Genomic DNA, 144179 nt, shown 5'->3' with positions numbered 1-144179 from the left:
CTTTAAGTCCAGTCAACTATGTTTTTCTTGTCTACCATCTATGCTTAGTGCTAAAGTTTTGGCTTCATAGGTCATCTTTGTGCTCTACTTCCTTTCCTCCACGTTCTTAGCTTTTCCCCACTACTTAAAAGCCTATTTTGGCCTTGGAAGGGCTTGCTTTGGCTTTCTAGGTCACCCATAAATCCAAACACAATAGCGTGGTCTTGCTTGTTTGGGCCAAGGCTCATTTGCTTGCCTACACGCCCTACGTATGACATTGTCTAAGTGTACACATGTTTGTCTAGGTGTCACATACGCATGTCTATCTGGATGTTCTCTATGGATGTCATGCACGCATGTCTATTTGGATGACAACTGTCAAGGCGCCTGTCTTGTGTGCCCATGATTTTTAAGGCTTGGCCTGAATAAGGTGCGCAAGTGCTTGAGAGCTTGTCTAAATGCTTGTGCGTGACCTGTACATGCCTTGCTTGCGTGCGCCATGTGTAACATCTCTCCCTAGAAGTATGACCCTCTGAAGGAGAAATGTTACAAATTAATATCTAGAGTGATTATTTTAAAGCAAATTTTTTAAAATGAACTCGTCACTAAAAGTGTTCATAAATTATTCTAAGAAAACTGAAAATCTAGAAGCGAATAAAAGATGTATATATCACATATGAAAACTCATCTAAAAAGCATCTGAAAAATATAGAGTAATTATATACAACTATACAACCATCTGAAGAAGGCCAAAAGTCAACAATAATATACGACTATATACATGTAACATAAATTAGAGATAACTTGTTCTAGTATGGATCTATCATTGCTGACTTGACCCTGTCTCACAGCTACCTTAATCACCTGTACCTATAATCATGAAAAAAAAAAAAGAAGTGAGAGATAAGAGCATTTAGTAAGAGGAAATAATTAAGTAAACTATCTTTTTTCCTGTTCTAAATTACTTTCGAGACTTAATTTCATATCATAACCTCCTCAAGAAATCGAAGAGATACTCTAGTTCATTCTTTACTATTTGGGTCACACTTTATCCCATATAGTGTCTATTTGATACTTTTTGGAAGCTGACTATAGAGATTTGACACTTTTCTAAGCTTAAGCTCTCTTCCTTTCTCTGATTACATCACTTCTGAATTTAAATTATGCTCTACTGCGAGCGGACCCTACTGCCGGTCTATATCCTCATAAGGATGTGTCTTACTGTAGACGTGCCCTACTGCAGGTGGTATAGCGTAAAATGCCCTTTATAGTTCATAGTATGCATGCATGTTTGATCTCTTACTAATCTTGCTTCCATTTAAAACTATCAATAACCCACCAGATCACACTCTTGGGACGACCCCTGAATCTTGAGCTCCAAATTCTTTTTGTTGTTTTCTTTATTTTCTTTTCCTTTTCTTTTTCTCTCATTTCTTTCCTTTCCTTTCTTCTTTTTCTTTTTCTCTTCCTTTTCTTTCTTTCTAAAAACTGTAAACTACTGTTCATTTGGTAGGATAGTCTTTTTATTCATACAATTTAATAGTCCAAATAGTCTTTAATTCATAAAACTATATATCATTGAAAAGAAGATTCAAAGAGATTTCCAACAAGCTATAACAACACTCATGATTCATTAGATAAGACAGTCAAAACATGAGATGAAATCAATGGCAAAAAACTGTATTTATTGTTTATTTGATAAGACAGTCATTTTGTTCATGCAATTTAACAGTCTAAACGGTCTCTAATTCATACAAGTTATATTGAAAAGGCAATTCAAAAAGCTTTCCAACAAGCTGTAATAACACCCATAATTCATCAGATAAGGTAGTCAAAACGTGAGATGAAATCAATGACAAAAAACTGTATTTACTGTTTATTTGGTAAGGTAGTCTTTTTTTATGCAATTTAACAGTTCAAACGGTCTTTAATTCATACAAGCTACATATCATTGAAAAAAAGATTCAAAAATTTTTCCAACAAGCTATAATAACACTCATGATTCATCAGATAATGTGGTCAAACGTGGGATGAAAACAGTGGCAAAATTATAAATATTATCCAACTTTTTGCTATGAACAAATCACATACATAGATACCTCAAATGACAAAACAACATTTCTCAACTTTAAAATCATTATTTATAACATAGAGCCGAGAAATCAAAAGTATAAAACATGAAACATACTAAGAATAGTACCACTTACCTTGTTTCAAGTTAATCTTTGTTAAGTTGACTCATTTCTCTTTGTCTTGCTTCTTTGATCACCAAACCACCTTAAATCAACACCAAAACACACTAACATATTTATATAACATGAATCTAATATATATAAACATAAGTAAAGGGAAAAGAAGGAGATCTTTTGGTTACCAATGCTTTCAAAGTACTTTCTTTTTTTCTTTTCTTATTTTATCTTCCAAAACCTCTTCAATTCCTTTATTTTTTTTCACAAAACAAAAGAAAACAACATGAAAAATGCTGAGCTTTTGGAATGGACGAGAGAAGATGATGGAAAAAGGCATAAAATTTTTTTTTTAATCTTTTTTCTCTTTATATATATCTATACCTTATAATATGGATTTTTATATATATATATAAACACACACATATATGTGAATATATATGTTTAAAACTGGAAATATCTCAAAATAGGATCAAAAGACATAAACACCCCTGAAATGTACCTGAGGTTATTATACTATGTTTGAGCTTGGTGTGCAAGTGTTCAACCCACTATTAACGGAAGCCTTATTTTTCAGACCCATGTCTGAATTATGATTATCCACAATATTTTTTCATCTTTTCCTTATCTCCGGAGGCCATTTGGAAGTACCGCTATGCATCCCTCGCACATAGTGTTAACATGCCTGTGCCAGCCTATGCCAATCTACGCACGGGTGTGTGTGTCCTGGTTATTGTTTGCTGATAGCTTGTGTATTTGTGTGTTCGTGTATTTTGTTTTCTAAGTTTCAGTTGATCTAACTAAAAGGGCATTTTTGCCATTATTGGATAATTGGGTATCTTAGTTTAGTATTGATAAGATTGGGTAAATTTTTTTTTGTGTATTTAATTTAATTTTTCTAAAATATTTATTTATTTATTTTTTTTCGCAATAATCTTAAAATCAAATCGGAGTCTTCTTTCAGTGTCTGCTAGAAATAAAGTTTCCAGATAGGTTTGTAAGATTTTGTGAATGGGAATGGAAGGGAGGTCTTAATCTTACATGTAGGGAGTAGACTGAGAATGCGAAAAACTAAAATCGGAGAGGTGAGTTCAAATTTCATTATCTGATAGACTCGTATTCATGAATTAAATTAGAATGCTACAAAAATGAACTCAATCGGCAACAATATTATCGACGACAATAATCCTAACCCCGACCTCATCGAACCTCATCATCACCACCACAACCCTCTCCAAACGCCGTCGCACCCTCAGCCTCAGCCTCGGCGCCCCCGTGGCTTCGCCGCTACGGCCGCCGCCAATGCAATGAGCCCTACCAACAGCGCCACCGGGAAGGGAAAAAAGGAGAGGGAGAAAGAGAAGGAGCGGACCAAGCTCCGAGAGCGACATCGCCGTGCTATCACCAGCAGGATGTTGGCTGGGTTGAGGCAATATGGTAATTTCCCACTTCCTGCGCGTGCTGACATGAATGATGTACTAGCTGCGCTAGCGCGTGAGGCTGGCTGGACTGTGGACCCTGACGGAACTACGTATAGACAATCTCCGCCTATTCAACAGCAGCAGCAGCAGCAGCAGCAACAACAACAACAACAACAACAAATGGTTTGTGTTTATAGTAGAATTTGTTGATAGTTTGGATATATTTTGTGATTGTTTGGTTTGCCAGAAAATTTGAGAAAATTGCTTCAAACTTGGAGACAATTATATTACTAGGTATTTACTGTGGTCGAGTCACATTTTGATGAATTATGCTTTGTGTTTTGGCATGAATTCGGAATTTTGATGATGTACAGGCGGCATTTCCTGTGAGATCGGTTGGGAGCCCGCTATCCGGTAATTCATTGAAGGGACATCCTATGAAAACAGCTGTTGAGTGTCAACCATCGGTACTCAGAATTGATGAGAGCTTGTCGCCTGCATCTCTTGATTCTGTTGTAATTCCTGAGAGGGATGCTAGGACTGATAAATATACCAGTGCCAGCCCCATCAACTCAGTTGAATGTTTGGAGGCTGATCAGGTGATTTATTTTTTGTTAACATAGTTGCACTGAAGATTGGTAAAAGGTGTCCAATTTTATGAATGTAAAGTCGATTAGTTGAAAACGAAATTACTAGTGTTGTGGCCCGAGTAAGAGTAGACAGCCATGCACATGTTCTTCATTTATGTTCTAACTAATGCATGAGTGTATGAAGAGCAAACAAGATTGAAATAATTTCTTGGAGGTTCTTTCTCACTTTCATAGCTAATAAGTTTATCCTTAAATCTGTTTCGTTTTTACCACAGAAAATTTAATCGTGAAAGGTAGTTTTCTGGTGTTATAGACCTTGTAGCAGTGGCTTAGAAGCCTTTGCTTATGACTTTTGGATATGTATTTTTGGACATTTAATCATCACTCATCTTGTCAGTTAGGTCCAGAGGTCTTGGTAGTTGAGTTTTGGTGAGCTTGTGTTCAATATTTATATGTTGGGTTGACTGTGCAGCTTATACAGGATGTTCGTTCTGGGGATCATGATAATGATTTTACAGGAACACAATATGTCCCTGTTTATGTAATGCTTGCAGTAAGTGTTTGCTATTCTCTGTTGGCTTCTTTAATATGTTTCTTTGAGATTCAAAATTCTTGCTAAACTTCATCTTCTAGGCTTTCTTCTCTATGTATATTTTTGTTTATGTTAAAAATTTCTATTGTTCATGTGCTTTCCCACAAGTAAAATTTCTCAAACTTTCTGATTGCTTAAACCACTAATCATGGCAGACTGGTTTCATCAACAATTTTGGCGGATTGGTTGATCCTGAGGTTCTTAGACAAGAGCTAAGCCATATGAAGTCTTTAAATGTAGATGGTGTTATTGTAAATTGTTGGTGGGGTATTGTGGAAGGCTGGAATCCACAAAAATACGCATGGACTGGCTATAGAGAACTATTCAACATAATCCGAGAGTTCAACATGAAGTTGCAGGTGACTAATTTTATTGGAGATGTTATTTATAAATATACAACTCCTCTTAATTTAACATAATATGCTTGTGCCATTGAATGCATGGTATTAAATTTCCATGCTTTCTTTTCTAATGAAATGTCTTTTTATTTCTTGCTTATTTGGGGTGTGGGCAAAAGAAACTTGATATTATTTCTTAAATTCTTTCTTCATCGTCAAGTAGTCCATCTTTACCAATATATTCTGGCCTTGGTTAAGGTATAGCATTTGTGAAATGAGATAGAGAAATCTGAAACAGCTATTTTACACTACTTAATGATATTTTCGATCAATTTTGCAAATAAAAATTTTGGACCTTGTGTTATAGTGTTATATTCCTACTTCTCTCAAAGTCATGGCGCAGATTCCTTGAATTTGTAGTTGTAATGTTAAAACATATTTTGTAGATATGAAAGAACTTTTAGTCGCTATTATGACTCTTATCTCAGTTTATGGCTTTTCTCTTGTTTTACATTAGCATAACCTGACCAGGCCTTCACCATACTTAGTTCATTATATGTATGCTTATACAACGTATGTATTAATATGTACACTTTCGGCCTTTTCTTTTGCTTCTATGCATGTACCTAGTTCTTTTTAGAACTAAAATGACACAAATAACAAAACATGGAATTCTAGAGAAAATTTTGTTGTGAATCGCTTAACAACATGTACTTCTAGGTTATCTTAAGTTCAAGCACTTAAGTTATTAATTTATACATGTTTTCCCCTGTGATCAATGAAGAGTTATGATGCCAACTTAAACATGAATGATAATTTTGCTACCCTTGCTGTACTAGATTATGTAGAGATTTGTGTTTTTAATGACATTATTAGTGTATAGAAATTATATTCCTCGTCATTATAGCAGTTTTGCAATCTCATCAAATTCTGAAGGTTGTAATGGCATTTCATGAGTATGGAATGAATGACTCTGGTGATGTGCTGATCCCACTTCCACAATGGATTATGGAAATTGGAAAAGGCAATGAAAATATATTTTTCACTGATCGTGAAGGAAGAAGAAATACTGAATGCCTATCTTGGGGTGTTGACAAAGAAAGAGTTTTAAAAGGAAGAACTGGTATTGAGGTATGAAATTTTGTATTCTGTATAAGATAGCCTACCCTCCCCTTCTTTAAATACAAATGAAGTAATTTTAATAAATCCATACACTTGCTTATGGTCTAACTTCTATTTGGCTATTTTAGCCATGCTTTTGCTTCTTTAACTTTGCATTTCTTCTTACCATCCTTTATGATTCTGCAATGTAAAATCATTTATTTATCTTAGACAAAAAAATAAAAAATAAAAGAGGGTGACAAACTAGTAGCAAAAGGATTAATAAGAAAAAGCTGATCACCATGGAGCTTTTTGTTATGTGTATATATCCTGTTTGCACTACCTTACGCATGATACGATATAGATTTCCGTCCATTATTATTTTTTAATATTTTCAAATGTGTGTAGGTCTACTTTGATTTTATGAGAAGCTTTCGCACAGAGTTTGATGACTTGTTTGTGGCGGGTTTCATTTCTGCTGTTGAAATTGGACTTGGACCATCTGGAGAACTGAGGTATCCTTCTTTTCCTGATAGGATGGGATGGAGGTATCCTGGCATTGGTGAGTTTCAGGTATCTATTCTCATATTATGCAACTCCATTGAGGGTTTCTTTATGCTATATTAGTGAAATTTTATTCATTCACTAGTGGATTCACCATAATTTCTTGTCAGTCTTGTAGTCCCCTTAATGGTACTTAAGAACTGAATGCATTTGATTTTGATATTGTGGTTATCCTTAGATGGGTGCTGAGTAGAATCAAATCCTTTGCTCTAGTATTATACTGTAATATGATAATTGTAATAAGGTCTTAATTTATGTTTGATCCAGATTGTTTGAATTTTCTCAGATATTGAAGAGTTAACTTTTTTTTAAAACTTAGAATTATAAACCAAATCTCTTTTTTTAACTCTTATGTGACCAAAGCCTTATCCTAGACTTCTTATACTTTTATAACAGCACCCAACCTAGGTGGTAGGCACTGCAAGGCCCACATTTTCATGCCAATTGACACTGATGAAGTCTAAAAGAAACTTGTAGCATTGAAGCAAAAGAATATAGCCCATCTATATAAGGTTGAGGTTAAAATACTAAGTTTTGGAATCGAGTTTAACCTTCAAAACTTAAGACTTCCGTCTCACATATAAAAATTATCATAACCATTTAAACTTATTATAGAACAAAAACCCTAACTACATCTGTTCATCTTTTTTATTATGTTTTATGCATTATTATCGGGCATGATTTATTATCAGATGATACTATATATGTCTTGTCTCATTGATTTTCCAAAAGGCCTGCATGGTTTTATTTTGAGGCAAATTCCAGTTTGAGGTTGTAATACTTCTACTTTGATTGATGTTTCTCTCTAGTGCTATGATAAATATTTACAACAAAACCTAAGAAAGGCTGCTAGATTGCGGGGACATTCATTCTGGGGTAGAGGACCTGATAATGCTGGTCAATATAATTCGAGACCTCACGAAACTGGCTTCTTCTGTGAACGAGGGGATTATGATAGCTATTATGGGCGCTTTTTCCTCCAATGGTATGCCCAGTCATTAATTGACCATGCAGATAACGTATTATCGCTTGCAAGCCTTGCATTCGAAGATATAAAGATTATTGTTAAGGTATGCATGGTATCTTAGAGGCACACGTCATTTCTTTCAAAAACAACAATGCACAGACAAGCCCTAAAATGGACAATATCATACCGTATGAGTTGGATGTTTTACGTTCTATTGTCAAGTAAGAGCTTGTGCCATGCATTGAAATATAAGACCATATGAGAGCTTCAAGATTGTATTAACGGATTGGCTTCATTTTTCATCTATTCTCTTTAAAGAGTGTCAATGGAAGATCAAAATTATGTTTTGCTGGGCACCTTTAAGAAACAAAAAGTAGGGTAAAATCATTTCTCAAAGTACCAGTTAGATTGTACTTTCTAGATTTTGCTGGTTTGGCATATGTCTGCATCAGCTATGAATACCGAAACTATAGCATAAATTTGCTATATAAAAAATGAAACCAATCCATCAATATGAGGTTGCATTGGTAATTGTCTTTACATTCAGTTCCAAATATCCTAGATGATATATTGGTGGAACTATTTCACAGAAGGAAAAAGGTAGGAAGAAGCAAAATGAATTTTGAATTATCCTGATCTGCAGGTTCCTTGCATTTATTGGTGGTACAAGACTACCAGCCATGCAGCTGAGCTTACAGCTGGATACCACAACCCTACAAACCAGGATGGATACTCTCCCATTTTTGAGGTTCTAAAGAAGTACTCAGTGACAATGAAGTTTGTTTGCTCTGGACTGAATCTGCAGGATCGTGAAGCTCTGGCTGATCCAGAAGGTTTGAGCTGGCAGGTGATGTTTCTTTTTGATATCCAATGACTCATCCATAATGGTATAAAAACGATTATAATGTATATGAACCGACAGTTCACCTTGAATTAGCTAATCCTTACATTCCTAACAAATTCTACTATAGAAAATCACCAAAATTAACACTGAAGAGTATCCCAATTATTATAAATATTAGCCAAAAAAAAAAGAGAGAAAATTAACCATAAAGAGTATCCCAATTATTATAAATATTAACAAAAAAAATGAGACCATTGCAGGTCATTACTTCAGCCTGGGATCGAGGATTGTCTGTAGCTGGTGAGAATGCACTTTCGTGTTATGACAGGGAAGGATGCATGAGAATAGTTGAAACAGCTAAGCCAAGAATTGACCCTGATCGTCGTCACTTTTCATTCTTTGCATATCAACAGCCGTCTTCTTTGCTGCAAGGGACAATTTGCTTCTCAGATTTGGATTGTTTCATTAAATGCATGCACGGTAAGAACTCCTGCAGCTCATTACTTATATTAGGTATTGTAAAAAGCTCAAGATGAACTTGAATGCCAATAGCTCCTAGAGCCAAAGGCACTTAGTGCAAATGAACTTCTGCTTGAACGAATTGACATTTGCAAACACAAAGAATCATCTACATGAAGTTCACCTTTGCAATTTGTAGTACAATCTAGTCCAGTAACTGGACCATACTCCTACCCCAGTTTGGTTCATGCAATTTTAGCTCCAATAATTTGAACGTTCATGTAGCACAGAGTATGGCTTGACAATACGTATCCTTGTTGTAATATCACTGATTTTTCTTTGCAGGAGACATATCAAGCGATCTCCTTCCCTGATGGAGTTTTGAAGTGTGAACTTTTTGTGCATCATAAGAGGATGAAGCTCTGGTTTCAACCACCTCCATTTGTTGCGGGTTCAGATGTGGCTTGAAGAACTGCATAATTTTAAGGGTTTGTGTGCATAAATTTTAGTGTACCATGTTGCATAGTTTCTGTTAGTTTTTCTGTTGACAGTACAGTTCTACTGGTTAGATCCCTGACCGCAAGCAGGGCAGAGGCATGCACGTTGATTGATGCAACAACTCCATTGACTATGTTTAGCTTTGGACTAGATAAGTCAAAGAGCCAGTAGCGATACTTTTCTTAGTAGTACGTTTTGGTGATAGATGAGTATTGAATCTAAATTAGTAATAAGAGATCACTCTACTGCATCATGGTTCATACTGGTACGTACGCATATCAAATCAAGAACTTGATGACCGTGAAAGAAAATGAGCGCATTTAAATGATTCTTTCAACAAATTCCAAGGAAATCTAGGAAGTATCAATAGTAACAAGCTGACATAGGACAAGTTGAGGTTAGGATACTGTTCACAAAATCGATATATCTTGCTCTCTTATCAATTAGGATCTTCATATTTTAACGGTAACAATCATCCTTTAAAGTCCAAAAACGTTGCATTTATATCATAAAAAAATTCATTATTTTTTAGGTGATTTTTTTTTTTTGACAATTTACTTTGATGTATTGTTAATCTCACCATAAACATCTCTTCTTACTCTTCAGTGGTTTCTTAGTATAAAAATTATTAAAAATTTGGCCGAAATGGTTAGATTTGTTGTAAAAAATTTATGTGATTTGTTGGTTAGATCCGTGTGACGGACCTATGCAATAAATTACGTAAATTTTTTGTGACAAATCCGATCATTTTGATTGGATTTTAGGTGGTTTTCATAGTATAAAACCAAGGAGGGAGAGGGGGTGTCGATGGTGGGGTTGACTACGTGTCAGAGTAAATCGTTGAAAATAAAGAGTACATATTTTGCGTTTTAAGTATAATATTTTAACTTTGAAGAGTGATTGTTAATCGTAAAATATAAAAATTTTAGATAATGAGACGAAAAAATAATTTTTTAAAATTAAGTTAGAGAAAAAATTATTAATTTTTTAAATTAAGATAAGAAAATGAGATAAATTTAAAAAAATAAAATTATTAAATAATATTTTTATTTTTAATAATATTAATAAAATTTAATAAATAAATAAATATATAGGTTTTTAAAACTAAATATACGGGGGTTTCTATACCCATTAAACCTTAGTGGGGGGTAAGTCTTATGGCTTTATTTCTTATATCAATATTATATTTCTAATCAACTCAGATTTGAAATGTCCAAATTTCAAGGTTGATTTTTTTTTCCCAAATAAAAGCAGATATTATAACCACAGAGAAACGCATAAATTATTACTTTTCCAGTAACATATCTACTCTCTAAGGCAAGCCACAAATATTAGTTGTATCTGTACTCACTAAGAGGGTGTTTGATTTGGGTAATGTTTGATTACTAAAATAGAAAGATTATCTTAAAGATAGATTACTTAGAAGATTATTGGGTATAAATAATTACTATATTTGATAAAATTTAATAGGTATAAATAATTATTGTGTTTGGTTAAAGGTAATAAAAGATTACTAGTAAATTATTTTATTTAAATGCCCTTGAATATAATTATTTTTAAATATTTTTTATATTATTTATCATATTAATTAAAAATAAATTTATTTTTATCTAAAAAAATTAATAAATAATAATTTTTCTATAATAAACTCAAGATTACCCCAGTAATCTTTAAATACCTAAGTGAAGGTGGTAATCAGATTACCACTTATATTACCTGCCACGTCAGCATTGGTAATAGAAGATTACTGTAATCTTTTATTACTGATAAACCAAACAAGGGAATAAAAGATAGATTATCAAGGTAATCTATCTTACCGCCAACCAAACGCACCCTAAAAATAATATATGGTCATAGCATTTACAAAAAAGAGGCACTATTACAGCAGCTCACTCTTCTTAATCAAGGAGAATTTCGGGGGGACGAACCTATACAAGCCTCTTTACTGATACACCAAACTCGACTCAAACTTGGTGAAGCACTCTGGGAGTTTGTTTTGGCTTCATTGGATGAAAATTCTGAAGAATTATGACTACTTGCATCAAAACCATGCAATTTTCCATCTACCATGTTCATCTGATCGACGTGCAAGTGCCTTACGCATAGACTAAGCCACGGCATCTCTAAGTCTGCTGCATTTGTTTTTGATCCTGGAAGATAATATTTTGCCACAGGTGAATTGGGATTGCTCAGAGCATCCTCTTGCAGAATATCTCCAATCCTCAACAGTATGCCGAATGCCAAGTTTCCGAGAACTCGAGAGTATGCTTCGAGTATTGAATGCCCAACATCCTATGGAAATTGTCAAAGACTTGACAAATTATTATTTGGTAACAGAACCAAATAATATTATGCCTTGAAAAATAACCAAATATAGATAGTTATCTGCCAAGTTCAAGCTAGTTACCTGGCCATATTGGATTTTTGTGGCCTCAAGAAAAGCTTGAGGAAGGTTAGGATATTTGGTCTTGAGATACTGTATAAGGGCTTCGGCTCGTTCCAATAGTAACTCTGTCTTGTCCAGCTCAGATAAGGGATCTTTAATGAAGGACCATGATGTGCGGACAGGTGATTTACCAGTTACTTGATCTGTAATTCTTTCTTTCCAAGCAAACAGTGCAGCTTCTAACCTGTTGATGGCCTCGAGCACACTATGTTCAGATTTTAAATTCAGTAAATTTGGCATTTCCGCAATGCAGCTTGATTCTTCGGTCAAGACCTTGTACAATTCCTCACCAAGACTTGCCTTTCCAGACTGCACAAGATTTAGAAAAAAAAGTTCCAAGAAATGAAGATTGATACCTTAAGACTTTGTCTAAGCTGGCAAAATCATGATCCTATACAGTTAATTCAGCATGGTGACCAAATGAAATAAAATAAATCTGTTCCAATTTTCATCTCTTTCCCTTCAAAATTTCGAAACGCTCCACTTTTTGCTGAGTAATTTTGGTAATTGTGTTTGTTTCTTGTACAAGAAAGAAGTCAAATAGTGTGTATGAAGAATCATATCAGTGTAAAAGGCTAGCAACTTGTTGATAATTTAGAATGCTATAGAAAATAGTGCATAGAATTACCAACCTTGGGAAGTGCATCCCTGATAAAACTAGGCAAAGGCATTTCAAGCAAAACATTCTCATTGATGGATTTAGCAGCCTTGAATACTTGATATACCACCTTAGCTTGAGACAATAATTTTTTCCTCTCCATGTCAGAGATCCCAGTCGCTGGTACTTGGGGCAATGGGAGCTGCCATCTCTTGCTCTCTCTAGTACTCTTGTTTCTTCCTTCTGCACTGCTACCTACTTCTTCGTACCAAAACTCCGTATTCACCATGGAATCCAACGTCTCCTGTTAATTTGAAATGTTGACCTCATAATCGTGTATATAATACGAAGATATATATATAACACGAATAAAAAATTAGCTCTTTTAACTTCAAAACGAATGAAGAATTGCTTACAATAAGCATTGAGTCCAACTTTTGAAGTGCCGGAAGATTTATGTGGATGTCTGTACGAGGCTTGGGAGTCATTATCTGCTTCAATGACAAAACTAAATTCACTAAATATATAATGCATATTGGATCAATGTTCTATACCCAAAAAAATTAAAAATACCTCTAAGGTTCGGCCATTGCCAGCATTTTGCTTTGCAGGAACTAACTCAACCATATAGTTTGTTGGAGAGAGCAACCAGTCCATCTCTCTTTGCCATTTGCTTCTCCTTTCTTCTGGCAGTGGCTCCAATTTCCACAACTCCCCAAAGACGGAGGCTGCAAATTAACAGGACATACTTGGTAAACACTAGGCTCAAATGGTCTGCATCACTGTCCTTAGCAAAGATTGTCAGCACTAGCTAGTATCTTCATTTTATATAATGATATTTGTGTTCTTGAAATTTGTGAAACTCTTGTACTACATCCTTGTATTTGTCTACATTCAGTCAAAACTCTAAAATTAACTTTTCAAGTGACCTTTGTCCCGAGCTAAACAAATGAAATACAACATGGATTACTTTTCCATATTTAGGCACACTTATGTACAGCATATCCATATATCCCATTTCAATATCCATAAGGGTCCTTGTACTTTTCATCAACTAGACTAGTGATTTACAATCTCAACATAAAGCTAGCGACACAAGTGATAATTGAAATGCAACATGGATCAGTTTCCATATTTAGGAACAGATATGGACAGCATGTCCAGATGCCCCAATTCAATATCCCTAAGGGTCCTTGTACTTTTCATTAATTAGACTGGTCATCACAATCTTAATATACAGGTAGTGATACAAGTAATATGCTTTGAAGTTTGAAGTACGTCTCTACTAAATATTAATACAGAAAATTTCTCATAATAGAATTATAGTGCAGAAAAGAACTAATGAATAACACGCACTTTGATAAGGGAATAAGCTTACCAGCAAGATTGGTTATGGCATTTGACAATGCTAATGCACTGGTGACACCCATACGTCCCCCAGTAACATCTTCACCCAATAACAGCTTTGCAAATTTTTCTTTCATTGTCTCAATATCTGAATGTCGAATGACATAAGAACGTTTTTCTTTGACATAAAAATGTTGGGGACTTTCAGAGATTTCCCAGTCATCTGAACCTTGATCATCCCTCTTCCCAGTCATCCATTTAGAAGAACATGATCCATAGGCATCTTTGCTAGAAGAACAGCTTGACTCCTCATCATCCAAAGAGTCTGTGACACACCCTTCACCTCTGCTTGTTCTATTTTCACTCTCAAAAGATTGATTATTGAGAATACAACTCTCAAGGCCATTATAAGTCGTTATTCCTGAAAAGTTTATCATCACCTTTATTGCTTAAAAACTGAAATAAAATTTTTGCATTCAATTCAAATAAACAATAAATCATTATAAGGCAGCCTTAAATACTTAATGTACCACCTTCCTAACTTTTTCTTTTGAAGTATTAATATCTGTAGATTTTAAGACAAATTCCAAACTTTTAAATCACCTACTTCATAAACATACAAGTAAATATGTTATATTTCCTGTGCACTGCCACCTTATATATAAAAATAAATCTTCAGAGACAATGAAAATATCTCTAAAAAAGTTCCAAATGCAGATGAAGACTCTATGTTTGCATGCAATTAAGTTTGACGACCACAAATTAAGCTCTTGTTACTACAAAAGTTGAAATTTTATTATCAAGGTTTATTTCAAGGGAGGATCAATTGAAGATCTTAATTGTGTTAGCATAATTTCAATAATCAATCAGCATAATTTAACAATCAATTTGCGTAATTTCAATAATCAGTCATAATATAATTTCAATAATTAATTAGCATTCATACTTTATATATATTTTTATTTTTGTATATAAATACCTGTTTGTACAAACTCTTTCATATCAAATGAAATACAAAACAATATTTTTCTATTGCTAACAAATCCGATGCTAGAAATCATTCACAAGAGCTTTAAAATGATTCTTCCCAGCTAGTCTAGAAAAACATTTCATATAAACGCTTTCACATAAAAGAGATTTGTACAAATGCATCTTAAAATGTTTCTTTTTATGTCTGCCCCAACAAGAAATCCAAGTACATTTTTTATCCAAAAAAAAATTGTTTTCATTTTAACCAAATCTACAAAATTGATTCAAAACTGCTTTTGATTATTTAAAGTATTCATCATAAGCTTTAAACCAACACACTTTTGAAGAACCAAGAGTAGCTTCGTTTGAAAAAGGGACCCCTATCATAACAAGGCAAGTTCAGTTGACGGACACTTCTTCGCGGGGAGAGGAATCGAGAAAATTCCACATATGTATATTTATTAGCATGCACACAAGGATGAGTTTTGTTTGTTTTAACTTAGTTATGTCGTATTAAGTGCAGCAATTTCATCTGACAGAGCAAATTTTCTGTAAGAATTTTACAGGATAGTTTTATGGATACATAATGACATACATTTTCGCTAAAAGGCACTGGGTAATGCTAGAGAGCGAGTTTCCTAAAATTTACTTTCCCTTAAAAAGGTAAAAAGAAGCTTCCCGATGTCTTAAAATGGTATCAAGTCAAGGAGGAAATTTCCAGGAAACCTTCCAAGTTGTCATTAACACGCAATGACTAATGTTCTCATTAACAACTACTTGATTTGTTTCACTTGACATCTCAAACAAGCGGTGGGGTGATGAAATGTCAATTAAAAATCAGAAGAGGACAAAAAGAAATTAAGATGAGCAATGGGCCACTGAGAATCCTTCCAGCGGGATCTTAACCAATGAAACCGCAATTGTATATTTCACAAGAAAAGCTTTCAGACCATGGCTTTTCTTTCTGTCCTCACTCTGTTACTTGATTGTCTCATTTAACGGAGAGGGTCCACCACTTACCAATCAAAATACTTAAAATCAGGGCGATAATACCTAGATCCTAAAATTTAGTTTTTTTAAAAAAAGTTTATGCTATGATTTTTAAAAATAATAACTATATTACGTAAAAGTAACAAAAAATAGTCGACCTCCTTGTTTTGATTAGAAAAATTTCACAATAGTATCTTTTGCCTTTTGCAAACTAACAAAAATAAACCCATCTTCAAATAATTCTATGCATTCAAATGATGAAATCATAAGAAGATATTTTAAGTTTTCTCTTGTCAAAATAAGTCAGATGTCTAAGAATTTAAAAATTAACAGGATTATGTTGAATTTGGCATTTTGAAGTCTTGTGGGCTTATAATATATTTGTCCTAATATATTTGATTTCATAGTTCAATAATAGGGTCTACTTTAGACCAACGAAAAATCAAAATCACTTTTATTATATTCTAGCTTTTTAACACTAACTGTATAACGATGATTGTGCCACAAGCCTTGTCATCGTTGAAAAGTTTAAACAAAACCAAAAAGTTTCAATTATGTGGGATACCCCCATGTGGCTTGCACGTACGTAGATACTATGCGCCATTAGCTTGGGCCACTTTCTAGTTAAGAGAGCTATAAAGGTGAGAAAATGTCAAAATCTATGACCACATCTATTAATTGTTAGGATCATGCAATGTTATTCAATAAGTGCACATTTTCAAACTCTCAATAGCACCAAAGCTTGATTTAAACACTTAAAAAAATACATGCAATTGTAAATTCAAGACGTAAATTTTACACTCCAACAAGATTTGATTTGTTTAATCTGTCCACTCTTAAGATTGAGAGAGAAAAATATTAATCTTATGAATTCAAAATAAATGTGACACCTTATACTAGTGGGACTAGAGAATTTTAACACTCATGATGCCATAAATGCTCTCCCGAAAATTGAATAGAAACATGTTTCTTGCATGTATGTATGCTAATAGACCTACTGCTTGTAAATTAAAATCAGTGGGACATAGTCATTACACATAACTAGAACAAATAATTTTTAGGTGTGACGACTAAAAGAAATTCTATTTTGATTTAATAGTTACAGAAATTAGAAGATGAAATTAGTATTATAAAACTTCTCTAATTTTTTGCACACAGATAAAATTAGTAAAATGTGTGAATCATGTTTACTGATTCTGATAAGTCTATGCATACCAACCTCATGTTTAAATCAATTCCATGTGTTAGGCGTGTAGCACAGCAAACAAAATGTGATGGCCAAGGACAGCATAGTTATTGAACCTCATTGAGTGGACGGTTGGAAAACTAAGATGTGATCCTCAATATGTTAAATTATATATAGAAGCTGTAATATCAGGTTATAATTTAAGTAGAAAAAAAATGCTATATTTAGATCTGTATGAAAGGGATGTGAAAATGATGATGTTGCTCGTTACCTACATCTCTCCAATTGGGCTGAATAAATGAGCTAACGCATAGCATAAATCACGGGAGATAACAACAAATAGGCAAATACATGAATATATGCTTACCATCTTGCTCATCAAAATCGAAGCTGACCCGTCTGTCCCGGGTGCAGCAAGCGAGACTTCTTCTCATCGTCATCATTTTCGTTCGTTTTTATCCTTTAGTATCTTAGTTTACTTATTTCTTCACGGCGGTTGAAAATACAACTTCTACTTAAAAAGCTAACAAACCGATGCGTCGATCATTGCGCAGCAGATGGTCCGAATGCGGTGCGCCATGATCTACAGCAAGAACGATTTCAAGTGTTAAGTGTTTGACCAAACAGAAAACAAGGCGATTAAATATTATCAAGGATGAGTCATTTCATTTATATTTAGCGTTCTCTAAATATTTTTTGAAAAGATTAAAAAAAACACAAGCTCGTTCTCATAAATCATACTGAACACTGATTAATTACAAGTGGTTCATGTGGAAGAATTAATTCCACATGTTCCTGTACTTCTTTTTTCTTCATATCTCGAATGGATGGACAGAGTTTCGTAGCATGCAAATGGCCATCTATGAAAACGGAATTCTTCCCCTTAATAATATTGAAAAAAAAAAAAAACAGGCAGAGACAGAGATGAAGTTTATAAATGATCAAGCAATTAGCTGGATTAGAATAAATATAGTAAGAATCAAATATGATTATAATAAAGCAAATCTGAGACACGTAATACAGAATACTTTTTGGTAAAGTGAGTGATTATGTGAACTTTCTGTTTCCACGGTCTAAAAAGGGAGGGTCATGAGTTAATGACTCCGATTGGCTCTCTTCGTCAAAAGGCTTCACAGCTTAAATATAAAGCTGAGAAATTAAAAACAGCATAAGCGAAAAGAAAATCTAACTTTATCCAAAACGGAGAATCCACGCTATGGAGCAACACTGGAGATCTACTTCTTTAAAGTACTGTTCATGTAATATACGCATTTTGAAAGGCGGTTTTAGCTTTCATAATCAAACAAGCACACATTCAGTCCTTCAAACATGATCTTGATCCATATAAAAGCAAAAGATTAAAAAACGAGGTAAGTAAAATGGCTGGAAAATTACAGAATTCAGAAGCAGACCTCGATTTTGCGAAGTGATTTTTCAAAGGAGCATTTGGAGTTTCTGATTCTGCGAACTATGAAGCAAAGTAGTTCTATTACATGAAATAGGCAGAGCCGAACCAGTCAAAAAGAGTTGGCACCCCGAACACGACGCAATTGATGATTGATCAGTGTTCGAGTGATTGACTGAGTGTTGAGCTCGGTGGAGAGAAAAGAAGTTTACAGACGCATTTAATGGAGCCCCTCCGAGACAACTAAGAGAGGGTGAACAACGCATATATATATATATACACACATACGCACACACGCAGGAGAAGAAAGTGAATGTGAAACCAACAAAAAGTTCTGTTGAAGTAATATAGGATAATAAATATTAATAAAATTTTATTTTCTTGATTTTGTACTTTGATATTCACATTTATTGCATGAAAAATTATATTATTTATATATATTATTATTATTATTAAAATGACGTCGGTCCATTTTATTTTTTCAAATGCCGTGAGAGTTTTGAGACGACCTCCTCCCCACTGGCGTTATTATCACCGACCGTTGCTCTTGATCGTCTACTTCAAGTGGGACCGCGAGGAAGTAGGGGAAGGACGGTCCAGATGAAAACTGATTTTTTTTAATATTCTTTAATTGATATTTGAATCAATTTTTTAAATAATTTATTTTTTGATTTAATTTTTAATTTAAAAATCAGTTTAATATAATTACAGAATAATTATAAAGTTTTTACAAAAATAAGATTCGAAAGTAAGTTATCAACACAAATCCGAAGCTATCTTTACAAAAATACACGCAGCATCTCACATACTTACCCCAAAAAAAAAAAGAAAAAAAATCACAGCCTCTTTGTTTTTGTTTTTGCTTTTTATAATTTTTTGTTGCGGAATAATTGAATTACTAGATAAATGTTGTATGGAGTTGAAGTTTAATTTCAATTTCAAATGCTAGGAGCTGATCAAATCATAATTAACACATTTTTAAAGGAATTCTTGTTAGAGATATTCAACATCGATTGATCAAATCGATTTGGCAATTTTTAATTTAGAGAAACTTATAAATTATAATCGAATCAATTTAAAAATTAACTAATTTTAAATCAAAAATATTAATTAATTAAATGAAATTTTTGGTTAATTGGTTTAAAACTAAATTTAAAAGGATTATCATATATTTTTTTTATTTTTAAAAAAATATATTTAATATTTTATAAATTTTTTAAAACCTATTCAATTTAATAATTAATAATCAAACTGAAAAATTAATTTTTTATATTCTTTAATGGATATTGAAATTAATTTTTTAAATAATTTATTTTTAATTTAAAAATCAGTAAACCCCATAAATGATGTACCTTGTTCCTTACTCTTGCAGAAAGGGAAGAGAGGATTAAATGTTCCCCTTTTATTGTGAACTTCCAACTCCCAACTTCTAAGCCGGTAGAATTTCACAGTCAGGCTGCAATGTTGCATTGCATATAACTTTTTTCAAGATGTGAGTACTTTAATTATTAATGGAACTTTCAATAAGCTTTGGCCTGAACTAAACCCTAACCTATTTTCACCTACAAGAAGAAGTTCATTGTGCCCCCAACAAAATTTCGGATTTCCGTTTTCATTATATTAATTTATTATATGATTAAATGATATTAAATTAAAAATAAAATAATATTTAATTATAAAATAATATATTAATATATGTATTCAAATTAAAACTCATAAAATGTATACATAATTTTATTAGTATTGGAAAATGACGTAATCTTTCTCTATAGTTATTTTGTTTATAAAATGATTATTTCCTATTCGAATTATATTAAAACAATAAATTATAAGCCTAAAAATTGAAAATAATATTTTCTTTCCTTCCGTCAAAAGACAAATGTTAGTTGTAATGATTAAATAATATCTTTATGGGTTTATAAAATATATATTATATAATTAATACCATTTGTACCCTAAAATATAAATAAATTAATTTTCTTTTAACAACTTAAAAAATTATCATTTAAATCCCTATTTATAAAAATAAATTTTAAAATTTGAAAACAGTTGCCCAATGACAGTGTCTATTGATAACTGCTTAAAACTTAATTTTTTTTTTAATAAAACAAGACTGAAAAGTTATGTAATCAAGTACGGATGCAACGTTTATTCAATTATGGTAATATGCAACCGCATGAAACCTGATATTTATTCCTTAATAGAAATTTATTGTCTAATATAAATTTAACGTAAATTTTGATAGTTTTTCAGCATTACAATCAAATGCGCATGCATTCGCATTCTTAGTGATAAATTTTAGATTGAATTATTATGCATGTCTTGCGCACGTGAATGCGAATGCACACGAATGTGTTTTCTGTGAATGCGAATGTGCATGTGAATGTGTCTTTTGTGACTATGCACATCTTGTGCATGACTTTCTTCTTCGTCAATGGCAACATAATTAGACAAAATCCGACTAAATATAAAGTTAAATATACAAAATAATCATTACAAATTGGTCGAAATCTTAAACCCCAAAAATTTTAACTGCCGCAAAAACCACCACACCCAACCTCTCATTTTCATCAATTCAATCATAGTTCAAAGACATCAATAATATTATACATACTTGGGGGTCATTAAATGAACAACAAAATTGGAGTTGTTGATATTGTGTTTGTCGTACATTCGAATTGGAAGCATGGAATCACTGGTAGTGTGTTTCCGATTTACTGTCTTTGGCTTAAACTTGCGAAATTTGTGTTTGTTTAGAAAAGAAAATATTTTAGTTTTCGTTAAACTTTGACATTAAGGGTAAAATAGATAAATTATATATAATTTGCTTATAAAAATGACTATATCAAAAGTTAACCTAAAAAGGTTTAGGCAAAAAAATTTTTGTTTATTTTAATTAAGATCTTGAAAAAGTTCTGTAAATTAATTTACTAGGACTAGGGGTGGATTCGAACCGAACCAAACTCGAACTTAGGTAAACTCAGTCTCAATTTGGTGACTGTTCATGCGAGCTGAGCCAAAGCTCGAGCTCGTCGAGCTGAATGAAAAGGCAGCCCGTACTCGAGCTCAATAGCTCGCGAGCTGTTCACTAGCCTGGCTTGAAATGCTCAACGAACTGAGCTGCTCACGAGTTGTTAACGAGCCAAAGGTTGAACATGCTAATGATCCGATCCTAGCGAGCTCATTAACAAGCTAGACTCGAATGTACTTAACGAGCTGAGCCTAACGAGCTTACGTTCACGAGCTCACATATATATACTTTCAAAACATTCAACTTTACTCAGATTGTAGCAAACTGGGCCTTTAGGACCAGCTCAATTGTAACAAATTATTAAATTAAAATTAATTAGAATTAACTGGATCGTCAAATCAAAATAATTTTTGAAATTTTAAATTATTAACTATAAATGGGTTCGCATTTGGTTAGTTTTCTGATAACAAAGGTTAAATTTTTTTTTTTATAATTATAAAATTAGTAAAATTAGATGAGAAAAATAAATTTAATAGAAAATTTTAAAAAACTTTTGATAAATTACAATTTGTACTTGTGATGAAATTTAATCGATTGATGCATTAACATCTGATTCAGAGCCACTTCTGGAGGCGTTGTAGATGTCTCCTTAGCTTTCAAAATTTGCTGTTTCAGATGTTCAACCTCACCCTCCAATTCTCCATTTGAAGTCTGGCCAAAAATAGGTTCTTCTTTCTTTTTCATGTTGACTTTTCTCTCCGGATCAATGGGGATTCCTTCTTGAAATCCACCAATTTTCCGGAACTTAAGCATGCGATGTTTTAGTAGCTATTGTGTGTCCATCTTCAGAAGCTCCTGTAAAAACCAAGGATCTACGTTAAAATAAGGGGAAAAAGGACTATTTTCCATCCAAATTTTAGGGCATTTTTAAATCTACACCTAGGAAGATGAATAACCCCATTTTTCCACCCATCGACAAACTTATATTAATTTTTTTTTGTTAAAGAGAGGGGTAAAATAGTTATTTTATTGTTTATATTAAAAAGTTATAAAATTTATTACTTTTCACCCCTTTTATATTTTAGAAACTAACATTTCACATTTATCTAAAGTTTTTAAACTTTGAAAAGTAACATTTTCACCTCCAAACCTAGGGTTTCCATATTTTTCAAAATGTAGCCGCCCCCCATAACTTTCAAAAATAGTAGTTTTACCCCCATTCCTCAACTTCATCTTCCGATGTCGTCTCCAGTCTCCTCTTTCTCCTGGTGCGACAGCGGTGGTGCAATGAAGAGATCTTCGTCTTCTCGTCGCACAGTGCAACGAAGAGACAGAAATCTCTTCATCGCACGATACGACAAAGAGACACAGATCTCTTTGTTGCACGATGGTGCAACAAAGAGGTCTTCGCAGCTCCACCCAGACGATGAAGGGTCGTCCTTTGTTGTCTTTTGTAGTCAGAGATGGGAGATTGGTAGAATGCATCGGCCATTGGTGGTGGTCAGAGAAGGAGGCAAACCCTAAGAGTGAAATCTAAACTTTTCAAACTTTGAGGATAAGTTAAGGTGTTAGTTTTTAAAACCTGAAGGGGGGAAATGGTGAAATTTTAAAGTTTTAAGATTTATAATTAAAATAATGATTTTACCTTTGTCCTTAATTGAAAATTTGGATAGTAGTTTGATCTTAGGTGAGAATAATAGTTTTTTATCTCCCGTAAGTATAGATTTGAGAATGACCTAAAAGGTGCATGGAAAATAGTACTTTCCCCTAAAATAAGAATAAATAAGAGTATATTATTGAAGAAATACTATTATCGTACTCACATCCATTGATTCATTTATAGCTTGTTTTATCTGTTGTGAAGTCCAAGACGGGACAGCATGTGCACCTCCTAGTGGCTCCTGTGTACAAACGGAAAATATTTTAAGATGCCACTGAAATTAACATATAGTACTGCCAGTACATAACAAATTTCATCTATTGTGACAGTACCAAGAAGGGAGAAAAGAGAAATGATACAGAATTCTTTTCTAATGTCAAGAATTGGAATGAATGCGCAAGTCAGTCCAGTTAGGACAAACTGCTTTCTATCAAGGGTTCAAAAATACCTGGGATGGACAAAGAATGAAGGATGAATAATGTAAGAGACATGAACAGGAGAAATTTATTACAGGGATCACAACATCTACAATTTGTAGCTTGCACAACTCAATAGAAGTAATCTTCAGCTTCTCAGCCGCCCACCAAAAAAAAATAAATCTTTGGCCTTCTTAATCAAATAAATCTTGATTTGTTGATAGACAAGCACAGGATCATTGACACTGTATAACCTTTGGGGCAGCTTTGGCGCTTTTCCACAATATAGCTGCACACGCTTCTGGACTACATAAAAAATGAAGATGAAATCAGTGGAAGAAAATGTAGACAAAAGATATGATTCACAAAATTAATGAATAAAGAAGAAAATTGATACAGTCAAATTGAAGCTATAGCTGAAAAAAAAAGTATAGCCTATGTTTTTCCAATAGGTGCACAACCAGGGATGATCAAGAGAAGATTTCTGGCCTTTATTTAGCATGATCAACAACTTTTTCTCTATTTTGAAATGTGAATCAAGACAAAGAACAACGGTGTAGTATGCATAGTTGAAAACACATCACAAACAAAATATAAATAAGTTTTGAATAGCTAAATGAATGGCAAAAATCCACTCCCTTTGTCCCAGTAATGGGGATAATCATAGTGAACAAGAAAATAGAAACTGTTGATAAAATACATCAGATGTTAATAGAAAATTTTAGAAAACGGTTGATAAATTACAATTTAAACTTAATGCATCAATCGATAATTCTGATTCGATGGCACCTTCTGTTTTCTTGTCCTTGTCCTCATCAGGGTCGCCGTTTTCTTCCTTCACTTCTGCAGCAGCTATACATTCCTGGAACCTAAAACAACTGGTGAGATGGTCTTGCAGATGCACATTTTCTGCCACTAAATAGAACAGTGGTATAAGAAATGAGAATCTACCTTGGATATTTGTCGAGCATTCGCAAAGATAGCACGCAGCTTAAGTTCAGATAATAGAGAGCTTCCAGTACTTCTTGCTGCTATTATCTTTTTCTCATTCAATTTTGAGACAACAATGGGGTCAAAGTCCGCAAAAACTTCCCTGCATTATTGCAATTGTGAAAATAGAATCTGGAAATGGGTACAGGCCAAGACTAGAGGTCAACAAATATTACATCATTTTACAAAAGGAACAAGAGACTTTCACATGATGTTCATACCTAAAGATGTGCCTCTTGCTAAGGATAGCAGGCCATGTGAGTTCAGACAAAGCACCTGAAAGGACAAGAAGCTCAAACAATTTCCTGCACACCGAAGTATATGAACCAAACCATTTGTTAAGCAGAATTTCACCACTAAGCAGAAGCCTTTTTGACATAAAAGGCAAAGTTCTGATTACATACTTGTCATCATGTACTGGAACTTATACAAGTAGGAACTTATAAATGATGGTCAATGAATCGTAATGTTTCATCTCACTGCCCCGACCAGAATCATATTTCATAAAAGTACATTTAAATTGTATAAACCTGTAAGTCTATAACCTCCATAAAATACAAATACCTCTAGCACACAATGACACAAGAAAGAGCCATTGACTTGATATTGCAGGATTCAAACAAAAACTATAAACCACAATCAATATCAGTAAGAACAGATATAAGTTTTGCTTTGCAGACACATTTCGGATATGTAACTGCTAATATAAGTAGAGCAGGTCAAATAAAAGTTAGATGCAATCCAAGTCAAAATGCCTTTAAACAGTTTCTGGAAATCCAAGTAAACAGAGTAATTATTTATTTTGTAGTTGAATTAAATAACATTCCATTTTATCACACAAAACCAACATTATGAACTTGGAATGCATAAGTAGTAACATATACATAATGAGACTAAATTTTAAAACAAAGCAAACAAATAGAATGACACATGTTTAAAGGGTAGTCCCAAATAATCATTTCATTTTTGCATGTTAAAGGGTTTCATAGGCAAATGCAAAGACCATATATGACACCAACAAAAACAATCTTTCACCTTACCACACTTTTTTTGAGCTACTTGCAACGTTACTCCACTATTAAACTTTATAAAGACAACAACAATTAAGAATTAAATGCTATTAAACATTATATTAACTTATCTTATATCTTTATTTATCTGGTAAGATAAGCTCAGCAATCTCATTTTTATCGTCCATCTTCATGAAATAAAAAATAAATGAAAGTTATTAATTATACTGCCGCCAACTAAATGAAAAATCAATTTAAAGAGCATGTGGTTGTGATAAGTAATTAACTACCTCACCTTATTTCTTAATATTATAGCGTGTTCTCATCTAATCGGCTCCGCACAAGCATATTGACTGTTTCTGGTGGTAAGGATGACCTATAAGTGTCAATCACTCTACTACCCACACTAAATGCGCTCTCCGATGCCACTGTTATAATAGGTTTCGCTAAGATATCGATTGCCATTTGTGAAAGTACTTTATACTTATATTGATTGTCTCTCCACCAGTGAAGTACATTAAAGTCATCAGAGTTGACATCATCAGGTATCTCAACACCACGTTCTTCAAGATACATTTCTAACTATGACTTCATGGTTTTTTCTGAGTATGTTTTTTCTTTGTGATCTTTCAAACACAGTCTACTCTCAGAATATCGACAGCTTGATGATTTACCTACAAATTAAATGTTATAACTTATGATGTGTTATAAAGTTTCATTTAATGATGATGATCTAATATATCTGATGTACTTGATAGTGCTTGTTCGCTCCTTAGTTGATGTTGTGGATGTGCAAATGTAGTTGATGAATTTCCTAATGATAACATGTCAACGTATTCTTTGTATAATTTTTCTAACGTTCTTTTAATATTTTCTATCTTCACAGGGGCATTTTTTTCACCATATAAAATGAAAAATGTCAAAGTAATCATAAGAAACTTTATCCTGAAATCATCACAAGCCAAACTAATTAGTTAGAAACATGTTTTTTATATACATATATATTATAATAAACTCAATCAATTATAACTCAATTACCTAGGATCCATGATGCTAACAATCACCATAAGAAAATTCACCTCACCCCAATATTTGTTAAATTTTTCTGGCATTGCTCGCACCATCATTGATATAGAATAATCTTCATCAAATTCTCGTTCTTTAAGGATCTCTTTTATCCTTAACGCTTCCTGAAAATGCCTATTTACAGTTATATATTGTGACTCAAAAATTAATTTTATTATATCATCAAATATTTCTAAAAAGTCACAGACAACCTCCAATCTCTCATACTCTTCCCTTGTCGAGCAATATATATAACTTGACTCAACAAACATAAAACGAAGAAATATTTCTTTGAACTGTAGTGTTGTCATTAATATTTTGTATGTACTATTTCATTGTATGGCACAATCCAAAACTAGCTTCCTCCCTTTTATTCCACATTGTATAACAATTTTCGCAAATTTTTTTTGTCTTGCCTCACTAGCTTTTATAAACTTCACACTCTCCCGAATATTGTTTATGATGGGTTTAATCACAACCACCCCATCTTGAACTAACAAATTTACAATATGGACAGTGCACCTAACATGGAAAAGTTTTCCATCACACAATAAAGGTCTTTGCATTTGAAAATCTTTCTTCAATCTTTTAATGCAACTATCATTTGCAGTAGCATTGTCTACTGTGACAGTTTCTACCTACAAAAAAAATTAATGAATATTAATGAAATTATATGCAATAAAATTATTTGTATATTTTGAGAAACAATTTGCAAAGTTGATTTTACCTTATTTTCAATCCCCTAACCCTTTAGACAGTCAAAAATTGCTGCTACAATGTTTATTCCTCTTCTAGGCGGAGGTAGATGCACAAAATTTATAATTCATTTATTTAAAGACCACGAATGGTCCACCTAATGTCTCGTGAGTACCATATACTCAATATTTTGATGATCTGACTTCCAAAAATTAGTATAATACTAATCCTTCTAGTCTCCTCAAAAGTCTTTTTCAACCTCTCACGCTCTGCTTGATAAACCCTAATACAATTAGCTTTTACTTGTTTTTTTTCAACTTTTTCATAAAGAGGTTGCAGAATATGACAAAAATTAATGAAGTCGGGGTGCTCAACTATATTAAATGACAATTCAGATATCATAACCAAGTGAACCAAGGCTTCTCGAACCTGAAACTCCAATACCATAATCATTGCATTAGTTAATAAAATTAATTTCATAATAATTTCATAGTAACAATAGACGTTATTAATTAAACTCAAACTAACTTTGGGATGCTCATAATTTGTCTTTGTTTTCACGACAGCTGAAGTAGGTAACCCTAAGGTTGAACGCTCAAAACCTAAAATAGTCTGTCCCCATATGACTAAATCCTTCCTTATTGCTTTCTTCCTATCAACACATTGACCCATATGTCATGTCAAATGGGAAGTAGCCTTGGTCTTTTGCAATTTCAACTTTTTCTTGTAATACTTGCATACTACATATGTAACATCTCCAATAGTAACAAACATATCTTCTGGAAAATACTCCCAAACAGTTGATGTTTTCCTCCTTTTATTAGATGGAATAATAAAAAATGATGATTTTGTTTGTCTTTCAGTACGTTCAGTTGCTTCGTCTTCTTCAGTTGAAGATGAGACATCAAAATCTCCTATTGCAACCAAATCAATATCCACATCATCAATTCCAACCGTTTCAGTAGGTATAAGTGCTTCAATTTGCACCAATTTTCTCTTAATGGATGCGCATATAGAATGAGCCATCGTGCTAGTTGTAGATGCTTGCAATAAAGCTCGACTTACTTCAGATGGTTATACTCTTCTTGACATTATATTCTACATCACAATCATAATTAAACGGTTAGTTGTAAATGTAATTAAAATAAATAAAATATATATAGAATATAGAAATTACAATGATGAATGATAAATAGTAAAAGTATAACTTAGACAGTTAAAGAAAGTTCAAGTTTGTAGCTTGTAAATATGTATATATTGGATTCAATATGCTTAAATCAAAATAGAATTCTAAAGCATTTGTCTTTAGGGAGGATGTTAAGCATACTGACGGTGTGAGAAGAAAGCAATGGGTGAAAGAAAAGAGAAAGTAATGGAAGAAAAGTGAAATAACAAGAGTTCAAGTAAAGAGTATTAAAATGGTGTATGTAGAGTAAGTGAGACAGTTTTGGAAATAGAAGAGTAGCTACAAGAAGCAGCTTTGTTCATTGGATGAAAAGGTTCTGTTCATCTTCTTCAAAGTCATGTTAACTGGGAAAATACTGTTTCATTGTTGTTTGTTTCAATTGCGATGTAATAAACTAAAGTGTAAGTCGTCAGATGTATTTAACAATGTAGATTTAATTGTAGAGACAACTAGAAGTGTGAAAAGTGTATAAATATGCTGATAATTCTCCAAGATTCATAAGTTTTGCATGTTCATCAAAATTTGTTTTTGGAGTTGTCTAGTTTCTTTGTGACTTCCTGGTGTGATTGAAATCTTTTATATCCCATTGAGAAAAAATTTACTGGAAATGCTATTTCCACAACACATTTATCCTATCTATGCCCACCAATCTCTAAGGTTGGGTATTTAGCTTAAAAAGTCAAAAAAAAACAAAGAGTCATATAAGGTATTTTTACCTATTATCATTATTTTTAAATCAAAAAGTATTTTCATGTCAATTTTTTATCTTTGATCTGATTAACTCCATTAATGTCGAAGACCTAACATACAAGTCAATGCTTGAGATTTTTCTTCTTTCCTCATATTACTTTACTAATCAACGAACTAAACTCAGTCTTCTTGGTCTTGAATTGAATATTTTAGATTTCAAATTGATATTAAACTAACTCTTATTTGAATTAGACCTCAAGGGTTTCACTAGCTTGAATTTTCTATCATGTGAACAATTTATACTAACTAACTTGGAACTAAATAATGAAGTGTTATAATAGTTACTCGATACAATGATTATAGGTCCAATCATTATCCAAAGGTTTATACATTTGACAAAATCAAACAAGATTCCAAGAAATTTAAAAAAAAAAAGCCCTTCTTATTTAACCCCATCACAACCCTGAGGTTTACCTGTATGATAAAATTTGACCAGATTCCCAATTATTTAAAACAAAAAAAAACCCTCTTATTTAAACCGACTTCACTTGAATCCACCACTACTATATTATGAACATATATTGTATATAAAAAGAGTAAGAAAAACAGAAAAAGCAAATCGAGTACCAACAATCTCAAGCTCAACTTTGACAAGCAAGGTGTCAAAATTGGCACCTGTAAGACAATTTACCCAAGGCATTTGTTATCAATAATGCCCCTTTAATATTGCTCAATAAAATAGAATATGTCTTTCCAATCATTATCATCAGATTCATTGAAATTATTTTTGGTATAAAGCATCAATGTTGTAGCATATTCACATTACTAGAATAGTGTTAGCCGATCACTTTTGGCACACAGGTTAAACTTCTCTTCATCTATCCCACTCTTAACAACAAATACGCTTTTAATAGACATATACTAATCAAATCAAACACACAACAGATTGCTTTTATAAACTTGTTCATGCCATTAACTCAATCTCAAAGCTGAGTTCGACAAAACATCTGCACCCACAAAGCACAAGGAAGAAAATCATCTCTGTTATTAACACTTTGTTAACACATTCTTCATCTTGCCACCAATATTGACCATTACATATTAGAAACCTCTTTTTATATGAACCACATCATCTAAAAGGGTAGGAAATTAGAAGAAACTCAACTTTATTACTCATTTTTGGTTTTAGATTGTTAAAGTAAAAATATTTTGGGATCCAATAAAGAGAGATAATTTCTCCTCGAAGAGCACAAGAGAGATAAAGGAAAAGTGGAAGGAAAGCAGTGGGAAAACTAAGGAATAGATTAAAATTAGTCAATAAAGGAAGGAAAATATTGGCACAATTGACAGCTAGAAGCAAGACAAAATAGATCGAAAAACTAGAAAGACTAAGCACATCTCCAACAAAAAAAAAATTGAAACAAACCAATTTCAAAATGCAAAGGCATAAAACGAAATCCACAATAGTAAGCCAATAGCACAAATAAGCAAGTTTGATAAAACCCCCAATTCAGAAACCCTAATTCCAAAGTTATGGTTCAATCAATTTAAGGCAAAAATTAACAAATTAAAAGTAAAAAAATGGAAAAACACAAAACAGAAATGTCCTTGTGTCATCATCGTCAAACTTGTCACCATTGAAATCCCGATCGCTGGACAAATCTTCTATTGGCACGTGAGAACACTTGAACTGAACCGTTTCACCCTGAGAAATCCCTGGTGATGGAGAAAATAGGCTTGAACTTAAGATTGAGGGCTATAGTCTGGAACTGGAACTGGAGAGCAAATACTTTGAGAGAATTGAGTCACAAAATTTCATTTTCTTTTCATTTAACCAAAAACGACACCGTTTTTTGGTTAAATATGACACGACTTGCAAGCCGAGTCAAGCTGCTAAGCTTATAGTTCGGGCTTGGGCTCGAGCTGGAGCTTGACTTTCCTAAAGACTGAAGCTAGGGCTCGTTAATTCTTGGCTCGTTTCAAGCTCGATTGAGTCAAGCTCGATATCAAGCTCAAACAGGCTCGGCTCGAATCCACTCTTAACTGGGACAAATAAATCTATTAATTAAACAAATATTTAATTTTCCTAATTATTTATGTAATTAAACTAATACTTTAGTGTACTCATCTAAATAAAAGATTCATTGCACTTATTTTACCTAGTAAAATTACAGATGTAATTATCCACAGAGATCCGATTACGGTTAATCAATTTGCTTATGAACATTTAATCAAATAAAACCATATAATATATAAAGGTAACAAAAGGCTATTAAAAAGACATATTAAACCCTTCATGATAATGATGTTGTGCTTACAATTAAAATATATATATATACCACAACTTCTTAACAGACTACAAAAAATAAAAAAATATATATATTGCTCTACTTCAACTTCAAGAAAAAGCAAACAACACTAGTAATAGTTTAAAGTATCATTGTCCATTTAACATGTTAATATAGCCCATAAATCAATGTCAGAACCAACTGTTACAATTGCTTCATTTTCGATCATCATTGGTTGTTCTCTTTCTCATCGGCAAGCACACAACCGGACTAAGATCTTGGTCTCTTTGTTATGAGTCAAAAAGATTTTAGTCTCTTCGTTGTGAGTTGGCCTATGAGGGAGAGAACGACCTATGGTGAGGGAGAGGATGGGCGACGACTGGTGATAGTCAATCATCATTGGAGAGAAAAGGAAAAAACCTTAAGAGAAAAATGTTTATTTTTCAAACCTTTGGGTGGAGGAGGGAAAATTGTTAGTTTTTAAACTTGGAAAAAAAAATATAATGAATTTATAGTCTTTTTCAAAGCCAAAGCGACAAAGAGATTAAGATCTTTTTGTTGCACGATGGCGCGATAAAGAGATAAAGATCTCTTTATCGTGCGCCAGTCAATAAGAGAGAGGACAATCGACAACTGATGACGACCAATCATCGTCAGAAAGAAGAGGAAAAAACCCTAGAAAGAAAATGTTGATTTTTTCAAACTTTAGATGAGAGAAAAATTATTAATTTTTAAATCTAAAGAAGAAAATGTGATGAATTTATAATTTTTTTTAAATATTTTTATTAAATAACAATTTTATCTTTAATAGTAATAATAAAATTTAACAGATAAATGAATATTTAAATTTTTTATAATTAACACGTGAAAAATTGAATTTATACTAAACCTTGGATAGGAAATCGTTATTTGGCCAAAATAAAATAATTAAAGGCCAAGAAAAATGCATAGGTAGGGTAGCTGTTGGGTTATGAAAATTGTCGCACATAGAGCATTGGGTTTATCCTATTGCACTTTCCATAATTTTTTTGGTGAAAAAAAAAACTTCATCTAAACCAATTATATTGAGTAAATAAAATCTTTGATTTTAAATTATTATTAGATGAAACTTAAATTTGTATTTTTTATATATAAAATCTTATTTTTTACCACTTAAATTATCTTTGAAGACCTTTTCCTAAAATGTCACTGCCTCTTACATCACCATCACCAATTGATATGAAAACCAAAGTTACAACACAAACCAATGGGAAGAAAATGGTCCACTGCCAACTTTGTCTTTTGTCTTCATTGCCTTGTATCTATGGCATTGGAATACGCCCACAAATGCTAATAATTGAAACGAAGTCTTGTATTTTGTGTTTGGAAGGCAAGAAAGAACAGAAATGCTCCAAGCTACATTTTGTGGAACTGCTTTGTTACCCTCCTTCCAAGGGGATTTTGTTCTCTCAGAATTTTGCACTACTAGTCTCTCAGTTTGAGGAGACAGCTTAAGGTAAACAAAGGCTGTAGGGTGAGAAAGTTTTAATTGAAATGTCTGATATACCTCTTTAAAAAGCATATATACAGCTGAGTCCCAAAAAGATACTTTGGATTCGAACTTATCACAACGGACCTGCTTAGGCCTACTTACAAGATCATACCTAAATAAGAAGTATAGTTTTCAGTTCTTTTTTCAACATGTTTTATATTGTGGTGTACACAGGCACACGTAACAAACGTTACCATCAATTGTTGAAAAAGAACCGCTTCCGTTTCTTTGTCACAGAATTTTTGGTCCCATTGCAACCTAATCCCAAAATCAGTAATTAGATATGATCTGAATTTAGAGTCAAAGAGAACTGTAATGACGTTTCACAAGAGTGAAAAGCTTGACTGATCGGATATTAGAACAGGAAATGATTATGATTGGGCATATAGGATTAAATTCGGACTAATTGCATCACAAGGTATCTAGTGAAAAATGTCTCATTCTATCAACAAATTACGAGTCAATACAAACTATTAATAATCTGACAACTCACCAATTAAGGCTCAAAGATTTTTATTGGCCTGGCTGTCAGGTGTCTCCTGGTGCTAAGGAACAATAATTTAGTGGTAAATACATAGAAAAACCTAAGCATATAGCGAGAATTTCCCTGAGTTCAACCTAATGTGTATATAGCGTTTCACACCATTCAAAAAAACTATGCTCACAATCTAACATGCAGATGTTTACAATAATGCTATAAAATAGTCCTGCAGAAATTCAACAAGTAATACTCTCTTCTCTTCCCACAATAGTTCCCCCTTCTTCTAATTATATTATTTTCTCAAACCTCTAGAACTTCCTATGATCTCCTTATTACCTGCTAATGATCTTTTCCTTCTTTTAAATCTCTATCAAGCTTAGTACTTTGCATCTGAGAGTGAAGAACTCGGCCATTAGACATGCCACATCACAGTAATATAATTTAATATACCAAGAAGTTAAAGGCCTATGATATTATTCAAACAGTATTATATCAGAAGCAATTTAACCTTATAGCAGATTTCCTTTTACTGCAGTAAAAAATTAAGATCATAAAGTTTAAAGTGCAAGAGTCTCACCTCATGAATTTTCAGTTGAACCAAGTCCAATACAACCAGAGTAGCCCGTGCAAAAATTGTGGCTTGCAACATGGTCCACCACTTTGTGTAAATGGTACTCTCAACATGCACAAAATAGCCATTATGAAGCTAAATGGCCAAAATATTAACCAATGAGGTGGAGTACACGAAACAAACTCTACCTTGATTGCCATGATGGGACTAATTTCCTTGTGCAATTCTATTGAATCTAACAAATTGAAATTTATAGACCAGACAAGACTCAATCCGTCTACCAAGAACAAAGAAAACGAGGAATCGTGAATTAAAAAAGGAAAAAGAAAAAGGAAACAAAAAAATGTAAAGAGAAGAAAGAACCAAGATGCTGGTTCATGTAGAAGTGAAAACTGGAGAAACTACTTAAACAATCAAAGTATTGATTTGTATGCACAAACAATGTTTTAGTTACCGGTATGTGCCTTGACCCACTCAAAGGCTTGATCTAGGTTTTTACCGGGAAAATGACACTGCATAAATAAACATTTATTTATAGTAAACCACAAATCAAATTTGTGATATGATGGGTGCTGACGTCAACGTAGCCTTGAACTGCAGTAAGACCACAAAGACACAACTTACCTGGTTGAATTGCCGGTTTGAAACAGTCCAATGGCTAACACCATTAGACTGCTCACCCGGATCGACTGAGCCATCAGATCCCAAGCAAACCGGTCCAACCGGCTAGTTGGGTTTTCACAACCATGTGCACAAACAAACAAAAAGAAAAATCGATAATTAAATTCATAGAACAACCACCAGTCCTGATAAGTAAACCTGGTCAAAAATGGAGAAAGACATTTCTAAAACAGACATATAATAAATGCAAATCTGGAGTGAGTCGAATACTTATAAATACAATATACAAATATATACATAAATAAATTCCTAAAACCAAAGCAAGCCAGACCATCCTTAAACGAAATAAGATACGATATACAACTGTTGCAACGGCCTACACATATAAACCATGGATCCTTCCTTTTCCTGTAATTCTCATTGTTACCTCAAAGGTGTCAAGAAACTTGTATCTATACCAGTCAAAATCACACTAACAAATAAGTATAAGGAAATAAAAGTGCACAGGACTTAGTTCTAATTGGCCTATGCACTCGGGAACAGTATTCATTCTATAAACTTAGTTCTAATTGGCCTATGCACTCGGGAACAGTATTCATTCTATAAACAACCCCTTTGTATAGTTTCCCTAATTGTGGATGAAAACTGGCTTACTAAACCATCGTATCATACATCTAGTAAAAGCGACAGCCATAAAAGAGAAATGAAGCTAAATCTAGATATAAATTACCTTTCCTACCATATCTTTTTGTAGTCCATACTTATCCAATTACAAAACTTGAATGAACACAATAAAGGTTAACACTGTACCATATTATTCAATTTCAGGAAGCCAATTTGGCAAAAAGTCTACAATATCCAAACTTATTAAACTTGTAATATTACAACAGTTATTGAAGAGCGAAGTTTTAAGTCTATTATTCAATAATACAAGCTTTCAGTCGCCCCCAAATTCATTTTTCTAAAGATAGCAAACCAAATATTGCATATTCTGAGGTCAAAATATATAAATACATATATAGCATCCAAAACTAACATAGAATTCTATTCTACTTCAACTGTGAGAATATTGTTCAAAATACAATTACATCATGCAGTGAGAAATGCCAAATTCATTTCATATAAATTAAAATTTGTCAAAAATATTTACCAGTGATCTAAATCTAACAGATGTAGATCAAAATTAGACCAAATTATTCAGACGAAACGGCATAATCCCAACCTGAGATCCGAAGATTAAACACAAGATCCATGCAACCTCTCACCTCGGTCTCCGATTCAGTTGATGCAAGGCGGGATCCAATTTGCTTTTTTTTTTTTTTCTTCATTCAATTATTCCACCAATTACAGTCCGTTATACGGATAAAATAAATTTTAATCGATAAACTGAAAAAGAATAAAATAGCAGCCAATCAGTTCCCGACCTGCACCAAGCGAATTAGAGACCGCCGGTAACTCAATCATTTCACTTCACCGTCAAAAGCCGAAGCTTAAAAAAGAAACACGCTCAGAAGAAGATGAAGGCTAATAAATTTTAAGCTCAAAAATCTATTAACCCTATCAGTGCGCTGGGTGAGGGTTGGATCAAGGTTATTTATATACGGCATAGACCAACTTGATGCACACACGTGTCACTAGTAATAAATCCTGTGATCCCTGAAGATCGAAGTGGAATCAAGAAAAGGGCGGGACGTTTAGAAGATTTACGAAAATGCCACTACGTCGACCCTACGTGGATGCACAGTAAATGCACATGGCGCGTGGCCTGTGACGGCAACGTGTACTCACTTGAAGCGAGCAAAATTTAAATTAGAAATGTGAGCTCTTTGTCCGGTTCAATTGAAAGGAACATTTGGTTTTATTTGAATAAATTTATATCAATCTTCTTTTTTTATAGATATTTTAAGATTAATTTGGACAGATATTCCCTTGTGTAATTTAAAAAATAAAAATTCTTGAAAATCAAACATCTAGAACATTCTACCTGTAGTATGAAAGAGATGTGCACAATTTGCTTTTTATTTATTCAATTGGCAAAAAGACTTCTTATTATTATTATTATTAATTTATTTTATTTTATTTTATTATTCAATTTTGCACAAAGTTAAATTTTAAAAAAGAAATTATTGGCCTTTCGTTTCGGGAGCTGGGAATCTTTCTTTTGACAGTTCTAAAAGACAGCGAACAATAAATAAAATAAAACATATTGGGCAATGAGGGTAACATGTAATAATTAAATTGGTGTCCAAGACTTTAAGAGGTGAAAAGGGTGATATTGTCAAAGAGATGATTCATGTCTTTGAAATTTAAAATTAGGCTGAAAAGACTTGTGAGCTGAGAGATTAAAAAAAAAAAAAAAAGGAAAAATAGGATCATTCTGACATTCTTTGTCGGAGTAATGACCCTCTCTCACCCAAGTTTATGAAAAATCACAGTTTAAACCCCTTAAATTAAAAACTATAAATATCATCCTAAACTCAACTTTATTATTATCCTATTACCTCTCGATTATTTTAATCTTATAAAATTACTTAATACCCTTGAAAGGTTTTTTTATTAATTAACTTATTTTAGTAACTAAACTTAAAATTACGTTAGATGGGTGTTATTTTATCAGATTTTATTTTATATATTTATTTAATATAATTCTGATCATTGATTTATGTGTTTTAACAACTAAAATCACATCAAATATACAATTTCGTCAAATTGCATCTCACCAGATATGACTTTGGCAATCAAAATCGAGTATGGGTTTCCCAGTAAAATAGTAACTTTTAAAGTGTAATTATGTTAAATTATTTTATTGAAATTACATCTTTTCAGCGCAATTTGAATCCAATGTTGACTTTTATTTTTTTGAAAAGAAAATGTCGCTTTTTCTACTATTAATTCTTTTTTTTTTTCGGTCATGATTGAAATTTGGATAATATTTTATAATTTTTAAGTTTAAAAGGGCGACACTTGATTTCTAAAAAAAAATAGTAAGTCAGTCTTTCTATTCAATTATTTTAATATAAGAATGATGATTGCATCAATTATTTTATTAATTTATGATTTCATTAGATTTAAAAGGTAATTAATTGATTTAATTTATTTTTAAATTATTATATATTTTTAAAATAATATTAAATATTTATCATATTTTTAAATCTGATTTATAACACATAAAATATATAAAATATAATTTTATATATATTAATTAAATAATTAATATTTCATTTTATAAATAAAACGAAAAATTATTTACAAATTTTATTATTAATTCAATTAAGATCTTATAAATTATAATTTTTTTAAATTTCAATAAAATAAAAGTATCTCTTATTCACAAAATCAAATCATATAAATTTGATTTTGTTAGATTAAATTAGTTTTTAATTTAATAAATTTATCGCGTTTAATTAAATTTTAAATCCAGTAATATTTATATATTACTCCCATCTATATTAAAAATAATGCTCTTATTCACATGGCCACCTACCTTCATTAATTTCAATAAATAATGAATTAAGCCTACATGTGATAGGGAGGCAACCCTCTGTTCATCCCATGCGTCTACATGGACGGTCCTTGTCTTCTGTTGAACGGTAAAAGTCATTGTCAAGTTTAATTACTTAAACAAATTTTTTAATCTTATTTGAGGAGGGTTTAATTGATTCATAATATCATATTGGCAGAGTTTGTTTTCGAGATTAAGAAAATTTGAATGTCGAAAGACAAGAATTCTTTATTATTGAGTTCGATTGGTTTGATAATATTTTATTAAAAAAATATCATAAAAATGAATTATTTAAAAAATTATTATATTTGATAAAAATTAATAAATATAAATAATTATTGTATTTAATTAGGTATAATAAAATATTATTAAAATGATATTTTACTTAAATATCTCTGAAAATAATTATTTTAAAATATTTTTTATATTATTTGTTATATTAATTAAAAAATATTTTTATCTTAAAAATTAATAAATAAAAATAAATATATAATAAATTAAAGATTTTACCAACAATTTTTTAATATTTAATATAGAGTTGATAATAAGATTATCTCTTCTATCAGTTGATATAAAACCATTGATAATAGAAGAGTATCAAAATATTTTATTATTTGCAAACTAAATCTATTAATATAAATAATAAAAGATAAATTATCAAAATAACTTTTTTATCACTTAAACCAAATCCCCTTATATATATTTTGTTGATATATGATAATCATGGTTAACTTTGGAATATAATTTGTTCCACGGTATAGAAATTTATGAACAGTTTCACGTAATTTAATCAAACATTAATTCAAAATTTAGTGGGATGAAAATCAATATTTTCAAAACTAGACTAATATAATTAAAAATTGGTTTGGTATAAGATTTGATCAAAATTGATAAACTGAATAAAACCGATAGAGTCAAGTTTGACAAAGTCTTATTGCCCTAACCCCTAATTTTAATTTTTATTATATTTTTTGAGTTTTTTTTATTTTAATAAATTGAAGTTTATATTTCAAAGAAGTAAATATACCTTGTTGTTATTGATAATTTTACAAATTTATTTCTAATAAACTTCATATGGTTTATATTTAAAACATATGTTTGATATTATTTAATAAATTTATTGTAATTTGATAATAAATTGAACCAATTGAATTATGAATCAATAAAACAATCAATTCGATTATCACGCTAGTTTTAAAAACATTGATTAAAATATTCAACCCTACCTATTAACTTAGATTATTTTCGTGTAAAATATGTTTGCACGTTTGCTGAAAAAAATCTACATTTTCTTCGACCAATTTCATTATTACTTTTGTTTTCTAATCTATCTCTATGCTGAAAAAAATGAAAAAATATAAAATAATTAATGTAAAAATATAATTTATTTATATTATTATAAGTGTAAGAGATATTATCTATAATAATTATGATACAAAAATATTCTTCGACAAGTAAAATCATTGTTTAATTTTGACGTATGAATGGGAAAATGAATTTTGATTAAAAAAACCATTGTTTCATCAAAATTCATGTGTGAAATTATTATTCTTCCTTAATTTTATTTTTATCTGTAATTTATAATAACGTTTGAGGGGAAAAAAATTTAAATGTGTTGCCTCAAACCGCCTGGAACTAAGGTCAAATTATTGCGAATTTCAGGTATAAATAATTTCTTTATTTTAAAATAAAAAGGTTTAATATTACTAATATAGTAAATAGAAATAGTGGATATTTCTGTGATCTTGTTGAACAACGAGGTAAAATTTCAACCGACAAGAATAATGTAGGGCCTGTGAACTGGGCTGACCAACTTTATTTAAAATAATTAAGCCAGACATTTATGACTCTCTGGGGATGTACAGTTTGAATATGATTTTACTATTAAAATTAAAAAATTATTTGGGAATGGATTATTTTAAAAGTTATCAAATATAAATTATTATTATATTTAATAAAATTTAATAAAAATAAATAAAAATAATTAATGTTTAATTAGAGATTAAATATCTTTAAATATAATTATTTAAAAATATTTTTTATGTTATTATTATATTAATTAAAAATATAATTATTTTTAAAAAAATTAATAAATAAAAATATAATTATAATAAAATTAAAATTAGTTTAATAATAAAAAAATATTTTTTATTATTTATAAATTAAATAAAATAATATAAATAATAAAATATAAATTATCAGAATAATTTTTATTATCTACCATCCTATTGCCTTAAATTTTACACTCAACTCATGGTCATGAAGGTCTTATAATTGACCTGGGCCCTGGTGTTGGTCGTAGTTTTATGAAAGAAGTTTACTAATAAATCTAATCATATTAAGGTAGGCTCTGAACAGGTAAGGGAAAGATAAGTAATATATTTTCTTTTGGTAAGTAAGATAAGTAATATTTTGTTTGTAAAAATTAAAACAATAATATCTGATTAAATAATTTTAAAGTAAAAAAATTATATAATTTAATCACAAAGATCAATTTAGTTTATATGTATAAATTTGTATAATTTATACACATTCAAAAAATTTATATCAAAAACGGATATTTCATCTCTTCAATAAATTTGGTAACTTGTTTTGAAGGAAAGGAGAACCTTGATGAGGGATCAAATTGATTATATTTTACCTCATGCTTGGAGAAAGAAAATTAAACAATTCCCAATCATGATTTGAAAGACAGTTGGACATTGGATAGATATACATTCAAAATTGTTTGGTTGGATTCTTCATCTTTATATAAAGGCACCGCATGTCAACCATAAAAAAGTAATGATAAAGAAATAAAAATCCCAGAACAAAGGAAGGTTAAAGGTAGAAATGAACCTGATTTTGAAGGTCATGTAGTTGGTCAACTATCATGTCCACAAATTGCTACTTCTTCTTAATATTAACGCACGGTGCAGACTGCAGAACATCTGTGTCTACACATAAAACCTGCATCACTCAAGTAACAATTACATCCAAAAAACTTAGACGGGAGTAAATTGAAGTCTCAACATAGATTTTCCATATTTAAGTCTCCTTTGTTCAACGAGTGAAAATTGTGACAGGCGGATATTGACATGACAAAGAAAGTGAAAGGAAGCTTTTACTATACAAGCTCTGGGTGACTGCTTTATCTATGGTCAGACATGATACATGGTTGGGTGATTTCCAGGAATCTGAGTGAGATCAAGCTAGTGTGTTGAGAAACCAAACCAGCTCACTGTCTGACCTACAAACCTGAATGTGAGGGGAGCCAACACGCGGGCAACCTTTGGCAGCGTTGGGCATGTAAGTGTGCCAAGTATAAACCAGTTGAAGCTTAATAGAGCCACGGCATCAGAAGCAGGTTTGTTCTTTATGGTGGAGAAAAAATGAACGACGCTTTTCAGTGAAATGCCGACCACATTTAAGTCTCAACATAAAACCTGCATCACTCAAGTAACAATTACATCCAAAAAACTTAGACGGGAGTAAATTGAAGTCTCAACATAGATTTTCCATATTTAAGTCTCCTTTGTTCAACGAGTGAAAATTGTGCCAGGCGGATATTGACATGACAAAGAAAGTGAAAGGAAGCTTTTACTATACAAGCTCTGGGTGACTGCTTTATCTATGGTCAGACATGATACATGGTTGGGTGATTTCCAGGAATCTGAGTGAGATCAAGCTAGTGTGTTGAGAAACCAAACCAGCTCACTGTCTGACCTACAAACCTGAATGTGAGGGGAGCCAACACGCGGGCAACCTTTGGCAGCGTTGGGCATGTAAGTGTGCCAAGTATAAACCAGTTGAAGCTTAATAGAGCCACGGCATCAGAAGCAGGTTTGTTCTTTATGGTGGAGAAAAAATGAACGACGCTTTTCAGTGAAATGCCGACCACTGTGAAAAGAGCTACCACAAGTGGCATGCAAGGGTCTTCAGCTTCCCAGATAATCATTCCGACCAAAAGCGACAACCCTGCGCTAAAAAGAGACTGCAAAAGAGCAACTCCCCTTCTCTGGTCAAGCACTTCATTCATTTCTATATTTCTTGGGATAACACCAGGCGTGTAGGAGTGGATGGACCCACTGCTTGCCGCAATTCCAGTCTTTAAGATATTGAGAAATTCAGCATTACTCATGCTTTCACTGGCCCAAGAGTCTTTGTGCATCATCATGTCTTGAAAAAAGAAGTCAGTCCCCTTAAAATTGGATTTCCATGATGGACATCCATAGGAAATGTCATAGTTGTCAGCAGCAACACCAACTTTTCGTCCACTGACTTTATCATTAACTTTAAGACTCCACCGTTCTTTACTGCAAATTTCCTTAAGCTGAAGAGTTTCATCCTTCATACACTGCAACTATAGAAGCAGAAATGTACACAGATTCAAGACCACTTTCATGCAAGCATAAATTATAAAATTATGGCATAGAAAATATGTTAAAAATTCCATGTAATAAATTAACATTATCAGAAAAATCCAACAGATAGTAGTAGATAACATTACATATCAAAGCTTTCAGGTTCATAGGATCATCTAATTTCAACACAGTTATGCCCTTTACTAGCACTAAACAAGTAAAATTTTGTTTAATTATGTTGCAATTAACTTGTAAGAAAACCGATTGAAACTGCCATAGTCAAATTAACTTAAAAGAATGGCACCTTGCCACCTCTTGCCAGGAATATATATGCATGTTAGTATAACTTGCAGAACCAAAAGTTCAGCTAAAAATTTTGAGTAATAGAATATTGTCTCTGGCTCAGCATGATTATATTTAGAGGGAAAAAAAAAAAGATGATATGAAGACAGGATAACCTATACCACTCTGTCACATCAGCTGGTATGTATAATATATGACAAAGCAGTTGTGTGCGACTACAGACATATATTTAGGTATTATACTTAGATCCAAAGATCAATTCAACTCTTGACTCTCTTCCTTTTTCACAATTTGGCCCTCGAAACCCCAGATATTACCACATCATCAAGTCTTGATTTAGTATCCAAAGCAATAGAAATTTTCAAGTAATAAACACTTTATGCATGAAAAAAGGAAGGCTAACAAAAAACTGCTTTGCCAAGGTGTTACATGTGGTGATATCATAGGTATTACTAAATAAATACAGTAATACATTCACAATCCAAACCAAGGAGTTATCTAGCTCACAAAAACTAATCAAATCGGCAGGCATAACTTATACAAGAGTTGCAAGAGGATTTAATATATACCTTGCCCTCTAATAATTCAATTTTTGCCATAGCCTTGTCATTTTCATCTTCAAGTTCAGCTAGCATGGACTCCATACTTTTATGTTCTTCAATGGCTGTCTGAAGATGACCTTCGAGTTCCTTTCTATCCCAGGCAAGGGTCTCTAACTCTAACTGCATTTCATGCAGTTGCTGTTCCAGCTGCATATTATAAAAATCCTCATATTACAAGAAGCAATGTAAAATTTAGGCACCAAGAAGAATTACCAACTCATAATGGCTTGAGAAAGTAGTGCCATTGGAAGATATAACAAAAGAATTAAATTTTATAGAGGAAAACCATGTAATAAAGAAAGAGGCAAGCATAACATACCACAAGTATCTTATAATCTAGGAGGCCTATGCATTTACACACACCTTAATCTGAAATTAATTAATATTTAATAAGCATTGCACGAGGCCTCAGAGAAAACTGTTATCAAACAAACAGTTCTCATTGCCGACTTTAAAATGAACAATTTTACAAACTTTGTAGCTCCAGAACCCAGCTTTTTCCAGTGTCAGCAGTGTAAGACTAAGTTGCACTAGCTTTAACTTTGCACAGCTTGTCCTGAGACCAAATAGGTACCCCAGCCACCATTCCGGAAATATTTCTTAAACTAGTCGTGTCCATTAAGGGATGACATGTGTGTTTTACCAACAGAAAATCTATATTGGAGAAACATCACTTATTTCCTTTTGTAAACAGAGAAAGACATGGTACTATGCATTTTTGTGCAGGTTTCAAGTTCTTAAATAAAATTGTTTTAAATAAAAAGGAAATATAAAAAGTAGACACGACATGTAGAGACAAGTCATTAAACAAAGATGGTAAAACATACCACTGTTTCCCTCTGCAGGGCGGTAAAAACTCGAAGAGGAAGACTTATAAGAGCAACTGTCCAAGACATTGTTCTGCAAATCATGTTGACATGGAAGCTGGTAGTGGCATTGACCAGGTCTATCCAGCTATAAACGACGAAAAAAGTGGTTTTTAAACAAAACAGAATTGCTGATTTGCAAAGGCAAAAGGGCTTTGTCACCAAGATCATCATCGTAGCCATCAACTCTTGAGACAAAGACATCAGAGACACCATTCTCCACCAATAAAGCTTCTTTCTCCGACAATCACATGCTGAAAAGCACACATTTAATCACTGGCATCCTGCACAAACTATAAGTTTAAAAAGTAAGTCATGCCAGTAATCACCAAATCCTAAGATGATAAAAATTTGTCGCACTCAAGCAAGAAATTAATAAAAAGCAAATACAGAAATAAAATTACTAAAATCCTCCTTGAGGCCATTCTTCATAACAGAAATTACAAAAAGACAACTGAATGTTGAAGTTGAATATTTCGAATCAGTTAAAAACCATGTGTAATATCATTTTAATTTTCTTCATGAACTAAAACCTAATCAGAATAGATTTTACAATATAACACATGGAAATTTACAAACAATTAACAATAGAACTTTGAAAAGAAGAAAACAAATCAGTACATTTAAGTCTCAGTCTCTGAATCAACAAGCAACTCATATAAAAACATAGACTAAATTTAACGAGTCGTAATAATAAGTATGAGCTCAAGTGAAAAGTAAGAGAGGATGAGAAGAGTAGAAGAATAAAAACTTACAGAGAATTTGAGATTAAAGGAGAGTGAGCCTGAAGAGAGCAGTCAGAGATTAGATTTGATTTGATAAGAAAAGGTTGAAAAGAGGGAGGTTGCAGCAAGAGCATTGCTGTGATTGACACGTACCAGAATTACATGCTGATGCCGCTAAATTTTATCATTTTTTTTTTTAAATATGAAGTCTCCCCTATCCGTTGGATTTGATAAACGCGAAACCGTTAGTAGTGGGCCTGGTGATGGTGACGTTAATGTAAGCCCACCATTCGAAATTTTGAATCTTTTCAGTACTTTCTGAATCCGATCTGGTAAATTTGTGTCGACATAAATTATATTACTGAACTCATATAAGAATAGAGCCCAAAACAAAAAGATGATCTAACGGCCCAACAATTTACTTCACACTCCAGTGTTATCGGTCTTCAAATCTAACTCAATTTGAATATAATCATATCGAAATCTTTTAATTTCAAATTAATTCGAATTATGTTTGGGTTAACCGAATATAATTTAAATTAATCCAAAATCATTTATTGTTTTCACTTTTTTGAGTAGTTTTAGCTTTTTATTTTTTTTTTTCAAATTATTTCAATTTACTGTTAATAAAACACATAATTTAATAGTTTATCTTATTTACAAATGATCCAAAAAATTATATACCAATACTTTTTAAAATAAATCAATAATATAAGTAATCAAATATCATTCTTACTATCCAAAAATAAAATAAAGTTTTTATATTAACATAAAAAATACCCGTAGTACGCATAATTATAAAGAGATACAACTATATGTAATATATAATAATTTTAGTTGTTGTTAACACTTGTCGTTTAATCTTTCTCCAATGATTTCCTGACAAATATACTATAATAACATTTCTTTAAACATCTGATTCGAATTAAGTTAGTTTGGGTTGGTCTCATATTAATTTAAACATGCCCAATTTAGTTTTAAATCATATCAGATTAATTAGAATAAGATTTTGTGTCAAAAGAATGAATTCTAATATGATATTTTTCACATCATATTATATTGAGTTAGCGAATCGTATTGAAAATTACCAACACTTATTTTTGAATATACAAATAAATACATATATAATATATTATCCAATGAAAGATTAATATTTTATTATTAATTTAAAATTATTTAATTATATAATAATATATTATATATATTTATTTATATATTTAAAAATAAATATATATAATTTTATTAATAATAATAATAAGGGTATAACAGCTCATCAACTCATACTTCACACCAAAACTAAAGAAGGGTTTAAAAAAAAAAAGCCTTTGGGCTTGTACCCCACAATGGATGGATTTCAATAGAACATGCGCACTTAGACAATCCGATGCCAATGGTGGGGTCAGAGAAAGATTGGTACAAAAATTAACTTCTCCTTTATATAATTGCCTGGGACCATCCCAGTTTAATTTTCTCAAAGGTTCCTGTATTGTATTTTTAGTAAATCAATAATTTGTTTGAAATCTCCACAAGGTAAAATGAAAAGATATCGCAGAAGCCAAGGGAAAAGAGTTAGGAATATGGCCCAAGTAAGCAAGAAAAAGCTGAAACCGAATCATATATTATATTATATATTAAAAATCTAATTTTACACATAATATATTACGTATTATATGATATAATTTAAAAAATAAAAAATAAAATATTAATAAAATAATTAAAAAATTATAATCAATACGTTATCATTTTAAAAAATATCATAAACATCTTTAAAAATTTAAAATTTTTTATGTACACTTTTATTACATCATCATTTTTTTTCTAAAAAATATATTAATTTATATCAGTAATATGTATCATATCAAAAAATACTTATTATATCATATAATACTTCTATTATATTATGTTAATTACGATATATTTTATAATACATATTATTTTTTATCTATATTGTAATATATCGTATCATAAGATATATATTTTGTATCATAAGATACTGATATTTAAGATACAAACATCAATGACAACTTGATATTAATCATAAAGGGAAAAAAATGATTAAATAAAAATCCATCGAAGTTAACAGCTTATTCAGGAAAGCAATACCTAATATACGTTTTATTATATACTTTGATTGTAAGAGAACAAAAAAGAGAGAGAGAGAGATAAAAAAGCAAAACTTTAAAGATAGAAGTATTGGGAAGAAACTGATCCTCTAGAAATTACGTACACATAACAAATTATTATCAGTTTTGTGTACATAATATTCAAACAAAGAAAGATTAATAAAAATTATTTAGCCTTGGAGCTGCATTTTGAAGAAGGCACATAAGAGCCATTCAAAATACTAAACCTAAGCTGGCAATCCAAATGACACCAAAATTTGACAGAGCCGAGAGGTCCAACTCTGCATCTAGCTCTTGAACTTCCCTTCAAACCAAATTTAACATCATCCTTCTTCATAGCAACGTCCACCTGCTCTTGCAGTTTTGGATCTAATGGTATTGAATCAGACTGAACGACGTAATGGAAATCAACAGAATTATTTTTTCCTACATCAAAAGGGTCAGCGAGGAGCTTGGCAATCTCGTGTCCGTCGAATGAGACACTGAAGTGGGTATCCGAGAAAGTAGCGTGAGCCTTTTGGTTACTATTCTTCAAGTTTAAGATAATGGTCATCTGCGTTTCGAGCAGGCCAGCCAGGTCATACTGAAAGAGGTCGAGATGGGCATTGATGACGCTGATAACGGGGACTCGAGGGTGGATAACTTGGTAGCCGGTGAAGATCACAATGCCTACGACGATGACAGCAATGGCGATGATGGTGCATATGATGGCTGCACACCAACCCAAGGGATGAGTGGTGTGGCGCCGAGTGTGAGAGGTTAAGTAGCTTGGTTGCATTGGGGCTGTAAGTGGGGGTGTGGCTGAAAATATATCAACATGAAGAAGATGAGAGAGAGGTTTTGGAAATGGTCTAAGTTTCATTGATGGGGTTAGAGATTGAGAAGGAAAATAATTTTAGGGTGGGTACTCGGGTGTAATCGGTGGAGAAGGTTTTGGTATCTTCCTTCCCTCATATCAAAGCATTTGTATGGTGTTTTATAGTTGTTGTTTTCTATGGCGTATAAGCTTTCTGCTAAGGAATTCTCGGTCACTTTATGATACCAAACTTGCATTGCTAATTGCAAAATCTTTGCCTTTTACTTTCGTCAAATATACACACTCCCTCCTACTATTTCATGAATCTATTGGGATTGACAATTGCTTTGCATTAGAGATTCAAGTACAATCTAACATTTTCATCTCATTTTCGTCGGGATATAATACTTTAGGCAAGTCATTATATTACATATTATCGGCTAACATTTTTATTTCATGAAATGGCTTAGAGGAAAATTTATTACTTTGTATTTTTCATAAAAGAAAGTGTTAATTACCCAAAATAATATTTGGCCAAAAGACTTATTCTCGTACAAGGTGTAGCAAATTGATCACGAACTTTAGAAAATTTAAATATTCATCCGAAATTGCTACCGATAATGAAATATTTTAATAATAAGTTTATAATTATCATTGCAATCATAAATATTAAATTCATTTTAGCCATATTTAATATTGAAATGCTGTTCTGCTTCACTTCCTTTCATCATTTTAACCGACATTCCCAATCAAAAACCCCAATGTAGATATCAGCTACTCTGCACTCTGGCGGCAAAAGTCATTGCCTCTTCGGCATGGAAACTCGCCTTCTCTTCGGCATCTCAACTCTTCTCCTCTCCAGCACTTGAAATCTCAGCGAACTCTCCATAACTCATCCTCGAATTGTTAGTACATCAGACTGTTTGTCTTTACCAGGCTCTGGTATGATTTTATCTTCCCTGATTGAGACAAACTCTCCCGTTGATGCTGTATAGATGCTAAGTTATTACCTTGTCAATGCTTTTGTCTTGGTGTAATCTCGATTGCTCCTTAGTGAATGGCTGTAATGAGACATTGCCAGCCCATATTTCCACTTTTGTGTACTTGCTCTGCATTTAGGATAACAATAAGATAACCCCTGTAAAGTCAGATTTGAAGAAGAAATAAAAACAATTGTGAAGCATATAACTAAAATTAAGTATAATAACAACAGCCATTGAAAAACAACTACTTTTATTTCGTTGTTGTTAACAGAAGTTATTTCTCTGGAGTGGTGTTTACATCTTAAACTCCCTCAAATTAGTTGATAGAAAACCAGAGCTTAAGCTGGAACTGAAGTTGTAACAATGAGTATGACCAAACCAGAATTCCTTTTTTGTTTTTTCTTGTCTGAGTGGAGAAAGAACTTATGAGTATTTAAACATGTGCACCTATCTATTTTTGAACTTAAGTATACTTTCATGCAAGTTCATGAGGGTGCTTTCATGCAGCTGCTGGCTTGCAGAGTTTGTTGAGCCTTTTGCTGGCCATTGTAGACATTCATGCCATTCTGGTGATGCGATCCTTGCAGAATAATCAAATTGTTAGTTTGTTTGCTGTTGGTGATGGAGTAAGATAATGCACTTAACAGTAGCATAACTAAGTCGTTGCAACAAATATCAACGACACCCTTGATTTGATGTCTTTTTGGTTTGGTTAAATCCTGGGAATTTTTTTCCTTATACTTTTGGTTGTCTGAACAATTTTTTGCAGATAACATCTACTCTTACATTTGCTGCAGCATGCGCGTCTGCTGGTATCACAGTTTTTATTGACAATGATCTTCGAAAGTGTTACCAGAATCAGTGCGTGGAGTTTGAAACTGCCATGGCCTTCATATAAGCTAAATTACTGCATTACCATCTTTTCTCCTAAATTTCTGGTCATTGGCATTCTGTATAAACTAAATAAAATCATTTAATCTTAAATCCACATGATCTATGCACGGTTATAAAATATTGAATTAAATTTATTAGAGTTATAAGAATACCTAAAATGTCATATAATTTAAATTTGTAAAACTTTGAAAATCACCTAAAAATTGAAAAATTGTTATGATTGAACTCCCGCTTCAGAAACCTCCCTTATAACAGCTTTTAATGGAAAAAGTTGAAGTGTTCAGGTTTCGGAGCAAGGATTTAGTCTATTTATAAGAGAAATTATTTGAACCATATCGAAGGTCCAATAACTCAAAATCATACTAAACCGTCTATCTAAATCTATAAACAATAGAGTATATTAGATATTACTTAAGCACATCTATAAATTGTTGTCTTTGGACTATTCAATTACCCAATTTTATTAACTAAAATCATAATTAATGTTAACCCACATTAGTAAATTTTCTAACAAAGATACCATGAAAAAATCCAGAAAGAGAAAGAAAACTGTGGCCATTTTGATCTAATAGTTGAAGCTATCTGTTGATGTCTGTTTGATCTGTGATCTTTCCCTTGCCTTTTGTGTTTTAAGATGCCCGAGAGTGTAACTTGAGTTGTGGTGTGTATGAATTATAAAATCAGGCTGCAATATACATATTTGGTTATGGAGGGGTAACTATCAATTTGGCAAGGCGAAATCCAATTGATTGAATTATTTTAGTGTAATTGTAAACAAGCCCCCTTCGATTGTGTGTTAATGCTACTCTCTTTCTCTTTAATATGAAATATTTTTTTAACCTGGATGCATAAACAGATTTTAATGATTTAATATAAACAATTAATGTAAATTGATACATTATTTTTAGTGGTCATCGTCCTAAAACAATTACACAAAAAGTCTCATTTATTAATTTAAATTATATTAATTTATAAAAGTATTTTTTTCATTCTACTTAAAAAATTAAAAACGATAAATTAATAATTTATAATTAAACTAATAGAATATTCTAACTGACTTGTATGATAGGTGAGTAATTAGATTTTTTAAATATATCAGGTGGGAAATTTTGATTGATGAAACCTTGGGTGGGAAAAAGTCTTTGACCAATTATATTTTTACTTTTTCATACTTCTATATCAACTTTAATGGACAAAATTAGGAGGTGTATATTAACTTGACCAATCTTTTAGCGGAATAGAAATATAACCAAAGCCCAAATTATTTATACCAGAATTCCCCACTCTTTTTTAATAAAACTTGATGCTTTATACAAACCAACATCACAACCAAATCTTACAAACTTTGAAATTTCTTATTTTCACACTTTCACTCAAATAACAACATTATGATTTTGAAATTACGAAATTTCATTACATCCAGGTCTTTACAAGTAAAGTTCTCAAAATTTAATTTATTTGATGATTATGTATTGTTTTTGGGTGCATTGAATTGATTTGATAAGTTTGAAGTGCATCTCAAAATAAAGAAATAAAAAGAAAAGGCTTAGATGATATATTTTTGGTAGAAAAAGGTCAAGGGAGTTAGATGATATTTTACAGATGTGGGATATTTTACCATGAGCAGTGGTAAATTGATATTTTCAATAGCCATAATGAATACTAGAAATGCTAAAATTAACAAAAATATTTTTTGAAATTGTATATTACGATTGTAAGATGATTAATATGTTGAATTTTATTATTATTTTATTTTGATATGATGGGGAATTGATAAAGACGAATGGTAATAAAATGAAATACATTAGAAGTGAAGAGAAAATGGTAAAAATCTTTGCACACACAACGTTTGAGAGATTAGCTTGATTACAAAGCAAACGTCTCCATATTGACCGTAAACGAAATCATATATAGATAAACATGAAAAAAAAAAATGTCAATAGTAGAAAATCTATCAAGATCATGAATAATATAGACATTGATTGTCTTATTGGTCGTTCTCAACAATTAAGAGAATGCATTCATGTTTTTGTGATATGTACCTTTGAATGAGAAATGCATCTCCTTAAACGACTAGCATTGATGTTAGCCACATAATGATATATTAGATGATAATGGCTTGCAATGGTTTAAGCATGAGAGTTAAATACCCATCATGATGTTAATTTGGTGAATGTGTATGATGTGGATATATTATCAACTATAGAAGATTAGGTATGTGAAAATAAAGAAAAGGTTTCAACTTGGGGTGTCTTTGACCGTGGAGACAAAATTGATGATTCCTATTAAGGAACTTGTGTTAGAGGAGAAGATCAATGTTAATAATGATACTAAATATATGAAAAGTTTCCAATATACAAATAAGGTTAACATTAATGTAACACCTTTCTCTAGATGAATATCCTCAAAAGAGATTACATATATGAAGAGAATCTGTTAGCTACTTATATTTTTAATAAAACTATATACACCCAATTTTAGTATCTAATTGGATATTAAGATGATATATCATTATATGATATCATCATAAGATCAATTGGGTAATCATGTGTAGATCTTTCCCAAATGATTTAAGGGACTTTTATGGTATATTAAAGTACTAAGATATGCCCTAGAGCAGGGTTGGATTCGAGCCGAGTCGAGCTCGAGCTCGGCTCGGTTCACATATACTTGGCTCGAGTTCGAGCTTGAGCTCGTGAAAGCCAAGCTCGAATTCGGTTCGGCTCATTTTTCGTTATCAAAACGACGTCGTTTTAATATATATTGGTCAAAACGACGTCGTTTTGTATCAAAAATTTTAATTATAAAATCCGACGAGCAGCTCAAGCTCGAGCTTGAGCTTGACCGAGCTCGACTAAGGCCGGCTCGTTTCGGGCTCAATTAAGCCAGTTCGAGCTCGAGCTGGCTCGATTCGAATCTAACCCTACCCTATAGAAAGAATAAGATTATGCATGAAGAAGAGACATGTACATTAGATGAAAGCTAGATAAAGCCTCGAGATGAGATGATTCATGGGCTTGAGAGAATGAACTTATGAAACATATTCTTGAGATGAGAAAGAGTATGTGTTGAATAGAATTATGATATTCGAGTAATTGGGTGATAGAAAGGGATATGAGATCCTATAGAACATATGTGGGGCTCATATACTCAAAAAGTGCATGTGAGGAAAAAAGAATTCTTGTAGAATATGAGATGAGATACCATCGATGGAAATATCTAATTTATGATATGTTATTGACAAGACTGTTATGAGGGGTCATTTATGACATAGGCTTATACATGTAGATTGGGTGATTAGATAATTTGTCGATTAGTGTTAATTGATGTGTATGTTAGGATTGAAGATTTTCTGATTGGCATTGGACATGCCAAAACATAGAGAACCTGTCACTTAATGTCCATAGTATGATATGTCAAGATTGTGAGTCTATCAATTAACAATTTTAATAGGACGACCAAGACATAAATAGCCTTAAAGAGAGTCATATGGCTAGGATATTGAAATCAGCCTAATCTGAACAATATAGAATGATGACATAGAAGATTGATAACTGTGACAAGTGATGTGTACATGATAGCATTCATGGTAATTCGTAAACAAGATAGAGACAAACCCTAAATGCTCCTAGTTAATGAGTGTTTTATCACTCACCTTTTTCTCTTTGGTTTTGTAGGTGAGAGATGATGTTGCAGCAACGATGAGGTGGCCAGTTAGTGATAGAATGACATGAGGGTGGACTCCTTTGGATTTATGTTGATTTGATGTTTTGATCTATGTTTAGACATAGTGTATTAATGTTTAGTATTTTATGTACACTTTATTATTTTCTATTATGAATGATATGGATTTGACAGTTGGAATTGTTTTTCAATAATTAGTTTTTTTGAGGGCATTTCAGTTAATGTTGCATTGGTTGGATGTTTCATTTACTTTAATACATGTTTAAAAGTTAAGATTAAGTAGCATCTTACTCTAGAGGATAGGATTTTCGGAGTGGGGTGTTAATCCACCATCAATTACAACTTAATAACATCTATGAAAATCCAGTACTGTTAAAGTTGAGCAACATTAAAAATCTCATATCTCAGTTCTCCAAGAAATCTTGCAATTGATTTAGGGTTTGTGATATCACACTTTATCATTAATTCAAATTTAGTGGCATAGTCAAATCTTGCTATCAAATGTTATAAAATTTGATAAAAACATCTTGGTGATTATGATTAAACAGATATTTTCACTTTAATTCTTTAAGAATCTTCTCCCATGTTGTGATCGTACTACATCCTTCACGTTCTCATTGGAGTTTTAAGTTCCCCACCATATTGAAGCATTCATCCTGAGTTTGACAACTATTAGCGTTGAATATTTGTTCTACAGTATGCATCAATTGAATAAATTCATTTGATTGAATTCTTCTTTTAAAGTCAGCATCTTTGTCTTTGGCTTGAGTGTGAAGTTACAATTAAACTTCTTGGTCAGATGAACCACTTTCAATATGATGGAATGGATTAAACTCTTCTTCTTCTCCAACTCCATCAATTTCACTCTTCGTATGATTCGTGGTTATGATCCTCACGTTGCTTATATAGTTAAAGATGTTGTTGAAGTCATTCAATCTCACACCGCATTCCATAGTGACGTCTTGAACAACTAATTGGCGATTGCATCAGGATAGAATCTCCACTGTCTAGACTTTTATACACTTCAGATTTTGGAATCAACTCTATCAGACATGGTTGGGTTGCTCAATGATCACGGTAAGATTTAAAAACCCCCCACTATGAACGAACAATGTTTTTTAAACAACTGAATTACCAACTAAGTAGGCCACTGTAAGGAAATAACTACACTCCAATTCCTAGGAATCCAAAATAGGGAGAAAAAAAAAAAAAAAAGAGAGGGAGAAAACAAAAGAAAACTTTCTCTCGGGAAATACTAATATTTTTTTCAATTGATGAAATATTTGTATACAACATCACTATTTGAGTATAAAAAAATTTTAATAATAATAAAACTCTAATAATAAGAATCCACCATAATTTACGAAAAACAACAAAAATTAAGAATCACAAATAAATTAACTAAAATAACTAGATTCTAAATCCTTATCAATGAGAAAATTTTGATAATCTTAACAAATCCCAATTGGTTTAGTGGAAGAAGCATTTTCTTTAGAAAATCTTACCTAGACGATATTTTGTTGATGCAGAGAGTTGAGTTTTCCCTTTTTCTCTCTCAAAGAGTATATGTTAAAGTGAGTTGAGTGTTGTTCTTGGTGTTGTCTAATCGAAATGAATGCTCTTTCCTTAAATGTTATATTTGCATTCCAACAAATGGCTACTGCAAAAGTTTTCTTCATTGGAACGAGTCAAGAATTATTAGGCTTGCGGTTTTTAGAAATTATTCTGTCATGCCTGCCTATAACAATAATATCTTATAAACCCTACAATGTGCACCATAAACCCTTGTTGAGAACAAAATCTGCACGTGGGACCTTTCTTTCATCTTAAATACCACTACTCTATCTCCCCGTCTGTTCTAACAACAATTTAGAGTTAAATTGAAGTATATTTTCATGGTTTTGTAAGATTAAGCGCCTTTACAGCTTTCTTAAAAATCATTCATGGCGGCGCACAATTCTTTCACGTTAAGTTCTTTTGTTGTTCTTCTTCTGCTTCTCAACAGTCAGTTATACTTGATAGAAGCGACACGGCCACTTGTTCCTAAGGGCGATTTTCATCCAACTTCTCTCCCTCTAGCCAGCAAGCTTAAACCTCCGGCGTCCATTTCTTATACGATAAATCGTTACAAGAAGATAGAGACTGACGGTTTCCGACCCACAAATCCTGGTCGTAGCCCTGGTGTCGGTCATGGCATGCCACCTGCTTTTTGAAATTAAGCAACCATGCCGCCACTGCAGCCTGTTGGGCCTTGCTACAATATTATTTTTAAAATAATAAAATTATATGTATGGATTTTTCAATATATAATTGAATAATGATGTGTCGTTAGTGCCTACTGCCGCCACTTCCTTCAATATACATGAAGGTTGTAGCATGCATGCATGCTATTGGATTTCTAATGGTGTAAAACATATTTTGTTTTATAAATAATTAAGAGTCTTTTGATTGAGGTAAATTCGAAGTGTATCCTTGGTTTTCTCATAGATTTTATTAGTTTACATATAGCATCTTTAGACATTTCTTTAAGCTTAATCTACAATACACTAGTAATTTGAATTATCCCCTAATTAATTAACTTAAGCTTTTAAAAAATATTCTTATAACTAACAATACACTAAAAATTCATATTAATAAGATTGAATAAACCATTTCAATATGGAATGTTATAACTAATATTGTCCTCGAATCAATACATATTCAACACATAATTTTGTTAATAGCAATTAATGACATGAATAGTAAATAAATAAAGGGAAATTGAAATTTTTACCCTCATTTAGACCCACGTATACATTTATACCACACTTTTTATACTCTAAATATTTTTACCACTTTATAGGATAGGATGCCTAAATTACCCTTTTCTTCAACCTTGAGAAACCAAAACTAAGTTTTCAGTATTACTTACTTTTAATGCATTGTAGAGAGAGAAAATGTATAAATATTTAATATCAATATTTGAAACAAAATTTATATTTATGTGTACTTGGTGTTGAATATGTAAAGAATACATCAATATATATATATCTGAAGAGTCAAAACAAAAATGAATTACAAAATCTTGCAGGAAAAAATTTACAGAAGCATGAGAGAATAATTTTTATTGCAGAAGAATCTTATAGGGAATAAATTGACTTGAAGGGAATTATTAGTGCAATAATTTTAAAAATGAAAAAATTGTCAAAAAACTGATTTTGGTTGGAAAGATTTAGAAAGGGGGGTTGGCGTAAAAATAAGGGGTTGGTGGTAAAAATAAGGGTTGGCTTTTAAATTTAAGGGAAAATTAAAAAGGGTTGGCGTTGTTATTTTAAAAGGGTTGGCATCTGGCCAACCCTTTATTTATTTGTAGGGGTTGGCGTCTTCTTTTTATTAATTATATAATATAATATAATATTATATATTATATATATAATTATATTATATTATATATATAATTATAATATAATATAATATATTATATTATAATTTAATATAATATAATTATATAAAATATAATATAATATAATAAAAAGGGTTGGCGTCAACGCCAACCCTTTTTATTCGGCAATCCTTTTTAATTTTTTTTTTCAGTTAAGAATTCTTAATCTGAAATCTATTTCTTTTTTCAGTTTTTTTCTTTCTTTTTTTATTTTTGAAGCACTTATTCTATTTTTTACATGATTCTTTTATCATTTGAAAGATGAGGAAGAAGAAAGAAAAAGTTACAGAGAAAAATAGAGAATCTCTACATAAAAGTAAAATGAGAGATATTTTGGAAAAATAGATTACTGTTGTAGTATATTTGTTTAAGTTTTAGAATGAGTAGCATTTATATATACACGGATTACAATAAGGGTAAAAATTTTAATTTCTCATAAATAAATTAACTTTATGGTAAAAATGATATTGTATATTCTTTGTTGATGGTTGGAAGCCAAGATCCCAATGTCCCATGATTGTCTCATTTCATAATAAGTTAAGTAGATCACTCACCATAGATCAATCGATCCGAAAAATGTGATGAAGAACGATGTTTTGTGTAGACAATAAAAAACAATGTTTTTTATCCAAACAATGAAGAATAACGCTTCATCACATTGTCCTCCATTACCCCTTTTCAATCTAGATGATGAAGAGTCATCTTTCATTGGAGAAAATTGACGTTGGATTTCCTAAACCATTAGAGATAAAACTTAAAAATGGGAGAAGTAAATTTTTTAAAATTTAATTATAAAAAAAAAATATTAATTTTTTAAACTAATAGAGAGAAATAATATAAATTTTTAAGGTTTTAAGATTTAATGATAAAATGATATTTTTATTTTTATTTTTAATTAAAAATTTTAACAAAAATTAATTTATGAATAAATATTTGAATTTGTAAATCCTCTTGAATATATTTTTAAAATTAGAATAAATCTTGTATAGGGAATGTCACCTGGCCGACTCTTTATTGAATGTTGGAAGCTGACATCCCCATGTCTCATGATTGTTCCTTTTCCAAGTAAGTTAACATTGTACGCTTGTATTATTTTAATTAATTAATGATTAGTCAAGGGTAGTGCACAATAATCTATCTATAAATTAAAATAAGTATCTAGATTCGGATCTTGTTGATGATGACCAACAATCATTTCCTATGAGATTCACATGTTCATATAATTTATTGCAAACTGGTGGCCCTAAAATATTGTCATCAATTTTGACGACGAAAATTAATAAGAAATTAAAGAATATGGTCTGCCATTCTTGAGACTACAGTTCAGAATGGACAATAAGATCTTCAAAGGTATCACGTCTATGTTGATTTAGCTGGCTAAATAAAAAAGAATCACTATTATTCGTTGACTAAATATCATATTGTTTGATTGTTTAATTAAATATTTAAAATAAATATTTATAATTTTATTATTTTAAATAAATTTAAGTTATCAACAGATTTGTATCAAGACAGAAAATTATCCAAAATCTTACATGGATTCTCTCATGTCTCCTGTCAATTACTATAAACAGGAAAATAATTTCACTATAAACAATAACTATAAATTGTAATTTTACTAGAATTTGAAATCTTAATTATATTTGAGTTTGAATGTAATTTCTCTCTTTTTTTTTTAAAATAAAATTAAAGAAAATTATGTGCTATTAATTAGTGACGAGATATCATATTGAGCTAGAGACTAATCAGTTTATTCTGGGTTAAGCAATCAGTTTGGTCAAATAAAGTTTCAAAAGCGTTACCATTAGACTGCTTTTAAATGCGGTGGAATTGAACTTGATGATGCTAGCATAACTTTTTAAAAAACATTTAGAATTGCTAAGGCCAAAAAATTTGTTCCCACCTAAAGTTTAATTTACTGACAATTCACACTCATTAACTTTAGAAAATTCATCCAATTTTGTTTGTATCACCTGTTAGCTTAATTATAAATTAGTAATTTACCTTTTTTTTTAATATAAATTTATATACACATACACATTCACACGGGGAAAATCAAAATTTGATGAAGAAGTGCATTATTTAGAAAACTAACTTCTTCCCCTTATCCTAGGCTTTCATACTATTCATATTTTTACTCTTGCCATCACCCCCCAAAGTTTTGAAACATTACACTTTCACACTTGTCTTCAATGATTTGCAGAACTAAGTCCAATGAACTTCTTCCTTTCTCTTTGGTTAACAAACCTACCCAAGATTGAGCCAATGTTGGTTTAGTTTTTCTCTATTGTGGCTTCTCTTCCTTTCAACACAATCACGATGACTCTTCCCTTACTATTGTCATAACTTGTTCCTCCATCTCAGGCTAGTCTCAAGCCAAAATTGAGACACCATTCTTTGGTTTTCTTTGTTGGCAACAGACTCTTCCATGGTCGTATCTCGTTCCAACCATTGTCTTTTCGAATCACTTATCAAGTGCTACGTTTTCTTTGTTGTTCACAAACCCAACTCTCAGATGTCCAATCATCGATCTCCATGGTCGATCCGAAGTCGAATATAATCACTGGAACCTCTAGCTTGAAGTCTCCTCTTCCCAGATTTGGAGACCGTATTTTCTGAATATTGTTGAGGATGGCATCGTGAAGGGAACAACAAAATGGAGTTCGTACATGGTGTTTATAATCTTAAAAGCTCATAAGGTAACATCATTATATAATATAATATTGTCTAGATTCTTTCTTCATCATTGTAAAGAGTTGAAAAGAATAAATTTTGTATATATTATTACAATGAGGAATTGTACATGAATATATGCATGTCTTAAATCTTATACAAGGAAACAAAATCAATCTTGATCAATATACAATCAATACACAATAATATATATATAACAGGAAACTAAATATTAAAAATATTTTCTAATATAAAAAACCAAATATATGAAATATATTCTAATATTCCCCCTCAAACTCAAGTAGTCAAAAATTTTGCTATCTTGATTTGTGATGTAAATTATGAAAACATCCCGAAGGATGGGTTTTAATGAAAACGTCAGTTATCTGATCAATAGAAGGTATAAAAGTGAGATAAAGGGTCTCTTTGATAAGATGATGACAATCAATCTCAATGTATTTCGTGCGCTCGTGAAAAAGATCATAATGAGCAATCTGAATGACACTACGATTATCGCAATAGATGTTTATAGCATTTGTTTAAGAGACTCTTATATCTTGCAACAACTACGTAACTAGAGAAGTTCAGAAGTAGTGTCTGCAAGTGCTCTATACTCTACTTCTGTACTTGAATGAGAAACAACAATTTTCTTCTTATTGCATCATGAGACAAGAGAATCTCCTAGAAAGAAATAATAACTAGTGGTGGAACACTTATATGTAGGATGACCCACCCAGTTAGCATCAGAATATGCATGTAATATAAGTGAGGACTGAGCAAAAAAAATAAAGACCATAAAACTTGGTATTTTGATATAATGAATGATACAAAGTATTGTCGCAAAATGAGTAGTATGAGGAGCAGTAATGAATTAACTAACAATATGAACGATATAGGTTATGTCTAGTCGAGTGACAGTTTGGTAGATAAGACTTCCAATCAATTGTCTATAGAGAGTGGGATTATTCAACACTGTTCCTTTTGTAGGAGAAAACTTGACATTGACTTCAAATGGAGTGGAGATAGTTTTATTATTTGACAAACCGACAAGAGATAAAAGATCAATATCATATTTGGCTTGTGACAAGTAATAACCAGTATCAATTAAAAAAAACTTCTAACCCAAGGAAATAACTCAGATGACCAAGATCCTTCATTTCAAGTAGTGTGTTAAGAGACTACTTTAACTTTATTATACCTTGGACATTGTCTCCAGTAATAATCATATCATTGACATACAATAACAACATAGTACATTCCCTCTCAGTTTTGCGAATGAACATAACGTTATCATAAGAGCTAAAAGAGAACCTAAACTAACTAATGGTAAAGCTGAGTTTGGCAAACCATACTCTCAAAGCTTGCTTAAGTCCATATAAGGTTTTGTGAAGATGATAAACCTTTATAAATGGATAAGGATATCCAGATAGATGTTTCATATAAACTTCTTTAGTAAGATTTCCATTTAAAAAGACATTTTTTGCATCCATATGAAAAAGTTGCCATTTTCGGACAATTATAATAGCTATAAAACTACGAACAAAAGTGATTTGCACCACTGGAGCAAATGTTTCCTCATAATCATTCCCATAATCTTAAGTAAATAACTGTGCCAGTAACTAAGCTTCATAACGTTCCACTGAGCCATCAATACGAGTTTTAATTTTGTAAACTCATTTACATCCTATAGTAGATTCACTAGGCAGTAAGTCAACCAAGTCCCAAATATGAGTTTTTGTTAAGGCCTACAATTCTTTTTGCATTGCTTGTTGCCAAAGAAGATTAGCACTAGCTTCCGTGTAAGATGAAGGTTCATGCAAGGAGGCAATAGTAGAGTAACAATGATAATCACGTAAATAAGTAGGTGGTTGACATATTCTATTAGGTTTATTATTTTGAGGCGAGGGAGCACTTTGTGGAGATTCAGGATCTGTGCATAAGCTGGATGCTTCAGGACCGGTTGTTGTGCTTTCATTTATATGACATGCATTAAAAATATCAAGAGATTGTGGAGTAGTGTCATTATGATCAGTAAAGGATGATGCCTCAGGAAATAACTTAACATATGGTTTTGTGAAGAAAAGTGAGTTGTGTTTAGATAAATGAAACTTAGGCATAGAAGAGAACATTTTATGTTCCCAGAAGAAAACCGATTCAAACTCATTATTCAATGCCATAGTAAATTGATAGACTCATAATTCATCTCTTTCTTTTGCATAGAGTACGACATCACAAGGATTATGCCATTTTGGTTCAGACAAAGATAATTGATCCTATAAAGCTATCATTTCTGAGAGAAATTCATTAATGGAGACTCAATTTTTTATGCATATGACTTAGGTTACATGAAGTTGAAACTAATGAATGACATTGGTAGTATAGTAGCGTTTAGAAAGTGAATCCCATATTTCTTTATCAGTCTCAAGACAATCAAATTGAAGTTTGATTGTTGGAACACATGTATTACGAAACCAAGTACTAATTTGGTAGTTTTTGTTATCTCATTCTTTAAGCAATGCAATATAATTTGATGTTTCTATGTCTTCTCTTTTAGTTGGTTAGGGTATATCACCAGTAACTTACTACCATAGTTTTCAAACTTTAAAAAAGTCGGACATTTCTTGAGCTCAAATAACATAATTTATACCATTAAAGATGGTACTGATAAAGATTAAAATATCTATCTTTTCTATGAGAGTAAAACTCCAATAATAACTACCAATAAATATCGATCTAAGTCCAAAAGCACTCCAAAAGGTTTTGTGAGAGCCGAAATGCCTGTAGAAAAAGTTGATTATCGAAGATCTGAGAGCTAAGAAAACAAGTGATCATAGAGATATATTTCTGTATATTTGAGAGAAACTAACATGAGTGATAGCAAGAACTCGGCTATGTTGTTGCCAAAAAAATAAGCATTAGTTGATGAAGAACCAACAATGGCCAAGATAAAGAAACAACTAGTAATCGAAGAAGAGAAAATAACGCAGAAAAAGAAAACCCACCATCAAAAAAGAAAGCCCACACAACGATGATTGGAGAAAGGAAAGAGCGTCACCAAAAAAGAAAGTGTCGTTGGAAAAGACTAATTGACCAAAAACAAAATTCTCCTTTTGTGTGGGGTGAATTTGCAAGTTCTCAAAAGTTGGGGGTGGTGGTTGCAATTAGAAAAATATCAAAAACCCTACTTTTAGGGATAAATAGGGTGTTAAGAGTCATTTGAAGCTTTGATACCATGTAAAGAGTTGAAAAGAATAATTTTTGTACATATTATAATAAGGAATTGTACATGAATATATACATGTCTTAAACCTTATGCAAGGAAACAAAATCAATCTTAATCAATATACAATTAATAGACAATAATATATAACGAAAAACTAAATATTTAAATATATTATAATTTCTAACATAATAAATCAAATATATATAATATATTCTAACAATCATATTAATTGCAAGTCATCATTAAAATAAGTTTAATTTAGATTCTTTCTTTATCTTTTGGCCTACAGAGACTTTTTTGGCTATTCAATATATAATAAAAATACTTTGACGGTATAAAATGTCTTCGTAATTGATGAATGAGCATTTTTAAAATTTATGAAAAAAAATTTGTTAATAAACTAAACTTGGGTGAGAATTAGTGTTTTTGGTCAATTGCTAATCCTTTATATGATTTACCAATGAAAAATTGGGATCCTCCTTGTAGTTATTTAATCTGTTAAAGCATATGTAATTTTAATAAACCTTTATTTGCAGTAGTACTAAATTCTGGACGCTGGTAATAATAATTTGAATTAAAATAAAGATAAATTCAAGGAGATAAACAGTATCGTAAGGTCGAGCTTTTACCTTCAAAATTTATGTGAATTAATTGTTTTTATTAGACAATTTGATGATAGCGTGGGCCAAAATGTTTCTTCAAAATGAAGTTTTTTTTTTCTTTCCAAAATCAATTAAATACACCTAGAAGACTATAGAGTTCCTCTCTCTCTCTCTCTCTCTCTCTCTCTCTCTCTCTCTCTCTCTCTCTCTCTCTCTCTATATATATATATATATATATATATATAAGACCCAAAAAAAGACTTATACTCAACCTAAAGTTCGGTGAAATCTTAAACTTTTATCCGTTAATTTTTAAAAACTCAAATGTTCATCGTTTTATAAAAATTCATTGTTAGGGTTAAAAATAAAAATATTATTTAGTTAAAATATTTTTAAAAACTAAAAATTTATCACATTCTCCTATTAATTTAATAATTTTTTTCTACCCAAAGTTTGAAAAGTGATTATTTTTCTCTAAGATTTTGAAACCATTATCGAAGATAACAAACTTCACCATCTTCGGTTGCATTCTCTTCCTCACTTGGCTTCTCTCTCCCTCTCAATCTAAAACCTTAAACCTTAGACGACCGTCTCTGATGAAGACAATCACCTTTATCTGAGACAGATAAAATTGTCTTCATCTGAGATAAAGATAAAATTATATTCGTCTCAAACAAAGATAACAAAGACCAATTGTCTTTATCTCTCAGATAAAAACAATTTGTTGTCTTCGTCAAGGACAACTATAGTTTAGGGTTTTAGATCATGAAGAAGAGAAAACACAACTAGAGAGTATAAATTTTGTCATCTCCAATGATGGTTTCAAAACCCTAAGAGATAAATGGTCATTTTTTGAGTGTTGGGTAGAGTAAAATGATTAAATTCTTATGCTAAGGAGAGAAAATGTAATAAAATTTTAATTTTTTTAATATTTTAACTAAATAACGTTTTTACCTTTAACTCTAACAATAAATTTTAAAAGAAATATGAGTATTTGGATTTTTGAAAGTTACGAGTAAGAGTTTGGGATTTCACCAAACCTTGGGTGGGAATAAGTTTTTTTGCCTATATATAAATAAGAGTAATATTATATGTACAACTTCTAGACAGAACTTTATGCACAAACAATAATGATCATCGTGTGATTAGGTAATTAAAAATTAAAGATAAAACAATACCCAATTATATGATAACACATTGTTGTCGTGTATAAAAGTTGTGCATATAGTTTTATTGATATAAATAAAATAATTATACAATAAAACTATGTGTATCCATTTTGAGTACAAAAATATTTACACACTTATATATGTCATCACATAATTGGATTTTTACAAGATCATCATGTTCTAGATACAATTTAACTTTCATATAATTACATGTAAAATTGCAATGAAACAAAAATATCTTCTAAAACACAACATCAATTAATTCACGATCCACTATCTTTAAAGGCCAAAAGATTATTCCCACCCAAGGTTTAGTGCATTCTCAAACTCACATCTCTAGAATTTCAAAATTTCAAACACCCATCCATTATCCAAACTCCGTTAAAAATTTCTATTATACATAAGAGCAAATCATTTATCAATAAAATTAATAAAAACTAAAATTGTATCCTCTTTTTCCACCTTTATTTTGGAAACTGATTATTTCCTCTCTGTTCTCAAAATTTTCAATTTTAAAAAATTACTTTTCCTTCCTTCCTCCCTTCCCTCTCCTGTACTAGTTTTCATACTTTTCAAGTTATCATAATTCGGCTATCCCCCTAAACTTTTTAAAACCTTTATTTCCTTCCCGCCATAGAGTTTTGGGAAATTGAAATTTTTACCACTATTTTATTTTGTGTATACAAAAATGTCACCTATCCTAAAGCTTAAACAAATATACCACAACAGTAATCAATTTTTCCAAAATACCCCTCTTTAATCTTTCAAGCAGATATTCTCTTTCTTCTTCTCTACAACTTTTTTCTCTCTTCTTACTCTTCTTTCAAAGTGATAAAGAAATCACTCTTTCAAAAATAAATTATTAATGGAAGAAGACACATGATTGAACAATAAAACTTGTGATAAAACTATTATAAAAGATTCAACTTAGACACAAGGGAGAGAGAGACGAAAATTTAATTTTATTATGATTTCATGTTGTTAGATTGTTTAATGCTATTATTTTATGTTGTTTCTATTGTTTAAAGTTGTTATAATATTGTTTAATGTTATAATAATGGTTATAAAATACCAAAATACAAATTAGAAAAAATTTCAGATGAAGAACAGGTCGGCATTACCGCTAAGGGTTGGCGTACGCCAACCTTAGCATTAATGCCAACCATTGGCGTTTCCGCCAAGGGTTGCTTAGCGTTTTCGCCAACCCCTCGGGCCTAGTGAATTTATTTATCTTTTTTTCTGTTTTTTTCAATTGCACTCAATTCTTTTATTTTTTATGCTTTCGTATTCTAATCCGATGCTCATGTGTGTATTGTTTTCTTTGTCGTGGTAGAGAGTTACATAAAAAATTATAAAATTATCACTATCATTTTCTTCTATTTTTTATTACATTAATTTAAATTTGGATCAAATTTCAAATTAACCCAATCAAATTAAATTAATTTAAAATCAAATTAATTTAAATTCGGATTAAATTAAAATTTAATTTTAAAAAATTTAAAAAGGGTGGGCGTTCATATTTTTTAAACAAAAAAAAAATTTAATTTAAAAAAAATAAAAAGGGTTGGCATCTCAATGTCAACCCTTTTAAATTTTTTTTAATTATTTTTTTCGTTTAAAAAATATGAACGCCCACCCTCTTTAATTTTTTTAAATTAAATTTTAATTTAATCCAAATTTAAATTAATTTGATTTGATTGGATTAATTTGAAATTTGATCCAAATTTAAATTAATGTAATAAAAAACAGAAGAAAATGATAGTGATAATTTTATAATTTTTTATGTAACTCTCTACCATAACAAGAAAAACAATACACATACGAGCACCGGATTGGAATACGAAAACATAAAAAATAAAAGAATTGAGTGCAATAGAAGAAAACAGAAAAAAAATAAATTCATTGGGCCCGGGGGGTTGGCGTCGCCAACCCTTAGCATTAACGCCAACATATTCTTTGTCTGGAATTTTTTCTAACTTGTATTTCGGTATTTTATAACCATCATTATAATATTAAAGAATATTATAACAATTTTAAACAATATAAACAACATAAAATAATAACATTAAACAATCTAACAACATGAAATCACAATAAAATTAAATTTTCGTCTCTCCCTCTTTTGTGTCTAAGTTGAATATTTTATAATGGTTTTCTCACAAGTTTCATTGTTCAATCATGTGCCTTCTTCCATTAATAATTTATTTTTGGAAGAGTGATTTCTTTATCACTTTGAAAGAAGATGAAGAAGAGAGAAAAAAGTTGTAGAGAAGAAGAGAGCGAATATATGTATGAAAGATTAAAGAGGGGTATTTTGAAAAAATTGATTACTGTTGTGGTATATTTGTTTAAGCTTTATGATATGTGGTATTTTTGTATACACGGAATAAAATAATGGTAAAAATTTTAATTTCCCTATAGTTTTTGTCACCGCCCTTCTTCTGGCCACCTCCCCCCTTTGTTGATTGCCACCTCTCTCTGTCCAGGACGTCGTGCTAACTTCACCAGCGTGCATAAACATGAACGAAAGTCGACAGCCCAGCACCAAGAGAGAGACGAGACTTCATGGTCCAGAGATATGAGAGAGAGAGAGAGTAAAAATGGGCATGCATCATGAACAAAAGTTTGCACAGGTTTTTGTTCATGATTCCATGGTCCAGCGACACAACTTCCATTCGTGATACACGTCGAAGAAGTTTGCTGGGCTGTTGACTTGGTTTCGCATTTCTGCAGACTCTCTTCCTCGAATCTCTCTCGGTGCTGGGTTGCTGACTTTTTGTTGGAGTTTCTGCAAACTGGAGAAGTTACCACAGCGTCTGGGACGAGAGAGGCGGTAGGCGACAAGGGGAGGGGCGGCCGAAAGAAGGGCAGTGACGAAAACTATATGGGGGAGGGAATAGAACGTTTTAAAAAGTTTAGGAGGGTGTCTGATTATGATAACTTGAAAAGTATGAATCCCTAGTAAGGGAGGGGATAAGAGCCGATTTTTCAAAATTAGAAAATTTGAGACTTGAAAAGAAATTGTTAGATTTTAAAACTAAAATGAGAAAAGAGGATAGCATTTTGGTTCTTCTAATTTTTTGATAAATGACATATAACAAAAATTTTTAATAGAACTTATATGGTAGATGGGTGTTTGGGTTTGTGAAATCCTATAGGTGTGAGTTTGAGAATGCACTAAACCTTGGGTGAGAATAAATTATTTGGCCATCTTCAAAGTTAAAGCTACATAGTAATAAAAATGGTAAAGCATTCATCGATAGTAGGAGTCATGAGGTGATTCAGTAATTTTTAAGAAAGAGTAGCACTACATGCACAATATATAAATTTGTGTACAAACAAGATATGTCATTATATGATTGAATATTATTTTATCTTTAATTTAAAATTATTTAATTATATAATAATATATTATTATTTGGGTATAAATTTACGTATATGGCCTCCACAGGCCTGCGCCTCCTATATTTCAAATTGTGCAAAATCTAAATGCCAAGTTACAGCTTTAAAATATTTGTTTCCCAGATTTCTTATAGATGATATTAAAAAAAAAAAAAACCGGCAATAATCACAAGAATGATTTCAAGCTTTCCACCACCTCAAGTCTTATTCAACCACTCCCTAAATTTGGACAGATTTTTCCTGGCAATAAAACTACCCATTTTTTAATACATAAATAAATAAATATATGATATTTTATTATATAATTATATATTTTTAAATTAATAATAAAAAAACTCTTAATTAGATAATGATATATGATATATATATTAATTTATATATTAAAAAATATTTACACATAATAATATTTTTTTAAAAAATAAATAAATATCAACATAAATGTCTATTTAATTAATCAATAAAATTATGTATACATATTTTTTATATATAAATATGTATACATGTGGGTATCATATTATCTAATACAATAATTTTAAGTTAATAATAAAATAATATTTAATCATATAATTATATATATATATATATATATATAATATGTTTGCCTACGGAAAAAATATATTAACGCAATATTACACTTTTACTTTTCAAGTTTCCCCGAGAAGGAAGGTTTAATTACGGTTGACAGAATCCGAATCACACCCAGTCCTATAAAATTTACAAAAGATTACATATAACACCAAACTTAGAGCACTTGCCAAAGCTAGAAACCAGTAGAATTTATCAAGTCGAGCTTCCCTCATATCATCAGAAAACCAGCTTTGTCCACCTCTCGACCTTGACAAAACTTCAATGATAGAGATCAATAACGCACTCAGAAAACTTCCCACTCCAAAAACACTTGTATATAAAGCAAACGCCATCGTTCTCATTCTAACTGGTACTTCATTATAGAAGAACTCTTGCATGCCAACCACTGTGAAAATGTCTGAGATTCCAAGCAAAATGTACTGAGGCAACAAATAGAAGATGCTTAGTGGCACTGTTTCGGATTCAGAGATTTTCCCCGTCTGCTTGCTCAATTCTAGCCTCTTTGTTTCCACAGTTGCAGCTATGGTCATCGCTATGATAGACAGAAACATCCCAATTCCCATTCTCTGCATGACATTGATACCCTTTTCGTTTCGGGTGATCATCTGTATCATTGGGATCAAAACTGTGTCGTATAATGGCATAAGGAGGATTATAGAGACTGTGATTGCGCTTTGAAGCGTCGCTGGTGGGATCTTGAAATTGCTCCCGATGTTTCTCTCCATTGTCATGCCTTGTTTGGTGAAAAATGTAGCGGGTTGTTGGAAAAGTACAGCGAACATGAGCAGCATTAACCATATGGGCAGAATTCGGATAACTACTCTTGCATTTTGGAGAAGATGGGCGCCGTTTGTGGGATTCTCAAGCTCAACCGAGTCCTTGCTGCTGCCTAAATTTTGAGGACAAAGAGGTTTTTCCTGAAGCCTGTCACGCAGTTAAGCAAATTTATAGTGATCCATCCAGCGGGTCTGAAATTATTTATAGAAAATAGGCTAAAAGACTTTTTCCCATCAAAAGATTAGTCCATTATCAAAATGATATCTTCTAATTTTCAAAAATTATAATACACACTATCAATTGATGATTTTAAAGGTTAAAATATTATTTTACCTATAATATTAAAAAAATTAAATTTTATCCTTTTTTCTACTTTAGTTTTAAAGATTGATAATTTTTTTTCATAACTTTTTTTCCCTTTCTAGGGTTTTATTGTTTTACTCATTACACTCGCCCTCGAAAAATTTCAAAATAGTGCAGTTATACCATTACAAAATGCATTATCTCTTTTAGTAACTATTCTTTTAGATGATTTACTCTGACATGTTGTCAACCATTTTGTCGTCATCCTCTCCCTCATCAGTGGTATTTTCAGTACAAAAACTATTATTTTTCCGACCGAAATGAGTGAGAGATTCAGCCCTATTGCACATTTTTGTGGCGCCATTGACATTTTTCTTTCAATGGTCGATGATGTTGTGACAAAAGAGGAAGGAAAGGGTTGTGGTGTCATCGACCACTGAAGAAGAAGTTCGACAACGCTGTGAAAACAAGTGAGAGGGGTCGAATCTCTCACTCTTTTTCGACCAACAAAATCATTGTTTTTGCATCAAAAATACCATAAGGGAGGGAGAGAGTGCCAACAAAATAGATGACGATACATAGAAGTAAATTATAAAGAAGAACGATAGCTATATAGAGAGAATGTGTTTTATGAGAACGTAACTGTAATATTTTGAAATTTGAGAAAGATGGTTGTTATAAGTAAAATAATAAAACCCTAGAAAGAGGAGGTAAAAGATAAGTTTTCAAAACTAAGTTAAAGGAGAAAATTATTATTTTTAAAACTAAGGTAAAGAAAAGGGATAAAATTTTGTATTTTTAATAATATTGGTTAAATAGCGTTTTTACTCTTAAAACTAATAGATTTTTTTAACAGTAATAATTGACGAATTGATATTTAAATTTTTAAAAGTTAATAGATATTACTTTGATAATGGACTAAAACCTTGTGTGGGAATAAGTCTTTTGGCCTAAAAAAATATATATTTACTTACTCTTGCTCCACCAGATCAGGTTTCTCAATCGGCAAGGCGGTTTTGCAATCCATCAGTTTTGATGCAGCAGCTTTAATAGCTTGAACGATGTTGAGAAACGGCTTACCTTGAATATGTTTCTCTGATTTTTTCATATACAACCTGACTCCAAACGATAAAAATACCAATGATGTAACCATGGCAACTGTGGGGATGGCGAATCCGAGTACCCAGCCAAAGGTATCTTGGATGTAGGACATGACAGTGACACCCAGAAGGCTGCCGCTGCAGACTCCGAAATACCACCATTTGAAAAACAAACTCTTGATGCTTGACTTCTGGTCTTTGCTGGTGGGCAATTCTTCATCACCAGTGTCCAGTTGATCTGCTCCAAATGCTTGCAACGACGGATTGTATCCACCTTGGCCTAGGGATATTAAAAAGAGGGACCAGAAGAGGAAGGAAGAAGAGCTTGTGCTATTTGGAGGGGACCATGCCCAAGTAAATGCTGTAGATGTCAATGCCACAAGCCCCTAGAAAGAAAAGGAAAAAAAGAATTTATGTGTAAACTAAAAACAACTTATACGGGACATTAAGCTGCCATGTTAGTATTTTTCTTCTCAAATTTAATGGCGTTATTTTCCCTCAAAAGACCTCTATATAATTAAGACGATAAATGAGAGAGATTTTTTTTTTTTTTTTGTGGAAAGTGATAATTCATTAAGTGATTCCAACTCATACTGGAAGGAGATTTTTAAACACAATATCTTGAACTCATGACAACTCTTTCTTTGGAGAATTCAATGAGTTATCCCACTCAAGTTAATTAAAGGAGAAAGCAAATGAAATGACTATTTCATGTGTGTGACATAACCAAAAAAAAGCTCACAGAGTACACAATGATTCATCCCACTCAAGTTTTTCCAAAATAGGTATATATGTCACTAGCTATGTGATAAAATTTCTTTTGTGTAATTAGCAATAGGCCAAGTGACTATTTCCCACCCAAGGTATAGTGTAATCCGGAATTGATATCCGCTAACTTTAAAAAACTTCAAGTCCCACACATGAGCCAATTTCTATTAAAATTTTTAGTTATGGTTAAGGGTAAAATCATTCTTTTGATAATAATATTAAAAAATATATAATTCATTAGATTTTCACCCCTAAGTCTTAAAAACTAACAATTTCACCTCTGGTTAAAGTTTTTTAGTTTTAAAAAGTTACATTCCCTCCCCCACCCCCCACAAAAAAAAAAAAAAAAACCTTTCTTTCCACTCCTCTCCAACAATATCTCTGACTTCCACGAAACTCCCTCACCCATTTCCAACCACCAACTTTATCTAAATTCGTCTGGATTAGATGAATCCATATGGTCTAGATGATGAAGAGTCTTTCAGACGACACCTTCATTGTCTAGATCATCTGGATTCATATAATTCAAATGAATCTAGACTAAAGTGGTGGCCGGAGATGGGTTAGAGAGTTTCATGGAGGTCGTTGGTGGCTAGAGATGTCGCTGGAGAAGAGAGGAAAGGTTTGGGAGGGGGGGGGGGAACTATCACTTTTCAAAATTAGAAAACTTTATCCAAGAGTGCAATTATTAGTTTTTAAAACTTAAGGATGAAAAAAATGAATTATATTTTTTTTAATATTATTGTCAAAATGACGATTTTATCCCTAACTCTAATTGAATATTTTAATAAAAATTGGCTCATGAGTGGTACTTTGGCTTTTTGAAAGTTAGCAGGTATCAATTCTAGACAAAGAAGCATGAAACTTATAAGGGGGTGCATTTCCACGTTTCGAAAATGTTTCCGTTTTTTAAACTCCCCAAAACTTGTACGAAACATTTCGGGTTATTTTGAAATTTTTGAAAAGTTTTGAAACGCGTTTCTTTTAAAAGAAAAATCATGAAATCGATTAAATATACATCTTTTGTATTTTCAAACTTAAAATATCTTTAAATCTTATATTGAATTCATTTTCTCTCCACTATTTGATGTTACTTATCTCCTCTCCAACATGTTATATAGATTGATGTGTATTATTATTTTTTCTTAAATATCTATATGTGTTTGCTTAAGAATAATTTACAATAGATTTTATGATTCCATTTTATAGTATCATTTCTCTTCATTCTTTTTTTATTATTTATTTTTATACTATACAAGTTTATATATTTTTGTTATAAAAAATTTGGTATTTATAAAAAAACCCCTTATATTTTTCATATTTATAAGTTTCCTCAAGTTTTTGTTTCCTATATTTTTTTAAAAATACGTTTTCACGTTTTCGTTTTCGCGTTTCCAGGTTTTCCCCTTTTTGTTTCCGTGCTCCATAGGTTCTAGATTACACTATACCTTAGGTGGGAATAAGTCATTTGGCCTTAGCAATATTATATTTGTCCATGGGAAATTAAAAATATGTATGTATAAAGATAGGGGATAACCTTATCTCCATCTTGTATTATTGCTATAAAGAGGAGGTTATTGTAAAGAAGGTTAATGCTTAACAGATGTAAAAAATATATAATTTTTTGTATAACAAGTAATTTTATACTCCATTAAAATTGTTGTAATAAAGTTTATAATATCATTTTAAAGAGTCACCTCACAGCGGATTCCATCAAATAATATAATAAAGATACTGGCATAATGTATGAATAAATTATACTGATTTATTTATATAATTGAATATGATAATTTATAATTAGATGATATGACAAGATAGTGTAGTTGTACATAGTGACATTAACAGTAGGAACACCTTAGTCAGCATTGTTAATTTAAAGCAACAATTTTTTTTTTTAATTCATCTCCAAGATTTGACCCTTGACCACAAATTTTTGCCGGGCACTTAAACTGTCATTTCTGGAGAGGACGTTATTGATCAATGGCTCGACTCTAACTATAAGAAGATTCCTATTAATTAAGGCAAAGGGACACCAGCACCATGCATGTAACTAATATATATATACGTATATATAACACAAACATGAAAAATGGCTTACTATTAGTAAGAAATATTTTAAAAGATGCATATTAACTTAAAAATTATGCAGCAATCCCCAAGAGAATGACGAATAAGAAGTATATACTTACCACAGCATAGATGAAAGAGAAGGCAAGTATGGTAGAATATCGATCCCAGTAAGAATCAGCAAGTGGCGCTACTAGCAACGGCAGCATGGAGGTGAAGCCACACCAACTGTTTACAGTCTTGGCTGCGAGAGAATTACTCATTTTTACAACGTCTGTGAGATAAGTTACGAGATTTGATGCCACTCCTTTGAACGCTAACCTTTCTGTGCCAGCTATCACTATAAATACATCAACACAGAAACATTTATAAGTTTCTATTCAGAACTCTTCAACCAAGCAAGGCATGTATAATGTATTAGTGAAGACAGATGGTAGAATAATTCTTACCTATAAGCATGATGCATGATTTGCAAAGCCCCTTGTTTCTGTGTCCTCCAGCCATTAGAAAGAGGTAAGTTTGAGACTATAGAGAGAGAGAGAAGAATAACCAGAAATGATATGAACTTATTAAGTTGTCTCAGGCTCTCAGCTATCACAATCTGATATAACTATTCACTACAAAGCTTCAGCCACCTCCACCAACAAAACTTAGTTTACTCTCAACTATGATTATTGCGTTCTTTGTCTCCTAAAAGATTTGGATTTCGTGTCCTAATGGAGCACTAGACAATTTCGAAAGTAACTTTTTCACCAATATAACTTTTGTATTATTTAAGAAGAAAATGTTAAATGCCCCGCACTCTCTTCAGTTGGAAATGTTGTCACGGGGATATTGCAGAGCACAGAGTGTCCACATGCATGGAGTTTTAATGTCAGTTTCAGATATATATCTCATTCGTGCCACTTATATAGTTGACATACACGCTGGAGGACCACCTCTATGCCACGTAAACCCCCTGAAATACTCCCCAGGTAAGAAAGTGAAAGAGTGAAATGTTATGTCTCTGCTTTCTGGATATAAAATTACATGTTATATAATATTTATACTCTAATCATTCAAGTAGAGAATCTATCATTGGGACAAACTGTATTAATACTTCAAGTCTGCAATTTTTTTTCATGCAAATCAACGTGCTTATTTAAATAAAGGTAGTGCAGAAAAACCTTTTAGGCTAATTCATTACCGGCTTTATTGTAAAAATGAAATGATAATTATATGAAACCAGCAAATTATGGTACTGCGCCCTAAGCATAAAGCTTGAGCGTTTCTTTACTTTATATTGCGTAACGTTTGATGACTACTTTTACTACAGCCTACAGAACATAAATATCAGAAAACGTTACGTTATGGCAAGGCAAGGATGGCACGTGGTGAACTGTTACAAGGCACAAGCAAGCACACAATATACACACAGTCACAGAGGCCACGCACAGCCATACACATGTAAAGAAGATCACAATTAATCTTAAATATGGAAGTGGTAGCTGACAAGGATTGTCCTACATGAAGAAGATGGTTACTTGTATTTGCTATTTTTCTGCAATGCAGTTTCCATAGAGTCGAGACGACTAACCCTTATCACTTACTGGTTTAGTGGTTAGTGATATGGATATCACTTTGCTTAGTTTTATTATTGCCAAAAGTATATGGTTGCCTTACCCAAAGGAATGGAAACCCCACTTCCTTTGATTTTTGCGCCACAATGGCATTTATTCCTTGTGCTTATGCTTCGTATAGTTATATCAAACAGCAGAACCAATAACATTGCATAAAACCATACATTAAAATATATACGTTAGTGCTTGATGTTGATATTGATATGTGTTTTTATATCTTTTGCCAAAGGAATTAATCACTCAAAATATCCTAATACAAGGAATTAATCACCGTAGATTCATAAATATGTATATATGAATTAAAAATAAAATAACATCTAATCATATATTGGCACATATAAATATGTATATAATTATATACTCAAAATAAATACAAATAATATTACTCTTTATTTAAATACATTCTACGGTTAGAAGTCTATAAGATTTCCCGAATGAAAGGTGGTTTAATTTTCAATATAATTCCTACATGAACTTCTGCTGTGTAGCAATTTGATAAATTTCCTTAAGTGAAATCATACGTGGAAGCCTCTTTATAAAAGTGTGTAATCATGATTAATTATTGGTAAAGCATTAAATTAATGCCCAAGTAATATAATGTGAAACTACAGCATCCTCCAATATTCTATCAGCCAATCTTAGAAGCATACGTTCCTACTTCTGGGGCAAAAAGCTTGCAGCCTGAGTACCTTAAAATTCTTCAATTCACTTCTGGATTGATTCCAAATTCTGTTCAGTAAAAATCACCCTCATCATGAAAGCATAGGTTAATTCTACGGCAGTGCGGTTCAAATTAATATTTCCGTCAGAACCTAAAATTCTTCTTTTCAGTTGAATATCCTTTCAAGATGTAACTCCCACCCAATCCTATCTTCAAAGACAACAAGCGCAAATCGATTCGAACAGAAATGGATAAACCTGACAAATTACTCTATGTTATTGATTCTTATTTACTAATTTTAGCAATCAAGTAATTGGACGTCACCTTATTCCTTCGTGTTTGATCGATTTCCTCACTCAACATCCCTATTAATTAGGTCTGTTGTTTTTGGTTGTACGACTGAAAATTCAAAAGATAAATCATAATGCAGTTGAATTACGTGAAGAAATGACGAATGAAAAATTGCATGTACAGTACCTCATATGAGCTCCTTCGAAATAGTCCTCGAAATTAACACCAGGAGATTTCGGCTTCAAGATGCGACTACCTAGATTTGTTTAAGAGCAGTATTAGAAAAAATATATACATCTATTTTGTTAGCATCTGCAATTTGAATTATAAGAGATTAATAGAGACGGTGTCTGAAGTTAGAATAACAGAATAAGCGAGTTTTGTTGAGTGCCCTCGGAAAGTTTCAAACTTACCGTATCATTTTCAAAGAGGCCGAAGGATTATTTCCAACCTAAGTTTTAGTCTAATCATACAAATATATCCTAAATAGTTTAAACATTTATTTATAAACTAATTTCTAGTAAAATTTTTAAGTATAAATAAAAGTAAAATCATTATTTTATCTTTTATATTAAAAAATATATAATTTTATCTCATTCTTTCTTCAAGTTTTAAAAAGTGATATTTTATCTTAACCTTAACTTTGAAAAAGTGACATTTCACCCCCACAAACCCTTAGGGTTTTCTTCTCTCTTGCAACAGCAATGGTGATGGTAATGACAACAACCACCATTCTTCTCCCTTCTTTTTTTGCCACCATTGACGACGTCCCATGACAGAGGAAGAAGTTATCGCCATGTTTTTCTCCAGTATCGACTTCATTTTCCATCAATTCATTGCATTGGTGCTTCTTTCTCTATTGTGGAATATCGTCAACTATGACAAAAAAAGAAGGGAAGAGAATGGTGGTGGATGTCGTCATTGTTGCCAGAAAGAAGAAAATCCTAAAGGTTTGTGAGAATGAAATATCAGTTTTTTAAAATTAAGAATGATGTCAAATGTCATTTTTCAAAACTTAAGAAAAAAATGAAATAAAATTATATATTTTTTAATATAAAAAATAAAATAACAATTTTACCCTTATTTATAACTGAAAATCTTAAAAATTCATGAGTGAGTGTTTTTTGAATTACCACAAATATATTTTCGAAATTAGACTAAAACTTAATTAAAAATTGTCATTTGGCCTTTCAAAAATAATTATCTTTACAAAAAAAAATTGTTTTTTTATTTAAAAAAAAAAGAACTCCACTGTACCCGTTGGTTTTGGCGCCTTAATGGCTTTTGTCTTTGTAGAATTCTGGCATGCTGGAATATGATTACTCTTTGCAACTTGCGAATCCACTCAACATAAATCACACAAATGGGACCGTGATGAGATTTCACAATATTTGATGATGGAATGATGTGAACGTGGAACAAATTTTTGTATTTACATGTTTATTAATATATCACTTGAAATATAAATTTTAACATATATTTTAAAATGCATAGTTTTTGGTTATGTAACCTTTTATAAAATGGCCAAAAGATTATTTTCTATTTAAGTTTTAGTTTAATTTAAAAAATATATCTATATCTAATGAAAAATCTAAATATCTATCATTAGGTTAACTATTATTAAAATTTTCAGTTAAAGGTAAGGGTAAAATTACTTTTTTATCACTAAACTTTAAAACCTTAAAAGTTGATATCATTTCATTCTAGGTTTCAAAAACTAACATTTCATTCTTATTCTTAAAGCTTGAAAAATTTAAATTTCATTCTTAAAGTTTGTTTTCCTTCTTCAGGCACCACCATTCTAGTTAACGACTAGCTTTTTTTATCCATCTTCCAGATCAGGCCATGAAGGAAGAAAAATACTTCGTAGCCTAGTCTAAATGACAAAGCGTCGTCCTTCGTTGCTTCTTCCCAATCTAGACAACGTTTCATCAAAAAGGATCGTCTATCAAATTCGAGACCTGATTCCCCAACTATAAGATTGGCGGTTGGATTTCCTAAGCTACCAAAGATGAAACTTATAAATTGTTGGGGGGGGGGGGGGGGGGGCGGGAGAGAGGAAGTAAATTTTTCAAAGTTTAATCATGAAAAAAATTTGTTAGTTTTATAAACTAAAAAGAGAAAATTATATAAATTTTTAAAGTTTTAAAGTTTATAAATAAAATGACTCTTATCTCTAACTGAAAATACTAACAGTAGTGAATCCATAATAGATGTTTAAACTTTTTTTCTATTATAGATGTGTTTTTAAATTTGGATTAAAACTTAGATGATAAATACTTCCTAGGCCTTATAGAATTTAATGAAGTTGATATAAGTTGGACGGGTTGGGCTTAAAAAAGCTCGTATCTAAATCAATAATAGCTTTATTTTCCTAGGCCGGAACATTATTAAAAAGTTTAAAAAAACCGGGGAGATTAATTAATATAGTGTCATATGAGATTTAATGTCAATCAGTTAACACTCTATGGGTTTCGCAGACAAAATTTTAAAAACAAAATAATATATATTTTACCTTTATATCTAACTTTAAGTAAACTTTAATAGGATAATATATAATTTGATTCAAACTGTTTAAAAATTATAGTTTAGTTTTTAAAATAGTTTGGTTTGGGTTAAAATTTTAAAAATTTTTTTTTTCAATTTGAGTTACGGTTTAAACAATTTTCAAATCAAACTGAACTATAAATCGTATTTTTTTAAAATATATATATATATCTATATTTGACAAAAAAATTTAATAAGCAAATAGGTGTATAATTTGTTTTTTCATATTTGTTTTATCATTTTCTTGACATGTATATTATATATATTTTTATATTTATTTTTTGTATGTATATTATGTTTTAGAAATCTACGATGTTGTTGATTTTATTAAATGATATACATATATATTTAAAAATAAATGATTTTAAAATATTCAAAATAGGGTAGTTGAATCCTGTGTCATATAGTATATTAAAAGCCTCATTTACTATATCTTGTATCATATTGTATAATATGTCTTTTAAAAATTAAAAAAATAAAATATTAATGAAATATTATAATTTATACATTATTATTTTAAAAAATATCACAAACACCATTAATATTTTAAAATTTTTTATATACACCCCTATGCACTATCATTTTTTCTAAAAAGTGTATTAATTTGTATCAATAATATATATTGTATCGTAAGATATGTATTGTATCGTATGATATGTTTACTGTATTGTATTAATTATATACACCTTATAATACATATCGTTTTCTATCTATATGATACGATACAATACGTATTATATATTTTAGGATATTGATAACTATAATTTAAACAGTAATCTGAACCAAACAAAACCATATTTTTTCAGTTTGGTTTGATTTTGTTTGAAACCTAAAATGGTTCAGTTTGTTTGAAAATCTTTTAAACTGTTTTTCAGTTAAATTTGAAAAATCTATCAAATCACATCAAATTGGAACGTGCACACCCCTACTAAACTTTAGTCATACCTTCTCTTCTTCATCTATAGTTTAATTGAAAATTCATTTAAAAATCAACAAAATCCAACAACAAATTCCTCTAGATCCAAGTTATTAAGTATTTAATCACGTTGTTTCTTATATTTTTCAGGAATTGAATATAAAATTTGAATATATTTAGGGTAGACCTGATTTACTCTTAATTTGAAATAACTCTAATTTTATTCTCGTTTTTCCATCAATTCTTCATCATATATGTGATTTTTAGGCCTAGATTCGAGCCGAGCCAGCTCGAGCTCGAGCTCGGCTCTGCTCGGTTCGAGCCCGAAACGAGCCGGGCTCAGCTCGGCTCGATCGAGCTCGAGCCGAGCCCGAGCTGGCTCGGGTTGACTCAGTATATTTTTTTAAAAATTTTTTTATACAAAACGACGTCGTTTTGATCCATATATATATACAAAACGGTGTCGTTTTGATATAAAAAACGAGCCGAGCCGAGCTGAAAACGAGCCGAACTCGAGTCGAACCGAATTCGGCTCTAGTCGAGCTCGAGCCGAACTCGAGCCGGCCATTAAAAAGCCAAGCCCCTAGTGATTTTAAGTTAGAAGTATAATTTCATGTTTAGTTTATTACTTTATTCAATTATTCTTAAAATTTGTTTGAAAATTACAAAATCAATGGTAGGGACGATCACATTTACTCTAATTTTTTTCCGTCCTTATTCTATTTATCTCATAAATTCTTAATTGTTATTGTAAATTTGAGTTATATGTATGATTCTCGATTGTCCATCAACAGATCACAATTATCCTTTGTACCCACTAGCAATTGTAAAGTGTACAATTGCTTCTTCTTACACTTACGCCCGAAAAGCATATTTCTCATTATGCCAAAAACACAGCCTTCAGCCCTCCGTTTATCCAGTTCCTTATTGGTTAAGGCCTTGTTATTTTTAATGGTGTTGAATGGTTTGTGGTTTTGGCATACTTGGTGTAGGGAGGAGTCCAGTGTGATTTGGTGTTTGGCTTTTAGTTTTGGTTGGTTGAGGCACTGATGTTGAGGCTGTGTGAGGATTAGTACTGGTCCTAAATAGGATGTTGTAGGCGGTGGTTTAGGCCGATCCCTCATAGTTGCTACCGTAATTTCCGGTAATTTAGCTAGAGAGTCAGCTAACGTATAGATTGGTAGCACAATTCAACCACTTTTGATTAGATTTTCGTTGGTTTTTGTATTGAAAAACCATTAGAAAGGGAAAGAGCTTACCAGTGATGAGGTTGTCAATGTATCGAAGAGAATCATAAAAAAGAACGGTCGTTAAAAAGAGGGAAGGAAATTTAGGGAAAATAAGTACAATATTTTGAGTTTTGAGGGGGGGTGGTTGATAACATTAAAAAATAGAAACTTTAAGGGGACGTTTGGTTTGAGTAATGTTTTATTACTAAAATAGAAAGATTACCTTGAAGATAGATTACTTAGAAGATTACTGAGTATAAATGATTACTATGTTTGATAAAATTTGATAGGTATAAATAATTATTGTGTTTGGTTAAAGGTAATAAAAGATTACTAGTAAATTATTTTACTTAAATGCCCTTGAATATAATTATTTTTAAATATTTTTTATATTATTTGTCATATTAATTAAAAATAAATTTATTTTTATCTCAAAAAATTAATAAATAATAATGTAATTATAATAAAATCAAGATTATCTTAGTAATCTTTAAATACCTAAGATGAAAGTGGTAATCAGATTACCACTTATATTACATGTCACGTTAGCATTGATAATAGAAGATTATAGTAATATTTTATTACTGACAAATTAAACAAGGGAATAAAAGATAGATTATCAAGGTAATTTTAAAAAACTCAAACCAAACACACCCTAAGAATCCTAGATGGTGGGAGTAAAAAGTAATTTTTTAAAATTAAATTAGAAATAAAATAGTTAGTTTTCAAAACTAAGATGAGAAATAGACATAAATTATTTTTTCTTTAAATAAAATTTTAAAATAACAATTTTACTCATGATAATAACAACAAAAATTATCAAATAGATAGTTGTTTTAATTTTTTAAAGATGATAAATAAAAACTAAAAAAAAAGAGTAAATTTTGGATAAAAATAAATCCCCCGGCCTTTTTTTTTTTCAATCAAAGTACATACAGAATGGATGATATGGCCAGATTAAAACATAAATTATATACCATTGTATTTTCCCATCTTCTCTTTAATCAGTGAAGTATTTTCCTATAATTCATTAATCTGTTTAGTTGACACAAATTTGCATGATTAAATAATGTAAGTAAGGAGAGCGTAATAGAACTGAAATTATTTCGGGAAAATTCGGTACTAAACATAATGGGGAGGAATTTCTTAGTTTCTTAAAACACGTGTAATTGTCACGCGCTTGGCAGTTTCAAAAACTATAGTGGTTAAGCTAAGGCCAAATGATCAAAGTTTAATCATTCGTCCGCAGTAATTACGGTAGACTCGATCACATGTGATCAGTAACGCTTCCGCCGAGGGTACAACTCAGTTAAGCAGACGAATATTCGACCAGACAACAAGCAGGTTCTTTTCAAGCTCTCAAAACCAACTGACTCCCAAGTCCCAACAGTCACGGAGAACGTGTGCTGCTCAAGCTTGTTCCAAAACCTTTCACTGAAACTGCTTTCTCTGCTTCATCAAATTGGAACAGGGGCCTGGGAAAGTTTCAGTTTTTGAAGTAGAGATCTAGGGTTTCTGAGTATGGAAAAAGTGGTTGCTGTGATCATGGTTGGCGGACCAACTAAAGGTTTTTTATTTTACTTGTGTACTTTGTGGAATTCGTGTTTTTAGTATTAGAAGCTGATAATTTTTGTTTATGTTTTTTAAGGGACTCGATTTCGACCATTATCTTTCAATACACCAAAACCGTTATTTCCATTAGCAGGTCAGCCAATGGTTCACCATCCGATTTCAGCTTGCAAAAGGGTTAGTGTTTTTTTTTTTTTTCCTTTTTATAAGTCGAATACAAATAATTTTTAGTGGTGTTGATCTTTGTTGTTGTAGATTCCAAACTTGGCTCAGATATTTCTAATTGGGTTCTATGAGGACAGGGAATTTGCATTATATGTTTCTTCCATCTCTAATGAGTTGAAAGTGCCAGTGAGGTGATTACTCAAATGATTTGTAATATATTATCATAATCATAAGATTTTGAGTAGCATGGCGGAATTTAATGTTGTTTGTGTTCACTCTGTTGCTTTAGATACTTAAAAGAGGATAAACCACACGGTTCAGCTGGTGGCCTTTATTACTTCAGAGACATGATCATGGAAGACAGCCCGGTTCGAACTTTGAACTTTTTCAATCATAATTCTCTCTTCATTTGCTTTGTTTCTTTGGTATCAAAAGTTAGAAAAAAGATTCTTTTTGTTTTAATTGTTTCTTATTTTCACTAAATTTCTATTTCCCTGATAAATGGCCACTATTTCTTTTATTTAAGAAAATCATTTATACTGTCATATATATTCTGTTTGTATGCATTTGTATATATCTCCTCACACATACATTGCATTTACGTTTATTGAGCAGTCGCATATATTTCTGCTGAATTGTGATGTTTGCTGCAATTTTCCGCTCACAGACATGCTTGGTAAGTTTAATGCTTGTATTGGTTAAATGGCTTATCTGTACTTGCTTGTATTGTTAAATCATAAATGAGTAATTAGAAAATATGATTGCTTTTGGTGTTTTTATCTTTTGGACAGAGGCCCATAAAAGAAGTGGTGGGATGGGAACAATGCTAGTAATCAAGGTTGGAAGATTTAATTTTTTTTTAAATATTTATTTAAAATTTTCAGGTTTACATTGCACCATCATTCTTTATTGCAAGCGCTCTGATTGTCATCATAATATAATTTTTCCCTCCATCTGCAGGTTTCTGCTGAGTCTGCCCATGAGTTTGGTGAGTTGGTTGCTGATCCAATCACCAAAGAGTTGTTGCATTACACGGAGAAACCTGAGACTTTTGTAAGCATGTGATTCAGTTTTTCAATCACCAAACTGCAAAGTAGTTCAATGCTTAATATTCCTGATGATTTACCTGAAATTTTCCGGGTTCCTTAAGCTTTTGCATTATTCATCAAATGCAGGTAAGCGATTTAATAAACTGTGGTGTTTACATCTTTACCCCAGATATTTTTACTGCCATTCACGATGTCTTTACTCATCGGGAGGATAGAGGTTGGCCCTTATTCATTGCTGATTAGTTGAGGATTGTTGTTCTTGTTTAGCTAATTGCTAGAAGATATTTTTATTATTTCATACATTTGAACATGGATCACCTTGCAACAAACATGTCTAGTTTTCTTGTTTGTATATGCATTTGGAAAAATGTATAGATTTTTAGTAAAAGATGCTATTTCTCAAATCAGTCAAAGTTTCCATTGCTTCCATTACTATCCTTTTTTCATCTTTTTAGGATGTACTTCATTGTCTCTTGGTGTCTTGCATAGTTATTAGTTTGCCACCTCTCTTTATATGTATTGTTTGATCTACTAAGGTGTTTTTCCATTAGTTTGTGTAAGTGTCACACATGAGAAGAGTAACTGACATCATGTGACTGAAAATTATTATTTTTTTGATAATTTGTAAAGAAAGATTATGCCCAAAGTTTCAATCAAACATGAAGCTTGGCATTAAGAAGCCAAATATCAGATCTTATTAGGCGAAGAGGATGTAATACACACTTAAGAAATACTCACAGTTGAATCTATGGGTTGAGAGTCCCTATTAATTTTGGATTGTACTGTTTTGTTTTGGCTGTGTGATTGTTCATGATTGAGAAGTCATAAAGGAGAGGGCTAAAATTTGATATGTAGGTTTCTCTTGGATTTGATACTGGAACACATTTTCTTGCTCACTTCAAATCAGATAATGAAAATTGGCAATTGTGTCCATTTCTATCTACCCATTTGTGTACTTAAAAGTGGGTATGCATAGTTTTATTGATATATATTTGTTTTCTTGGTGAAAATAAAGGTTTGCAGCAGCCAGGGGACAAAATGCCTATTCCAGTGCAAATCGTAACTTATATACGTTTATTTTTGCAGAGGAAAAAATAATTTATATGTGAACGTGCAAATCTGCCTCCCTCTTTTGGCCTACCAAAACATGTTGAAAGAATCATCTTCAATATAATATATATAAGTTTTCACTTATTGAGTGTTTTAGGGCTTCTTATAACAACATCATCCTCAACAATGATTATAGTTCTATGCTTCCACGTGATGAAGTTTTTATGCTCGAAAACATTATCTATGATAAAATCGAACAGTTGTTTACTGAATAAGCTATGTAATGCTTATCTCTAACTCTGTATTGGTTATCGTACCGCATCTAACAAAGTGCTGGTTGTTTCATTTGATCTTCTATATCTGGAGAAATGTTTTCTAATCTCTTTTCTACCTATCATGTGAATTGTCAATTGCAGCTAATATACGCCAGATGTCCAGTTTTGAAGCCCTCCAGTCTGCTACAAGGTGCATCACATAATCAGTTCCACACTCCTGAAATATTTGTATTTCCTATCAGTTTTGCTTCTGAATTCTTAGAAAATATATGAGAAAAAATTGTTAAATTGTTGCATTCAATCAAGCTGAGAAAACCATGATTTATTTTGTACGGTGATATTGATTTTGTTCATATATATGATCAAAAAGTAATCCATAAGCTAAGTCCGTTCTCAAACTTAAATTATATATCGTTTTCTTTAACAGGGCCTTTCCTGTAGATTTTGTAAGGTTGGATCAAGATATATTATCCCCTCTTGCTGGAAAGAAGCAACTTTATACATATGAGACCACGGATTTCTGGGAACAGATCAAGACTCCGGGGTAGAGTTATTCTGCTTCAACATATTTCTTTTGTCCTAGACAGTAATCTGCCTTAACTAAATCTGTGTTTAACATTACAGGATGTCTCTGAAATGTTCAGCTCTGTATCTAGCGCAATTTAAAATGACCTCACCCCATCTTTTGGCCAGTGGAGATGGAATAAAGAATGCTTCAATTATTGGCGATGTGTTCATTCATCCATCTGCTAAAGTACATCCAACTGCAAAGGTAATTCCATCTCATCTTCTGCCAACATATGCATGCTTTGTAGTGCCTGTTTTGTATCTTTGCTTCATATTTGTACAATTTAAAATAGTAGCTAAACGGTAGTCATTGTTGCCTTTCTCTTGTTTCAATTGGGACATTTCACCAGCATAACAAAATTATTCTTCCCTGTACAATTGTACTCTATCTTAAATGCCAGACCTGCCCTCACATATTTTTAGTAACTATATAGCTCTCCTATGAATTATTTCCCCCTTAGAACTGTAAAATCTACCCTTGAGAGGCAGATGGTACAATGTTAAAATGTAATGTTGAGTAATCTTCTTCCCTCATTTGCCATTCCCCTCTATTGGGATTCATCTGCTTATATTTTGCTGCAGTTTTTATTTTTAAACCTTTTGTAATTTTGTAAGTTTCTTTCTGAACAGATTGGGCCAAATGTCTCTATTTCAGCGAATGTTCGTGTAGGAGCAGGTGTGAGGCTTATAAGTTGCATCATCCTGGATGATGTAGAAATTAAGGTATGTAATGCATCCACCGGAATTATATATATTCCCAGAAAATGGTAAAGATCTCAAGTAATTTTTCTCCTGACAGGAAAATGCAGTTGTAATAAATTCCATCATTGGATGGAAATCTTCACTTGGCAAATGGTCACGTGTTCAGGCAAGTGCACTATTGCAGATCAGCATTTTCCTATCAACTTTTTTGGTTCTTTAAGTATTTCCTTGATCTAGCTTATTTTGTTAGAATGAAAACTTACAGATTATAGGATGAAGATAATGGCGTAAGAACCAGTAACAGATAAATTTCTATTTTTGATGGGGTCTAAAGTTTAATATACGATATGCTTATTGGGCTGGTTAAAAGTGATTGCTTGAAATTCATATGATCAATATATGTTATGCATCCAAACTCATGACTGTGATTTTTGATACATTAACAACTTAGTGATTGTAATGCATCAATTCTAGTATTAGTTGCTTGTTTGTAAAAATAGTTTCAGAAACACAACTGAAACATGTAACATCAAATTTTAGACAACTTGGTATTCAGCAGACTTTCTTTGCAATTATCTTTACCTTAAATTTAAATTAAACTCATGTTGTCTCTGGTTACTGTGAGTGATTGATATGACAATTAACTGATTCAGGGAAGTGGGGACTACAATGAGAAGCTTGGAATCACCATCCTCGGTAACAATCATGCCCGTTTTTTGTTATTCCATTCAATGATCCTGTATCATTTATGTTATGCTCAAAGGTAGAACTTCATTGCACTTGATCAAATGGTTGAGTGTTGGTTTTTTTATCGTGCAGGAGAAGCTGGTATGGTAGAAGACGAAGTTGTGGTGATCAACAGCATTGTTCTTCCGAACAAGACTCTTAACGTTAGTGTACAGGAGGAGATAATTTTGTAACAAAAAGAGATACAATGAAGGCTCCTGGTCGGCGTTTTAACTTGAAGTCCAGAAAGCAAATTTATTTGTGTACTAAATTTTTCTGTGAGAATGAAGAAGTTTCTGATTTAATGATTCTGTTCGTTTGGCTGAGTCTTGATGATGCTTAATGAAACTCTATAGAAGACATGAGGAGCAATACTGTACTGTCTCTGTAAGAACAATATTGGTCTAGAATCTCATAAAAATAAATTTAGGCAGTGTGAACATTTACAATCTGATCATGCGATCCAGACTTTTCTTGAAGTGTATTTGAACAGCAACAAATATATATAAAAAAAATAATAGTAAAATTATATATATTTATTTTAAATATGTAATAATAAAAAAATTATTGTAATTTTTATTATTTAATAAATAAATAAAATAATGTCAATTATAGATTAGTAAAACAATCTTTTTATTACTTTGAAGCAAATGCTCTTTTATAATAGTTTCTGTTTTGAACAAATTTAACAAAATAATAAGACCAAACAAGAAAATTCTCTAGCCAACTATAATTGTTTTTGTTCTGAACTGTTTTTGAGAAGCAAAAATAATTGCACGAAGCTTAGTTTGGAAGCAGACAGAAACCATAACTGACTTTCCCGCATCAACTAGAGTGGATAAGAACTAAATCAAATCCAAATATCTCTTAACTCAAAACTCAAATTAGATCGAATAAAAAATAATTTAATTTTAATTCAGTTTAAACAGAGTCAAACCAACTTTAAAGATAATTCAAATTTAGTTTAATAAAAATAATTTTATTCGAGTTTGATTTAAATTTATAATTCAAATTTATAACTCAAATATATGACTCAAATTTATAGTTTAAATTTATGATTTATTGATAAAATAATATAATTTAACAATTATTTAACATAAGTCGAATTAAAATATAAATTAAATTCAAATAAAATTGAGCTATCAATTTTGAGCGTAAGTCAAATTAAGTTGAATTTTCTTTAACTCAAGTTCAACTCTATTTTAAAATAAATTGAATCTCTTAACTTAAACTCAATTTGAATTTAATCTTAATTAAATTAATCTAAACTAACTACCAAACTTGAACTAGCTCAGTGCTAGTCTGCCGCTAGCAACAGCGGGCTTTTGTGAATCTTTCCGTCAATCTTTTTGCAAGACCCAAATTAAAAAACAATAAAATTATATGTATCCATTTTTTGGTATATAATTTATATACACAGATGAGGTGTTATCATATGATTGAATATTTATTTATCATATGATGACATATGTTTTAAAATTACCTAATTACATAATGACATATCATTATGTATATGAATTATGTACAAAAAAAAATAGGTACGCATAGTATTACTCATTAAAAAAGGCTTGTGCCAAAAACGTAATAAACGAAAATCCCAGTGGCATTCTCGGATTAAAAACCCGAAGAACAAAATACGTTGTAGGTGGGCAAATAAACGGACACAAAAATATAAGGAGAGGGTTAAAGCGAAAAGATTCTTCTTAATCAACACGAGGCGGAGAAGTGCTCATCGAGGCTCACCTCTTCTCACCCTCTTACATGGCAACCGCAGCTCGAGCTTTCACTATTTCTCGCCTCACTGTCCTGTCACCTGACCCTCTCCACTCTCGCTACTCATTTTCGCGCCGCCACCACCTCCTCCTCAGCTGCCACCCCGCCAGCCGCTGTTTGGCCGCCTCTTTTTCTACCACGGTCAGCTGCCTCAACGACGACTTCGTTTCTACTCGGAAGTCGAATTTTGACCGCGGTTTTCTCGTGATTGCGAATATGCTCAAGAGAATTGAGCCTCTTGATAATTCCGTTATCTCCAAGGGAGTTTCTGATGCTGCCAAGGATTCCATGAAGCAGACAATCTCTACTATGCTTGGCCTCCTGCCTTCTAATCAGTTCTCAATCAACGTTAGGTTTTCTAAGCAACCTCTCGATTCGCTTCTTGTGTCTTCCATCATCACAGGGTAACTATTTCATAAACTTTATATTATTAATGATTAGTTATTTTTTCTTTGATTTTATGGTTTTGGGCTCAATTCTTATCTAATCTTATCCATATCCTTAACTGCGTACTTTTATTTCCAAGTTCTCTAGGTTTTTAAGTTTTTACTTCTATTGTAATTTCAGTTTTTGAGTTCTTTGAGTATTGAATTTAGTTGATTTTATAATTACTTAGTGAAATGATTGGTTTTTTTTTACCGGTAGGCATGGCATGATTTTGTTGGGAGATTGAATTTATTGTTATTATTATTAATTTAATTTTTTGATTTTGTGAACGTTGAGAATGAGTTAAATTCTGAATTGATATATGTTCTTTTGGTAGGTACACGCTATGGAATGCAGAGTACAGGATTTCGCTGATGAGAAATTTTGATATATCAGTGGATGGTTTAAAGAGGTTGAGTGTTTCAAGGCAAATTGAGGTTTTGGACAAGAAATGTGAAAAGAGAGTGAATGAGAGTGGTCAGATTGGTGTTGAAATTTTGGAGGAAGTAAGCCCCCAAATTTTTGGGGGTTTGTCTCAGGAGGCTTTGAATTATATTCAGCGGTTGCAATCCGAGTTATCTGATGTAAAGGAGGTGAGTTGTGAGTATTTTATGCTTTTTGGTTTTCAATTCGGTAAAGGGTGGGTTGAACTTTTATATTGTTACTTGATTGTGCGGGGAAAAATAAAATTAGATATTTGATAAGTATTTGGACATTAATGGAAGATATCAAGCCATCAGACGAATGATGTAGGTAAGATTATGATAATATTTAGGGATAAGTTCGTTGTTGGAACTGTAACAGTATTCATTATCTAGATTGTGAAAATCAATTTTTCTATTTCAATCTTTCAGGCAAGACTAGCATTTATAAAGCTCTAATTGATCTAGTTACTTGTCGAAATTGGCAGCTTGGTTTTATAGGCTGACTTTTGATATAAACTTAAATATAAAAATTTTTAGTATTTTATGAGACAATGTTCAGTATATTTTGTCCTGTATATCTTTTTCTTCTAAGAATTGGGAGTGAGGTTTTAGGCCTCTTATATTAACTAAAATTTCTGCATTCAAAGAATTAAATGTTCAGTATCGATGAAAACCTGATGTGTTAGTTTTTTTGTGCTTGGACCCAAGTAAGAACTTATTGGTTTGCCCATTTGGGTTTTGGACTAAGTCTAATATGTATGTCAAAATCAAATTGTTAATATAAGGTTTTTGTTATCAATAAAACTATGTGTATCCATTTTTGGTACATAATTTGTATACACAAATGAAGTGTTATCATATGATTGATTTCTTTATCATATGATGACACATGTTTTAAAATCATCTAATTACATAATGACACATCATTGTGTACATGAATTGTGTACCAAAAATGGGTATACATAGTATTGCTCTTTTGTTATTCCATGGTCCTAGTCTTTAGACATAAGATGACTATTTTGATAGAACCTTTATAGAATCTCACTTACTTTTCGAGTACACATAAATTATGATATCTCCTTGTTTTTCTCTAAGTGTGAAAATTGACCTTGTTACCGTGGATTAGAGGACATGAATCATTTGTATTGGAACTTAGTTGTGGGTTTTGGTGAATGATCATTGAAAGATTACTATGTTTTTTCTAGATTTGTTCTGAGAAACTGTTTTATATGTATTTATCTATTGAGTTGTATTTTATTATATTAGGAAGACTATCAATCCATATTAGAATAGAATCTGTATTTTAGGAATTTGACTTAATTTGTTTCCTTTTATAACTCCATTGTAACTGTATGTATTGCAATGTTTTGTTCTCTATCAATACAAGAAAAGTATTTTGAACTCCTTCTCTCTGATTTCTCCTTTTCTCTGATTTCACATAATATTAGAGCCTCCTTCAAGCCTCTAAATTTTTTTTCGGGTGAACCAACCATTGTTTTTCCAAGCACCATGCTCTCTTCCTTGTCCGGTGGCCATGCCTTCTTCATTTGGATCAGCTGTGTCTCGCCAGCAAAACCTTGAAGATTCGTCACCGAAATCCTTCCCACGCGTCGCCTGCGCCACCTGTTCTTCCGTCCTCCACCATCGTCGATCTCTCTCTTCGGTGATTGTGGTGTCTTACCGCCGTCATCAATCGACTCAGAAGAAGCCGATGATCATTTCTGTTGAAGGCCCACCTCCATCGACCGTTGGATGCGTAGCCGGTGACGTCTTTGGAAACCACTTCCACTGTTCTCGTCGCCAGGCATGTCTAGAAGCCCTTTCTCATTGTCCAACAAATGTCTGATCAGATTTGTTTAGCCTTTAGTTGCTCCGAGTCTTTAATTTTCTCCAAAAGCTTCTTTCGTTCTCTAATTTGTGCTTCAACATGTCCATTGAGAGCTCCAAACCAGGTTCTATCTTTCCCTTCAATTCTCTTCCAGTGATCACAACAGAAAAAATTATAAGGGAGTAATAATTTTACTTCATGGGTTGTATCCGTTGAACTATAGTGCATGAGACAGGGTCTTGAAGACCATTTTACTAAGAAGGTTGAAGACATTATATCTATTAAAACTATATGGACTAGGCTAATGCATTGTTATGTAACATGCTATGGAATACTATCGATCCTCAACTTCATTCTATTTTTAAAGCTTATAGGACATGTAATGACATATGAAATCAAACCAAACTTTTATACACTAATGATATTGAACAATTATACTCTATTGTATTGACCTTGGGTACTTTAAAACAACAAGGAATGAGCATGTTTGACTTTCTTGGTCGGACAACATCCCTGAAAACTGAATTCACTTTATTATTATCTGCTGGTAAAACTGTAATAAACGACTTAGCCTAGTAAGGCAAATTTTTTATGGTTCTCACATTGACCGCCATTAGTCCTGACCTTACTCATGTTCGAGATCAAATTCTTGCTAGTGCGGTCATCCCAATCCTTGATGAAGTCTTTGCTCGGCTCCTCCGTATGTCTTCCTCAGGTGTAAGACACACAGCTGAATTATTGGAGACGTGATCAAAGACATCGGAATCGAGGACCCATTGCCCAGAAAGGGAAGAGTAAGGCATATAGCTGAATCACCTGAATAGGCAACCAAAGTAATAGAAGATGAAAACTGTTTTGTTGTTTGTTACCAGAGATAGTCTTTAAGATCAACACTTGTGAGTGTTAAGGACGGTTGAGGTTGTACTCTAGAGGTTGCAAGAGGAGAATCAGATATACTGGTCTGAACAATATTGGTTGTTCGAGATGAACGACCATGGAACTTATAACATTAGTCTTTGTTGTGACCCCACCTATTACAATAACTGTATTTTGGCCGATTCCCCCAGCACTTGGTTGTTGATTCTTGGAGACAAGGCAAGATGAGACAAAATTGGTGGTACCGGAAGATCCAGTCATAACACTTGGGGAAGACACATGGAGGAGCCGAGCAAAGACTTCATTAAGGGTTGAGACGATCGCACCAACAAGAATTTGATCTTGAACATGAGTAAGGTTAGGACTGATGGCGGTCAATGTGAAAACCATAAAAAATTTGTCTTGTTGGGTTAAGCCGTCTGCTGCAGTTTTACCAGCAGGTAATAATAAATTGAATTCAATTTTCAGAGATGTCATCCGGCCAAGAAAGTCAAACATGTTCATTCCTTGTTGTTTTAAAATAACTAGGTCGATACAATAAAGTATAATTGTTGAATATCATTGGTGTATATGAGTTTGACTTGATTTCATATGTCCTATAAGCTTTAAAAATATAATGAAGTTGAGAATTGATAGTATTTCATAGCATGCTATATAATAATGCATCAGTCCTAGTTCTTATAGTTTTATCAGATATAATGTCCTTGGCCTTCTTAGTGAGATGGTCTTTAAGACCCTGTCCCATGCATTATAGTTCAACGGATGTAGCTCATGAGGTATAATTATTGCTCCCTATTAACTTTTTTGTTGTGATAACTGGAAGAGAACTAAAGGGAAAGATAGAAATTTTTGTTACCATTCTTTGTGGAATTGAAAATTGTTATGATCTAAACAAGTGCTAAAGATTGGAAGGTTACAATTATGATATTTTTGTGCTAAAGATCCATCTTTTCCTAAATGACAAAAAGTCTTGGACACACTTGATAACTACACGGATGCACTTGAAGTGGGGAATATAGTTCAAGATTATTGTGAACTTAAGGTGAACGTTCTTCCGAGGAATTTGATGATCACCTTAGCCCAAGGGAATTTGTTTTGAGTGCAAGAGAGACCAAAAGGTGTTAAGAACTGACATATTGATTTGGTATAATTGTTACAGATTAGGACACTTTGCTCATGTGTGTATTGAACCAAAGAAGTTAGTTAATGATTCTATTTTTTGCACTGACTTTCTTGTATCTATGAACCTTTAGATGCATATTCTCTTCATTTGTAGGTTTCTGGCTCTAGAGCAATGAATGACATGATAATCTGTAAATTGGATTTGTCATTGCCAAACGTACTTTTCTGCTTATTCTTGGAACTCGATATAGTTGATGAATCCAACTTTTGCTTCTTATTACATTCTCAGTTGCTATATAGTGTGTAACTTATAAATGAAGAGAATGAGCTACTAAAGTGTATCAATGCGAGAAGTAAAATTAGAGTACTTTTGGCTCAATGCACTTACCCTAACTATTGTTTTCAGTTATAGCAACTCATATTGATTTTATCTTTCTCTTGACCATCCCTCGTTGCTCCATTAAATCCTTCCTTGGAGCACCTTTGACCTTGTGTTTAAAACCATATGTGTCTCACATGAGCAAGAGTAGCACAATTGTAACTATTTGATTTACCAGTCCGTATGTGCTTAGTTTCAATGAATGACATGAGTGTCAAAGTCTTAAACACTCTCTTTATATGTCAAATTTTGCTTCAAGTGCTCCCAAGAGTCCAAATTGTGACCTAAACCAATTGTGTGTCAGTCAAATGTTAAACCACCAGCTCCTTGCTATTGTATCATAGTTTATATCCCTCTTGCATGCTAATTCATTGAATTATTTGCTTTTAATGAGAACCAACTTTTTTGAAATATTTTTATACAACTCCTCCGTTGCACAAAAATCAAAACAAATTTCTCATCTACTCTTGAAAACTTACAGATTTGGATGTCTAAAGCTTGTAATATATTTGCATATCATACATAATGGCATGAAATACTACATAGTAGCTTCGATGTGTGTCATACAAGTTTTTTTATCACAAACCAGAGACAATAGCAGAGTTCTAATACAATTTATTGGAATACTTAAAGTTACTGTTCAAATGCCAGTACTTACCACAAAAACAAACAGATCTTCTTTTTTTAATGCCTGTGTGATTCTTGAAATGTATGTATTATATAGAGATATAGATAATCATCCAAACAATCTCTTATCAGCACATTTTAAAAATGTATGAATGGCCTACTTGGACAAAATCTTCTTGGAGTACTCATTTTATTTCTAGTTTAGGGATATATGTATATGTATATCCAACTATGATAAAATAAGGATAAAGTGATAAAGTCGTCAAAATGAGCGAACACCCTCTACAAAAAAAAAAAAAATTTTGAATTCCCCAATACTAATAATTTGAATGCTTCGTTTGCTTCCCTTCATATTTAAATGACATGTTGCTCGGTTTTTCCCTTTGGAACTAATCATTTTCTTTTGTTTCAGCAATTGGACACCATGAAGCATAAAAATAATAAGATGGAATATAACAAGGGAAACAGGAACAATTTATTAGAGTATTTGCGATCTTTGGATCCTGATGTGGTAAGGTTCTAACATATCTTGTTTGATATGGTTACTTTTCATTGAAATTAGATTTCCAAATTTTAGTAACTTGGAAAAATATGCTTAAGTTCTGTAGTGCAAACATCTAAATTGTTTGAAATGCCTTATTGTACTAATTCTTTCCAACAGGTGAATGAATTATCCCAACCATCATCAGTAGAGGTAGAAGAAATCATTCACCAACTTGTTCAAAACATATTGCAAAGATTTACCAAAGATGATACAACATCTAATTTCATGGTAGAGTCGGTAGTTGCAAGCACAGAAAATAAACAAGATGGGGTTGATGAAAATTGTCACACAGTAGGCACATCTCGAGACTACCTTGCAAAGTTGCTTTTCTGGTAATGTCGCCTTTCTTTAATTTTCATCAGCCAGCTTTTACTAAAATTTATCACTTTAATTAATTCATTGTTCATTATTATGCTTTGACGCGTTTTGCTTTTAGTTTTTCTCTTGTACTGAGCATGTGCACACGATTTGCTTTGATGATAAGGACGGCATATTAAAATCTATTTGTTGTTGGCAGGTGTATGTTATTAGGTCACCATTTGAGAGGTTTGGAGAGTAGGCTACATCTGACTTGTGTTGTTGGATTGTTGTAAAGTGAAGAGGGTCATGTATATTCTTTTTGGCTTCTTTTTTTTTTCTCCCATTAGTTTATATATTTATAACTTACATTTTCCAAGATAAATAAAGCAAAATAGTTCATAGTTACCACATATATTGGTGCTTTGAGCATTTTCCCCAGGAACAATCAGTCTAGAGTTAAAACAAAATGCCAAATAAGAAGTCCATCGAGGTGTTTTAGTTAATTGTTCAGCTCTTTTGTAAATGTTCGTTTGCTGCAGTGTAATAGACGGTGAGATTTCATTTTTTGCCTTTTAGTGGACATGCATTTGTTTTCCTGATTTCCTTTATTCGGAAGTGGAAGAATACAATTTAAAATAGGTGGGATATCGCAATGGCTTTGTCATGTTACCTTCATGTTGCTTTATATAAATAGTCTAATGCAAGTAAGTTTCTCAAGACTTGGTCCGATTCAAGATTTTCGTAGTTGATATATATTTTTTGGCCCATTACATTACATGTGTAAGGCTTGGACGAGTCATAGTTGGCCACCGCATCACTCAGCCTCAGCCAAAGCTTCAAGTAAATTGGAATGTTGGTTGGTGTTGGTGGTTGACTTTGACCCCGTAAACCTTCCAAAGTCTCTCTGTGGCCTCCAGTGGTATTCAAAATTCCATTGTGTAACTTTCCACTGTTTGCTTCTCGGACTTTTGATGCTTCTGCTCAGACTTTGTATGGAGACATGAAAGTGGTCCACGGCCACTAATTGTTATTGTCAATAGCTGAGGAAGTCCAAATGACTATCTCCCACCCAAGGTTTGATGCAAACCTCGTTTTTTATCTGTTAATTATTGAAAATTTAAATATCTATTTTTTATCAAAATATTTAAAAAAAACTAAAAATTTATCACATTTTCTTTTTTAAGTTTAAAAATTTAACAAATTTTTAGCCACTATTCTTCAGTGGTAGGAAACGACAATGGTGGTGTTCTTTGTCACTCTTGACTTCTCTCTCAATTTTGTTTTATTTTCAGCCATCATCGACTAACGAAACCAGTCAATGAAGAAGCAATTCGTCTTTATTTAAAATGAAGACAATGTATCGTCTTTTGTCTTGCATCATCTTTATCTGAGACGAAGAAATGTTTTCATTGGTTGGTGATAACTGGAAATAGAGTGAGACTAAGAGAGAAGTCAGGAGGGAGGAAGAACACTGTTGTCTCTGACAGTGGACAGTGGTGGTTGGAAAAACCTTAAGGGAAAATATTGAGTTTTCAAACTTTGTGTAGAGAGAAATTTGTTAGATTTTTAAATTTTGAGAGAAAAGAAATATGATAATTTTTTTAGTTTTTTCTAATATTTTGATAAATGAGAATTATACTCTTAACAGTAATAGTAAAATTTAACGGATGAATAAATATTTGAATTTTTTATAGTTAGCGGTGGAAAGATGGGTTTGCATCAAACCTTGGGTGGGTTTGGCCGCTGAGGAATTAAGAGTCACGTGGTCAGTTGGTTTTCTCTGTTTTTCAAGAATTAAGACCTTGCCATTCAGCTAGATAAAATATGATGTTCATCGTATCACAAAATTGAAATAAATCAATCAGCGCCACAACACACGCAGGTAGAAAAAGTAAAAAACAACAAAACAAAACAATACCCTTCTATTTCTTTCCACTAAATCCACTTACAATCAGATGACTATACAAAGGAAAAGAGTAATGAGGACAAATTGTACTTCTAAATGAACTCTGTATCTCTGTCATTTAAACATCAATAATCAAAAGAATGAAAATTGGATAAATCAATATTTTTGCTGTTACTGTTCTTAGTTCCCAGAATGTTTAGCAAACTTATAGAGATCATAAGGTGCCCACAAAACATCAACTGGACATGACTTCTTGGCATCAAGCCTTGCCCATGGCTTCCCTTTCCCACTCCAATGGAGCAAACTCACCGGCCCCGGATGCAAACTTCTGCAACTATTCACCACATTATCTCCTCCAAGTCCATGTTGATTCCATCTATGATCAATGGCTTCCACCTTTCCACCAAATACTAATAAAAATGGTGGAAGAGAACCCAACTCATAAATCCTCTTCTCCTTTTGAATTCTCATCCACTTCTCAATCTTTCCTGTGTAATCATTCTCTCTCCATCTATTTAAATCCATTAACATCACTCCTGTGTTGAAGTAACAAGGATTTTTCCCTTCAAAAGCCCTGGAGAAATCACTGTTAAACCAGAACTCACTAGTGAAATACTTGGTGAAATTTGCATGACAATACTCTGGAGCTCCAATTGCTCTTGACCCAGATAGAGAAACCCTCCAAAGTTCTTCAACATCATCAACAACTATTGTATCAGAATCAAGATAAATCACACGATCAACACAATTTTCAAGCATGTCAGCCAAGTAACTCCTCGCATAATTTAATGGATTCTCAAGAACTTGACGGATTGAGGAAGAGATAAGATTAGCAACAAGAGATTCTTTAAACTCATAAACCTTGAACTTCAAAGAAGGAAAAGCCAACCGAACGATATGAGTTAGTTCATTATAATGAACCGGGCTCGAATCCGAAGCAATGAAGTGAAAGAAAATATTTTCCGGGCAAGAAGCGTGTCTGAGAACTGAATGAATTGCTGCAACAGTTCCTCTCAAGTATTCAGTATCAAGTGTCACTGCGATGTGAACAACCAAAGGATCACACACCAATAACAAAGAATTTGAAGCCAAAATGGGACACTGAAGACCGTTCTGATAGGCGGGTGCCTCCAAAAACTGCATAGACGCATCAAATTCAATCCTACTTTTAACACCATTACAATCAGATTTCTCTGGAAAGGATCTAGCAGCAAAAATAACAAAAGGAAAGACAAAGGAGACTAAGAAGATTGCTACAAACGTTGGTCTCATTGAAAACAAATGGCAGGGTGGTTACTTACAAATATGGAAGAAGATATTAATTGAATTAGAAAGAGAAGAAAGAAATTAATTTTTATGCAAGGAAAGAAGAATTTGAAAGGCAGTAGAAATGGCCAAGAAGGGGAGAAGAAAAACAGAAACGCGTTAAGTAAATTATATGAAAGGAAATAACGCGTTTTTAGTTATGAATATGAATGAATGTGATTGTCAAAGTTCGGAGGTTTGAACGTCAGTGTCTGGGAAGTTGGAACCATCTCTTGTATATTTCCACCCAAGATTTGTTGTATCTCCAAATTCATTAATTTTTAAAAAATTCAAATACCCATTTATTATCTAAATCTGTTAGTAAAATCCATTAATTTAATTAGAAATTACTATTTTACTTGTATTCTAGGGTTTTATATTATTCAAAATTTTATCTACACCTACCCCCCAAAGTTTAGAAATATTACACTTGTATTCTCCCCTCATCTATAGCCGATGACGAAGAAATCCAAGAAACTCCAACGACTACTCTTTTCACCTGTGATTGACAAAGAAAACTGATAGTGTTGTGTGCAAATCGAAAAGAGAAAACCCAAGAACCATGACATTCCTTATGTGAACATTAGCGTCGTTGGTCAAAAATAAGCGTTAACGAACTGACCATCTCCTTCCTCCTTTGTCAATGCATCATTGAACACCAAAAGGGAGGGTCATCCAAGCCGATTTGATGAAGACAAAGACAAACTTTGATTCGACAATTTGGCTTCAAACGAGTCGTCTTCGATTCATCGTGTGTCGATGTTTCTTCGTCCATCAGCAATCTTCGTTGTCGGCAACAAAGGGAGAAGAATGGGATGAAGGTAGTCTCGGTTGGAGTCTGATCACCAAAGAAGGAAGGAAAAGATTGAAACCCTATAAGAAAAATATAACTTTTCAAAGTTTAATTATAGGAAATAAATAAAATAAAATATTATTATTTTTTAATATATTATGCTTAAATGATGATTTTTCCTTTAAAACTAACTGATTTTATTAATTTTAACATTTCACTTGTGGAAGTTTGGGTTTTCAACAAATGTTGGGTGGGAATTGGGATCCTATCAATTATTGGTGGACCTTCCCTTGAACTGGTCACAAAGCTCTCAACTGAGTTGTTTAGGTTCTGGAATTCCATCTCTAGTTGGGGGTTTCAGTTAAGTATTTTAGCTTTTTTTTTTATTTTCATTTTACTAAAAAAGTATTATTATGTGTATATATTTTTAATACATAATTTAGATTATAAATAATATATAATTATATAATTAAATAATGTATTATTTTTAATTTAAAATTAATCAATATAATAATATTATTTATATATTCAAATTATATATATATATATATAATTTTGATGCATTGAAAATTTGTTAACCGCGGCAATTCAGTTGCTTCGTGAGCATCTGACAACCTGCTCCGAATGGATTTAAGAGTGAATCACATTTTAGCACCACAGGTTTGGCAATAAGCCCTTTCCACCCCTGAATGGCATAAATCTTAGTTCTTCATTCAAAATTAAACTCTATTATTAGAAAAGCAACTTGGCAAATGTCTAAAGTTCAATTATAATGTTATCACTAAAATTTTATTTTTTATTATATCACCCCAAATTAACAAAAACTAACAAAAAAAACCTTCAAATGCCAAATCTCCCTATACTTCATTCATTTTAAATCCTTTACCCTCACCATCTTCTTCTTCGCCTAAATCACCTTTTTATCATTAATATTAGATTTGAATCAAATTGATTCGGTCTCAAAAATCAACTTGACTTAGTTTAATTGAATTTAAATTTATATAATTCAAATTCAAATTAAATTCGAACTAGAAGATTCAACTTACTTTTTAAATCAAATCTAATTGATCAAATCAAAATATAAATCAAATAGAAATATAAAGAGTAAGAAAAATATTTTTTTTAAATAAAAATAATATATTTATAATTATTGGAGGACAAATTGGTAATTCACATATTATCAAAGGACAAGCTAACAACTAAATTGTAAGGGTATTTTCGATATTACATAACAAATGACAAAATATCAATTTAAAATAAACCAAAGGAAATTCATTAGTACAAATAGATGACAGACTGATATTGAACTTGTCAAACTTAAAGGGTGTAAGATGTTAATTTAATCAAAGTTTGGGTGAACAATAATCTTTTAACCTTTGTTTTTTGCATTATAATCATTGGTCCAGTTGGACGGGGACAGATTATTGGGCTCCTGTGGCGTTATGACATTGTATTGGATTATAAAATACTGTTGTGAAACAATATTTTCTATTCAAATTATTTCAAAACAATATGTTTTCATTTTTAAAGTTGGAAAATGACAATTTTCCATCATCAATTAATAAATTTTATTTTAAGGGAAAATAAAAAGACAAAAAATGTCTATATTGTTACATATCTAGGTGGCTTTCCACCTAAGCAAGTCAAAACAAATCCATGGGAAAGCATTTATGGAATGGTGGCTATATGATGATGAAATTGGAAAATTGGAGGAAGACATTAAATGCCTTTTATATGAGTAAGCTAAATTGTCAAGGGGAGTTGGTAAAATTTGTGTATAAATACCTTCTCCCATCTCTCAATTTATACATACTTCCTTTCATCCGAATTGCAACTCTCTTTCTTACTTCTCACCTCTCACTTTTATAATTCTCTCTGTATCTGGCAAATACTCTCTCAATTTCATTGCTTTTATTTCTTTCATGCTCCATTATAAATCTCTCTCTCAAAACTTCATCATCTTTCATTATATTATTATATTTATAACACGTTATCAGCACCATCTGCTTAGGTATATTATTAGCATCTCTCAAGTTTTATATATATCTTATTTTTTGTTATGCTGTCATTTAATTTTTTAGTTATAATTATACCCTATTTGTAACCCGAAGTTTGCAAAATATCATAAATTTGGACCCGAAGTCCTGAACATTATTTGTAACCTGAAGTTACACAATTATGAATATGGACCTGAAGTCCTAAATATGATTAAGAGATATGATTTGTAACCTGAAAATTATAAAATTATGAGAAAATATATATAGGTCTGAAGTCCTATATTTCACTAAAATATTTAGTATAACTACATCTCACTTGTAACCTAAAGATTGCATAAGTGATGAAAATAATGAAACAAAAGTTTAAAATATTATGTAAGTTTTACATACTATAATATTATGAATATTAATCATAAAACCAGAAGTTTTATGAATATATGACAGATACGAACCTGAAGTTCGCATATAATTTTTCCTCATTATATCACTAATTATTATTTTTTTCATCAACCTGCAGTTGGTGAAAATTGAAAATCTTGTAAAACTTCAATATGTTGCCCTTCGATTGGATGGAGAAAATTATTCTGAATGGGCCTTGGACACAGTTCTCCATCTACAATCAATGAACCTTGGAGAAACAATAAAAGAAGGAAATAACGCATTTCAGCAGGATAAATCTAAAACTACTATTTTCCTTCGTCATCATATCCATAAAGGGCTACGAGCAAAATACATGGATATTATGGATCTACTAAAATTATGGAGAAATCTAAAAGAAAGATTTGATCATCATAAATCAATTACATTACCAATGACCCAATATGAATGGACTCATTTACGTTTACAAGATTTTAAATCTGTAAGTGAATATAACTCTGTCATGTTCAGAATTGTCTCTCAAATGAGATTATGTGGACAAAAAATAACTGAAGAAAATATGTTAGAAAAAACTTTTTTCACATTTCATCCCTCAAATATGCTCCTGCAGCAGCAATATAGGAAAAGAAATTTTAAAAAATATTCTGAACTAATATCATGTTTATTGGTGGCTGAGCAAAATAATGAATTGTTATTAAGGAACCATCAGACACGCCCCACTGGTACTGTCTCGTTCCCTGAAGTGAACGCAACTACTAGTAGTAGTCATCATGGGCGCATACGAGGTTTTAGACGAAATAAGTTTCGATCCAAAGGTAGTCATAATAGAAAATCTTTCCACATTCAAAGGACTAGAGATGAAGCAAAACAAGATAAAGGGAAAATGATGCAGAATAAACCACAGAACCATGAAAGTAAATGTTATAGATGTGGTTCTAAAGGTCATTGGTCGCGTACCTATCGTACGCCAAGACATCTGGTAGATTTATACCAAGCATCTATTAAAAATGAAGACAAAAAAGATTGAATCAAATTGTGTTGATAATCCAGACCCTATCAATCTGGCAAATTTTGATCTTTTAGAATTTCTTCAAGACTAAGAAATTATGTATATTATAGTGTGTAATTAGTATTATATGTTTCTTCCTTTCAAATTTTGTAATAACTAATGTAAATTTTAAAATGAAAGGAAATGGACTCCAAAATTAAAGCGTTAACTTCAAAAGCTGGTGATGGAAACATATGTTTGGTCGATAGTGCAACCACCCATACAATATTAAAAGAAAAGAAATTCTTCTTAACTTTATCACCAATAGAGGCTAAAGTAAATATTATATCAGGATCAATAAATTTGATTGAAAGCTCCAGAAAAGCTACAATTGTATTAAAAAATGAGATCAAATTAAACATCAATGATGCATTATATTCAAGTAGATCCAGAAGAAATCTACTGAGTTTTAAATATATAAGAAACAATGGTTATCATATTGAAACCATGAATGAAAATGGTGCATAATATCTATGTATCACTAATAATGCCTCCGAAAGAAGGCATGTAATAGAAAAATTACCCGCTTTATCATCTGGATTGTACTATAAAAGCAATTGAAACCTACGCGATATCGAATCAGAAGTTCTATGATCCAAAAACATTTATGCTTTGACATGATCGCTTAGGCCACCCAGGATCTACAATGATGCGTAGGATTATTGAAAATTCACATGTGCATGCATTAAAGAATCATAAAATCTTATTGTCCAGTGAAAAATTTTGCACTGCATGTTCTCAAGGTAAATTAGTAATAAGACCATCTCCCTCCAAAATTGGAGTTGAATCCCCATCATTCCTGCAAAAGATTCAAGGGGATATATGTGGACTCATTCATCCACTAAGTGGTTATTTCGTTATTTTATGGTCTTAATTGATGCATCTGTTTGATGGTCTCATGTTTGTTTATTGTCTACTCGAAATATTGCATTTGCTAAACTATTAGCACAAATTATCAAATTAAAGGCACATTTCACAGATTATTTGATCAAGTCAATACGGCTCGATAATGCTGGTGAATTTACATCCAAAATATTTGATGATTATTGCACGTCTATAAGGATTGAGGTTAAACATCCAATCCCGTATGTCCACACACAGAATGGATTAGCTAAGTCTCTTATCAAACGACTCCAAGTAATTGCACGCACTTTATTATTAAAAGGTCAATTACCTATTTCTATGTGGGGACATGCTATATTACATGCTGCAACGTTAATTCGCTTGCGACCTTCTTCTTATCATCAATATTCTCCCCTACAGTTGGTCATTGGTTACCAACTTGATGTATCTCATTTGAAAATATTTGGTTATGCTGTATATGTCCTCATTGCATCTCCTCAACGCACAAAAATGCGACCCCAATGTCGTTTGGGAATATACGTTAGATATAATTCACCATCCATTATCAAGTACTTGGAACCATTAATAGGTGATCTTTTTACTGCACGATTTATAGATTTTCACTTTGATGAGACAACTTTCCCATCTTTAGGAGAAAAGAAAATGTCTCCTAAAGTTAGGCATGAACTTATTTGGTATGTATCTACCATGTCTCATTTAGATCCTCGCACATCCCAAAGTGAAATTGAAGTACAAAAGATAGTGCATTTACAAATTATTACAAACCAAATGTCTGATGCATTTGTAGATACGACAAAAGTGACAAAATCACATGTTCCAGCTGCTAATGCACCAACAAGAATTAATGTGACTGCTGAACAGTCCATTCAAGCCGTAATTGATCAATCTACTATACGTCAGAAGTGTGGTAGACCTGTTGGATCAAATGACACTGTTCCTCGAAAAAGAAAGGCAAATAATCAAACAAATATCAATCATAATGATCCTAAGATAATTGAAAAATCCACTCTCTAATATTCCTCCAGAAGAGGTTATGGTCACTAAAGAGACTCAAGTCCCTAAAGTGGTACAAACCCCTAAAGTGGCACAAACCTCTAAAGAACAGGAAAATGAAAATATTGAAATATCTTTAAATTATGTTCATACACGAGAGATGTGGAATCGTGAAACAATTATAATTGATGATATATTCTCATTTGCAGTAGCTACTGAAATTCTGAATGATGATGATTTTGAACCACGTACTGTGGCTGAGTGTAAACAAAGACATGATTGGCCTAAATGGGAAGAAGCAATTCAAGCATAATTAACTTCTTTAGCAAAACGTCAAGTGTTTGGGTCTATAGTTCCAACACCTCAAGACATACAACCCGTTGGATATAAATGGGTATTTGTGAGAAAAATAAATGAAAGATATGAAATTGCTAGATATAAAGCCAGACTTGTAGCCCAATGTTTTTCCCAAATGCTCGATATAGACTTTGATGAAACATATGCACCTATGATGGATATAATCACATTCAGATATTTAAACAGTTTAACAGTCTCTGAAGGATTGAATATGCATTTAACGGACGTAGTTACTATTTATTTATATGGAAATTTAGACAATGAAATTTATATGAAACTCTCTGAAGGATATAAATTGCCTGAAGTGAAAGGGGACAATCCAAGAGGCATGTACTCCATCAAATTACAAAGATCATTATATGGATTAAAACCATCCGAACGTATGTGGTATAATCGCCTCAGTGAATATTTGAAAAAAGAGGGCTATGTGAATGACTCTATATGCCCATGTGTCTTTATCAAAAGGTCAGAATCGAGATTTTCCACTATAGTAGTTTATGTTGATGACATGAACTTAATTGGAACTCTTGAAGAGCTCTCAAAAAGTGCTGAATATCTTAAAAAAGAATTTGAAATGAAGGATTTAGGGAAAACCAAATATTGTCTCAACCTGCAGATCGAGTACAATTCAAATGGAATACTTATCCATCAATCAGCCTATATCAACAAATTATTAAAACGTTTTAATATGGATAAAGCTTATCCTTTGAGCATCCCAATGGTTGTCCGGTCTCTTGATCCGTAAAAGGATCCATTTCGTCCTAAAAAAGAAGATGAAAAAATACTCGATCCTAAAGTACCGTATCTGAATGTCATTGGAGCCTTATTATATTTGGCCCAATGCACTAGACCGGACATATCCTTTGTAGTTAATTTGTTGGCCCGATTTAGCTCTACACCAACCCGTCGCCATTGGAACGGAATCAAACATATATTCCATTACCTATGTGGAACTAGAGATTTGAGATTATTTTATTCTGTCAAATCCCCTAAAAATCCTAGTTTGGTTGGATATGCAGATGTTGGTTATCTTTCTGACCCCCATAAGGCCCGTTCACATACGGGATATGTTTTCACTTATAATGACATAACAATATCATGACGCTCCACCAAACAGACTTTGGTTGCAACTTCTTAAAATCATTTAGAAATTCTAGCTCTTCATGAAGCTAGCCGAGAATGCATATGGTTACGATCTGTCATCCATCATATCCCGAATGTATGCAGTCTTCCCTCTACAATAGATACTAATTTCATATTATATGAAGATAATGCAGCACGTATTGCCCAAATTAGAGGAGGATACATCAAAGGAGACAGAACCAAACATATTTTATCAAAGTTCTTCTACACTCATGAGCTCCAGCAGAGTAGGAAGATTGATGTCAAGCAAATCAGATCTAGTGAGAATCTGACAGATTTGTTCACAAAGACACTACCGACATCAACATTTGAGAAGTTAGTGTATAACATTGGGATGCGACGGCTCAATAAGCAACCAAATTAACCCCACTACAAAGAGGGGGAGTATTCATCAGAGAGAGCATTTATCAGAGCAATTTTTGAAGTATATAATATTGTAGACAAAATGTGCACTGTACTTTTTTTTCCTTGACTAGGTTTTGTCCCACTGGGTTTTCCTAGTAAGGTTTTTAATGAGACAGTTTAAGCACGTCCAACACCAACTTACAGGACATTAAATAATTATGTTTCTTTGCTTTGATTTTTATCCCACTGGGTTTTTTCTTAGCAAAGTTAATATAATTATCTGTAAATGGTGAAAATTCAAGGGGGAGTGTTACATATCTAGGTGGCTTTCCACCTGAGCAAGTCAAAGCAAATCCATGGGAAAACATTTATGGAATAGTGGCTATATGATGATGAAATTGGAAAATTGAAGGAAGACATTAAATGTCTTTTATATGAGTAAGCTAAATTGTCAAAGGGAGTTGGTAAAAATTTGTGTATAAATACCTCCCATCATCTCTCAATTTATACATACTTCCTTTCATCCGAATTGCAACTCTCTTTCTTACTTCTCATCTCTCACTTTTATAATTCTCTCTGTATCCGACAAATACTCTCTCAATTTCATTGCTTTTATTTCTCCCTTGCTCCATTATAAATCTCTCTCAAAAAGCTTTATCATCTTTCATTATACTATTATATTTATAACATATATTAAAGAAAAAGACAACAATTTTCTTTGTTGTTTTCACAACTCATTAATAATTCCATCGTGTTTTTTGTCTTCAATCCAATCCTCTTATTCTTCACCAACAACCCCCACACACTATTATTAACACCACTACCCACCATAGCCACTGCCACTACCACCAACATTGGACCCAATTATAAAAAGAGAAAACAACACAAACTAACATAACATATTGATAATTGAGGAGATTTGAAGAAGAGAGTAAGGTTTTTTTACCATCGGCATCATTTATCAATGTAATGGTTTTCTTCTCTCTCCTTTTTTAATTGATGCAATTATTCAAAAAACATTCACAAATGTTGCACTCCAACAATTTCAATTTTACTCACTTTCTTCCTAGTGGAATTTTCGATGGCAAGATAAAGATTGAAAAGAAGAAGAAGGAACAGTTGTAGGGGGTATTGGGAAGGAATCATATCAGAATGGTGTGATTTGATGGGAATTGCATCATTTCAATGGAGGTATTACGAAAAATTTAAGGTGGTGGTTGGTGGGATGATTTGATAGGAATTGCATCATGTCTCCGGCTTGATGGCTTCAACTTGAGTGGTTGGACTTGACAGTCACGGGTAACTTTTTGAGTAAGAAGGATTTACTCTTTGATGGTACTTGTGTAATTTGCAGTCAAAATTGATGCAGAAAAGGATTTCGACATGCAGTGCATCAGATTTTTGATCGACGGTGTGGATGATTAGAGGTGATGATGACACTGTTGGATGGCAAATTGGATAATAAGTCAGTTATATTTATTGTAAGGCAATATTGAGAATTTTAAAGTTTTATTAACACCTACAGTTAACAAACGGCTTTGAGTGGACGTTGGTGACAATTTTGAAACATGACAGGAGGTAACTGTGCTTTTATACTTGTTGGGTGCTAAAAAAATAAAACGCAGACCTCAGGAAAGGTTAAGGATAAAAACCCCATTTTAATATTTCACCATTTACACGATGTATGCAGCTTTATTTTTTAAAGGCAAAAACTTATTTCCACGCAAGGTTTGGTTAAATCTTAAGTTCATATTTATTTACTTTTAATAATTTAAATATTTATCTTTTTAAAGGTTAAGAGTAAAAATATTATTTAATTAAAAAATTAAAAATTTATCATATTTCTTCTCTAGATTTAAATTTTAATAATTTTTTTCTATTTAAAGTTTAAAAAATAATTATTTCTTTTTTAGAGTTTTGAAATTGTTATCAGATATGCGAACTTCACCTCTTTTAGTCGCATTCTCTCTCTCTTTTAGTCTAAAACCCTAAAGTCTAGTTGAAGATCGTTAAAGTCTCCGTCTCAAACAAATACAATTCATCATCTTTTTTGGAGACGAAAATAATTTTGTTTAACACACAACAAGTATGGTTACTTTTGGGAGGGGGAAAGAATGCGGATGGAGACAATAAATTTTGTTGTCTTCAATGAAAATTTCAAAACTTAAGAGAAAAATAGTTATTTTTTAAACTTTAAATGAAAATAAAGTGTTAGAATTTTAAATCTAGGGATAAAATATGATAAAATTTTAGTTTTTAAATATTTTTATTTTTAACTCTAATAATAAATTTTAACATTAAAAAATAATTTAATTTTTTTTAAATTAATAGATATAAATTTAAAACTTCACCAAAGTTTAGGTGGGAATAAGTTGTTCGGTCGTTTCTAAATTGTATAATACGTAATCTCTGTATTCAAGGCAATAATATTTGAATCTTCCAGAGACAAAGGCACGAGTGCCGGTGGGCATTCTTCTATAAATTTTCAATTTTATAAAATGGATTTGATATAAAAATACTGATAAAATTATTAACACATCAATTGTAATCGTAAAATAAATATTTTTAAAATAAGAATAAAATAATGTATAATAATTATATGAAAAAATTTCATTAATACATATAATATCACTTAAAAAAATAACAAACAGGAAGAAAATTTTTCATTAGTTTATACAGGAGACCTTTTTAGCAACAAAATAAGAATAAATTAAGGGTACATTTATAATTGTATACCTATTTTTTAATATATAAACAAGTATATATTTATATATATCATCATATGATTATATATTATTTTATTATTAAAGTCAAATAATTTATTCTCATTCAAAGTATGTTATTTTCCTAAATTTTCACTTTTTAATTTTGAAAATTATAAACACCCACTCATGGAGGTTTAAGTCGGTTAGTTTAAAAGGTAAAATCGTTATTTTTATCTGTAATATTAAAATAAATTAAAATCAAAGTTTTTCCCTTAGGTTGAGTTTTAAAAAATAAATTTCTGCCCCTAGGGTTTAGTTTTCAATCTTCGGTGTCATCGTCGATAACGAAGAGTCCTCGACACATCACAATGCTCTAGCGATCTCTTTTCCCTCCTCTGAAACTATGGCCAATGAAGATCTCGTATGGGAAGATGAAACTCTTTGTTTTCCCAAACGAGATCTTTGTTGGTCGGAGTTTCAGGGGAAGAAAGAGAGACTATCACAACATGGTGATGCATTGGAGACTCTTCGTTACTAGTAATAGCACCAGAGATTGAAAACAAAATCTTAGGGGGAGAAATGTCATTTTTTAAAACTTGATATAAAAGAAAATTTTTAATTTTTAAGGTTTAGAGGGGAAAATAAGATTAAATTTCAAAAGGTTAGAAACAATATACTTTGGATGGAAATAATCTTTGACCTATTATTAATTCAAAATTATTTTTATATATATATAAAAGATATACCTATTTATGTATATATAATTTTATTAATACGTAAATTCCAAGTCTTTTGACCGGAAAATGCTTCCTGGTGCATGCTTCCAACTTCCAAGTCCTTAGTCATGGTCAAATCCCACTATATATATTTCGAAGGGGTTGTTGCCATTTCATCCATAAACTGGATTTACTTCCGGTGCCATAGGACATAAACATTGTATAAACAGCTTAGCTAGTTACCCAAAAAAAAAAAAAAAACCAGCTTAGTTCTAGCAAGTAAGATTTTTTAAATAAAAACCCTGTAATACCCAATGTTGTCTTATAAACATTTTATTGCAAATGAAAATTATAAATAAAATTAAAAATATAGTTTACACACGCCAAAAAAACAATTTTTGTAAGAATAATAGTTATATAAATGATGGGGAATTTTTTTTTTTTTTTGTATATTCTACATTTCTAATAGGCAAAGGACTTATTCCTAATTAAGGTTTGATGTACTTTCAAACTTTTATTCTTTACTTTTTAAAAACTCAAACACTCATCTATCATCTAATTTCTATTACATTTAGTTATTAACTGTAAAGATAAAAATATTATTTTATCAATAATATTAAAATAAATAAAATTTTATCTCCTATAGTTTGGATTGTAAAGTATAATTGATATTTTATGATATTTTCCTAAGTGTTTACGTTGAGGGGTTTAAAACATTTTTTTGTAAAAATGATAAGATGGTTTTATAATGTTATTTTGCTGAGCACTAGAGGGGGCTTAATGGACGTTTTCTATTTTTAATAAAATATACTTTATATTTGAAAATTCAATTATTTTTTAAGGTAATAATCTTATAATATCTATTATTTTGGATTGAATTATTTTTTATGTAATAATTTCATGAAATTAATATAGTAGACAAGCCACGGGTCGGTTTGGCTCGTGAATCGGACCGAAACCGACCCATCTTAAACCGAAACAGATAGAACCATAATCGGCATGAACTGGAACCAAAACTGAAATTTGAAAGTTTAGTTCTGATTTTTCTATTTTTAAACCGTCAAACCACCGGTTCATAAACTGGCGATTAAATCGCCGGTTCAAAGCCTTGTGAACCGACGGTATTAAATTATTTAATTTTTTTTATTTTTAAAAATTAAAAAAGAATCAAATGGTCCCTGCATTGGTTCCCTGGAAAATACTGGGACAACCCCTGCATTTTTAGTTTTTGTAGGGACATCCCTGCATAATTGTACAATTTCATTTCCCCACCTTTTTTTTATTTTTTCAAAATTTCTCCTATAAATAATTTCTCAATCTTTCAAACTCTCTTATTTATTCTCATTTTTCATTCTCTCAATTTTCAATACTCTCTTAATCTTTCAAACTCTTTTCTCAAATTCAATTAAATTCTTTTTTTATTTTTCATTAATTACAATTTTAATTTCTATTATACAATTCATAATTAATTATAGAATTTATCTCTATAATTAATTTTATTTATTATTTATTATTTTTTTATTATCTTTTATAATTAATTTTATTTATTATTAAAAAATGGTAAATAGTAGAAATTCTTCAAGTAATAAGAGATTCGGTCAATACTCATATATATCAAATGTGAATAAAAATTAATTTGTAGAAGATTTTTCAACACAAGAAAGTGAAAGTCAATATGTAGAGGTGGAGCAATAGTCGAAATAGCGGAGGTGAATGATAAGATAAGGGGGTACCGCCAGCTATCGGATACGTAAAGATAAGAAGACTACGTAGACTTTGATTCTTCTAAACCCTAAGAAGATACGTAAGAAACTTAATTGAAAAATTAAGTCTAAGCTTTTTTTTAAATTTTTAATTATTATAATTAATAATTTAAAAAATAAATCAGAGTCGTGTATTAGAATTGATGGTTCAATCTCGGTTTCGAACCAGGATCATAAACCAGAATTGTCAGTTTTGAACTAGTTACAAAATCGTCCTGTAACGGTTCTGATTTAGGGTTCTTATTTTTTTAAACCATGAACCACCGGTTTATGAATCGTGGTCAGGACTACAATATAGAAATTCAGTTATTTTTTGGATAATAATTTCATTAAAACAATTTGAATACTCATTTATTTTTGTAGGTAATAATTTCAATTTGTATTTAATAATTTCATGAAATTAATTGGAAAATTAAATTATTTAGAACCCTGTCAATGAAATATGAATGGTATCTCTCCCTATTGAATCATACTCATATCTCCAATTAAAGCAATTACCTCTAATGAAGACAAAATTGTATTTGTTGAAGTGTCTCCTTCTTAAATAAAGATAATTTCGTCTTCATTCGAAACGAAGACACTTATATAAAGACGATTTCATCTTTGTTAAAAAAAATCACTATCATTAGTGATTGAAAACAAGTCAACAAAAAAAGATAAGTTAGGAGAGAGAGCCAACAATATTGGAGACGGTGAATTCTGATGATGGTTTCAAAACCTTTGAAAAAAATTCTTATTTTTTAAACTTTAAATAAGAAAAAATTATTAAATTTTTAAACTAAAAAGAGAAAATATAATAAAACTTTAATTTTTAAAATATTTTTATTAAATAATAACTTTTATCTTTAATATTAACTGAATTTTTTAAATAAAATTTTACTCACTAATGGGAATTTAAATTTTTGATAACAGAACGGAACAAGATTGAGATTACACTTATCCTTCTGCAGGGACAAGTCTTTTGGCCTTTCCAAAACATCAGTGTCTGACGTAGCATTAAGACAATTTTATGCTTATCTTATTACATACATATGACTTTTGTACAGTTTGATTTAACGTGTTGTATCTTACTTAACAAGTTTCAAATTTACAAAATGTTCATATTTAAGTCAAGATCTAGCTCCCAATAAATAATACTTGACAATATGAAAGGCTGTACCAATTAATGAGGATTGCACCGACCTAGAGTGGGTCAAACCGGTAAATTATTTAACTAAATATTTAAATAAATTTTATTTAAATATTTTTTAACCTCTATGAGATCATTTAAATGTTAAAAGACAGACCCTATATATAACAGAGAATATACTATATTTCAAAAATCAATTAATTAATAAATCATTTACATAATTATTTATTATATTCAATTCCACTATCAATAAACTTTTATATTATTCCAAATAGAGTTTATAACAATTTGTTGGTCTTCATCTTTTGTGATATCAATATAAGCAGTGGCAAAAACGGCCATGTAGAGCTAAAGAAGAAACTTTAGAAATATTATTTAAATTTAAACAAAAGAATCCGAGAAATTATTTAAAAAGAAAAATTAAAAAGAGTAACATGAGAATGCCATTGTTCCCGCCGAACATCGAGCTTGCCTGCATTACTTCAATTTTGCCAAACTAGACCAAAAGACTAATTTCGAGGTAAGATTTGGTATATTATTAAACTTTTATTTGTAAAGTTTTAAAAATTAAAAAATTTATTATTCTATTGAAATTTTTAATTAGAGTTGTGGGTAAGAATATTATTTAATAATTTTAAAGATTCCATATATTTGCATTTACAGTTGCCCCCTAGACTTTTGAAAAATTTAGTTTCATCTTCTCTTTAATTTACAGATCACCCTCTTGCATCTTTTTCTCTGTCTTTGGCCTCCTCCTTTGTTTGAGACCAAACTAATGTCGACTTTGTCTTCTCTCTAATGCTCGAGCTATCCTCCAGTGATATCGTAGTTGTCTTCTTTCCTTTTCTCTAGAATCCGTGAGAGAGTCACAAGCAAGCGACACCGACACCAATACAATTACTTTCACTCCTCTCCAAAAATCGATCAGACTAGACAAAAATGACGCCAATCTTTAGCTAGATGAAGACAAATCGTTTTCGTGTGCTCTGAAGAGATGAAAATAAATCATTTTTGTCCGATTTAAAAAGATAAAGACAACGAATCATCTTCATCTTTTTGTTGGACGAAGATGATTCCGACAAAAATGGCCAATGGACGTCTACGTCTAACGACAGAAGAAGTTGGTGAGAACGTCAACTGTCGGTTGGAATGGAGATGGTCGTCAATCTATTACCTTATAGTACTAAATTATTAAATTACAGTTAAATCAACAATAATCTCAAAAATTACACCATCAAGCGCACAAAAAATCTTAATCTAACAGTACATGAATATCTAACATTAAATTTAGCAACTAATTTCGATTAGTAAAAGGAAAAAAATAAAATTAAAAAAAAAAGAATTTTAATACATATATGAGTGTACAACAAACTCATCTCTTAAACAAGCCTTAGTAATTCTTTCATTTTAAGGAAAGTAACATGCCTTACTAATTTCAGATGCCAAATTTTAATTTATTTTGAATTTCTTCCTATATTCAACTTCAATTCCAGTCCCAGTTCAATTTTCAACTGCCCTGGAACTTTGTTCTTCACCTGTATAAACTTCAAATTCTACATGTTTTTTCACTTTCAGCTTACTTGCTCACCGATCAAATCCAATCCCACCACAAGAAACGACAGACCCTGGAACAGCAAGAAGTAAAAATGGACTCCATGTGCGGATAATAAACTTCTTCCTGCTGCTGTGAGTAGAAGAAATGCAAGCGCCAGTTCCTTCCTGTAGAGTCTGTTTTTCTTCTTTAATGGGGGGATTTTTTCTTCTTCCTTGAGTTTACTTAACAGTTCCAGGCCGGACTCGGAGTGTCTTCTCAGGATTTTCTCGTCCGTTGAAGATTTTGATTCCCTTTCGGCGAAAGCGATTAAGTCGGATTCTGATGATCTTCCTGTCTTCTTTGTCACCACCCATTCGTATGCGCTTCCGAGCTGGAATAGCCCGGAGACCATGGCGTTGAATTTTGTGACGGACATTGTGTTCTCGAAGAGGAGATAAGGAACCAAGAAAGGGAAGGATTTTGGAGCCGGGAGAATGTTCAGAAGAGACATGAAAATCGGGACGTAACAAATCACCCAAATGGGGAGCTCTGCCTCTGGTATGAACATGGTTAATGGCAATATAATACAAAACAGAGTGAACGAGTAAAAGGGAAGAATGAGTTTCCTCAAAAGAAAGAAAAGAAATATCAAGTTTGCCTTCTTCCAGATTGATATCTGCATTTAACATAAAATCAATCGGTCAGAGAAAGACACTTATATTGTTTAGGAAACTATTAAGTGTTTAAAAATGGAGTTTTAAGTTTACCTTGGAAGTTATAATTGCAGGAAGACATAAACGGAAGAGCTGCATCGGACCCGAATGCCAGCGGTGTTGTTGTTTCTTGTAAGCTTCGTAGGATTCAGGCAACTCACAGAGGACTTTGACATCGTTAAGGAAGATGAATTTCCAACCATTCAAGTGTGCTCTTACTGCAATATCCATGTCTTCAACTGTTGTTCTTTCAAGCCAGCCTCCTGATTCTTCCAGGGCTTTAATTCTCCATACTCCTGCAGTTCCGTTAAATCCGAAGAAATTGAGAAAAAGCCCATTGACTTGCTGTTCCACCTCAAAATGGAAGCACAAATTGATGTTTTGCAGCCTGGTGAGCAAGTTCTCATCCTTGTTCACAAAAGACCATCGAGCTTGAACAAGACCTAGCTCAGGATTGTCCTGCAAAATATCGCAAATAGCTTCAGTAATCATCAACAAAACATTTTATTTGGAAATTTGACATTATTCCAGTTACTCTTTACATGATACCTTGAAGTGAGGAATTGTTTGTTTGAGGAAATCAGAATTGGGCTGGAAGTCTGCATCAAATATGGCAACAAATTCAGAGTCCTTAACATAGTCACAGCCCATGGCTGATTTAAGATTGCCAGCTTTGTAACCGGTTCTGATTAATCGATGTCGATAGACTATGTTAACTCCTTTCTCTCGCCAAGAAGAGACCTCATCTTGAATCAATAGCTGCAAATGCTTATCATCTGAATCATCTAGAACTTGAATTAGAATCCGGTGCTTCGGCCAATCAAGCTGACAGGCTGCAGAAATGGATTGTGCATACACCTAAATAACACAGGACTTTTATAGTCAGCCACAGAAAGACATACAAAACAATTATAACAAGTTTAGTTTAGTTGTATTACCTCTCTCTCATTGCACATCGGAATCTGGACAAGAACCATTGGAAAAAATGAAGAATCTTCAATGTCATGGGGTTCGGCTTCAATCTTTGGCTTCAATTTTTTGTACTTAATCCAGAAACAACCGAGACAGAGGACTAAACGATCAAGAGATTGAATCAAGAAGAGTACAGTGCAGAATGTTGATAGTGTTATGACTAATGGAGCGATGTAATCGACTCTAAATGACAACCAGGCCATATAAGGCCACTGCACGAGATCCCGAACCTCCCATGGCTGCATCAGATTCAAGTTCCATTTCTTGAAATGTGCAACAACTTCAAAAACCAAAGCTACAATTGATAAAACCAAGAACCCTTTGATAAACCTATACAATCTTCCTCTGTTTTTAGGCTCATCATCACTGACCTCAGACAATGCAATGCGTTTCTTAGCTGAAACACACATGGTTTGAACAGCCCTGGCAAGCCATGAAAGAGAGCTGAAGACTCTGTGAGCTTTAAGGAAAAGAAACCATGTGAATTGCTTAGGACTTACACCCTTTTGTTTCTCGGGAAACAACGATGAATCTGAGCCATTGAGCTCTACTAAAGGGACATCACTACACTTCTCCATGGACACCACAACTGAGTTTGGAGCCATTGATGCCCAGATCGAGTTTCAGAAGAGAAGCAATGAATTGAACTTGAAAACTTGAAACTCAGTGATGAGATTTGTACACCACTAAAATCAAAATGAATGACAGTTAAAGTTTCATCTGTAATCCACTGATATCCGGATCTTCGAAATCAGAATGGAAACAGTTAATCGTGGAGGTTGACAAATGAGATTGTGTAAGAGGAAAAACATGAATTTGATTTCATACAATCGATTTCTGTGGTCTTAATAAAGGAAACGAAGTGTCTAATTTCTGTTTCTTCATAAAGGAAATTACAACTAATATTAATAAATTCATCACAAAAAAGGTAACTCCAGCTAAAATATTAATAAATTCATTAAAAAAATAATATTCAAAATAATAAAAATTAGAGGTTACGTAAGAGATAAATTATGTGGAAAATAAAAGTGACAGCTACATCTGACCTGGGCAGTTTGAACTTTGAATTACTTGCAGAAAATGATGGAATTAACAAGCTTCAAAGAAGTTTCTTCTCCATGGGGGATTATGATTAGATGAATTAATTGACTTTGTTAAATCTTAATGATGCTACATGGTGGAATTAAGACCAAGAAGTCCACAAAAAATAATTATAATCAATTGAAGATTGGCTGGACATTAGCCCAGTTGGTACAGTCTTTTGTCACACCAATTTAGAGAAACATATTGCTCTTTCTAATTAAGTATTTCATTAGAGTGTGCAAATTAAGACCTGAACTTTTCTGATCATTTGTATGTGATAAACTGTTTTTATTACTTGCCCTTAATTAAGTAATGAAATGCCCAATTCCCCAAAGGCTCATCATTCTTATTTTTCTATGCACATGAAAACAAATCACCAGCTTTTATTTGTTTTGATATAAACAAAATGAGGAGATAAAATAAAATAAAACTACAAGGCAGTATGTAGTGAAGTGGGGACTGAAAAATAAAAATTTAGGAAGCCCATGTGAGGAGGCCGAGCAAGCTGGGACAAGTTCATTAATCATACAGACCCTGAAGTACTAAACTACTAATATTTGAAGACAGGGACTATATTCCCTATCTTCTCCTATGTTTTATATATCTAAGAGCAATAAATAACTCAGATTTTATTACTCTGCAGAAAAATAACTGTATAATAATCATCAGAATATTAATTCTCACTAATAATTACGTCTTAACCTAAAGGAAAAAAATGGGGATTTGGATGACATTTACAAGTTAGAAAATAATACAAAGCCGTCAAAAGAAGAAGATAAAGCAAAAGGGAATGTATAAATTTTGTCGTTTTGAGATATCTGGAATTTTGTGGGTTTCTGATTAGATGGGTAGAGATGTAAGCTGGCGACATAAGATGGGAAGTTAAGGGTTAATAGGGCAACATGGCAGCTGAGAAATTTGTATCTTAAATCGATTTTGTTTGGGTTTTTGGCAGGCTCACATGTGAGGACCCTGCATCTGCTTCAACTCCCATGTGACATGGATGTCCCCTGAGTTTTAATATACAATACAAACTATATCAGGCTTACGCAATTTGACCCATTGATTGTGGTTACTATATATTACAAATTATGGATCTTCCGAATATATATAAGGCCGAGGGATTTATTCTCAACTAAGGTTTGTTGTATTCTCAAATTAATATCTGTTAACTATTAAAAATCAAAACACTTATTTATGGATGGTTAAAATTAACAGAACTAATTAAATTATAGGGATAAAATCATTATTAACTAGTAATATATTAAAAATAATAAAACATTATCCATTTCTCCTCTAAGTTTAATAAACCAAAAATTTACCCCCAAAATTAAACTTTAAATTGTCACATTTTTGCCCTCCCTCCTTTTTCTGACGTTGTCTTTGTCCAGTGACGAAGACATTTTTCGTTTGAGGTAGTATTAGAAAAGAGGGAGGAGAAAGAAGTCAATCGATGACAACATTGAAAAAAGGAGGAAGAAAAGAAAGAAGCCGTAGAGAAAAAAATATAATATTTTAAAGTTTAATCTTAAAAAAAATTGTTAGTCTTATAAACTTAAAGAGAGAAATAGATAATGTTAACTAGTTTTAATAATTTTAACCGTTCATAAATGGGTATTTGAGTTTTAAATAATTAACTTATATTAATTTTGGGAATTCAACAAATCTTGAGTGGGGATAAGCTCCTTGGCCTGTATATAAAAATGTAATAATTATTCTCTTAATATTATTTTGTTTATTTTTAATCAAAGAGTTTGATACTTGGAATATCCTGTTTCGAAATTGAATATTATCAAATATTGGGCTTCCATGCACATAAACTGGTTGAAGATGGATTGGCCAGTTTTCATTCCTTTCACAATTATAGTACAGTGCGATAACGTGAGTGTGTCAAATATCTAGTTTGAATGAAAATAATAAAATAAAAATATACGAGGCCGACATTTTACCTAACATATAATATTTATTCTGAGCTGTGTAATCAATTATATGAATAAAATTGATTGTGCGTCACCATTCTACCCAATAATGTTTGTCCTAAATTAACAGTAAAACTATTTTTATCAAATGTTTTCTTTTGGATTATTTAGCTATTAACCATATGTTTGGGTGAAAACGGTAAATTATCCCTCCCATCCCTAAATCAAAATAGCAAATAGATGTGTTTTTCCCCACATCTACATAATTTGTCTGTAGCTGTTTTCTCACTTATAACTTCTAAAAAATTTCAGCACTTTGTGGGTTAACCTAAGTTTGCATTTACGAACCCATAAATTTTGTTATTATATAATGGCCAAAGGACTTATTCCCACCTAAAGTATCTTATCATCTCAATTTTTATCTTTTAATTTTGAGAATCTCAAATACTCACCTATGAATAGTTAAAATTAACGATTTTAAAAACAAAATCATTATTTTATTTATAATATTAAAAATAAACTAAAATTTAATATCTTTTTTCTCTCCTACACTTTAAAAATTAAAAGTTTTCTACTAAATCCAAGTTTTAGAAATTGATAATTCCCTCCTAGAGTTTAGTTTCTAGATTTCTGACGTCAAATCCGACGCTATCATTGATAACAAATATCTCCCAAAGCCTCTTCTCTCTCTGATGGCCAAACTTCTCTCATTTAAAAGCTTAGATGACATCGATTAATGTCGAAAATAACTGAGCTTCTTTGGGAAGACAAAGCTAACTTTGTCTTCCCCAACGAAGATGAGAGATCTCGTCTTCGTTGGGGAGATGATGTTTCGTTTTTCTTGACAAAACATTATCTCCTATTAGGTTTAAGACCGTCAGTCGGAGAGGAAGATGGTGAGAAAGTGACCGCTAGAGGAATACAAAGGAGATGCCACTAGAGAAATGTCAGAGATGGCGTTAGATTTTGAAAACCAAATCTTAGGGTGGAAAATGTTATTTTTTAAAACTTGGACTGTGAGAGAAATTGTTAGTTTTTAAAGTTTAAGGGGGGAAAAAATAAAATTTTATGAAATTAGGGTAACGTTAACTTTAATCATTTATAGGTAGGGAAATAAAATTTTTAATGTTAAGAGGTGATAACTTGAAATGAAAGGATACTTTAGGTGCGACATAGTCCTTTGGCCTTATATAATATGATCTGAATGTCACAACAATAACAAAAAATAACTCAATATATTTTCAAATGCAAATTTCAACTCTTTCAATCAGTTTATTTATTTATTTATTTTTTTAATTTAGCTTTGATATTAAGAAAATAATTGATTAATACTTCTATTTTGTCAAGAATTTGAAATGGTTCGAAAAAACTGATTTGAAATCATAAGAGGAGAGGAAGTTAAATAAAGAGAGAAATTGAGCAAATGGTTAGTTTTTCGAATGAGGGTAATTTTATAATCTGATTATGTGGTTTAGGGTTTGTAAATGTTGTTTATTTTGTTTAATGCTTTAAGTTTGGTTAATTTAATCAGTATCTTAGGAAATATACAAAGAAGACAGTTGATGGGTTTCAATCTGTATATAGGGATGGCAAAAATCTTTCTAAGGGGCATTTGTTTCAATATCTATCTTTTATTACTAATATTATTTTGTTTAGTTATATTTCGATAATCTTTATTATCAATGGTAATATGACATATTACTATCTCTATTTTAGACATTAAAATATTACTACCTCCATTTTTTATTATCACTCAAATTACCTATAGAGGCTACTTAGTTTTTGCCCAAGACAAGTAAATGAATCCAAGTGGCATTGGCTTACAAAAAATTTTGTTCATGTATGCGAGTAGGGACGGAAATTTGGGCCCGATTTTAGAGATCCCGACCCTCCCCAACTCTAATGGGGAGGAGATTTCTCGATAGAAACGGAGATGGAGATGAAAAAAGTCTGCGTAATCGGGGACGAGCTGAGGATGAGGATACATGTGTTCTTTCCCCGCCCCTATCCTTGTCCTTTTATATTAATATATTTATTTAAAATACTAATATATTTTTTATAGTTTTAAATTATTTATATTTTTCAAATTTATTTAAGTTTTTGTTGTATATATTAAAGTAGTTAATATATATTTGTGATATTTGAAATAGTGAGTTAATTTTAATTTTACTTAATTATATTATTTAATATATTTATATTATATTTAGAAAGTAAAAAATATATTTTTTTTTTACAGGTACAAGAAAGAGATTTTTTCCCACGGGAATGGAGAGGGGATAGGGAGAAGAATTTTCTTTACAGAAAAAGCACGAAAAATCATTTTATCCCCGTAACGGGGACGAAGATTGATATCCCCTACGGGGATTGAGACCTCCTCCCCACCATTTCCTGTTGTCATCCCTATATGCAAGTAGCTATCCAGTCCAACCGTCAATGCTTAATAATAAAAGTTTGATTCAACAATTGACAGTCATTTAATAATAGGAACAAACCAGAAAGAAACATTTGTGCCTTTTCTCACTTGCGAGAACTGGTTGAGTTCAGACTGCTGAGTGGACCAGAGGAAGTGGCTGCTGAAATTTGAAAACAAAATGGCCGAATATGTTTTATGCAATGCTGACACTAACTAAAGCATGATTGCAATCAACTATATTACACAAACAGTTAACATTAATTCCAGTGCTTCCTCACCAAAGACACTACCACCTTCACTAGCAGCCATACATAGGAATACTTATCATCAGCAGCAGAAGGAGAATGTGAGAGCGTCTGCAATGTTTGTCTATTTTTTAACATAGTTTGGTCGGATGTCATTTTTCACTAGTGCCCATTGTCATCCTTACAATTATTGCTCAACTTCTGTAATCTTTATGGATAAATATCAAAGCAAAAATAGGAGAATGACTTCAAATTTGATGTGACTGTAACTTGATATGAAGATTGTGTTGCATGATTCATTTTTGAAATAGACTGATATACCACATAAAACGACTTACATATCTTAATAATCGGAATTGTAGGCCATTTGGCATAGTGATTAATAACATGGGTTGTGTATACAAAGAATAGTAGCAACAAATTATCAATTATGTCTCTCCTTTGTGTGTTTGTGTGCAGTTTGTGTGGGCTAACTTTGTGGGCAACTTAATGTCTTCATAAGGCTATGAAATTCATATCGACAAAAAGCATTGTGACAAGTTGGTATCAGAGTCACGTTATATTGACTTTTAATGAATGAGTAAGAGTTATTGAAGTACTGGTGGATAAGTTGGCAAAAGATGCTACATCTCTTTCAGAGTAAGCTATGCTCTATTTGAAAGTAATTGTCAAGCTACGACAATATATCTGGGATGTCTAGAAAGATCTTGGCTTGTTACTTACCAAAAATTATGGCGAGAAATTAAAGTTAACAATCTTTGCTTAATCTTCATTCATATCCACATAATAGAACATTAAACTAGAATTAATCTCTACAACCCAATGAGAAACTTTATAAAGTAAATGAAAGACAGACATAATTTGACATCATCTTCAACTTCAATGGTACTTTAAAAGAAACACACTCAGTTTGTTTGAGGCAATTCAGGTCCAGGGTGGGTCCTTCCAGGTGCATGAATAAAATGGCATGTTAAGCCCAATGTTTGGGCTTTGTCTTCAGTCTATCTTTAAATTCCTCATCTACTAAAAACCCGCCCTCTAGTTTTCCAAATTTTTATTTTTTTAAACAAAAATATCTCAAGTTCGGATTGTATGGGCGATTGGTTCACGGTATTTAAAAATTATTCTAATAATTTATCTTTTATTATTAATATTATTTTATTTGATTTATCATTAATAAAATATTTTGATAATCTTCTATTATTAATAATTCTAAGGTAACTTTAATTTCGTTATCATTTTATTTTTATTAATTTTTCAAACAAAAATAATTTTGTTTTTAATTAATATAATAATTAACATAAAAAATATTTTATAATAATTATATATAAGTATATTAAAATAAATTAATAAATTAATATTTTTTTTTTATTATATCAAATTAAAAATAATAATATTATAGAAAATTTTTAATTTTTATAATAAAATATTATCTAAATCAAGCTCACAGGCAAATTATAACTAAACCCTTTCAATTCTAATTAGATCTTAATTAAGAATAAATATATTTGAAAAAAAAAAAATCAAACAAGGGATTGCTCTTGATCAATGTTGGTGGCAAATGACATACTTCTTCTAAATCTTCACTCATTCAAGTCCAAACCCACCTTCAAAAGTATTACTTATTGTTCCCTAAAGATTATGAAGTTTCAAACGAGTGCAAATTAAATTGACACCTACTCCTTTATTTTAACACAAAGTAATAATAATATCACATGATTCATAACATTAAAATAAATAAATGGTCCTTGTCACACTCCCAACTTTAAATGCGGTCAAAGGACAAATGAGTAATTTTAGATACTAAAAATAATCAAATTTTATTTAAAAAAATATTTCTAATTATAAATTTTTTTATTTTGTAAATTATACTTTATTATTCTAGACAAAGATCCTCGCACTTACAGTAAAATCTTATCGCAATCTCACTAAAGCATTCACTTTTCCCGCCTTCACTCTCTCACTTGTCATGTCCGATTAACAAAACCAAACAATTCTCTAAATAATAAGCCATGTCATATAGAAAAAACTTTGTCACCTAAGAATAACACTCAATTTCTCAATTAAAATTCTCAGCCAATGGACAATTTTTCATCTACGGTTATACATTTATAAAATTTAAAAAATCCAAACACTTATCAATGATTTAATTTTTATTAAAAATCTTAATTAGGATTAGAGATAAAATTATTATTTATTAAAAAATTAAAATTTTAGTATATTTTCTTCTCTAAGTTTAAAAATCTCATAATTTTTTCTATCTAAGATTTTTAAAATTTGAAAAGTGATTATTTCACCTTTAAATCTCTAGATTTTCTTTTTCCTCTCTCTAGTGATGACGATTATTTAAAAACGAGACAAAGACATCTCTTTGGTTGTTAAAGATGGTCACCAACTCTTTATTTCTTTTTAGACGTCAACGAAGAGACATCTTCTCTTTGTCGATGGAGACTAAGAGATGACGCCTCTTTGTCTTGTCAACAAAGAGACGATGTCTCTTCGACTACCAGAGATGGTTATCTACTCTCCCTCTTGTCTTTAGATAGTTGTTGTAGTAAAACAAGGGAGAAAAAAACTTACGAATTTGAGGGTAAAATAGTTAATTTTCAAAACCTAAAAACTTTGAATAAGAGAAATTATAAGATTTTTAAATCAGGTGATAAAAATTTAATTTTTTTAATAAATAACGGTTTTACTTTTAACTATAACTAAGATTTTTAATAAAAATTAGATTATAAATAAATATTTAAAATTTTATAAATATATATTTATTTTTGTATTAAATTTAGATAGAAATAACTCCCCAAAATTCTCTCATAAATCAAGAATATAATTAAATTGTTGGCTGCTATGAAGTAAGGAAGTTATTCGGAAAACTAGAGAGGAATATTGAAAAGAAAGGTGATGATCAAACAACCAGCACCGCACGTTTAATCACAAAAATAAAAGTAAAAAGTAAAATATTATTCAACATCTCATGCTTCAAAGGGCAGACTGGCTTTTGCCGCAGTGAAAGAATGTCGGCAACAACGTCACAACGATTCGAAATTTTGACACGCGTGGTTCAATTTTTGTTCTAGTCTTCTTATGCGATGGGCCCATTTTGCCTCTTACCATTTTCACTTTCAAATAGGCCAAGACCCATATACCCATCCAAAATATAGTGAAAAGGTGAGCCTCCTCAACTTTTAAAAAACTAAATAATTATTTATTTATTAGTTTTAATAGTTATAATTAAAATTAAAATTTTTATTTAAATAAATAAAAATTAATTTTTTTAATTTAAAAACTAATTATTTTTCTCTATTTTAATTTTAAAATATTAATATTTCACTTTTACAATGTATGGTTTTTAGGGTTTTATATTTTAAAATAAATAGTCGCCTCCTTCAAACTTTAAAATATTATAGTTACACCCTAAAAACTTCATTCCAACTTTTTTGTGATCGTTTTTTCCGTTTTCTTCTCTGGTGGTATCTCTTCTTCCTACTTGATAGTTCTTCGACACAGAAACCATAAAAAATTAGGTTGAAATGGTCAGATTTTTATGCACATATTTGTGCAAAAATCACACAGATATATGCAACTATCTATGCACCGGTGTCGCACAGATGATGCCCACAACTATGCAATGCAATCTGAGTAATCTGTGTGTTTATCGATGCGTAGATCCGTGCGTAAAAATCTGACAATTTCTATTTGATTTTTGGTGGTTTTTGCATCGAGAAACCACAAGGGAGGGAGGAAAGATGCCGCTAGAGAGGAACGAAGAATGGTCATTAAAAAGATGAAATTGAGTTTTTGGAGTGTAAGTGCAATGTTTCAAAGTTTGAGGGGGGCAATACATTCTAAAATATAAAACCTTAAAAACCATATATAATGGAGATGAAAGATTAATTTTTTGAAATTAAACTAGGAAAAAATTGTTAATTTTTAAAACTAAGCGAAAAAAAAATTAATTTTTGTTTGTTTAAATAAACTGAAGGGAAAATGATTAATTTTTAAAACTAAAAGAGTAAAAAAAATCAATATTTCTTTACTTAAATAAAAATCTCTAAATGATTATTTTATCATAACTGTAATGGCCAAAACTAATAAATGAATAATATTTGATTTTTCAAAAATTGGGGGGCCTCATGGGGATTTAACTATACCTTGGGTGGGAAATTTTGGAAAATTTTGAGACTTACGTGGTTTAATTTTTGTACTAGACTTCTTTTGCGATGGGCCGATTTTGCTCCTTACTCTGTTAAGTCATTGTTCAGGCTAAACCCCAAAAGAGGCAACCTCTATTTGCATTCAACTTGAGAAAAATGGAATTGAAATTGACCAAAAAACGCGTATCTCAGTTGCCAATCAAATCAACTGTCGATAATGGATCACTATAAAGATTGAAAGCGCAAATTTCCTTGCATTGACTCACTGACAAATTTCCGCCGTGAAATCAGGTATAATCACATAGTGTTACTCTGGCAAGTTTCCAAATCAGACGGCCTGCGATATCTCGCGGAAAGATCAGAGTTTTTTTGTCCTTTTTCGCCTTCCTTTCACAAGGCATGCACCATAATAAAATCTCATTTTTTCCCATAAACAAAAAAATCTGAATTTTTAATTATTCCTATAAATGCTTTTATGTACCCAAAAAACTTTCTTTTTTTCATATTTTATATTAATTGTTAATTGGTTTTTAAGTTTGTAACTGCCGTGATATAAATAACAGTTTAACGGAATATTTGTTTTTTCCTAACAAGTTCATTAGTATTCCAATTTTTGAAGATTTGTGTTCTTGTCTTTGTATTTTTCCTGAATTTTTTGTTTCTCTGTGATTCGATGAAAAATGAAATCATCTTCTTCTCTTTACCAAGATAAACTCCATCGCTACGGCAAAAACGAACGGTGCAACATCAAAGGACGAGTGGCTTCTTTCTTGTTTTCTTCTCTCGCTTTTACTACCATTTTGAGCATCTTCTTCCTCTACTCTCCAAACCCATTAAAAATTACGCCCAAACAAGACACCGACCAGAGCCCGATCTTCAGCAAATCGAAAAATGGTTACTTTTAACTCAATTCCTTGTTTTTTTTCCTTATGGAGTTGGTTTTGTATGGACCCTGAAAAAACCTTGTGTTGTTTTTGTTTGGCCTTGTAGAGAAGGAGAAGTGTGACTTGTTCAAAGGCCGATGGATTCCGGATCTTGAAGGGGGGTCACAGTATACGAATTCAAGCTGTGCAACGATTCCCATATCGAAGAACTGTTTCAGGCACGGAAGAAGAGATACAGATTTTCTGAATTGGAGATGGAAACCTGAGAAATGTGATCTTCCAAAGTTTAATGCCAAGACATTTCTTGGAATTCTTCGAGGGAAAAAACTCGCATTCATTGGAGACTCAGTTGCCAGGAACCACATGGAGTCCCTTCTCTGTCTCTTATCACAGGTCAGTTCATAAAACTTTAGCATTCATATTTTTCACTATAAGCTAAAAAGTGGGTGCCATTTTGTGTCCTTAAGTATTAATTTCATATCAAAACCGATTAATGTAAGTAACTTAAGTTCAAATTTTAGCCATTTTGTGCCATTTTTTCTTCTGAATTTTAGCCTTTATATTAATTTTTAGATGATTTAATTGTGCCCAAATTTTAAATAGTATAGATTTAATCCATCAAATCTCTTTTAGTCTCCGAAATCGGTGTTAGCTAAAACCCAAAACTACGAAAAAACGCGTGTGGTTAAACATCACAATTATGATTCAATATTAAATCTTAAATAATAAACGTTTGAAACAACATTATCATCATAATAATTTTATTAATTAGAGGAACTGAAAATCAAAAGTTAAAGTCAAATCCATGAACTGTAACATCCGGGTAATCAGTCAGCTAGCTGTAAACATTGAATCAATTAGTAATGATCGAAATATTTGAAAAAAATAAGGTCAAACCAAATTGGGTCGGAGTTGGAATTTTTACAAAAGAAGCACATGGAAGTTGACTTTAATTTGTTGACAAATATTATTGCAGGAGGAAACTCCGATAGATGCTTACAAAGATCGTGAGGACAGGAATCGGATATGGCATTTTCCTGAGCATGACTTCACTCTGAAAATGTTGTGGTCAAGATTTCTGGTAGTTGGCGAAGAGAGAGTGGTGAATGGCTCATCTTCTGGAGTGTTTGATTTGCATCTTGACCATGTTGATGAGACATGGAGTCGAGAGCTACCCATTTTGGAGTATGCTATAATATCAACGGCTCACTGGTTCTTTCGGCCAATTTACTTGTACCAAGGCGCCAATGCAATCGGATGCGTCTATTGCAATGAACAAAACCTCACTAAATATGATGTAGCGGACGCTCTTGGAATGGCCTTCAAAGCCACTTTCAAATACATCAACAACTGCAGAGGATGCCGCAGGAATTTAGTCACATTGTTGAGGACATTTGCCCCAGCCCATTTCGAGAATGGAACTTGGAACACTGGAGGAAACTGCAACAGGACGAGCCCCTACGGCGAAAAAGAGATAGAGTATTCGGAAGGCAATAACGACTGGAAATTGAGAAACATTCAGGTGAAAGAAGTTGTAAGAGCAAGAAAAGAAGGTGAAAAAAATGACAAAAAGTTTGAGATTCTGGATGTGACAAGGGCTATGCTTATGAGACCTGATGGCCATCCTGGAGCATTCTGGGGAAACAAATGGATGAAGGGTTACAATGACTGTGTTCATTGGTGCTTGCCTGGTCCAATTGATGTGTGGAGTGATTTCTTAATGGCCACTATATCCAAGTAGGGTGGCTTAAATTTTTTATCTTAGAGGCAACATAGTATATTTTATATCTCAAAATTTCTGTACGGCAATATATATACCATTCTTTTTGTCCAGAGATAAAATTTATAAAACACCATACCTCTTAATATAATAATAATTTATGCATATCAGAATTGTTTTCCATGACGAAAAGGTTGAGACTATATCAGGCTGGAATTATTTATTTATTGATAAATAATTACATTCATTACTGTATTATTTGAAAGTCCATGGCGGTAGGCTTGTTTGTCCTGGTCAAGTGAAACAGGTGAAGTTTAAGATCTACAAGCGACTGTTTCCCTTAAATCGATGATATTCCGCCGATTAATCATGGTAACAAGTAGACATTACTTTCTTTCTTCTGAGAGAACATAAAAACCAGCTCTATAATGTACCTCACTAACTTGTAATGGAAGAAATTACCCATTCTCCGGAGATCAAACCTCATTATTGTTTTACTTTTCAGAGGAAAAGATTTCCCATTTTCTGCTTTTGCTTGAAAAATGAAGTTTTATTCTCTATTCCTAGAAAGACTTGGTCAATATCACAGAAAGGAGAGATGTGGCAACACTGGGAAACTGGCTCGTTTCTGCTTGTATTCAATTCTTGCGACCATCATTCTCAGCTTCTTCCTCTATTTCCCATATCTATTGAGTCCATTGCCCAGATGTGACTTTAAACAACAGTATGCACCAGTTGTAGGACACCAAGGTTCGTATTTCAAGATACCTCATCTCTTTTTTTCCCATAAATTATAACCTTTTTTTTTTTCTTTTAATGTCTTTCCTTTTTTTACCTTTGGTCTTGTTTAAGATGAAGATTAGAACTACTGACAATGATAATGGATGTTTTGTTTTTCAGAATATGGGATTGCGAATTGTGACTTGTTTAAGGGTCATTGGGTACCGGATGATAGAGGATCACGTTATACAAACTCAAGCTGTGCAACAATTCCGGAATCAAATAATTGTTTCAAGCAAGGGAGGAAGGACAATGATTTTCTCAAATGGAGATGGAAACCTAACGAATGTGATCTTCCAAGGTTTGATGCCAAGGTTTTCTTGGACATGATTCGCGGAGACAAAATGGCATTCATTGGTGACTCTGTTGCTAGAAACCAAATGGAATCGCTTCTCTGTCTGTTGGCTCTGGTCAGTGCCAACAATATTCGAAAAAGAGCTAAGTTTTTTATAGTTTTATGGATCTGACAATATTATTTTTTTGCAGGAGGAAGTTCCGAAAGACGTTTACAAGGATCCTGAAGACAGGCTCCGGATATGGCAATTTCCTGAGTATGACTTCACCCTTATGACCCTCTGGTCTAGATTTCTAGTAGTTGGAGACCATAAAGTGATCAATGGTTCGTTGGAATTCGAAAATCTGCATCTTGACAAGATTGATGAAAGTTGGATGACAAACCTCCCTACACTTGACTATGCAATCATTGCAGTTGAGCATTGGTTCTTCAGGCCGATTTACTTATATGAAGGGGAAAAAATAGTAGGATGTGTTTATTGCCAGGACTCAAGTATTACCAATGTTGGCGTCAAAGGAGCCATCCAAATGACCTTTCGAGCAGCATTTAATTACATCAATGACTGCAATGAGTGTCGGGGCATAGTGACAGTTGTGAGGACATATTCACCATCTCATTTTGAATATGGAGGATGGAACACTGGAGGAAGCTGCAACAGGACAAGTCCTATTGGTGAAGGAGAAATTGGTTTGGGAGGTGAAGAATGGGAACTGAGAAGAATTCAGGTGGAAGAAATTCAAACAGCTAGAAAGGAAGGAAACAGGAAAGGCAAGAGCTTTGTCACTATGGATGTCACGAAAGCAATGATGATGAGACCTGACGGGCATCCAGGTGAATTCTGGGGTAATAAATAGATGAAGGGTTATAATGACTGCGTCCATTGGTGCTTACCGGGTCCAATTGATGTCTGGAATGAATTTTTGATGGCGATTCTGGAAAAAGAAGCTGCGTTAATTTCTTCTTAAGGAGGCGGCCAAATGGAAAAAACTGTCTGAGTCGCACATATTTATACAGTGTCAGTTTTCTATGTAAATAATGTTTTTTTATTGCCCACCTGGAAGATGTAAAAATTAGTAGATCAATCATCTAATTAATCTGTTTCAAAAAGAAAAGGAGCATCTATATGTCAATAACGCAGTTTAGCTTCATGGAATCGACTGTGAATACTCAAGATGAAGGCTCATCCTCATGACAACTGATATGATGAATAATATCTCTTAACGTACGAAAATTGCCAAGCAAAAAGCTGATAATAATAAAGAAAGAAGAAAAAGAAACAACAGCCAGCAGCTTGGAGAAGTTCATTTCTGGTTAATGTTTACTGATTTTTTGTCATGGGTCTCACAAAGTGTTAAGTTGCCGCAAGAAACAAAAGCAAAAGCATGGGACCAGAAACACAGAACTAGGACCATGGAGAGCTTCACTCTCCAGAAAGAAATTGTTCTCAAATGGGAAGGTAATAAACATCTAGTAGCTAATATGTCTCAATACCAGGCCCATACTTGGATGCGAAACAACAATTTAGGCAATGCCAACACTGTACAGAACTGAGCAATGAGAGTCATTAAATGAGCTTCCTGCTTTACACCTCATTTCCAACAGGAAAGAAAAGCATTTGAAATCCGATTACCAGACTAAGCTTAAGATGAGCACAGCTAGCCCTCATGCTACATTACAAACTATAAATTGATGATTCCAGAGCAGCCCAAATGTATAAGCGGTGCACAGAGCAATTGAATGATCTGAGCATAAAAGGAAACAGTCCAAAATATTTCAATAATGATTTGAACACTGTATACTGCTAGTAAGCTACCAAGTAAAGATATTCCCTGCAAGGCTACCTATTCTAGATGTCAATTTCAACTCAACTCTTAATCATTAATGAAGCCAAATTAAAGGTTGTCAAGGCAATTAAGAACCCGGGCAAGCAATGCTTAGATAAAATGTTCTACAATCACAAAACACCAACCTTTGCTCAGACAAATTAGAAAACCAGCGGATAATCTTTCATTAATGATTGTCAAACCAAGACTCAAATTATCATTTAGCAGGATGCAATATTCAGGATTTATAGGAATTTAGATTAGTACTACTTCAGAAGTTAGATTAGAATTTCTAAGAATGAATTTCATGTAAAGTAGCTTAAACCACTTCTATGATTGATTCATACACATGAGTGAAGCAAACCCATAACCTTCATTCCATCCTAGAGAAAATAATTGCAAAATTAATACATTATATAAATGAGCACCATAGGGTTTCTCTTTGCAAAAAAACAAATAAAAATTTATTGCATAAAGGAAAACTTGGCATCATGCTCTATGAAACCCACCATCCAAATAAGAAAAAAAAAAAAAAAAGAGCATAAATGTTGTTCACTGAACATCCAAGTCCATTCAAGAGTCCAATCAAAACAACCACCTCGGAAAAAAAAAATTTGAATGAAATAAGGACATAATGGTATCATTTCTAAACAAGGTTAAAAAAAAAAAAAGTACAACATAAGATAAACAAGTCAATGTGCAACTGCTTTCAGAAACCATAAAATGAAACTCTCCTACCATGGCTCTAGTTTTCATCATTCATATAAACTAAAACCAAAGATGAAAGTACACTTATAAAACTAAAAACATCAAATTAAACATTACATAAGCCCAATTAAAAAAAAAAAATTATGCTTCTACAGTGTTACCAAGTCCAAAAGAGAACAATTCACGAACAGGGAAATACTCCACCAACCCAATATCCATTGCATATCCAGAAACCGGTAACTTCAACTCTCTCAAAACACAAAAGGCCTCCGCCATTCTTGTCTTTGGAACTTCTTGAGCAACAGAACAATAAGGAATCCAATTCTCAGCTCGATACTCATCTCCTAAATCAATCCCTTCTTTCCTGATAGCTTCACATAACTGAGATTGCAACTGAAGTAGCGAAACTGAAGGCGTTGGTGAAAGAAACAAGACATTTTTGTCATTGCAAAAACTCCCAATTGTTGATAGAGACAAATGCAAGGGTTCTTGCTTTGATGCAAAGATTTTTATAATGGACTCAAGTCTTGTAGGCTCTACACTGGTGCTCGAAAACAGAGTTATATGAGGACGTGACTCGATTTCAATGAGTTGAGTACTGATTTGGCGGCGAGCCAACACGTTCCATGCTTTCAACACTTGATTTTCCAAAGCGGGATCAAAATAAAGTTCAATTGAATAACCTTGTGACATTGGGAGAAATTAATTTGGAGGAGAAAATAGACAAAACCAAGATCTGGAATACGCTATTAGCAAAGAACCAGAACTCTTGAGCTGAATTAAAGAAACCAACACGAATTTGAGGAAAAAGAAGAGAACCCAGGAGCTGAAATCGAGATCTGAGATTACCCAAATGAAAATTAAAAAGAAAAAACTGAAATAATAAAGATGGGTGTCAATAACAAATAAAAAACAAAGGAAAAAGAGAAGAAGGAATGTGATAAGTGGAAGTGAAAGACAAAGAGACAAGAAGAAGCAAGATTAGATGAAAAGAAAGAAGAGCATGTGAAAGAGTGAGAGGTTTATAGTTGTAATCAACAAAGAGACAAGAGAGCATAAAGAGGCAAATATCGAAAAAACAAAAGCGGTTTTGAGTTGGAGGCCGCAGAGTGGAGAGCTTTTTGTTTCGGCGATTACAGCGGAGAGAATTCAGAGCCAGCAATTAAATATTTTATTTTATTTTAAATAACTATATTTTAGTATAAAATTATAAATAAATAAATTGAAAATGCATAACTAACACATTTGATAATTAAGATATAATGACGTTTAATTTTAGAAATTAGAAAGAGTCGTTTGTTGGGGTTTAACTTATTTAGTATTCTTGGGTACTTATATATACTAGAAATAAACAAATATTTCTTATGGTAAATAGTTAACGTACACATGATAATGGACCATATTGAATTGGTTTTGGTGCAACCCATTACACCTATGAATTATATTTTGCTTAAAGCTCACACAATAACGTATTTTTATGATAGATTGATCAGTAAAAACATATAGGCCCACGGCACAATTTATGCTATAAAGTCGTGTTATGTTAAACCCTTAATTTTGGTAGGCTACCCATTAATTATATTTTTTTATTGTTTTTTATTATATCTTTTGGATAATCAATATTAATAATAATAGCAAATAATTAATAAATTTTGATTCTCCACATTATTTTTTGATTTTTTTTTTCATAAAATTAATAATAAATTTATTATTACTTTCGATTTTTGATAATATTAATGAATATTTTTAGATTTTCTATGTAAATTATTTGAATTTTTCTATCTGACAATAAATTTATTAAAAAATTATGCAAAGTGTCATGTTGGCTTGAGTCAGCCCACGAGCTACTGCAATATATGTTAGGTCCCATGGGCCATGCCGAAAAAAAGAGGTTCGGGCCAATCCAGCCCCTTAATATGTCTTATTTAACTAGAAATAAAAAAAAAAAGCGATAATATAAGTTCATAAACAATAATAATATTTTAAAAGGCCAAATCGCTACTGCCTACAACATTTCATACACTATCATTCCCATGATTTAAGTTCAAAAAAACCATTTTTTGCCCATCTATTAAATTTATTTAAAAATTAGTTAAAATTTTTATAAATTTATTGAAAAGACAAAAAAATCCCTCAACCTAAACAACACTTTACCTCCAAATTTTTATTAAATAATTTTTTGTTTCCCTAATTTATATTATTTCAATTAAAACTTAAAAAAATATTAATACAAGTATTTTTTAAAATGATATAATCATATATTTGAGGACAGATGATAATTTTAAAAATTTTAGGTTGGGTTTATAAATTTTAAGGGATTTTAGAATTTCAAAAAATTTCAGGGGTGTTTTAAAGTGTTTAGAATTTCAATATATCCTTCGTAATTTTCAAATATGATAGTTATACTCCAAACAAATTGAATCAAATGCAACAAATTACGAGTGTTAATATTATATTACAAACTATTTATGCTACAATTATATTTTCAAATGATTGATTATTAGTTTTCGAAACAAAAGAGGGTAAAATATCTATTTACTCCTAGTAAGTTAAAAAAAATATATATTTATATCTTCACAATATTTTTTACAATTCAATTCAATAGGAGTGTTATTAAAATATTTTAAAATTAAAAAAGAATTACTTATATGCATATTATAATATTTGGACAAAATAATATAAGTATCTTTGACTGTGAAAACTAATAGCTAACTTTGACAAATATATAAGAAAATATTTTTTTTTTTCAAATTTAAAAGATACAAAACGATTGTTTTATCAAACATTGAGTAGCCTATTTAAAAAACTGAAACTAAACCTCTATGTTATTATAAGACTAGAATTTGTTTGGAGTGAAATACATTTCCATTGGTGCACAATTTTAACGAGATCATGTTTTAATATTTAATATTGTTAAGTGAATCTATATTTTTTTATAATTTCATGTTATTCTGTAATAGTGTACATAATTTGGTTAAAACTATAAAATTAGATTGAAAAGTCCAAAAATTATTATTTGATTTAGTTTAATTTATAAAATAGTTTGGTTGAATTGATACAATTTAGAAAAAAATATTTACAATTTAAACCATTTTCAAACCAAACCAAATTGTAAACCTTTTTTTTTTTTAAAATATATAGGTTAAATGACTATTTTCCACTAAAGGTATAATGAAATCACATATTCTCCTTTTTTACATTTGAAAAGAATTGATTTTTTCATCCATATATTACATTTATTAAAAATTTTGTTAAATTTTTATAAATTTGTTGAAAAAAAAAAACCCCTCAAGCTACATAATACTTCGTCCCTAAAATTTTATTAAATAATTTTTTTACCTCATTTATATTAGTTTCAATTAAAAATATAAAAAAATTATAAGCACAAATATAAATAGGGGTGTTAATGTTTCAAAAATTTAGGGGTGTTAATGATTTTTTCATGTGGCTTTTGGAAATTAAAAAAAAATTTGAGAGTGCTTTTAAATTTAAAATTTGATAGTTGTGAACATAATATTTTTGATATGAGTCAAACATGTTTTATATCCATACATATCTATAATGAAATATTTATAAGTAATTGATTTTTAATAGGTTCAAACTGTAATACAATCTAAACCAAATTGTGTTTTTTAGTTTATTTGATTTGAAATTTTTCTAAACTGTTTTTTCAATTCAGTTTGAAAAAATCATTAAATTGCATCAAATTGGATTATATAAAACCCTACTCTTTTGATTTCATATTATAACAAAATTATATTAATTAATTATCAAAATATTATAGGTAATTGAAAATTTAAAATATTACAATTTGCATTCTTAGGCCGAGCCCAATAATATAATAAAACTTGGTTTGGAAGAGTCGAAAGATAATTTCACTTGGACTCATTGGCCCAAAAACCTTATTTGGTACGTAAGCGTTTCACTTGGCAACTCGAAGATAGAGAGGGATGGGATTATAGGCATTTGGAGGAGAGTCCCAAACCGAAAACGCACTTGTTGAGTTCATCCATTTCTCTGTAATTTTCGGATAATGACGGTCTAATACATCTTTAAGGCTCTCTGTAGTATTTACCCATTGAAGTCCTTTCTTTGTGTATGTCTCCTCATTGAAATTGCTGGTAAAAAACCTATCAGCTTCGAGTCTCCTGCATATATGACCGATATCAACCCGCATTTTAAAATAATCTCTCTTAAAAACAAGTATGCAAATATAGAATCGATCTTTGATGTTATTTTACCTGGTAGCCATCAAAAGGAAAATTACAAAAGCTGTCTCACTAATGGCAAAACCTTTGATTTTTTTCTCTGCCATGAGGCCAACCAAAAGATCCAGTTGTTCAACATTATCACCATAAACTTCTTTGAGCAATTTAATCTCTTCTTTATCGTCTGTTAGATCTTCCCATTTGGATATTGGAATCAGAAGGAGCGCCCTGCGGAATTGATTGTACCTCGCGATTTTTCTCTCCCTGTCTCTGTAAACTGTATCATCAACCATATTGATGATCGGATGTTAGCAAAATGAAACTAATCATCTTTGGGTATTTTAATGAATGTACATACCTTCAAGAGCCGGCATGTCCACATGATTTGGCCTGTCTGTTCCATCCACATTTTGTGCTACAAGGTCCCTCATCCATATAGGATAGTTCCAAAGCTGTAAAGCACCACAAGCTTGGTGACCCATTGAAACCATTTGCTGTTCAAATCCAATTTCTGATAAGAGCTTTTCTCCCTTGTGGCCGATTAAATTTTGAATAGGCACCCTTTGGACAATTAACCGATGGAATAACTTAGCATGGGATGACAAAAAAATTATAAAAATAAGAGTGAATTTGCCTTACTTTCGTTTCAAAGGTGGAGACTTATTGGGTCCCGGTGCCGCTGTGATATCTCTGAGACGAAGGTCATCGGGTATCAGTGAGTGCATCCGGTAAACAGCAACGAACTCCTCCGTTAAGGAGTACGGGACGCCGTGATTTTCTGGCTTCTTTGAACCAACCAAGCCACTTAATATGACTCCTCCAACATGCCCAAATGTGTCCTTGAATTTCTTACCTAACAATCCGTACCTGAAATACATGGAAAATTATATGTAATATTATGGTAATTTGAAGAGGTTAAATTTTGGTTGAAAAGTTTACCAGTTGGCACGCATCCCTGCAAGTAGAGTATCAGTTTTTAGAAGCTCGACTGTCCAATCAATGGTATGGATCTTTGCAATCACTGCTGAAGTCACTAGTCTTGCATGACGATACAGTTGTTCGTCATCTAAATCCGGATATTCTTTCTAGCAACATCAAAAATTAAGTATGATTAATATTAATTAATTAAATCAAAGTAGTTAAATTTCCCTAAAATGAATTAATACCTTGAGGGCGTCACAAACTGCATTATGTTCTTGAACGAAAAGAGCCTGTAATGTTGAGACACCTGCCCAAGAGTTACGAGCATCTCCTGTCAAAGCATTTCCATTTGCTTCATGAAGAAGAAGGCCATCTTTTGATATTTTGAGCTTCCCGTCTTTAAACGTCCTCACTTTCTGCAATTTCTCGGCGGTGCTTCCATAGATAGCACTTCCATCCCTTCATGAATAATATTATAGCCATTAATTCAAAGTGAAGAATGCAAGAACTAGATGCCTTTTTTAGTTAACAAATATTTACAACTTTTCTGCCTACTGGATCAAGCTGGGTTAAATAATTATATAACAATTTTATAGTCCTTGAACTAATACAAGCAATTAGTATTTAGGAAATAAATTCAAGCATTTCTTACCACCATGGAGTACGAATGTTTATATAGCCACTTTTGATCTCATAAAAGCCAGTTGGGACTTCCTTTGTCTGGTAGAACTTGAAAGCAGCAAGGGGGCATTGGCTTGCCACTTCGATCGGTGCAGTTAGCTCAATCTGCTCATGCATATATAATCAAGTCATTTTCGGGGTGTCACATTGTATTGCATGGTGATATTAAACAAAGATAATATGAGCGATAGGAAAATCTGTCTGCACCAATGTCTATGTGAGACGTCAGAGTTTGAGAGGTGACAATAGCGCAAACATCAATTCTCTGATTAAATAAGTTTTCACCTTGGGACTAGGGAATTAGACTTGACTTACAATTCTAAGTTTGTTTAACGGTGGACTGACTCTTGAGGTCAAAACATTTTTTAAAATTGATTTAATTTATTTAAAAATCACTTTTTACTAAGGGTGTACAAAAGAACCGGATGGAACTGGAATTGTCCAGTTTATAATGTTTCGATTCCAGTTCTTACCTAAACTGACCAAAATGGGGTCATTTTGGTTTTAGTTTCAGAAGTGGTGGATTGATATTGTGCGGATAGGTTCAAATTCCTCCGCTTTAAGGGACCATAATTGATACGAGAACCAAATCTGAACCCCCACCGCGGCACTTACGGACTTCCAATCCCTGATCCGCCACCCGCTCGATCCACCTTCGACATCAAACACTCAGTACCGGTGCGACAGGGGAGGGGATGTGGGAGGCGAGGTGGCGGTTGGGAATTGGGGTTGAGCTCAATAGTCTCTGCAGTTAGGGAATAGAAGGTTCGGAAATTCTTTCTACCTTCATCTTTAATTTCTATCAACTACTTAAAATTATCGCAAGGAAATTAAAATTTAATGTAAACTTTATTGAAACAATTTACATAAAAAAATAAATTCTTTATTAAAATTGAAAGAATTTCGGTAGGTTTCTCTATATTAGATTAAACAAAATTTGACATGATTGATTAATTTGATATGACACAACACAAAAAAATTGGATTAAGATAATGATTTTTTTACAAAAAAAGTTGTTTGAGTCGGGTATGGATTGACCATTAAAAATTGAATTGAGTTAGAATTGATATGAAACCAACTTGAATTTACCTGAACTAATCCGAACATTTTAAACAAAATATTACATAACATCATAACTGTAAAATATCTTTATCCTTTATCTTTTTCATTTGATAGAAGAAGTTTCAATCTATAAAATTTTTATCCCTAATTTGAATTTACAAAGAAATTAAGATTGTATCACTAAACACTAAATTCGTATTACCCGAAGATATTCATTTTAATTTAATAACTCTTTTGGGAAAAATGGCTAAAAACTATTTATAGTTTTTTTTTTTGTTAGTGTGCTATAAATACTATTGATTTAAACTTGTTATATTTGATGTACCATATATTTGTTAATAATTTTAATATTTATAATAGTTACATTTATTATATGAATTAAAAATTAAATTTAAATATTCAATAAATGATTGTTAATCTTGTTGGTTATCAATTATATTATTTTAAAATTGAAGTTATAGATTTATCTGAATTTTTAAAAATGATATTATATTGTTTTATCTCTACTAGAGGTGTACATAATTCGATTCAAATTATAAAACTGAACTAAACCATTTAAAAATTACAGTTTAGTTTGGATTGATAAATTTTTTAAAAATAGTTTTCAGTTTGTGTTATGGTATAGACAATTTTTAAATTGAATCAAACTGTAAAATATATATTTTTTTAAATACATATATATACAATTATATTTGATAAAATTTTAATAAGAAATTAGGTACACAATTTATTTTTTCATATTTATTTTATCATTTTCTTTACATGTTAATATTATGTTTTAAAAAATTATAATTCAATTAATTTTATAACATAATACATATTTATAAATAAATAATTTTAATGGGTTCAAACTGTAATCTAAACCGGACCAAACCGTACTTTTTTAATTTGATTTGAAAATTTTCCTTATTTTCAAAATTTTAATGGTTTTATGTGAAATTTAAATCAAAATATATTATAATGTATTTAGTAATATACCGAGTAAACTGTTTGCTGTCTTTTTCTTTATTTCTAAATTCAAAGACGCAGGATGGAAAATAAGCAAGATGGAAAATAAACTAAGATATCATTCTCTCTTATTGAAGCTATAAAATTCGAAAAAAAAAATCACCTGATTGGTAGCTTCCATGTGATCAACCCAGTCATGTATCATAAACTGAATCCAAGAGGCTGCTATCATGTTAAACTGCTTTCCTGTGTCCACAAATTTTTTTCTCGCTAAAAGTTTTGTGGCTACCACCATCGGATCTGGTTTTAGTAACTATACAATATCATCACAAAACTGAAGTTAAAATAAATTTATAGAGATTCAATATTTTAGCTTTAGAAATGGTATTAAATATTTCATCTTTAGCAATTGCCATTTGTTTGCATTTTATAAATTGTTTAGGGATCACTGTGTGGAGAGACCTTGTTTTCTTGATCAACAGGGAGAATATTTCTGCCAAAGAAAGTAGCTTCGCTGCCTGCAGCTTCATTGAAAGGATCGTTATATTTCCCATCTGCAGTTCTATAAGGAAAATCGGCAGGATTAAACCGAAGGCCAATGGGAGTTTTTCCAACGTTGAATAAATTGTACTCCTGGTGAAGATGTCGCCGTATTTCCAGATAAAATAAGCCTAAGAACACTGGTAAATGCGGCCATATCCCTAACTTATCAATGGAGTGTACAATCTGCATAAGACCATTACTTAATTATGCAAAAAGACTTAGAATAAATTTAATAACTGTTAAGAAAGCAAAAGCTTGTTTATTGTGGAATATCAGACTGGAGTCACAGCTAGTGCCTTACCAGGAAGAGAAATCTATCAATAAGAGTCATCCGGGCAACGATCTCATGGAAGTCTTTGTGGATGAAATGATGCAGAGGTTTACTGAAGAGAGCCTTCAAAAATTCCATTGCTTGAGAAACCGTTGAGTTATTTAGATGCTCCTTAAAAAAGACCAGCTTCTTTCTGTCATAGATATAGGCGCATTTAGGAGAATTTTATTTAAATGGTTGACGTCAATTAAGGGTCTACTAATTGACGTGAAGATAATTTTCCCAACCAGCAAGGAAATGGGCCATGAAAGATAATGTATTTGGGCATACGATATTGACTTTGGTTGGCATGCATTAAATGGCCTTTCAAAATTTGTTGAATCTCGTTGGTTGGAGGTAGGGTTGGATATGAGTCGAATCAAGCTCGAACAGGACCCGACTCATTTTTGGTAAGTCCAAACTCGGGCTCGGGTTTCGGCTCGTCGAACTCGTTAAACACATATTCATGTTTGACTTATTTCATAATTTTAGTGTTTAAGCTCGTGTGTTTTGGCTTGGGCTCAAATTTCAAGCTCGGAAGCTCGGTTTCAGACTCCTATTTTAGAGAATAAATGGTGTCATTTATTCTAAGTTAAAATTTTTTTTCATTTGAGTGAGAGGTTTGTGAGCCAAGCTCGGCTCGCTCAACCTATGTTCGGGTTTGAGTTTGTGTTCGTTTTTTGCTTAAAATCTAAGCTCGTATTTGTATTTAGGTTCGTTTAAGGGAAGCTTGACTCTGGCTTGTTCGAGTAAAGCTTGTTTCGAGCCTGAATAAACTCACTTTGAATCCAATCCTAATTGGATGCGGCAAAAGCTAGTATAAATATCCCCTCATCTCTTTATTTGTAACATATATGCATATATTGATTATTACTCTGCCTGTAGCCTTTCACCTTCATTTTTTTTCAATTCTCTTTTCAGTTATTTAAAATTTATAACAATGAGATGATTATGATCAAATAAGAGGACAATTGAAAAAGAGAGAAGAAAATATTAAAAGAGAACGGAATTAATCAACTTATCTGAGGAGGAGACGTTGAGGCTCAAGGCTAAATGACACAGGAAGAGGAAATTTCACACCCACGGCAAAGTAACTACTTTAACAAAATTTGAATATTATATTTACTTTTAAAATAAAAATATTGCAATAATATAATATTAAATTATAAATATAATAGTTATTAGCAATATTATTTTATTTTATTCTATTTATTAATTTTTATTAATAATAATATATTAAATATTAAATTAAATTCGAACCAAATTCAAACTATTGAGAGATGTTATCGAAAGGTTGTTGGTAGATCAATAATGTTATTGGTAGGAGGAAATAATGTTACTAAAAAGGTAGATAGTATCATTAATAGGATAAATAATATCACTAAAGAGATGAATAGTATCATCAAAGAGATATAGTTAGACCTGGCCACGGTTCATGAACCGTCGGTTTCGGTTCGGAACCGCCGGTTCACGGTTCGAAAATATAAGGACCCTGAATCGAAACCGTAACAGGACGGTTCGTTCACGGTTCGGAACCACCGGTTCTGGTTCATGGCCCCGGTTCGGAACCGACGGTTTCAGTTCGAAACCGATATTGAACAGTTAATTCTAATACATGATCTTGATTAATTTTTAAATTATTAATTACAATAATTGAAAATTAAAAGAAAGGCTTGGACTTAATTACAATAAATAAAATTAATTATATAAATAAATTATATGATTAATTATAAAATATAATAAATAAATAATAAATAAAATTAATTATATAAATAAATTCTATAATTAATTATGAATTATATAAAAAAAATTGAAATTGAAATTAATAAAAAATTAAGAAAGAATTTAATTAAATTTAAGAAAATTTGATTGAATTGAAAGATTGAGAGAATATTAAGAATTTAAAGAATGAGAATGAGAGTTTGAAGGATTGAGTGAGAGAGTAGAAAGATTAAAATTTGAGAGAATGAAATTTGGAGGAGTATATATAGGAAAAAACTTTTTTGAAAAAAATTAAAAATAAGGGGGTGAATTGAGATTCAGAGAAATTGCAGGGCACCTTGGTCCCCTGCATTTTCTCTGAAAATTGCAGGGGATTGGTCCCCTGCAATTTTCCCTTCAAGCCAACGGTTCCCTGCGCAGGGAACCGTTGGCTTTTTTAAAAAAATTCAAAAAAAATCAAAACAAATTAAAAAAAAAATTCAAATTTTTTCAGTTCAGCACAGTAAACCGCCGGTTCATAAATCAGGTGTGAACCGGCGGTTTCACGATTCCAATTTGTGTAAACCGAAACTGAACCGTAGAACCACGGTTTCGGTTCCGGTTCAGTCCGGTTCCGGTTCCGATTTTAGGCGGGCTGGTTTCGGTCCGGTTCACGGGCCAAACCGGCCCGTGGCCAGGTCTAGATATAGTGTTGCCAGCGGGATAAACACTATCACTGAATGAAAATTCAAGCCAAACTCTGATCTAGTTGTCGAACTAAAATTACAGCTTGAATTTGGTTCAAATCAAACCAAATACCAATTCAAGTTTAATTCGCTTAGTTTGAGGCCTCAAGAGTATATAAATTATTACGAAAGAATATAATAATAAAAAGAATAGTGTTTTAATAATTTCAATAAAAATATATTGACATAATTTATATTAAAATTTATTAATTAGATACATCTATATGGTTTAATATCAATCATAAATCATCTGTTAATTTTCTTCTCTAGCTAGACTCTCATAAAATTAATTTAATGTTATATATTTTGTAAACCATATTTCACAACTCAAATTATAATTGCCAAATAAATTTATGTATAATTAAAATTGTAGTTATCAAAATAACAATTTAGTTATCATCAATTTCCTTCTAGTGGAAACAAGGAGGCACCAAAATGATGAAATTATTTTTTAATTAAATACTGAATTGGCAAAACAAAATTACTTACAACTAAAAAATTAGTTGTAAAAAATTAATTTTAATTAAATATTTCACGAATAAAGTTATAGTTGCCAAACATATTTATTACAACTCAAATTTCAATTGCAAAAATTATAATTTAGTTCTTGACAAATTTCCTTATGGAATAAGCTTACCTCTATTTTGCAGTTAAAAATTTAGTTAACTAAGAATTAGTTACAAAAAATGAATTTTGAGTTGAAAACATAAATTAATTTTTGCACTAAATTTGTTTTAATTTTTATATATCAGTTTTTACAACTATTTTTAATTAGTAGCAAAAAAAAAAAAAAAGTTACTATTAATGTGTTTTCTTATAGCATCTTCAAATTTCCAGATAAAATAAGCCTAAAAACATAGGTAAATGCAGCCATAAGCTCGCTTTTTGATCACATTTTGTATAAATCATTTAGATTTTTCTATTTTTTATTTACATCCGAGGAACATATATTTGAACTGTTAAACGATTGATTTTAAAGGAACAATGACTGCAGCAAGTAATATAATTTACTGCTGAATTTTCTGTGAGGAACTTGCATTGAATGATTTTTCCTAGTCAATGAGATTGACAGAAGATGTTGCTTGAGATGCTAATGACCGTTCAATAAATTATCAGTGCACTTGGTCAAGTAAAA

General features: G+C 31.7%; 13 protein-coding genes and 3 long non-coding RNA genes across 20 annotated transcripts; 5 read left to right on the top strand and 11 right to left on the bottom strand.

Annotated features, from left to right (window-relative positions):
- The first annotated feature begins 2795 nt into the window (after positions 1-2795).
- On the top strand, positions 2796-9799 carry LOC123223737 (beta-amylase 8). The gene is made up of 10 exons (XM_044647077.1): positions 2796-3769; positions 3961-4185; positions 4649-4729; positions 4924-5127; positions 6043-6237; positions 6616-6780; positions 7581-7841; positions 8382-8585; positions 8843-9062; positions 9387-9799. The coding sequence occupies exons 1-10, from the start codon at positions 3314-3316 to the stop codon at positions 9413-9415; spliced, it is 2040 nt and encodes a 679-aa protein (XP_044503012.1). The 5' UTR covers positions 2796-3313; the 3' UTR covers positions 9416-9799.
- A 995-nt stretch (positions 9800-10794) lies between these two features.
- On the bottom strand, positions 10795-18741 carry LOC123222741 (rop guanine nucleotide exchange factor 14-like). Its single transcript, XM_044645673.1, has 9 exons — positions 18488-18741; positions 17443-17658; positions 13962-14351; positions 13157-13311; positions 13000-13074; positions 12618-12887; positions 11947-12294; positions 11380-11831; positions 10795-10895 (listed from the first exon to the last, which is right to left on the bottom strand). The coding sequence occupies exons 2-8, from the start codon at positions 17516-17518 to the stop codon at positions 11442-11444; spliced, it is 1704 nt and encodes a 567-aa protein (XP_044501608.1). The 5' UTR covers positions 17519-17658; positions 18488-18741; the 3' UTR covers positions 10795-10895; positions 11380-11441.
- Positions 18742-22152: 3411 nt separating this feature from the next.
- LOC123222332 lies at positions 22153-23355 on the bottom strand. The gene is made up of 2 exons (XR_006503605.1): positions 23275-23355; positions 22153-22306 (listed from the first exon to the last, which is right to left on the bottom strand). It is a non-coding gene; the product is annotated as an uncharacterized LOC123222332 (long non-coding RNA).
- A 9619-nt stretch (positions 23356-32974) lies between these two features.
- Positions 32975-35224, bottom strand: LOC123222723. The gene is made up of 2 exons (XR_006503703.1): positions 34042-35224; positions 32975-33241 (listed from the first exon to the last, which is right to left on the bottom strand). It is a non-coding gene; the product is annotated as an uncharacterized LOC123222723 (long non-coding RNA).
- Positions 35225-41031: 5807 nt separating this feature from the next.
- On the bottom strand, positions 41032-45174 carry LOC123222681. Of its 4 annotated transcripts, none has more exons than XR_006503690.1 (5): positions 45028-45174; positions 44234-44565; positions 43374-43553; positions 41584-42500; positions 41032-41107 (listed from the first exon to the last, which is right to left on the bottom strand). XR_006503690.1 is itself a non-coding variant. In XM_044645581.1 (5 exons), the coding sequence occupies exons 2-5, from the start codon at positions 44486-44488 to the stop codon at positions 41350-41352; spliced, it is 1110 nt and encodes a 369-aa protein (XP_044501516.1). In that variant the 5' UTR covers positions 44489-44565; positions 45028-45174; the 3' UTR covers positions 41158-41349. The 4 variants fall into 4 exon arrangements, 1 of the variants encoding a protein (XP_044501516.1); XR_006503691.1 differs by having other exon boundaries at positions 44234-44556; positions 45028-45164; XR_006503692.1 differs by lacking the exon at positions 45028-45174 and adding an exon at positions 44894-44912.
- Positions 45175-47190: 2016 nt separating this feature from the next.
- On the bottom strand, positions 47191-48456 carry LOC123224362. The gene has a single exon (XM_044648002.1). It carries the CDS (start codon positions 47980-47982, stop codon positions 47287-47289), a length of 696 nt encoding a protein of 231 aa, XP_044503937.1. The 5' UTR covers positions 47983-48456; the 3' UTR covers positions 47191-47286.
- A 20129-nt stretch (positions 48457-68585) lies between these two features.
- LOC123222694 (protein NRT1/ PTR FAMILY 5.9-like) lies at positions 68586-74459 on the bottom strand. The gene is made up of 4 exons (XM_044645599.1): positions 74020-74459; positions 73693-73910; positions 70610-71121; positions 68586-69479 (listed from the first exon to the last, which is right to left on the bottom strand). The coding sequence occupies exons 1-4, from the start codon at positions 74072-74074 to the stop codon at positions 68636-68638; spliced, it is 1629 nt and encodes a 542-aa protein (XP_044501534.1). The 5' UTR covers positions 74075-74459; the 3' UTR covers positions 68586-68635.
- A 1282-nt stretch (positions 74460-75741) lies between these two features.
- Positions 75742-77517, bottom strand: LOC123222342. Of its 2 annotated transcripts, none has more exons than XR_006503615.1 (4): positions 77399-77517; positions 76328-76397; positions 76175-76249; positions 75742-76107 (listed from the first exon to the last, which is right to left on the bottom strand). It is a non-coding gene; the product is annotated as an uncharacterized LOC123222342 (long non-coding RNA). The 2 variants fall into 2 exon arrangements; XR_006503614.1 differs by lacking the exon at positions 77399-77517 and adding an exon at positions 76555-76603.
- Positions 77518-81985: 4468 nt separating this feature from the next.
- LOC123224255 (mannose-1-phosphate guanyltransferase alpha-like) lies at positions 81986-87387 on the top strand. The gene is made up of 15 exons (XM_044647868.1): positions 81986-82400; positions 82482-82579; positions 82658-82758; positions 82857-82935; positions 83183-83243; positions 83359-83405; positions 83528-83620; positions 83743-83833; positions 85083-85131; positions 85369-85485; positions 85566-85713; positions 86139-86231; positions 86308-86376; positions 86864-86906; positions 87030-87387. Exons 1-15 carry the CDS (start codon positions 82355-82357, stop codon positions 87128-87130), a joined length of 1236 nt encoding a protein of 411 aa, XP_044503803.1. The 5' UTR covers positions 81986-82354; the 3' UTR covers positions 87131-87387.
- Positions 87388-88548: 1161 nt separating this feature from the next.
- LOC123223705 lies at positions 88549-95903 on the top strand. Its single transcript, XM_044647032.1, has 5 exons — positions 88549-89113; positions 89473-89728; positions 94805-94903; positions 95054-95268; positions 95454-95903. Exons 1-5 carry the CDS (start codon positions 88698-88700, stop codon positions 95527-95529), a joined length of 1062 nt encoding a protein of 353 aa, XP_044502967.1. The 5' UTR covers positions 88549-88697; the 3' UTR covers positions 95530-95903.
- Positions 95904-97140: 1237 nt separating this feature from the next.
- Positions 97141-98550, bottom strand: LOC123223704 (probable galacturonosyltransferase-like 10). Its single transcript, XM_044647031.1, has one exon. The coding sequence runs from the start codon at positions 98412-98414 to the stop codon at positions 97323-97325; it is 1092 nt and encodes a 363-aa protein (XP_044502966.1). The 5' UTR covers positions 98415-98550; the 3' UTR covers positions 97141-97322.
- A 15455-nt stretch (positions 98551-114005) lies between these two features.
- Positions 114006-116769, bottom strand: LOC123222860 (xyloglucan glycosyltransferase 4). The gene is made up of 4 exons (XM_044645846.1): positions 115864-116769; positions 115475-115783; positions 114980-115384; positions 114006-114888 (listed from the first exon to the last, which is right to left on the bottom strand). Exons 1-4 carry the CDS (start codon positions 116500-116502, stop codon positions 114250-114252), a joined length of 1992 nt encoding a protein of 663 aa, XP_044501781.1. The 5' UTR covers positions 116503-116769; the 3' UTR covers positions 114006-114249.
- A 9437-nt stretch (positions 116770-126206) lies between these two features.
- On the top strand, positions 126207-128483 carry LOC123224431 (protein ALTERED XYLOGLUCAN 4-like). Its single transcript, XM_044648085.1, has 3 exons — positions 126207-126608; positions 126705-126991; positions 127575-128483. Exons 1-3 carry the CDS (start codon positions 126395-126397, stop codon positions 128337-128339), a joined length of 1266 nt encoding a protein of 421 aa, XP_044504020.1. The 5' UTR covers positions 126207-126394; the 3' UTR covers positions 128340-128483.
- A 122-nt stretch (positions 128484-128605) lies between these two features.
- On the top strand, positions 128606-130564 carry LOC123224432 (protein ALTERED XYLOGLUCAN 4-like). Its single transcript, XM_044648086.1, has 3 exons — positions 128606-129068; positions 129219-129508; positions 129585-130564. Exons 1-3 carry the CDS (start codon positions 128861-128863, stop codon positions 130245-130247), a joined length of 1161 nt encoding a protein of 386 aa, XP_044504021.1. The 5' UTR covers positions 128606-128860; the 3' UTR covers positions 130248-130564.
- A 1310-nt stretch (positions 130565-131874) lies between these two features.
- On the bottom strand, positions 131875-133087 carry LOC123222948. The gene has a single exon (XM_044645979.1). The coding sequence runs from the start codon at positions 132615-132617 to the stop codon at positions 132066-132068; it is 552 nt and encodes a 183-aa protein (XP_044501914.1). The 5' UTR covers positions 132618-133087; the 3' UTR covers positions 131875-132065.
- Positions 133088-135631: 2544 nt separating this feature from the next.
- On the bottom strand, positions 135632-140749 carry LOC123222876 (alpha-dioxygenase 1-like). The gene is made up of 10 exons (XM_044645886.1): positions 140589-140749; positions 140207-140470; positions 139908-140057; positions 137706-137839; positions 137299-137512; positions 137072-137217; positions 136772-136999; positions 136491-136693; positions 136166-136409; positions 135632-136072 (listed from the first exon to the last, which is right to left on the bottom strand). Exons 1-10 carry the CDS (start codon positions 140694-140696, stop codon positions 135847-135849), a joined length of 1917 nt encoding a protein of 638 aa, XP_044501821.1. The 5' UTR covers positions 140697-140749; the 3' UTR covers positions 135632-135846.
- Positions 140750-144179: the final 3430 nt, after the last annotated feature.

This window comes from Mangifera indica, chromosome 8 (genome assembly GCF_011075055.1).
Source record: "Mangifera indica cultivar Alphonso chromosome 8, CATAS_Mindica_2.1, whole genome shotgun sequence".
In the NCBI taxonomy this organism is placed as follows: Eukaryota; Viridiplantae; Streptophyta; class Magnoliopsida; order Sapindales; family Anacardiaceae; genus Mangifera; species Mangifera indica.
Note: the sequence above shows the minus strand (reverse complement) of the source record. Positions and strands in the feature narration are given on the sequence as shown.

Bases quoted from the DNA above. Each gene is read 5' to 3' on its own strand.
- LOC123223737 (XM_044647077.1), top strand. From the start codon at position 3,314: ATGAACTCAATCGGCAACAATATTATCGACGACAATAATCCTAACCCC. The intron at 7,842-8,381 runs GTATGCATGGTA...CCTGATCTGCAG, and splicing joins ATATAAAGATTATTGTTAAG to GTTCCTTGCATTTATTGGTG. The intron at 8,586-8,842 runs GTGATGTTTCTT...AGACCATTGCAG, and splicing joins CAGAAGGTTTGAGCTGGCAG to GTCATTACTTCAGCCTGGGA.
- LOC123222741 (XM_044645673.1), bottom strand. From the start codon at position 17,518: ATGATGACGATGAGAAGAAGTCTCGCTTGCTGCACCCGGGACAGACGG. The intron at 13,312-13,961 runs GTAAGCTTATTC...GTTAATTTGCAG, and splicing joins TGCCATAACCAATCTTGCTG to CCTCCGTCTTTGGGGAGTTG. The intron at 12,295-12,617 runs GTTGGTAATTCT...AATCTTGTGCAG, and splicing joins TCAGGGATGCACTTCCCAAG to TCTGGAAAGGCAAGTCTTGG.
- LOC123222681 (XM_044645581.1), bottom strand. From the start codon at position 44,488: ATGGTGTCTCTGATGTCTTTGTCTCAAGAGTTGATGGCTACGATGATG. The intron at 42,501-43,373 runs GTATATATTAAA...CTGCTTCTATAG, and splicing joins TTGAATTATTAGAGGGCAAG to TTGCAGTGTATGAAGGATGA. The intron at 41,560-42,035 runs GTCGGCATTTCA...GACTTAAATGTG, and splicing joins TGGTAGCTCTTTTCACAGTG to GTCGGCATTTCACTGAAAAG.
- LOC123224362 (XM_044648002.1), bottom strand. From the start codon at position 47,982: ATGAAACTTAGACCATTTCCAAAACCTCTCTCTCATCTTCTTCATGTT.
- LOC123222694 (XM_044645599.1), bottom strand. From the start codon at position 74,074: ATGGCTGGAGGACACAGAAACAAGGGGCTTTGCAAATCATGCATCATG. The intron at 73,911-74,019 runs GTAAGAATTATT...ATGTATTTATAG, and splicing joins ATCATGCATCATGCTTATAG to TGATAGCTGGCACAGAAAGG. The intron at 71,122-73,692 runs GTAAGTATATAC...TTTTCTTTCTAG, and splicing joins TCTCTTTCATCTATGCTGTG to GGGCTTGTGGCATTGACATC.
- LOC123224255 (XM_044647868.1), top strand. From the start codon at position 82,355: ATGGAAAAAGTGGTTGCTGTGATCATGGTTGGCGGACCAACTAAAG. The intron at 82,759-82,856 runs GTGATTACTCAA...CTGTTGCTTTAG, and splicing joins GAGTTGAAAGTGCCAGTGAG to ATACTTAAAAGAGGATAAAC. The intron at 83,244-83,358 runs GTAAGTTTAATG...TCTTTTGGACAG, and splicing joins TCCGCTCACAGACATGCTTG to AGGCCCATAAAAGAAGTGGT.
- LOC123223705 (XM_044647032.1), top strand. From the start codon at position 88,698: ATGGCAACCGCAGCTCGAGCTTTCACTATTTCTCGCCTCACTGTCCTG. The intron at 89,114-89,472 runs GTAACTATTTCA...TTCTTTTGGTAG, and splicing joins GTGTCTTCCATCATCACAGG to GTACACGCTATGGAATGCAG. The intron at 89,729-94,804 runs GTGAGTTGTGAG...CTTTTGTTTCAG, and splicing joins AGTTATCTGATGTAAAGGAG to CAATTGGACACCATGAAGCA.
- LOC123223704 (XM_044647031.1), bottom strand. From the start codon at position 98,414: ATGAGACCAACGTTTGTAGCAATCTTCTTAGTCTCCTTTGTCTTTCCT.
- LOC123222860 (XM_044645846.1), bottom strand. From the start codon at position 116,502: ATGGCTCCAAACTCAGTTGTGGTGTCCATGGAGAAGTGTAGTGATGTC. The intron at 115,385-115,474 runs GTATCATGTAAA...GATATTTTGCAG, and splicing joins AAACAATTCCTCACTTCAAG to GACAATCCTGAGCTAGGTCT. The intron at 114,889-114,979 runs GTAAACTTAAAA...TGTTAAATGCAG, and splicing joins CTGCAATTATAACTTCCAAG to ATATCAATCTGGAAGAAGGC.
- LOC123224431 (XM_044648085.1), top strand. From the start codon at position 126,395: ATGAAATCATCTTCTTCTCTTTACCAAGATAAACTCCATCGCTACGGC. The intron at 126,609-126,704 runs GTTACTTTTAAC...TTGGCCTTGTAG, and splicing joins CTTCAGCAAATCGAAAAATG to AGAAGGAGAAGTGTGACTTG. The intron at 126,992-127,574 runs GTCAGTTCATAA...ATATTATTGCAG, and splicing joins TTCTCTGTCTCTTATCACAG to GAGGAAACTCCGATAGATGC.
- LOC123224432 (XM_044648086.1), top strand. From the start codon at position 128,861: ATGAAGTTTTATTCTCTATTCCTAGAAAGACTTGGTCAATATCACAGA. The intron at 129,069-129,218 runs GTTCGTATTTCA...TTTGTTTTTCAG, and splicing joins ACCAGTTGTAGGACACCAAG to AATATGGGATTGCGAATTGT. The intron at 129,509-129,584 runs GTCAGTGCCAAC...ATTTTTTTGCAG, and splicing joins TTCTCTGTCTGTTGGCTCTG to GAGGAAGTTCCGAAAGACGT.
- LOC123222948 (XM_044645979.1), bottom strand. From the start codon at position 132,617: ATGTCACAAGGTTATTCAATTGAACTTTATTTTGATCCCGCTTTGGAA.
- LOC123222876 (XM_044645886.1), bottom strand. From the start codon at position 140,696: ATGGAATTTTTGAAGGCTCTCTTCAGTAAACCTCTGCATCATTTCATC. The intron at 140,471-140,588 runs GTAAGGCACTAG...GGTCTTATGCAG, and splicing joins TTGATAGATTTCTCTTCCTG to ATTGTACACTCCATTGATAA. The intron at 137,218-137,298 runs GTATTAATTCAT...TGATGTTGCTAG, and splicing joins CAGTTTGTGACGCCCTCAAG to AAAGAATATCCGGATTTAGA.